This window comes from Calypte anna, chromosome 5A (genome assembly GCF_003957555.1).
Source record: "Calypte anna isolate BGI_N300 chromosome 5A, bCalAnn1_v1.p, whole genome shotgun sequence".
Lineage (NCBI taxonomy): Eukaryota > Metazoa > Chordata > Aves > Apodiformes > Trochilidae > Calypte > Calypte anna.
In genome coordinates this window covers 459,120-581,301 of record NC_044251.1, presented here as the reverse complement: position 1 = coordinate 581,301, position 122,182 = coordinate 459,120, and the positions used below count along the sequence as shown (strand labels likewise).

The following is a 122,182-nucleotide window of genomic DNA, read 5'->3' as shown; positions in this document are numbered from 1 at the left end:
TCCTCTCTCTTTCAGTTTCCCTCTATCTTACCTACCAGCATCCAAGGCTGTCCCAATTCTGAAGGAATATCTACACCAGGCAAAGGAGCACAGTGTGTGGTTTTTGATTTAGGACTGACCTAGATCTGACTTGGAAACAATGCTGAGACCCCAAGGAAGCAGACCCTTGCTCCATTGTCCCAGTTACTGCTGCCCCAGGGAGACCCTGCAGAACTGCTTAATGCTCTGTATGGACTCAGGTTACTGTGCATCAGCTGCTCCACCATGAGTGACAGGGTGCCTGCTCTGACCCTCTGTGAAGGTGAAGGCACTCGTTCCTGTACAGCTAAAAGGCTGCATATTATGCAGTATTAGGGGGAAATAAGAGACTGCACAGAAGCAGTTAATGCAGGGCTGCTGGTGCCTGCCATCCTCTTACTGTCCAGGTGAGTGGCAGGTAGGTCAAGGTTAGTAAAGATCACTTAGGTGCAGAAGGCAGACCAAGGGACACTTGGTGTTCAGATCTGTACAGGAGTGTGGAGTAAGTCACTTGGTTAGAGTCCAGTCAGAAGGCATATAACTGGAAACTGAATTACTGAACAGCACAGAAAAGGATCCTAAAATGCACTGACTCCCCATTCATCTTGAATTGTTGGCATTTGGAAGAGAAACGCCATCCAGTGACCACCAGCAGTAAAGCTTGCTCAGTTTATGTGTCCACATTCACATTAGGACTCCTACTTGGTCTTTACATCATGATTGCACCTTCAATATCAAGCCATGATTCCTGCTGCACTCCAGGCTGTGTGCATGTGTATCATCACTTGCCCATTGCCTACCTCACACCAACACCACTAAGCTGAACTCACACACATGGCTGTAACCCTCATTCAGCTGAATTCCTCCATGGGAACATATAGACATACATCAAATGCATGTCTAACTACCCCTACATTTGAAAAAAAAGTCTCCCTCTCCCTGTTTTGTGCCTCAGTCTCTGTTCATTGGATTAAAAACAAAGTGTGGGAGCAAATGGGGACAGTTGTGCTTCTAATTTCTTGCTTTTTGTGACAGCCAGGGAGTGCGAGGCACAGCTATTCCCTACCCATCTTACAGCTGAACTGCAAGAGGAAACCTTCTAAAGAAGCCATTGCTTTTTTTAATATTTCAGATCTCACAGGCAGAGCTGTCTGTAAAGTTCCTTGTTTCTCTACGTCTTTGAAAACCAGGGGCTACATGAATTGCCTCCCACGTGCCATCCCTTTTTGTTGTCTTATGTCATGGGGTAATCTTCACCAAGCTGAAGATTCAATGCCTACCAGTGCTGTCATGCCTGATGGACACCAAAGCTTGGCCTGTGCCATGCCTCTTGTATCAAGGTATCAAGGTTGGATACCAAACCTTGGCCTCTGGGAAGGCTCTTGCCATGCTAGATGTACCTGACTGGGCTGGTGTCAAAGGGAAAGGTTCTCCTGATTTCCTGTCTGCTCTCAAAAGTCTCTGCAAGTTGTAGATGGTGATCAGAGGAATGGCCTCCAAGGAGAAACAGGCTATTTCAGGGAGCTTGGTAGATGATGCAGCAAATGGTACTCTCCCCTGAGAGAGTACTTTGAGTACCACTCTGTGGGCAGCCTGGCAGGTCCTGCAGCTCAGTTGGCTGTGCTGTCTGCAGAACTGAGGTGAGATGAAGCTGTTCTATGCTCCTGGCCTTTAGTACACCTGTCCTGTTCTTGGGTTTGAAGTGTGAGGTGCAAGGGCCAGGGTCAAATTTCAGTGTAAATGCATTCATTCTTTTCTATAGCTTCAGACTATATAACTATACAATAACTGCATGTCCTGGTTTGGGCCAGGATAAAGGTGATTTTCTGTCTTGTACTTTTGCTTTCAGCTCAGTCTCTTGTAAGTAGTTGCACAGCTGAAATGAACAGCAAGTTTCTCAGTCTGTGTGTGCTTCTAGGACTGATAACACTTGATGTTTATAGTTACTGCTAGAGCCTGGTGTGCAGAGCCAAGGACACTGCTCAGCTCTGAGGAACATTTTACCCTCCATGAGGAATAAAGAGGTCCCACCTGCAGCCTTCTTTGGGGAGGAACAGACAAGATAGATCCCAGAACTGACCAAACAGAGGATTCCATCCCATACACCTCATACTCAGGATAAATTTGAGGGATCACAAGAGCTTCCAGCTTCCTGCATTTCCTGCCTTTCCTGCTTCCCTTTCTTTGCCTTTTCCCTGTTTTCTTTGGCATCCTGGGAGGATCCCATCCCTTCCTCTGCCTGTGCTCCTGACCATCCCAGCCTGACTCTGTGTGTTCCTGCCTCCAGTTCCCAACTGCTGCTGACCCCAGGATTCCAGCCTGGACTTTCCCAGGGCTGCCCTGCAGCCTCGGTGGTGACGTGAGAGTTATTGGGGGAAAGGAGGGAGGAATGTGGTATCAATTTTCCTGTATATTTGTATAGATTTAGTAATTTTTCCTATTTATCATTACTGTTTCAATAAAGTTGTGTAGTTTAGTTTCCAACCCATCAGTCTCTCTCCCTTATTCTCTCTCCTTTCTTTATCAGGGAGGAGAGAGGGATTAATAGAGAGGGTCTGTCATTTGGTTTAACTGCCGGGCCAGTGTTAAACCATGACAGATTTATTGGTGCCCAACGTGGGGCACCAGCTAATTGGCTCGAGTCCAGTTTAAATTTTGACTAATTTGCCTGAATAGTTTGAATCCCAACTCCAGTGGAAGAATGGCTTTGCTGAGCTGGAATCAGACCTTGTTCTTTGGAAATTTCACAGGGTTGGAGATTAAACCAGTCATGCCCTACCTTTGGTGCTTAGGGTATGCGATCTGCTTATTGGCAGCTGGAATTGCTGTTACTATGTGGTTTGTTTTTTGTAAGAGCTGCTTAAGAACCATTGTTGCAATATGGTCCTCAATATTGGTGGATATCATGGTGCATGGTGCAGTAGTGTTTCATACAGAGATAAAAAACTTGGTTGGTAATTACACTCCCAGCTTTAATTTGGGAAATTATACCACTCCGTTGTATTTTGGGCTGACTCCACCAGATTTTAGTAGCAATAGCATTCAATTTCTCAATCTTCTGGTGGGTGTTGTTGATTTTTCTCATATATTGGTGAGGAGTTAGGCAAAAACCACAGTAATGAGATTGAGCATGCCTTTTCAGAGAGCACCCCCACTCCTGCCTCTGCAGGACCTCTCGCCCCCCTCACGCCAGGGCACAACTCAGATAAGGCTGGTGAGCATCACCAGTGTGTCTGCTACAGCTCCAGCTGCTGTCTCTGCCCCCACAGAAACTGCTGCTGCTCAGAAAGCAAGCCCTGCTGCTGCTCCTGCTGCAGACACCTCAGCCTCTCCCCCTCAGCCCACACAGCTACTTGTTGACCCTGTAACTAGGAGAAAAGGAAAACAATGGAAATCAGAAACGAGCCTTAACCCTTCAAGGTGTGAATGAGACGACCAGGTGATAGAGGAAATAGAGGATACTGCCTCTCCTCGTAGAGCAGCTAAAGCAGAGTTATCTGAGGGGGAGGACTCAGAATCACAAGTTTATGTTCAGCCCTATTCCATGAGGGACTTGTGTACTCTGAGAAAAGACTACAGCCGTTTTTCAGGTGAACCACTCCTCTCTTGGTTACTCCGATGCTGGAATGATGGGGCTGCTGCCATAACATCAACTCAGAAGGAAGCTAGGCAGTTGGGATCCCTGGCCAAAGATGCAGGTATTGATCGGGCATTTGGGGAAAAGGCTGGAACTACCAGCCTGTGGAAACGACTCTTGTCAGCTGTAAGGGAGAGATATCCCTATAAAGAGGAAATAGACTGCCCACAGGTCAAAGCAGCCACACGTGACAAAGCTATCAGGTATCTGGAAGAATTGGCTGTACGAGACGTGATCTATAATGATGATGACATTGAAGATCCTTATCACGTGCCATGCCCTAGACCTGTGTTGCAAAGACTTGTGCATGCTGTCACTGTTTCTGGAGTGACAGGGGAATCTAAAGAACTGACTATTGTGAAGGCTGATGTGAGCCTCACTGGAATAAAGTGGCATAAACACCCTACAGTGACTGGTCCAGATGCTCCGTGCATCCTTGGCATAGATTACCTCAAAGGAGGTGATTTTGAGGACCCGAAAGGGTCCAGCATTCACCATCCTGCAGCATGTGGGGTTTTCCTGAGGATGTACAATCCCAGGTTTGCTAGAAACAAATCTGTGAAATGCTGACCAAGGCAGCATGGTCACAGGACTGCAGTTCACATGTGAGGTTTTCAGCTTCCTTCTTTTGTTGCAAAAATGGTTCTGTTCTCCACCCAGGCAGCTTTCCAGGCCAGACCTCATCTCCTAGGGCCCTGAAATGATGGAAGGTGGCCAGTACAGTATGGTATTGGTGTATATCAGGAGCTTAAGTGAACCTTAAGTGAGGAAACATCCTTGCTTTGCCCGGCAAAGAGAAATTCTAATGGGCCTTGATCTATGAAAGCCTTTCAGATTCATTTAGAGGGGCCACGTGATGCTGCAAATGGAAGATCCCAAGTGTGGATATGTAGAGATTAGCACTACCCCTAATTCATCAAAGCTCACTGAGGACTTCTACTGTGGACAGTCTATTTTCTGGTTCCTGCATCACCACCACACTGTTACCCAAAGGCATTGTTATACCCTTTTGAAAGGTGTTTCTTTCCCCATAAGCTGTTGTGCACAGCCTATATGAACAAGAGAGGCAGAGGATCAGCAGCCTTTGTGCCCTTGTCGTGCACAGCTGTCCCAAAAGCTTCTTAGCCCTGAGCAGGACTGTCCTGGCAGCTCAGGAGAGGAAGGTTTGCTGGTGCTGAGAAGATTTTGGCAGGTCCCTTGGCATTTGGGTTTTCTCTGATGTTCTGAGATATTTTTTCTTACTTTGATGTTGCTGCCTGCCTTGGGCATTTTCTGTGCCTTTCCTAATTCACTTGTGCATTTTGTGTGACAGTGAAATGTTCCTTGGCCGAGTGGCTTGGCTTCCAAACATTGCTGACAGGCAATATGTGAAGCCTTGTGATGAAATGAACTTGGTGAATGCAAAACTGTGGCCATCATACATATTCATGTACTTGTATTTGCACACACAGGAATTAGAGTCCTTAGCCACATCAGCAGCAACGGGAGTACAAACCAAAGACTTGGATTCTTAAAATAAATAGTTGCCATTACAAAGTATGATTTTCTGCATGGCTCTTGTGAAGATTTATTTGGTCAATTTCTAAATTAGGCCATCTAAAATGTATATTATGTGTGTATATCTGTATGTATCTATATATGTGTGTATAAAAATATATATAGATATAAAATGTGTCCCTTGGGTAATACAAGGTTAAATGACACAAAGTTCAAAATACTTTCTATATGATTTTTGTTAGGACACTATAAAATAAATCTCATCAGAAACTTCCCGTTTCATCACAATACACCAGCTAAAAAAGCCAAAAAAGTATTTTCAATGCAGTGTTTCCAAATTTCTCAAAAAAATAAGAGCTATCATAAGCTATACTCATGATCCTCTTTTCCTTACCCTGCACTTGCCTTAGAGGATTGGATTATGAAAATCATTTCAAAATATGGCACATGTTGTCAGGTAACTGTGGGAAATGGCTACTTTGAGCATCTAAACCTGGAAATTCCTTTGTCTTGGACGCAGCTCTGAGCTTCCTGTCTTGGTACAACAACGTCTTTTAATAAAAATTTAGTATATGTAATTGTCCTGGTTGGGGAGGACAAGGGTATAACTAAAACAGAGATAAAGCCCTGTTTAGTGGTGGATGTGAAGACTGGAAGCAACTTTTTATTCCAATGCAATGTTCCTGTAAGATACTGCATGGTTTTGAGGCAGATAGCAGGTACATGTTAGCTAGGGAAAAGAAAATAAATTTCTAGCAGTGATTTGAAAAATGGAGAATGGTTTGGAGAGCACCAGATGGATGCTCCAGAGGAGGAGCTGAAGGGGAGCTTTGAAATGCTGTGAGAATATGAAAGAACAAAGAGTGGAAGCAGGAAAAGATGAACTAAAAGGGTTTTGTGGGTGAGGAAGAAAATGGAAAATACTGGGATAAAAACTCTACCTTTGCCCTTCAGTGAGGATTTCAGAATTTCTAGAGCAGGGACAGAGGCCACAGCAGCACAAGAGTGAGGAAGCAAAGCTAAATGTTGGTGGCAGAGGCACAAACAGGCAAAGTGTACAAAACCCTGTTTTCTGTCATCACCCTACAGCTGGCATTTAGCAGCATCCAAATGACTGTTCTCTAGAGAAGACAATTTAATCCTAAATTAATTAATAATGTGGCCAGCCTTTTTTTTCAGTAATTCCTGTGGCTTTCTTCAGACAAATCTGTGCTGTGACATGCATTTATTGTCTTCCAGGTTGCACCAGAGGTGGATTGTATTCAAGATACCAAAGGTGTGGCACTCTTCAAATAAAAAAGGAGATTCTATCCCCAAATGAGTAACCAGACTTACTGAGATGGGCACAGGAGAGAAAGGTTGGTAAGTGTAAGACTCATTTTCTAAACAGGGACAGATGTTGAAGATGTTGAAGATGTTGAAGAGGCTTGGTCTGGTCCAGCTGAAGCCAGTGAGACACTCCTATGAAAGATGGACTTGCACAAATCCAGAGGTCTGTGCATCTGCCAGTGAAGCACCTGGGCTTATGGGCTGTGCTTTCTGAGAGCCTGTCTGCAAACCTGCCAGATCTACAGCATATAACAGACTTCACAGAGATCTCGAGGATTTTCTCATGGCATGAGGAATTGATCTGAAACCAGGCTTTTCTTGCCCTGGTTAGTATCATGATTTATATTAAGCAATGCTACACCGACTGATGAGAAAGAAAATGGATGCTTCTCCTTTAAAATGGAAATACCTGCATTGATACAGATTTCTGAAATTACTCATTTGCCATGCCTCTGCTTCTCTGATTGCATCTCCTGTCAGCTACCCACTGACTTCACTATCCAGATTTCATTTAATTCTTAGCCCACTGGTTTGCTCATGAGGATCAGCCAAGAAAAGCCTCTCACTGGGTTCTTGCCTTCCTTTATGGAGCTGCACAATTATTTGACTGTTCTCATCACGGTGCTAAGCTTACAAATACCAGTACTGAACAATGCAGAGCAGTTAGAAGATTAAGCTATGTTTGAACTTATTAGCAAGATCTTTCATCCTGTGTTGGGAGGCTTTGGGCATGGTGGGAACTGGGCCAGTCTGCTGGGAGTAATGGGGTGTGTTGCATTTCTCCTCATGTTTTTCACTTGCTGCCCCATTTAAATATTTTGTTTAGTTTAGTGATTTTTCATTGTGTTTGAGGTTTCTGCCTCCAGTAACTCATATATATATATATATATATATACATCTGTCTTATGTCACTAAATGTCAGTGGGCCCAAGTAAGCCAGATGGTTTACTCCAGTTATTCAAATGGTGTTTGGTATTGAGCTGATGAGCAACACTGAGCTCTCTGAGCTGCTGATTTCAGACTGACCCCTGTGGTGTGACAGGACAGTAACCTTTGGGAGTGTGCTCTAGGACAAGGGCTTAAGGTTCACATCCTACCTCATAGCAACTCCTTTGTGGCATCTCCTCCAAACTCCCCTCCCACCTCTCCCCTCTGAGTCTCTCCTACTTCTCCCAGCAGACCCTGTCCCTCTGCCATGTCCCACAGCAGTACCTGCTGGGCTGCACCTCTGAGAGGGGGTTGGGGATCAGAGCCAAGATCATTGTGCATATAAAGCCACCTCATCCATGTCTGATGGATTTTGAGTATTTTGCCAGTGAATGAGGGAGTGGAGGGATGACAGGCGTGGACAAAATACTTAGAAACTCACTTCTAAGCATTTGCCACATGCATTAAGAATGCTCTGAAATGTGGATGGATGCTGACGTGAGATATTTGAGCTGCAGATGTAGGAATGTATACAGTCCCTTGGCACAGTGCTCACATTACAGATCAGGTCATTGTATTACACACAGTCATCTATAGATTGAAAGCAAGCAGGTCACTTCTATATTGCAGTGAGTATTCTATGAAAAGATTATTTGTGTAGACAGACTGGATAAGCAGCACCATTTCTGTGGCTTCATAGCTGTTTCTTTTCTTCTGCTTGAGAGGTGATAATCTGACATGAACGTCCACTCATAAATCCAGTGTTTGTCTGCTCGACTAACTGAGATTCAGGGCTACAGAAATCAGAGGGACAGTTCCTAGAAAGTACTAGACTATGGATGTCATTGAGGCACATTGTTACAATGGAAATTGGTATGGGACATGGTACTGTTAGTATATGGAAAACAAATGCCACGTACTGTCACTTCCACTCCATCAGCTGTGAAAAGAAGTCAGACTTCAGGAACATAGTATTCACAGATGGGAATGTCAATGTCCTCTGGACTGAAAGGTCTGAGAACTCTGCAGTGAAAACCAAGAATTTACAACATTTAATATATTCTTTCTTTTTTCCTGTAGACAAACTGAAAGAGATTTTACATTCTACTGATAAATCTGATAAATAATTACTATAAAACACAAACAGACACATGAATTTTAAAAAGTGAAACTCATACAGAACCTTTACATCCACTATTGTAAGTGTTCAGTACAAAGGAGAGGTTTCATCTGCCATAAAAGCCACTGTGGATGAGAAAGTAGAAAACCCATGAGAAATAAAAAAATTCAGGAAGGAGCACCAGTATACTTGGTACCCACCTGAGGCACAGTTTGCAGTGATCAGTTATGCTGCCTGGAATGGAGTCCAAGGTTTTGTCTAAAAAGGTGGAATGCAGGATGCCATAAAGTGTTCTCTGCTCACCTTTACCTTTGAGAGTTGCATAGATGGATAACAATATGGATGGAAAAGATAATCCAGTCAGTCTGAGGCTTGTTTGAAGGACAGTGCTTTCACCACAGGCAAGAAAGCTTGTTTAGCTCAACCTTCCTTTAATCCAAATATTGCAACTTGATTGAGAGATTTGGTAAAGTGGCTGAGTCAACAAGGGTTAAGGATCTATAATGCTGGGGGAACATGACCACATATTTTGGTAAGGCTCATGATTTTTCAGTAAAAGCCCATCTGACAATGTAAGGCCATTTCTGGATGGTGAGAAATGCATTTTCTTACAGATGCTTTTTTTATTTTTTTCCTTAGAGATGCAATTTTTTGCAGGTGAGATGTTCAACAGAGGAATGAAACACTTTGCTGCTGATTTGTCCCATGGTGGGGAAGCCTGTCCTGGAAAAGCAGCCCAGTCGATGCAGGGTGCTCACTGCCTTACCCTCTGTTCCCTCAGACAACACTCTGCACTTCAGGCACTGAATCAAGCTATGAAGGTCAGTCATGTGGTATTGCTGATGGTAAATGTTAATTTTGGACAGATCTGTGGGATAGATAGCTTGTCTGTATTCATGTCCTGATGTTCCTATTCACATTATTTATCACTGGATCATGATAGCTTTTGGGTCCATGCTAAGTACCACAGAAACACACGCCTGGCTTTGCTGGTTTGGCTTCCCACCAGTAGATCAGCTGTACTCATGGATCTCCTCCACTGCTATCCTGACTTTTTTCCCACTCAACAAAGCAGGTATTAAGAACACTGAGGAGAGGAGAGTGGGGGAAATGATCAACTAAGACCTTTTGCTCATTAATCTGTACATGTCCTTGCTCCACTCTCCATCACAGTGATAGAAAACCAGAGCTGGATGTGCACATTCTGCTGGTTGCCACATACCTACTTACTCCAGTATGATCTGCACAGCAGAGAGGTGCTCTGGTGCTTTCAATTACACAGATGAAAGGCATGAAAGTGGTTTTGTCACTTGTTTGGAGCACATGCTGAATCCCTGTGATGTGAACTTAATTAATTTAACCTACTCTTTCCTGCTAAAGCCTAAGGTAAAACACTCAGAGCTGGCCCACTCCTGGCTGATCTGATCAAGAGAATATCCCCAGGTGGGGGATTGTCTGACGTGGAAAAAGTACTGGTCAGTGTCTTCTTGCCAAAAGGAAGTGTTTCCAACTTTTTCTATGGTGAGGGCAGGGTCACAAGGATGACCTCTAAGTTTCTGTGAAGTGCCATAGGAAAGCTAATCTCAGTCTCTGGTGATGGAGAGTGCAGCACTAACATGATGGTCTGGTATTGTTCTGATACCCAAGGGACTGACCTTCCTTCTTTGAGACCATACTGAAGGTGAGATGATCTGTATTTGGGGAGGAAAACCCATCATTCTTAAGTGCAGCCTGTGACAGGAATTTTACTGCTCCTGCAGAACGGATGGGTGATACTGAGAATGGGATTCCTCTGCAGATTGCAGCCTAGAACTATCTGAGCAGATTAATGGCCCTGTATTAGTTCCCAGATGCTATGCTGAGTGCTCATTCAATTGTGGCTTTCTACCCCAAAGAGGACCTTGTAACCTTGAGGCTATAGGGCTGCAAGGTGGAACCTACAATGCCACTTTGTGCAACACATTCTGAACAGAAAGGAAGAGGAACCCGAGCGTTCTCAGCTGCATTCGCTGTGAACTAATAAATCCTCTCTCTGAAAATACCTTGTGCAGACCAAGCAGGTGAAAGCCCCATGGAGCTGTGGAGCTGAAAGGCTCTCATAAACCCTCACAAACTGGTGCCACTTCTACCAAACTGGAGCTTTCCTCAGCCCAAAATGGTTTCCAGTTACTTTGCAATTAACCTTCTGTAATGCAGTATTACCCAACAGAGAAAGGCCACTTTGCTATAGCTCATTTTTCACAGGCCTAGCAAAGAGACCAAGTTCCCACCTTAGCCTTTAGCATTAATTCTCTCTCTCTGGGCCTGGCATGGAGCAGCCCTGGCTTTGCAGGGTCAGACTCAGAGTGGTGCTGAACGGGGCGGCATCCAGTTGGCAGCCGGTCAGTAGTGGTGTCCCCCAGGGATCAGTGTTGGGCCCAGTCCTGTTCAATATCTTCATTGATGACTTGGATGAGGGGATTGAGTCCATCATCAGCAAGTTTGCTGATGACACCAAGCTGGGGAGAAGTGTTGATCAGCTGGAAGGCAGGAGGGCTCTGCAGAGGGACCTGGACAGACTGGAGAGATGGGCTGACTCCAACGGGATGAGCTTCAACACGGCCAAGTGCCGGGTCCTGCACTTTGGCCACAACAACCCCATGGGGAGCTCCAGGCTGGGCACAGAGTGGCAGAAAGGGACCTGGGAGTTTGGATTGCCAGGAAGCTGAACAGGAGCCAGCAGTGTGCCCAGGTGGCCAAGAAGGCCAATGACATCCTGGCCTGTATCAGAAACAGCATCAACAGCAGGTCCAAGGAGGTGATTCTGCCCCTGTACTCAGCCCTGGTAAGGCCACAGCTTGAGTCCTGTGTCCAGTTCTGGGCCCCTCAGCTCAGGAAGGAGATTGAGGTCCTGGAGCAGGTCCAAAGGAGGGCAACCAGGCTGGTGAAGGGACTCGAGCACAGACCCTATGAGGAGAGGCTGAGGGAGCTGGGGGTGTTGAGGCTGGAGAAGAGGAGGCTCAGGGGAGACCTCATCACTCTCTCCAACTCCCTGAAAGGAGGTTGGAGCCAGGGGGGGGTTGGGCTCTTTTCCCAGGCAACTCTCAGCAAGACAAGAGGGCAGGGTCTCAAGTTGTGCCAGGGGAGGTTTAGGTTGGAGATGAGAAAGAATTTTTTCACGGAAAGGGTGATCAGACATTGGAACGGGCTGCCTGGGGAGGTGGTGGACTCTTCGTCCCTGGAGACATTTAAAAAGCGACTCGATGTGGCACTCAGTGCCATGGTCTAGTGACTGTGGTGGTAGTTGATCAAGGGTTGGACTCGATGATCTCTGAGGTCCCTTCCAACCCAGCCTATTCTATGATTCTATGATTCTATGATTCTATGACTCATAGAATCACAGAATCACATAACTGTCACAATAAGATCACCAGTTCCAGCCATCAACCCAGGAAAAAAAATCATCACTATCCAGCAGAGCATGTCCCAGAGGTGCCTCATCTACATGGGTTTTGAATACCCTCAAGGGATGGTGACTCCACCACCTCCCTGGGTAGCCTGTTCCAACACTTGACCATTTTTTAGTAAAGAAAACCTTCCTAAGATCTGGTCTAAGAAATAGCTTAGCCTGGGGTGAACACTTGGGTGACTTTTCTGCCTTCAGTGTTGTGTAGTGTGGAGACACAGCTGCAGTCATGATGGAAATAATGGGGTTTTATCCATACCTGTCAGGGCTGACAGTATAAAATCACTGGGAGGGAAGTAGAGGTGTTAGGGTTACCAAGTAACCACCACTGAGGAAAAATACTGTGAAAGGAGAGCAGAGAAGAAGGGAGCTGATCAAGGACCTGCCTGACCAGTGAGGCAGCTGAGACAGTGATGGAATGAGGACATTAAGACTTCATAGCAGGTGAGGAAATCTGTTTTAGGTAGACTGAGGGCACAGAAAAGAAAAAAAAGTGAACAAATGGACAGAGCAGAAATGAAAACTCCTCACTGAAATGAAATAATATCCTTCATTTTAATCATTATGAGGCCTGAGGTTGTTCAAGCAGAGAGACTTTTGGAGATTTCATTCATGATTTGCCACCACTGCTGCTTGTTGGATTTTGTAGGTCTCTCCAGTCTTGAAACACAGAAACTGAAAGCATTTATTTTCATTTCCTCATCTGGTCAGCCTGTCTGTGTTTTGCATCCTCCCAGTGGGTAGCACAGGGCTTGCTGCCACACCAAAGCCCTGGTTTTTTAATAGGACATACAATAAACTAGCAAATCCTGATTTCATTCATTAGACTAGAGAGTCTCTTTATTTTATTAAAACCTTCTTTCAGATCAGCCAAGTGCCTAGCTAAGGGCATAAAAATCAAGGACTCCCCAGTCTGGCAGTATTAGGGTTTGTAAAGCCTGATAAAATGATGGCATTCAAAGCTTACTGAGAGGTATTCTACAAATGGTAGATCAAAAGATTTGGATCATTAGGTTATTAGGCATGTGACATAGAGGGGATGCACGGGGAGGTGATTGCTCTCATTGTTTTCCCTTCCCCCTCCTGGGCAAGCCTTGGCTCTAAGTCCTCACTCCCTGCCTGCTTCTTGGCAGTGAGCAGGGCTGGGGCTCTGGTCCCAGGGCCCTGATCTGCCCTTTGGAAACTGGGTGGAAATAAACCACCAGTTGACTCCCAATCCACCCAAAAGAAAAAAAAAGTAAAAAAAAAATGCAGACAAGCAGAGCCGTGAGGGATGGAGACCATGCTTCAGGGTTACCCGATGTCCTGGTTTGGGCCAGGATAGAGCTGATTTTGTGTCTTAATTTTGTTTTCAGCTAAGTCTTTTTGAAGCAGCTGCACCTGCTGAAATTAAGAGCAAGTTTCTCCATCAGTGTCTGCTTCTAGGCCTGGTAATGCTTGGTGTCTGTAATTACTGCTAGAGAATGTTATGCAGAACCAAGGCCACTGCTCAGTTCTGAGGAACATCTTGGGCTCTGGAGGGAGAAAAGAAGTAAAGAGGTCACACCTGAAACCCTTCATTAGGGAGGAGCAGACAAGATAAATGATCAAAATTGACCAGAGCATTACATCCTATACACCTCATACTTGATATAAATGTGAGGGATGATGAGGGTCACACCCCTTCTGCCCTCTTCCTTCTCCCTTCCTTTGGCCTTTCACCTTCTCCTGTCCCTGTTTCCTTCAGCATCCTGGAAGGATTTCATCCCTTCCTCTGCCTGTGCTCCTGATCCATCCCAGCCCATATCTGTGTGTTCCTGCCTCCAGCTCCCAACTGCTGCTGACCCCAGGAGTCCAGCCTGGACTTTCCCAGGGCTGCCCTGCAGCCTCAGTGGTGACGTGGGAGTTATTGGGGGAAAGGGGGAAGGAATGTGGTATCATTTTTCTGTATACTTCTATATAGTTAATAATTTTTTCCTTTTTATCATTCCTGTTTCATTAAAGCTGTGTAGTTTAGTTTCCATCCCTTACATCTCCCTTATTCTCTCTCCTTCCTTTATCAGGGAGGGGAGGGGCATTAACAGAGAGCATCTGGCTTTCAGTTCATTGCCAGCCCAGTGTTGAACCCTGACACCTGACAGCTCCATCTGCATCAGAGCTGTGTGGCCATGGGACATGCAGCAGCTTCTGCTTCCCCCATCCTTTCCCTCTGCATGGTCCAACACCTGCAGACTGGACTTGTTGCATCCTTCTCTGTCATGGGCTTTTGTGTTGATAATGCCAATGCAGCAGCAGAGCTACGGTGACAGAATCACAGAATCAGCTGGGTTGGAAGGGAGCTCAGAGATCATCAAGTCCAGCCCTTGATCCACTCCCCCCGTGGTTCCCAGCCCATGGCACTCAGTGCCACATCCAGGCTCTTTGGAAAGATCTCCAGACACGGAGAATCCACTACTTCCCTGGGCAGCCCATTCCAATGCCTGATCACCCTCTCCAGAAAGAAATTCTTTCTCATCTCCAACCTAAACCTCCCCTGGCAGAGCTTAAGACCGTAAGAGCAGACATGTCTGCAGAACCACAAGAAGTCACCACTGGAGCTTCCTTGGAGCTCAACTACATGACCAGGCATGAGATGATTGATGTAGCTGGTGCTTCTTTGCTCAGGATGTCATTTCCCTTCCTGCCTGCAGTTATCAGCCCTGTGGCATCCTGACATTTCATCTTCATTAACTCCTTGTCAGATAGCTTTTTGGGGTTTATTGGGAGATCAATTGTTTTCAGGCAGCTTTTAGACTGTTAGCAAGGTTTTATTTTTTTTGACCTTCAAGCAGGTGACCCTACCAAAGCACAGTGAGATCTACTAGAATGCTCTGAGGATGCCAGGAGCATCACTCCTCTCACTGTCCCCCAGCTTCTCTGCTCTTTGCAGCCCAGAGCTGGAAGCAATGAGGGGGAACCCAGTTCCAAAGAGGGCACCAGCTGTAGCCATCATTGCAGCCACTTCAGTTAGATCTTCCCTGTGGCATTTTTCCAGGAGAAAAAGAGAGCACAGAAGCCTGACTATTTTTTTCTACAGTCAATGCATGTGATTAGTGGTATTTATAAAAATGGCACAGAAAACAGCATCTCAGGAAAAGGAAAAGTACAGGCAGATGCACTGAGCGAAAGGTGGAATTAGCAGACTTTGAGCTCAGCAAAAGTGCTTGATTAAGGATGTAAAAACCAGAATTTTGCAATTTGGCCTTGCTATGGGTTTCTAAAGTGCAATTCAACAGCATCCTTCGAGGCCTACTGGAAGCTGTTCTGTAAATGGCTGCGTGTGTAGTGCCATCTGAAGAACTGGTAATGTTGCCTTTGTTTCCAAGGTGGAGAGGAGAAAACTTTACCAGCAAAAATGTCAAAACAAAACAAGAGGGAAAACGTGATAGCAGCCCACTCAAACATTCCCTTTCCCCCTTTTATGATTTTGTGGCTTCTGCATTTTCCTTGCCCATGGTTTTCTGTCACTGTATTGTTTATCTTTTGATTTCTTTCCCCAGACAAGATGAGCATTTACAAGAACATCACTATAAAACCAGTAGCAAAGCACTCATTTCCTAATTTAAGCCCAGGAATTTTGTATTAAGGTAGGAATTCCAATTTCCCTCGGGGTTCACTGCAGAACTACATTTGCCCAATACCCTGAATGGGACTTGGAGCTTGTTAGCATTAATCTGTGAGTTCAAACGCAGAACCCAAGGTGCTGTGATCACCTCCTTGTTCAGCAGCCTCTAATATGTTCTGGAAACTGCCCAGAGTGTAACAAGGGCACACAGACAGCACCTTGTACCTGATGTGCACAGAGGTTGTTTGTAGGAGTTGTCTCCTCAGTTTAGTTGTGTTTCTTTGGGACTATAAAGGGAATCAGCCTGCTAAGTCTATAAAGGGAATCCTTGCTGGTGTCCCCACTGTACCCACAATGTGATTGGAGTGCTCAGCATGAGCAATCCTCCATCTGCTGGAGATAACAAGGATTGTAGCAGAGGGGGAATAGCAGGATGAGATTCCTCATTAGCTCTGAGCAGAGAAATACTTAAAAATAATTCTGCTGGGGAGAGGGTGACATTAAATGACACCCCGAGGCATGGGAGGTGCCTGCTTTTATCCAAGTGTTTTACACATTTTTAAAACACAAAACTTGAATGTCTAAAGACTCATTGCTTGAAATGCAATTGATATTTAAAGCAGTGTGCATGAATTCTTCATTTTACATGGGAGCTGTCATTAGTTCTCCAGCTGTAATCCACACAGAACTCATTAGGACTTTCCCTTCAGAGAAAGCCCTGTGTGAAAAAGCCCTGGACTTTTCATGCTGCAGTGGAAGGTGTAGATGTCACCAGATGAACCATCCTTCCCAGCAGTGCTCTGCTGAGTCTCACCGTGTCATTGGAGATGTATTATAAGCCATCAAACCCCACGGTTTCCCACCCAGGAGCCCTTGCCTTTCAGCTCCTCACTCACCCAAAGAGATTTGCTGGGTAGAGGTGCAGAGTCAGAAGAATCATTAACAAGAATCATTAAAATGGAGGTTGAGGTCCCATTTTAACTGGGAACTCATCTCCAGCTGAGCTACTGAAGGGTTGCACAGAAATAGAATCAGAGAGGGCATCAGGGGTGCCTGTTGTGTTTGTTGGCATTTCTGCTGCCTGGGATTAGTGTTCAGGACAGGGAGATTGAAATACTTGGCTTGGAAAGGCAACCTGTCCTGGTTTTATTGGGAACCACTCTGCTGGGGATAGCACTGGAGAGGTGTTTGGCAAAGGTGGAAACTGCTGACAAGTGACCTGACAAAGGGGGAGTCACCTGTGAACTGCCCAGTGGAAACCTGAGCTGTGCAGAATGTGAGCTCTTCTCAGGGATGAGAACACTGAAAAATGAAGGTGTGTCCAGTTCTGGGCCCCTCAGCTCAGGAAGGATATCGAGGTGCTGGAGCAGGTCCAAAGGAGGGCAACCAGGCTGGTGAAGGGACTCGAGCACAGATCCTATGAGGAGAGGCTGAGGGAGCTGGGGGTGTTGAGGCTGGAGAAGAGGAGGCTCAGGGGAGACCTCATCACTCTCTACAACTCCCTGAAAGGAGGTTGGAGCCAGGGGGGGGTTGGGCTCTTTTCCCAGGCAACTCTCAGCAAGACAAGAGGGCACAAAAGGTCTCAAGTTGTGCCAGGGGAGGTTTAGGTTGGAGATTAGAAAGAATTTCTTTCTGGAGAGGGTGATCAGGCATTGGAATGGGCTGCCCAGGGAAGTAGTGGATTCTCTGTGTCTGGAGATCTTTCCAAAGAGCCTGGATGTGGCACTGAGTGCCATGGGCTGGGAACCACGGGGGGAGTGGATCAAGGGTTGGACTTGATGAGCTCTGAGGTCCCTTCCAACCCAGCCCATTCTATGGTTCTGTGATTCTATGATTCTATAATGTACCTCTGCCTTCAGAAACTATCAAGGGCTGTATTTTCATGTCTTCCTGTAAGGATGGGCAGTTCTCCTCTGCACTTTGCTTTCTTACACTGTTCAGTTTTGTTTACCTCTGAAACAAAGCCTGGTTTGAAGCAGAGGTTGGGAGTTTCCCCAGGGCACATCACTGTGGGGTTTTTTTTTCAGACATTATGAAATTTATTTGCACAAACTGCTCTGTGTTAAAGGACACCTTTTAGAGATTACAAAAATTTTATTTTGGGTTCTTAATCTCAGAGGGATTTCAGAGCACGGGGCTTCCCAGAGTGCAGAGAATTATAAAACACAGCCCACCCCATCCCCCACATCCTACCCCATCTCACCCCTCCATCCCATCCCAGTGCACCCCAACCCACACCTCAGCTCACCCCATCCCATTCCCCCCCTAAACGACTTCCCCCCACCCCATCCCATTACCCCCATCCTATCCCATTCCATTCCCATCCCACCCCAACCCCCACCCCATCTCACCACACCCCATCCTGCTTCTCCCCCACAAATCCTATCCCATCCATTCCCCCCACCCCACCCCATCCCATTCACCCCATCCCATCCCATCCATCCCATCCCATCCCATTCACCCCATCCCATCCCACCCCATCCCATCCATCCCACCCATCCCATCCCATTCACCCCATCCCATCCCACCCCATCCCACCCCATCCCATCCCACCCATCCCACCCCATCCCATCCCATCCCATCCCCATCCCATCCCATCCCATCCCATTCACCCCATCCCACCCCATCCCATCCCATCCCCTCCCCTCCCATCCCATCCATCCCATCCATCCCATCCCATCCCATCCCATCCATCCCATCCCATCCCGCCCCATCCCATCCCATCCCATCCCATTCACCCCATCCCATCCCATTCACCCCATCCCATCCCACCCCATCCCATCCATCCCACCCATCCCATCCCATTCACCCCATCCCATCCCATCCCATTCACCCCATCCCATCCCACCCCATCCCATCCATCCCACCCATCCCATCCCATTCACCCCATCCCCATCCCATCCCCATCCCATCCCATCCCCATCCCATCCCCATCCCATCCCATCCCCATCCCATCCCCATCCCATCCCCATCCCATCCCCATCCCATCCCATCCCATCCCATCCCATCCCATCCCATCCCACCCCATCCCATCCCACCCCATCCCATCCATCCCATCCCACCCATCCCATCCCACCCCATCCATCCCATCCCATCCCATCCCATCCCATTCACCCCATCCCCTCCCATCCCATCCCATCCCATTCACCCCATCCCATCCCATCCATCCCACCCATCCCATCCCATTCACCCCATCCCATCCCATTCATCCCATCCCATCCCATCCCATCCCATCCCATTCACCCCATCCCATCCCATTCATCCCATCCCATCCCATCCCATCCCATCCCATCCCATCCCATCCCATCCCATCCCATCCCATCCCATCCCATCCCATCCCATTCCCGCTCCCGCAGTCCCCGTCCCGCCCCTCCCTTGGCTCCTCCCCTCTCGTTGCCGCTCTGTCCTCCCGTCTCTGTGTCCGGTGCCGCTCTATCCGCTTCCTTCCCGGGCCGCCTCCCCGCCATGGCTGCCGTGGATATCAGAGGTAGGCCCGGGGGCACTCGGGGCTCAGCGCTGTGGGACGGGACGGGACGGGACGGGACGAGACGGGTTCCCCGGGCCTTGGGAAGCCCTCTCCGGGCCGAGCTGCGCTGAGCTGCGGCGGGGAGCAGGGAGGGGTGAGCTCCCTCCGTGCTGTGGCGTGGGCATTCGGTGGGAAGGAGAAGGCCCGGGGGGGGGGAATGGGGAGAGGAGGGGAAGGTGGTAACCCATGGAAACAGCTGAAAAAGGAGAGTTTTAGCTCCAAGGTGTAACAGGGAGGGAGCCTGCAGGAGGCCCGTGCTGTGGGTTTGTCTGTTTTTATCTTGAGGGTGCTTCGGGTGGAGGGGATGGGGCAGGGCGGGTGTTAGGAGCTGAGAGAGGGAGAGGCTTTGGGTGAGGATTCGGGGATATGAATAGAAGGAGTGGATGTGTTGGGGGAAACGTTAGCGAGGTGTCTGGGTTTGAACTGCAGAGGGAAGCACTAACCCCGCTCTGTCTCAGCTCTAAAATAAACATCAGTGTTCCCTTCTCAGAATAGCAGGCAGGTGGTGACTCAAGCCTCTCCCTGTTCAGTGCCTGACAGCCCTTTCAGTGAAGGTATTTTTTCCTAATAGCTAATCTAAAGCTCCCCTGGGGCTTTGCCTCTTGTCCTATCACTTATTTGGGAGCAGAGCCCAACAGACCAATCCTTACCTCCTCACCAATACTCACCTAAGGATACAACCTCCTTTCAGGTTGTAGAGGGTGGTAAGACCTCCCCTCAGGCTCCTTTCTCAGATCATAGAATCATAGAATCATAGAATAGGCTGGGTTGGAAGGGACCTCAGAGATCATCGAGTCCAACCCTTGATCAACTACCGGCACAGTCACTAGACCATGGCACTGAGTGCCACATCGAGTCGCTTTCTAAATGTCTCCAGGGACGAAGAGTCCACCACCTCCCCAGGCAGCCCGTTCCAATGTCTGATCACCCTTTCCGTGAAAAAATTCTTTCTAATATCCAATCTGAACTTCCCCCGGCACAACTTGAGACCCTGCCCTCTTGTCTTGCTGAGAGTTGCCTGGGAAAAGAGCCCAACCCCCCCCTGGCTCCAACCTCCTTTCAGGGAGTTGGAGAGAGTGATGAGGTCTCCCCTGAGCCTCCTCTTCTCCAGCCTCAACACCCCCAGCTCCCTCAGCCTCTCATCATAGGATCTGTGTTCGAGTCCCTTCACCAGCCTGGTTGCCCACCTTTGGACCTGCTCCAGGACCTCGATATCCTTCCTGAGCTGAGGGGCCCAGAACTGGACACAGGACTCAAGCTGTGGCCTCACCAGGGCTGAGCACAGGGGCAGAATCCCTTCCCTGGACCTGCTGGCCACGCTGTTCCTGAGCCAGCCCAGGATGCCATTGGCCTTCTTGGCCACCTGGCCACACTGCTGGCTCCTCTTCAGCTTCCTGGCAATCCAGACTCCCAGGTCCCTTTCTGCCACTCTGTGCCCAGCCTGGAGCTCCCCATGGGGTTGTTGTGGCCAAAGTGCAGGACCCGGCACTTGGCCTTGTTGAAGCTCATCCCATTGGAGTCAGCCCAACTCTCCAGTCTGTCCAGGTCCCTCTGCAGAGCCCTCCTGCCTTCCAGCTGATCAACACTTCTCCCCAGCTTGGTGTCATCAGCAAACTTGCTGATGATGGACTCAATCCTCTCATCTAAATCATCACTAAAGATATTGAACAGAACTGGGCCCAACACTGATCCCTGGGTAAAACCTTTAATTCCATTGTTTGCTTAGGAGATCACTAGAGTCACTGTCTGGTGTGGCAGTATTCCACACTTTCTGCACAGTTTTGGCTTTAAGGATCCAGGAATTACTGAAGAGTTTTTCAAAAGTCAGAAAAACAGGAGTTCTACAGTTCTGTACATTTTCACTGTCTGGAGTGTAACTCCAGACTTGGAGTTGGGTTCATGAATGGTTTGGTTCTTCCTCCTGTTTTCAAGAGTAACTTAAAACAACAGTCTTGCAGTTATAAATCCAGGCACTGGGCAACTGTAGATAATTGAACCTTAAAGCCAGCTTTATATTCCATTTTATGACACATTTATCAGTCTATAGACATCATGATGGCTCCATGTACATGTGAAGTGTGCCTGACATCATGGGACATGTGGTTAATGTTAGTTATACAAACAAGAAAAGTTTGTACTGGGATTCTAGTCCCAGAATTTATGGTGTCAGGAATGCAAGCATTTAGGATTATGGGTCTGCTGGGAAGGAAAGTCTGTATTTGGTTTAGGATAATCAGTGCTGCCACAAATTAAATGCTCAATAATGGATCTTGGTGCTGTGTTTCTGAGATTTCCTTTCTTTATAGTGAGAGGAGAGAACAGTCTGTGTGAAATAACAGGAATGCTTCTGCTCCTGCCCTGCTTCTATGAAAGAGTCTGGCAATTCTGAGATAAACAAGGCCAGATTACTTACATCTGGCTATTTATGCTTTATTTTTCCTGGTTTTCTGGACACCTAGTGTTAATTTATTAACTGCCTCTCAGAGAAGGTGCTAACTGTATATGAGCTGACATTTTTGGAACTGCTCCAGTCATCCTTGAGCTTGTTGCAGCAGTAAAATATTCACAGTGGAATGAAGAATGGGAGTTCTGAGTTTCTGTGTAATGCTTGAATGTCCTGGACTGGTTCCTGTGGGAGGGGAGTTTGGGTTCTTCAGCCTTAACTGGCTTCTCCTTGCTTCGTGTTTGTAATTCTGAACACTGCATGGGTTTGTTTTCTGCTTTCTTGTGGCTTGGAAAGTCTGTTTCCTGCTGATGCAATTTAAAATGGATGGATTTCAGGGTGCTTTTTGTGGTGCCTCATGGATCTTTGGTATGAGCAGATTTGTGGGCTGTGGAATTGATTCTTTGGTCTGCTTGAGTAACATAATTTCACAGCAGTGGAAGACTGAAATCCAGGGATTTTAATTAAAGTGTCCACAAATCTGTAGAAGCTTAGGTGGCATATAATGATTTTCAGATTATAGACCATGTTTCATTTAAAAAGCCTGCTTTAAAAATGTTTGTTAATACTTTATAGTTGGATTTTTGCAATATCCACAGAATTATGGGATAAGTAACCTGCTGCAGGCAGTTTGGCAGATGAGTGTTGAGTTGGGAGTAGAATCTCTTGTTCAAGACTGCTCTGGAGCATCTGCCCAAAGATAGCATTTCTGTATCTCTTGGGCTTTTATCTCTTTATTACATAATAATAATCTCTTTATTACAGATTTCAGCTACATAACAACCCAATAATCTTGGAAACATAACAGTATCAGCCTTTGTGTTATCACAGAGATAAGTATTTTAATACCAGACCATCCTAGGGATGTCAACCAGTGCCACCATTTTGTTCCACTCAGTAGTTTACTCGTTGGCTTTAGCAATAGAAAACTCTTGGTTTAAATAGCAGATCTCAGAAGTGTTTTGTCTGTTTTTCAGCATTGTAGTTTACAGCTTGGAAGCTGCTTTTGTAAGAAATAAATCATTTTAAAACAGAACCAGGCTCAGGGTTAGTGTGGGGTGTGTGCCACTCCTCCTTCCTCCCCTGTAACTGGTTCTAACTTAGTTTAGTAAATTAAACTTACGTATCAGAGACCTAGATTGCAAAAGGAATCATGCTTTGGGTTGTCTTTCTACTTAGCTCATGCTGTGGTTCATAAAATAAGCTATATAATACTACTGAGTAGATATAGTATGGTAACATTATATGGAATATCAGAGCTAATTAACCCCCACCTGTACAGAGCACACATGCACACCCTGCTCACATTCTGGAGACATGAAGGTGTACCAGCAGTGAGTAGCTGAGGAAAAAAAGGTGCAGTAATAAAAGAAGGCTGTGTTTCTATTGTGTGCACACAACAGAAGTGCAGAAAGCTAGAGGCTCTCAAATACTGAACTCTGTGAAATACATTTTATTGTTAGAACTGGTTCCTGTGAGGTTCTGTTCCATCTCCTTCCCCTGCTACAGCCCCTAAGTGGTGGCAGTTTACTCTTGGAGGTGTTGTTGTGTTGTTTTCCTTCCTGCTGTGATACTCAGTGTAGATTTCTCTTCCCAGATAATCTCTTGGGGATCTCCTGGGTTGACAGCTCCTGGATCCCCATATTAAATAATGGGAGTGTGCTGGACTATTTCTCAGAACGCAGCAACCCCTTCTATGACCGGACCTGTAACAACGAAGTGGTCAAAATGCAGAGGATGACCCTGGATCACCTGAAGTAAGTTGGGATTTGGAACTGCTTCCTGTGCAGTGTCCTTTGTCCCACCATTCGGAGGCTTTGATGGTTTCATGGAAGCATATTGGAAAACATCCCTCTGTGCTCTTCAGACCCCACCACTTGCCAGGGAGCCCAGGTTTTCGGTTTGTAGTTTCTGTTTGTTCTTATTTTGGAAGCTTCTGCATCCTCTTATGCCATTGCAGGGAGGTGAAAGCATGAAGGTTTCCATCTATGTTCTGAGATTCCAGTAAATCACCTTATGATAGTTCTCTGGATTAGAAAATCTGTCTTCTTTCATCCTCCTGGCTGAACAGAACCTGAGTAATGGTAATATAGCTAAATGTTTTTCTGTGGTGAGTAGGGTTTATGTTAGGGGATACTTTGAGTTCACAGTTTGTGCTTCCATGTCCTGCTGGCTCTGTGCCATAATTAGTACAGAGTTTCTCCAAAGAGATAGCTTTTAAGTATGAATAATAAAAATAGCAGGAGTTGTAAGTAAGTGGATCACGGAGATGGTTGTGTAATGAGATTGCAGCATGCACAAGCTAACTTTCTTTGCAGTAATCCATCTGCTACACTGAGCACAAGTGAGATGATTGAGAACTATTTAAAGACTGCAGTCTTACTGGGAGTGTACAGGCTGAGCAGGAAGTTCATTAGTAAAGTCACTTGTACTCAGATGTGGTTGCAGAGAGGATTTTAAGGTCAGACACAGAGATGGTCACATCATACACTGGTCCTTTGTGTCTTTGTTCAATGACATCTCTATGATGAATGTTATCTTTCTTGCTGTTTATTTCTTTGCTGGTGTGTTCTGCTTCAGTGTTATGTCAGGTTGTTGCAGCTCCCTTTTTCTATGCACCTGGGTTTTGATAGCTTAGGAAAATCCTACTATGCCCTTACTTACTGCATTTTACTTAGAAGAAGTAGATCATTCCTTCATTCCTTTACTGCCAGGACCTTGGGTAGCTCTTCACATCCCACAGATTATACCTTTGAGGAAGATACTTACTCTGATTCTGCTTTTTCAGCCAGATGGTTGGAGTGGAGTACATCCTTCTTCATGCTCAAGAGCCCATTCTCTTCATTATCCGAAAGCAGCAAAGGCAATCTCCAACACAAGGTAAGGTCACTCAGTCCTTGTTGCTTTTGAGAAGGAAAATCATTCAGTCTCTTTTATCTGTTCATAATCTGTGTTCAAGCACGTCTGATTCCCCTTTGCTGTCTTTATTTTACATCTAGATAAAACGGCATGAAGTGGGGTGGGTGGAGATGTTTTGTGAGTGAGTGCTGGTGTGGTAACAGCAGGGATTGCCATCTTGTGGTGAAAGGGGAGGGGTGCAGGCAGAAAGTTCTGCCTGGGGGTGTGTTTTGCCAGGAGAAATTGAGAATAGTGTTATCATAGAATCATAGGACTGGCTAGGTTGGAAGGGACCTCAGAGATCATCAAGTCCAACCCTTGATCCACTCCCCCCGTGGTTCCCAGCCCATGGCACTCAGTGCCACATCCAGGCTCTTTGGAAATATCTCCAGACATGGAGAATCCACTACTTCCCTGGGCAGCCCATTCCAATGCCTGATCACCCTCTCCAGAAAGAAATTCTTTCTCATCTCCAACCTAAACCTCCCCTGGCACAACTTGAGACCCTGCCCTCTTGTCTTGCTGAGAGTTGCCTGGGAAAAGAGCCCAACCCCCCCCTGGCTCCAACCTCCTTTCAGGGAGTTGGAGAGAGTGATGAGGTCTCCCCTGAGCCTCCTCTTCTCCAGCCTCAACACCCCTAGCTCCCTCAGCCCTTCCTCACAGGACTTGTGCTGGATCCTTTCACAGCCTCCTTGCTCTTCTCTGGACCTGCTCCAGCACCTCAATCTCCTTCCTGAGCTGAGGGGCCCAGATTTCATTCAAATTATTTGAATATAAGGCTTACGATTGAGGCTGATGAGCTGAGTTTAATTTGAACTAATCATCTGAAGTGGCCACTGTGTGATTTATTTTGGAAAACCATGATTTCCATTAGCTAAGGGAGGGATTCTTCATGCTTCTGTTTGTGTCACATCACTCTCTTATTCTGCACTGTTTCCATCTTTGGCTTTGGGCTGAGAATGCTGCTGAATAGGATCTTGTTAACAGAAGATTATAACCTGTGTGAAAAATGACCATAAGATAACAAACAGTATTTTCGTTATTCCTCTGAGAACTGAGGATTATTTTGGAATTGTGAGGCAATCTTGTGACAGCAGCAACCCCTCCTTCCTGGTGTCACTGTTGACCTATTCAGGTTTGAAATGAAATACCTTAATGTTTTTTCCTATTTCCACGCAACTAGCTTCATAATTCCTTTTTAACCTTAAATTATCGTGTGTGTGATTAATTGAAAAAGTAGCTATATTTCAATAGTTTTTGGTTTGTCTTCTGTGATTGCTGCATGTATATGTGAAACAATATAGATTATTTCAGGTTAAGCTTTACAGAAATGAAAGCATCTTTGCTAGTTATTTCTTTAATTGTTTTTAGTGACTTAGGCTCTGTATATGCATTTGGGTCTTTGCCTTTTCTAGCAATGCTTCCTACTTGCCTATACCAGGTGATGGCCTCTTTATATTGCAGTTCCTTCTTTAGGAGATTTTTCAAGTTGTTTCTTTATTAAAGGTTTTGAATCTAGCTTTCAAAAGGTGAGTGTGGAAATAGCAGTCTTCAGTTTCTTGTTTTGACACTTAGATCAAGGGTAGACTTGAGGCAGAGTACTTGTGTATTCCACAACACTGGTGCTGTACTGCAGATACATGTTTGGTGGCACTTAACTGGCACTTGTGGATGATTTTGCCATTGTGACTGGACAGTTTATGCTAGGTACCTTGGTGGAGTGGCATCGTTCCCTAGGTCTGTGTTACCCACGTGTTTCATTTTATTCTGATAAAAATATTAGTGCATTTCAGACACAAAAATGGGGATGGAAAAAGTAAAGTAAAATGAATTCCCAGCTAGTGCTCAGTACTTCAGTATAACTGGTGCAGGAATGTCTTATGACTCCTGTGTGTTTTTTCAAAATGTATAGTTCAAACAATTTAACCCAAGTTTTTGCCTGTTTGTAGTGATTTTGGAAAAATCTCTAGATCAAGTGATTAGGGAGAGTTAATTGTGTAGGAAAGTAGAGTGCTTTGGTACAGAGTCGTGAGCTGCTCTGCTGTGCCATGTTCCACCTGGCACTAAGGGAATTCTGAGGATCTTTCTTCGTTTGGGAAGTGGGTGCTGGCTGCAGTATGCATACAGCTGTCTAGTGTGTTAGTTTAGGCAGGTCTCCAACTTCCCTAAAATGCAAGTACTGGATGGATTGAGTCCTGCCAGAATGTGGCTTCAGACAGAATGTGTTAATACAGATGGAGGAACTGGAACAAATGTGTGAGAAGGTAAGAGCCTGGGGGATGTGAAGCTGATAGCATGGCTGTAGTTTCTCAACAGGAAAACACTTGGCAGGGTGTTATGGAGGTAATGATGGTGCTCACTAGAGCTGCAGTGCAGAGGAAGAACAACTTTTGATGGGTCAGTAAAGGTTCCAAGTTAGGAAATGCCTTTGAAAGACTGTCTTTTCTCTGGCATAATGTTACTAATTTAGAAAGACATGCTCTGCAGGTGCTTAGCTGCCATTGGGTCTGGGAAACCTACCTAAGAGGACTGTGCAAGTTGAGGAAATCTGAGACCAGAGGAATGAGATCTTTACATTCTTGTGGGTTTTCACCAGTAGCAGAGGCAAGTGGAATTTCTTCCAGAGCAGTTCCTGTGACTTCTGTGTAGCTCTGAAAACCCCAGCTCTTGTAAGGTCAGTGATTTGTTTGCAGGACAGGACTTAGAGCTGATGCTTTAAAGCATAAAGCAGACCTTGGTTTTTTCTTTCTCCTTATCACTCTGTGGCTAGGGGGTCAACAAAGCACTTTGAAGGAGAAGTTAGAAAATCTTGTGATGAGATGAATATTGAATTTGCTGCTGTTACTTCTGAAATTCAGCAGCAAATAGAGTCTTCATCCATAGCTTTAAACTGATCCTGCTTTGTTTCTTTTTTTCCTTTATTCTCACAGTTATTCCATTAGCTGACTACTACATCATTGCTGGAGTAATTTACCAGGCACCTGACTTGGGATCTGTCATTAACTCCAGAGTTGTAAGTGTTCTGTGTGATGTGTACCAGTTTGTGTCTGCTTTTACTTCTGGTTGTTCCTCAGGCTGTTCTGATGCCTCCCTCACTGCTTTGAGGAACGATCCTAGGTAGTATGCAGAAACTTAAAGCAAACCCCACTGGTTAATATGGTGTGCTTCCCACTTGAGAGGGTGCAGTGTGGTCCAAAAAGTAGGATACATTGTCTGTGGATGAAGAATCAGAATAGCTGAAGCCACACAATTGGCAGAACATGAGGTTTGAATAATCAAAAGAAAAAATTAAATGGCAGATAAATGTGAAATACTAATTAAATACATATCCAGTGAAGCTTGCATTGGAATGTTAAAGTAATGTAATATTTCTCTTTTTCTTGGTTAATGTTTTTATGTTGGTGTGGTATTTCTTTTTAAACTGAATACTTGGGTTTCTTTTGCTTTTTTCTGTTCCAGTAAACTACTTTTGCAAGTTTTTCAGTTTAGAAAAACACTTCAGAAGAGGTCTTGCAGGAGCTTATTACATTACATTCCATTCTTGATCCACAGCTAGATGTTCCAAATTCCCTGCACAGAAGAAAAGGGGATATAGAATACAAATTTTTATAAATCCCTGCTTTAAAAAACATGTATGCTGTCTTTTCTCCTTCAATCCTGAACACTGCCTCATGTTCTTGTTCTGGAAGCTCACTGCAGTGCATGGGATTCAGTCTGCTTTTGAGGAAGCCATGTCCTACTGTCGCTATCACCCATCCAAGGGATACTGGTGGCATTTCAAAGACCAGGAAGAACGAGGTATGGTTACTGGTTGTTCCTGGAGAGGGAAAGTAATGCAGAGAAAAGCTTGAGGCAATGCAGGGTGATGGTACAGAGGTGATGTTATGTGTCTTGCCTTTCTGAAAGGTCAGTGGGGTGGAAGGAATCTTGCTCTTCTCTGCTCTTCTCCGCATGGGTGGGAAATAAAAATGGTGATATGTGGCAACAAAGTAGGCAACTGTTCAACCCACTGGAGAACAAAGTACATTTTCAGAAGCCAGAGCAGGTTTTCAGGAGGTAAAAGTTGTTCTTAACCTGTCTGCCACAAAAAAAAAAATAAATAAATCAAAGTCAAAACTGGTGTCAAAGGGAAAAATATAGATGAAGTTTTAAATGAGGGATGAACACCAACTTGTCATACAACAAAGAGCTGCTAAGAGAACAGAATTTTAAATACAATTTTCTCTTATCTTTCTGTGACCTGCAGAGAAAGCTAAGCCAAAAGCCAAGAAGAAAGAAGAACCAAGTTCTATTTTCCAAAGGCAACGGGTGGATGCTTTACTTTTAGACCTAAGACAAAAATTTCCACCCAGATTTGTTCAGGTATGACACATAAGCCACAGTTTTCAGTTGTCAAAGGAGAAACTGGATGTTAAAAATGTGAATTGGGTGTTACTTAAAGTGTATTTAGTGATCCCTTCTACCCTCAATTCTTATGTATAAGGGCATTATATTGCCCTAATGTACAAGGGCATATTCCTATGTATAAGAGCATATTGCTGGGTTTATATTTCCAAGTCAGTCATAGGAAGGGTTAAGAATTATCACTTTGGTTCCACTGATGTGTTGTTTTTTTTTTCTTCCTCCTGCACAGCAAAAGCCTGGAGAAAAGCCTGTCCCAGGTAAAACTCTTGATATTCTCACAAGACTTAAGAATAGGCTCTGGTATCAGTGTCTGCCAGGGGTCATAGAAGCTTCTTGCTTATAGGAATTTGACATTGCCTAATTGTGCAGGGTAAGAGCAAAGTTCTAGGTAAGAGTTCTCTGTAACAGCCAGAGTGAAACTGGACAAAATGTGTGTTCTACTCCTGTCCTTTCTGTGTAAAATTATTGTCTGGAGATCCAAATGCAGGAAATGGTCTTTGAAAGCAGGAGGAGGGTGAAAGGGTAAATGAGGGAACAGTTTGGTGAGTCCAGCATCCCAGTGATGGTACTAGAAGCACAAGAAAGCACATGAAGGCTTTGAGTTGATGGTGAGCAACCTCAGAACAGGGAAAGCACAGACTGTATCTCTTACCTGCATAGGTACAAGCTTAGTCCTTGGCTATTCCTATACCTTTGAAATTCATTTTGACATCAACAGTATTTTTAATACAGTATTTTTACTCTGTGATACAGTATTTTTACTCTGAATGGTAGTTTGGGAATTAAAATTGGAGGTTTAACTTTCTTTTGCTGTTACTTAAGTGGATCAAATAAAGAAGGATCCAGAACCAGCCCCTGAAGCTGTCAAGCCAGAGGAAAAAGAGACTGTTAAGAATGCTCAGCAGAGTGCTGGCCCCAAAGGACCACCTGAAAAACGGATGAGACTCCAGTGAGTGGAGAAGTTGTTGCATGTCTGGGTTAGTCAATACCTGGAGAACAGGATATTCTTGCTCCTCTTCAGCTGAGACTGACAGTTCAGGAGCTGGAGTTCCTGTAACAGCTTTTTCTGTAGAAACCTGCCACAGAAATGTTAATGTCAGGGTGTGAGCTTCCTCAAAGAGGGTGTTCTCAGTCTTCATCTGATTTGGAATGTTGGCTTCTGGGAATGGTTTTTACACAGACCTATTTTTGCAACCTCCTGAAATCTTTACAAACTCTTGCATCCCTTGTGTCTTGGTTTCCTACGTAAGAAATAAAACTTTTATATTAAAACCCCAGAATTCTTGGTCAATAAAATTCCTGGCTGCTGGAATGCCTTCCTAAAGTGCTCACTTTGTTAGGACCAAATATGCCATACGTGTCAGGAGCATTTTTTTTCATTGGATATCAATATATTGTGTGCTATTTTAAGGAATAAAAGTACAAGTAAAAGTTTTAGCCTTCCTGCTATAAATTGTTGTACCATTAGTATGCTTGGGACAAAAGATTTGATAACAGGATGCTCAGATATGTGTAATTAGATGCCAAGCTGTTGTCTCTGACTGTTCTTGAGCATTCATTTTACTTAATAGTTAAGTCTTTTACTATAAAAGCTATTGTTCTGTGAGAAAGATTTATCACATAGAACAGACTAAAATGTCTTGCTGCTGCACACGTGGTGAAGCTGCTTATATTCTTTTTTTTTTTTCACTGTCTATTTCAACTTAAATATCAATTAAATTTCTTCCTCTGTGTTCCTCACTCTTTGTTGCTACATCTGATCACCTTGATCAGTCATCTCCTTTTCAGACCTGAGGAGGTAAGGCAGTGGAAGAGAAAGTTCACTGAAAGCTGTGCACTTTGCTATTTAAAAATGTTGCTTAAACAACAATTTGTTTTTCAGAGAAATTAGAAGTCATCCATTGCAGAGGAATGAGTGGTTTGTTTTGGGTTTTTTTATTTAATAGAGCAATCCTTGAAATAGCTTGTTTTCTTTTCACAAATGTTGCTTGGTTTTTTTGTAGTAAATGATAAGCCAGAGAAAGGTCTGTACACCTGTACAACATGTAGATAGGAAGGAAAGCTGGGATATGCTTAAGTGGCTGTGTCAGATCTATTTTGAGGTTGCAAGAGACTCTATTTCAGTAACTAATCATCAGCTCTGACTGGGTAGCTATTGAATGATGGAAAGACCCACATAATTTTTGCCCTGTAATTCAAAGCTGACATGTTACATCCAGTAGCTGTTTGCTGTTGGTGCAGATACAGGTGTAAAAATCAAACACCAGTGTACTTCAGTGTGTGCTTCTGCTTCCTACCACTTGCATCATCACATTTGAACAGCTATTTCTCCAAACATAGATAGTAGATAATAAGCTGGTGTGAACTCTTAAATCAAGTGAAAATGCAGAAAGCAGTAATTTTGAGATGCTCAGAAGAAGACCAAGCTTGTTAGTCAGCATTGAATAATTATAAGTTAGTGGGAAACAAAAGGGAGTTGATTCTTTCTTCCATTAAAGAAATTCTTCTGAAGGCAAGGAGCTCAGGAAGCACCAAAGTTACCATCGTGTCTGCCCCCATGATGGAAAAGAGGGGTTCCAGAAGTGAGGCATGAGTGGTGAGGAAAATCAGGAGTCTTTGCAGCATTTTTGATGTTCAGAATAAAATCCTTGGCAATGGCCACTGAAGAAGATGAGTATCCCTGTAGCTATTCATATTACTAAGAACCTGTATGCTATTTGGAAAAAATTGGGTAAGAAAGATACAGACTACACAGGGATGAAGATCTGGAGTGGTTTTGTTGGTTTGTTTTTTCAACACAGAAGAATTAACTACTCATACACCAAGGATACATGACTAGCAGAACATTACTAGAAGGAACTTTACTAGCAGAAGAAAGATTCTTTGTTGCTGTGGTCAAAAATGAATGCTAGAACATACAGGACAAGCAAAGCATTCTGTCAGTCACTGGACTTCACCACAACTAAAGTGTGGTGTACAGCCCAGAATTCTAAAAAGAATTCTCCTAGGGTAGAGGAATTTGAAGAAGGGCAATAAAATGAGGAAGAGAAGGTTTCTCCTATGAAGCCACTGGGAGGACCAAGACTTTAATACCTTGGGAAAGAAAAGACAAGTGTGGGGTTTTTATAAAGTACTGTGAAGCAAGTAGGAAAGCAGAGAACCCTTGTTCTGTCTTGTAGTGCAAGAACAGAGGACAAAGTATTGAAGCTGAATTGGAGATACAGTTAGATTGAGCTGTTATGCTCCATGGTCAGAGTTTGAGCTGTTTCAGAGATAAAAGTGGGATTGAAAGGGCTGACTGTTCTCAAGTCTGCATCTCTTAGCAGCCTTTCTGGTTTTGGCAGAAATGTCTGGTGTGGGCTGGTGTCTGAGAGCATTAAAAGGTCTGATCCCATCTGAATTAAAGTGCCAGCATCTCAGCAATTGAGGAACAGAAAATGGCTTCCACACATGGAACAATACATTTGAATGTGATAAGACTCTTCCATGGAAATGATCTTTTCCTGAGAGAATAGCAAGGGATGTTACCAATCAGTGTGTTGATTAATAGCTGTCCTTCAATGCTGAAGGTTTGCCAAATGAGTAAATATCTTCTCATCCTGTTTCTTGCTGACAAGATATTCTAAAATAAGTCAGCTTTGATATGAACTTACTCAGGTAACACCATGTCAGATATTGCTGTTAAGCTCCTAGTAATTTCCTGGCAAAAAGCTGTTAAGCAGCTATGTTCTTGGCAGTAACAGTGCATGAGAATTTCAGCCTTTTCTCTCTGGTATCTATACACTGACTCTTGGTTTGGAGCCTGAATGTCAAAGTCCCTCAAAAGACATTCAGTATTTGTGAAACTTAACAGATGAAAGGGAAACAAGCCAGCAGTTCTGAGTTTTGCCTCATGTCACTTTTGTTTGAATAGAGGAGAGATTTGGTTGCAGAGGAGAGTTTTGGTTGTAGAGGAGAGCTGGCACTAATTTTGCTCTTAGGCAGTAACCATTCAGAGTTAAAAAGGGCTTTTCTTGGCCTGAATCACTGGGTAGGAGGAGTTAAAAATGACCCAGAACTCTGATAAAAATATTCTGTCTCAAAGTGTATGTAAATGTGTGTGTTTGCATGGACAGGCATGCATACACATGCATGTATTTCTTGCAGATATAGATGCACAGATCAAGCCAGACTGTTGGAAGAAGGGTGTTTCAGCTCCCTCAATTCAGTGTGTAAAGCTAATGGTGTCTCAGATGGAGCTGAATTACTGTCTCTTCCAGCTCTTCTCTAAACAAGGTCTGACAGGGCCATGCATTGTTCTCAGCCACTTTTCTTGGTCGCCCTGCCCCTGTACTTTGTCTTTTGGTAACCTTTTCCTAGCAAAGAAAGATGCTGTTTGCACAGTCAGTACGTTATCTTTGCCATAATGAGCTGTACTTGGAGCAAGGTTAGAAGGGTACAGGCAGCAGGAGGGACGGGGCAAAGGGGAGAGATTAGATTTATGTTGAGACACAGAGGTTCCCTCTGAGAAAAACAGTGAAGATGCAGCTTCACCAAGCCAGCAGATGGCTTCTGAACAAAACTTTTTTTGATTTTTTTTCTATATTTTTTTCAACAGCTAAGCAAATGCTGATAGCTAGGCATTCAAGGCTCAAGACTATTCTTTTTTTCTTGGAGAAGAAGGTAAATTTTTGTTGCTTTTGTTGCTGTGCAATCATTCACAGAACAAATGAATCATCTGTGTGACAAGTGGCCTCCTGTATCCTATGGGGATCATAGGTGGGTGAATGAGAAATTTTTCTAGTGGGATGAGTTATGATTTATTATTGATCTCATAAAAATAGCCTTCACTTACTTGTCAGGACAGTGGGTTTCAAGCTGTGGTCCACAAGGCTGCTGAGTTTTGTGATCTTTTCCTAAAAGTGAGTGACATGGTCAAAAAGTGAGTGAGGAAAAGCAACTTCTTGCTGGTAGGATTAAATTCTGTATTTTTGCACCTTCACTGGAAATTTTACAGTGCTAGAAGATTGGAAAAAAAATTGAAAACCACTGATGAATCATGAAGAAGCCAGTTACACCTGCCAAACAAATGTTTCTGCTGTTGAAGTAGCTATGGATTGCTGTGGTATTTTTTTCCCTGCTCTACTGTAAGGTCAGTCATTTTTTCTTCAAACCTGTTCGTTGCCATATAATGGGAATCTCTCCCTCCTCTCCTCTTTTACAGAAGTGCAAGGCTCTACTAAACTGAAACCAAGTGTCATCCCTTTTTATGTAGCTTCAATGCAGAAGGAATAGCATCAGGGGCTTAACACAGTGCTGCAAACTGATGTTGACACTTCCACCCCTCAAGAATAACTGCCATGAGCTCAACAATGGAACCAGAGTAATTTGTAGTCCTAAGTATATAGCTGCATTTATATTGAAAGACACAAGCTAGTAGGCAACTTTTTTTGGTGGGGAGGAGTGGAGCAAGAGATGCCTCCAGCAAGTTTGTAGAGTGGTTTATTAGGGCCTTTTCTGTAACTTAAGGAATGGTCACACAGCAGAAGTATGCATTTAAAAATCCCGGGGTAAGCAGGACCTGGCACGGGTGCTCTCCGTGCTACTTCTCTGCGTTGGGCGTTTGCTTCTGCCCTCCGCCATCTGATCAGCTTTCCAGTTCGCTGGGAAGCCGGTTCAAAGGGCTGGGAGCAGGTCACACATCTCTACATTGCTCTGCTATGCCCACCCTAGCGAAATACCGCCTGCTCTCTGCCTTTCCTGAGAAACTCGCCTCCGGTCCGGGGTCAGGCAAGGATGCTGAGGGGGGGAAGGGAGGGCGAAGACGCGCTCCGCGGCTCCGGGGCCCTCAGCTCGAAGGATGTGCCTCTCTCCGGACGCCTGCCGGCAGCGGTTCGGACGGCACGGCCACCACAAGCCCCTGGCCCGCTGTGAGAGCCGGGTCCCGCAGACAAAGGCCGGTGCTGTGCCCCGGCGCTCCTCCCCGCTCTCAGCCTCTTCCTCAGGCCCGGCAGCGCTGCCTGGTACCGGCGCCCCGTCCCCAGGAGGCGCGGACTACAACTCCCATCGCTCCGCGGCGTGGCGGCGGCCGAGGAAACGAAAGCAGCTGCCCCGGGAGCCGACTTCACCTTCAGGCCGCAGCATGAACGGCAGCGTGGCGGACGGCGGACGGTTTTCCGAGGAGGTCATCTGCCTCACCCGCAGACCCTCGGGTAAGGCGGCGGAGCCCTCCCCCCCCTCGCCACCGGTGCCACCGCGACCGCGGCTGCTGCGCTGCCCCGGGAGAGGAGGAAAGGGGAGGGGAGGCTGGCGGTGAGCGCGGGGGGTGGTGGTGGTGGGGTGGCCGGGGGGGATGCTCGGTGAGAGACGGGAGGGTCCCGGCGGTCAGGACGGGGAGCTCAGTGCCCGCTCCCAGGCATCGGCGCGGCGGCCCGGAGGTTCCCGGCCGCTGTGGGTCTGTCGTGCGCGGCGTGGCCCGTGGCAGTCGCGCTGTGGGAAAGGCCGGTGACCTGCGCGGGAGGGGGGCCCAGGCTTTGGTTTCTCGGGTGGATTTCTTCTGTTTTTCCCGGGAGTTGGTATCTCCCGTGGTTGTGAAGTGCGGTGGCAGGTGCTCAGCCATGTCGGAAAGCCCATGTGAAGGGGCGTTTCGAAAAACGTGAAGTGACCGTACCCTGTGACCCTGCTCTGTGACCCTGTCCTGTACTGTCAGCTTCCCGTGAGCTGGTCGCGGTGGATCTAGAGAGGGCTCCAGGGTGGTGAGGGGAGAGGAGTGCTCCAGGGCCATCTTCGGCTCTGCTGTTCCTGTCACAGCAGCGGTGCTCTGGTGGCAGCACCCAGGCGCCGGTTCACCCTCGTGTTTGTACAGGATTTGCGATGCCCTTCACGTTTTCCCTAAATTCGTAGAATCAGCCGTGTTGGAAAGGGCCTCTGGGATGATCAAGTCCAATCCTTGATCCACTACCACCGTGGTTCCCAGCCCATGGCACTCAGTGCCACATCCAGGCTCTTCTTTAAAACGTTTAGGGATGGAGAATCCACCACCTCCCTGGGCAGCCCATTCCAATGTCTGATCACCCCTATCTGGAAAGAATTTCTTTCTAATATCCAACCTAAACCTCCCCTGGCACAACTTGAGACCCTGCCCTCTTGTCTTGCTGAGAGTTGCCTGGGAAAAGAGCCCAACCCCCCCCTGGCTCCAACCTCCTTTCAGGGAGTTGTAGAGAGTGATGAGGTCTCCCCTGAGCCTCCTCCAGACTAAACTTCAAATCCCTCTCTCTGAAGTGTGGCAAATTAGCACTGAAATGGCTCTGGAGTGAATAGCCTGGCTCCTCCGGCTCCTAGGAGGCTGTGGAGCTGGAGCTCTACTTTAGTACATGAACACTTTCTCTTTAAGGCACCCTCCAACCCACACTGTTCAATGATTCTATGAAAGGAAATGTGGCAGCATTCCTTCTGTGTGCACGGCTGCTGGCTGGCCGTGGCTCCACAGGGATCTGAGGCACCCACATCATTGGCGTCAGTGCCATTTTTCTTTCTGCAGGGTGATTGTAGTTCCTGTACCTGTCTGAGGCTGATTCTGCCCCCATGTCACAGCCCAAGGGTGAGTGAGCCCAGCAGGCAGCCCCTCTGCTCACCGGAGTGGCCTCTGGGCTGGAAACTGTGTAGTAGCCCTGCCAGCACAGCCAGGAGCTGAACACAACGAAGCCGTGCTTGTCAGTGGAAAATATTTCTTAAGGGAAGCCAATTCTGACAGGAAAGCTGTTTCCAGACATTTGAGAGCCTGAAATTTTGAAGGAGGTGGAAGGGGATGTTGAAAGCCAGTGTTGAGAAAGCTTGCATGTAGCTACCGTGTTACCACGAGCAAAACTTGTCCTGTCCCTAAAGTGTGAATTTTCAGTCTGGTTTATAACTATGTCACTTGATTTGAAGGTCCTACGGCCCCTTACAACCTTGATACATTTACCATGCACGTTATTATTCATATCCACGAGAGGAAAATGCTTTTATTTGTATAGCACAGTGCAATCCCATAATCTCCCTCATCGGAGTTTTGACAGCAACTTGAAAAAAATAGGTCTGATGCTAAAGAATCTCTGGCAAAAGTTTGCTGAGATGGTGAACAAATTTAGTGGAAAAACAGTGTGTGTGTCTCACCTCTTTCTGAAATGTCCTTGTAAAGTACCAGGCTGAAATTAGGCAGCAGAAATGTGATCTTATGGAAAACTAAATCACTCCAGCAGTTCAGTTTGCACTGTTATTCTATCTCTCTTCCTAATCCTACCAATCAGGATTTTTTAAAAAAAATATAATTAAAAAAAAAATTGTCTTTATGGGGAAGTTTTTATGTTTTGGTGAATAGAGATCTGCAGCCTCAGGGAAGGTCAGAAAGTTTATACCAGAGCCTGCACAGTGACAAAGCCCTGTGAATACTTTGCCTATCATGAGCAGCTGCTGCTTTTTGTCTCAAAGGTGTGCTCCAGTTTCATGTTGCCCCTGCTGATGAAAGCTCTGGCTTTTGACTGCTTTTCTAGTTGTGGGGAAGAACTTGAAATGAATATGCTTTTTCCATTTACATAAATAGTTTTTAATAAATGTGAGACAAAATTGGTGTACTCTAAATCTCTTACTCGTTCTTTCTGGCTTTTTAATGAACACTGATTAAACCTTATACTTTCTGTAGTATTGATTCCCCGTGTTCCCATCTCATAGGTTTCCCATCAGATAATATTTAGTTTCATGGATTTTTATTTTTTTTTTTAAATTCCCATTGATGGGCGAGTTATTGCACCCAACTGTCCCTTCTTGGAATAGGTATTGGTCTAGCTAATGAAATGTCAGTATTTCTACAGCCTGCTGCTGCTTCCATTTTCTTCCTCATTTGTCTGTAGCTGCCAGAAAGAGGAGGAAAGAAAAAAAAAAAGGTGTGGCAATATTCCTGTTACTGCTTCTTTGCTTCCCAGCTGTAGATGCACACTTAAAATAGCATGACTCATCTTGTACATCCTTTAATCTTCTGTGACTGATTCCAAATGCTGCTTGCCGGCAGGCACAAGGTGGGTTTCCTTCCATTTGCAGCCATCCATCTCAGAGTTTCTAGTCCCAACTTTGGGAGAAAGTATGAAAGAAAGAATAAATAAATAAATAAATGAGCCTGGCTGTATGTGGGAAGAATTTGCCTTTAGCTGTTCTTGGTAATAGGTTTTGGATGACTGTTTTATGTCAGAAAAAGAAGTGTGGGTTGGTTTTTTTTTTTTAATTTGCTTTGATTGTGTATTTATTTTATTTTTATTTATCTTATTTATTTTTTCTTGACTTTACCTTCTTTTTTAATTACAAACCTCTTCTTAGGGAATCTTTCCCCATCCCTTGTCACTTACTGTCATTTACAGAAAAGCTGAGCTGCATGTGCAATGGTGAATGTGCTCGTAACATGGGGTTTTCCAGGTTTGGAATCCAATTTGCTTTTCTGGGTTTTGATGAAAGGAGGTCTTAATCTTTAACTGCACTTTAATTCAGCAGCTGTTTCCAGCTAAAGATCTCTAATCAAGGCTTAGAGTGCAATACGAAACATAACAAAAACGTGGACATCAGTTAATGTACATGCTCTCCTTTTTGTTTTACTTCAGATCCAAGAACTTTGTCATTATTTCTTGTCATGTTTTGACTTCCTAAAACAGAACAAAGTGATTACATACAATCTGAACCAGCTCCATGTAAGCTAATCTTGTTCTTGGAGGTGAGGGACATCAGTTCCAGCTCGTTGGATGTGGCACAGGAACCTTCTGAGTTCTGGGTGCCCTTGGGTTGGTGGCACAGTTCCTCTTGCCTTTTTCCTCATCTGTAGACAGGGTCTAGTGCTTCTTGCCTTTCCTAACTCTGTTCCCCAGCTCACAAAACACTTGTCAAGCATGATTTCTTGTTGCTTAAAGGTAATGATTTACTATAGCCTCCTGTGAAATGCACAATGCTTTCCTTTCATGCTGTGCTGAGAAGGCATTTTCCTGCTGAGGGCTGCATCAGCATCTCAGGACTGCTGGTGTGTGTGTTCCTCAGTATTTCCCCAACACCCACCTGGAAACAGCTCATAGATGCTTTATGGAATAAAGGCATTCAGGGTCTCTCCTCTGCTTTCAAGGCGAGTTTCATGGGTGTAACTTTTCTAGACAGTGATGATTGGAACGGGTGGTGTAGACAGGTGTTGTGGAGGAGGGTACAGTCCCCAACAACAGCAGTCACGTATGAAGCTTAGAGCTTTTTCTCATCAGCTTTCTCTTTGGCTTACCTTAGGGCTGGGCTTCAACATTGTTGGTGGGACAGATCAGCAGTATATTGCCAATGACAACAGCATCTATGTCAGCCGGATCAAAAAGGATGGGGCAGCTTACCTTGATGGGCGGCTACAGGAAGGAGATAAAATTGTAGCGGTAAGAGCCCTTTCTTCTGTTGCCCCGGGTGTTCCTCAGGTGCTCTGAGCAGCAGAGGGATGTGAGATGCAGGTTTGCCCATCTTTTCTGCCTTCTTCACCTCTCTAGGAAGAACTCTTTGGTGCTGTGTTTGTATTTCCTCTGTCACTTGCTCCCTAAGGTTTTAGAATCCCTCAGAGTGTCTCTTGCCTGCAGCAGAACATACCTGTGTTAAAAAAAAATAAATCAGTCTCCCACCTTTTTAGTTTCCAGACATTGGTAGTTAGAGATTCCAGAGGTTCCTGATCCTCGTGCTCAGTGGGGTTTTTAAGCTGTAGAACCATAAAACTGTTCATTGCATAATGATTCAGGCTGCTTCTTTTAGAAAAATCTTGAAGTGTCTGATGTTCAGTCCTCTTTTTCCTTCAGACAGCTGGAAATCATACAAGACAATATCCTATACAGAGTTATGAGTGAAGAAGTAGCCTCTCGTAGTGCAATACATAATCTTTTAATACTCCTTGATTTTATTTTATGCTTGCTTATGACATTCCACATGTGATCGTTTTAGCCTCTATAGAGTACCTTGCACTAATTGGATCCTGTTATTGAACCAGGAAATGATACTAAGTTAGCTTTTCTTGACAGTTTAATGTTTATGTACTTGTATTTGGGGAGTCAAATTTCAAGAGGAGGGAGGCACTGGGTATGATCTCAGGGGATATAGTTAGAGATAATGGGAATGAAAAAGACAAAATGGGTTAAATACGATTATATTTAGTGAATGAAATCAGTGAAACTTCTGCCACAAGGAAGTATTTTGAATTCAGAAAAATGCTGACACTTTAAGGTGGATGCCAATAGGTATGCAAATCTTCATTTTCTTCTGTTCCATCAGTATGCTTTTAAATGCATATTTACAACACTCTTTCAAACAGGACTTCAAAGTTAGACCAGTCAAGGGAACATATGGGAAAGAGCCTCATAGTAACAATTTTGCTGTAGCTGCTCTTTTATCTTCATTAGCTGTCAGAATTACGCCTTTGATTTGTTTCCAGTAGAGCAGCAAGGTAAGCTGCTATTGGCACAACAGTCATCTTACATTCTGGTGTTGCATCTAGGCAGTTAGTTTCAGTACCTCTGTGTTTTGGCTTGGAGTTTCTTGTGTAACCTCAATGGGTGAATATGGATGCTGCTGACACAGTATCATGCCCCAAATGCAGAATTTTGTGAAATGCATGATTAAAAATTTGCTTTTTGCCCTTCAGCAATTGGTTGCTCTTTTCCTTTTTTTGCTAGATCAATGGCAAAGACTTGAAGGATCTGCGGCACAAGGATGCTGTGGAACTGTTCAGGAATGCAGGCTGTGAAGTGTCTCTGAAAATCCAGCGCAGGGTATGTTTTACCTGGTCCTTAGGGTTGTTTCTGCTGCAGATGGGACTGATTTCTGTGACTGGTAGCAGTCTGTATCATGAAGAAACATCTGAACCACCGTGTTTCAGTTTCATCTGAACCACCGTGTTTAGATGCTCAGTATGCATTATGTGTAAAGATTTTGGTTGAATTATGGCCATCTCTAGTTGATCACATCTGTAATCACCCATCCATCACTTGTTTGTGATAGTTATCAGTGAAGAGGTGAGTTTGGAGCAGCCCCTGGGTCTATTCTTTTTTTTTGCTGGAGTATGGTGTGTTTTCTCACAGATCTTTTCTCAAAGATTTATGTGTGAAGACAGCATCTCAAGTTCTCCAGTTTTGTTTCAGAGGCCAAAGTTTTACTGGAGACAAAACTCCCGTGTTGTTTTAGAGATCATCACTCCTGTTAGGGTGGATGTGCATGTGCAGCCCATCACAAAGGAAGAAATCTGGGCTGCTATGATTTAAACATACTGGAACTATTTTGGCTATAGAAGGAGGGGCATCCTTAATCCACTGTTGTACTTTGAACATCCCTGGCTAGCACTGAAGTTGGCAGAGGAAATAAAAATAATAAAACTGTTTTTCATCTTGTAGTTGCAGCCACAGAACGGCCCTGTAGGTCATCAAGGTGATGGAGAATCAGGTGGTCTTCCTCTAGCAGCCCTTCTTGTGCCAGGCTTGGCACTTGCTGCAGGAGCAGTCTGGATCTGGCTGAGGTATCGACAGCGGATGTGAAGAGTGCACGTTTTGGGTGCCACTGCCTCTTTTACACAGCTCTGATGTAATTTAAAGATAGAGAATCAACGATCTTATCACTGGACTGATGCCAAAAAGGATCATTGCCTATCATAAAGCTGCTGCTGATGTTCTTAATATATTGATTCTGTCACAGAGAGGAAGAGGGGAAGGGAGTTGGCTGTGTTCATGTGGAGAGTGGAATAGCTCTGGTTTTGACTCATCTGAGGAGGTTTTGCCATCCTTCTCTATTTTGCACCACGAACTTTCAAACACACTCATCTGTTCCATAGTTTCAGATGTGACTTGGTTTAAGGGGTGGGGCTTGGGGGTGGTTTTAAATCAAAAACACTTACTATAGAGGCTTTGCCTTGTTTCCACTGAATTTTTCTTGCAACTGATGATCCCTGTCTGAACTATGAATAAAGAGGAGCAATATGGAGGGTATATTATTTTTTCAATTGAGTTTTTGTTGGTTTTGCTAAATAAATGCCTTAAGTAAAATGTATAAAGCCTGTTCTGTGGTTTCACAGGTATAATCATCAGCATAGCTACTGATATAACAGTCCTGGTGAAGTAGTCTACCAGTTCTGGAAAGACAGAAGATAGCCTGCTGCTACAAAAATGGCTTGGAGTGCCAGAATGACTGCTCATTCTTGGGTCAGAGTTGTAAAAGGAAACTTTCCACAACGTGCTGGCATCCTGGAGAGAAGCAGGCAGACAGCTGAATCAGAAGGATAAGCTGAGGCAAGAGATTTGGGTATGCTGAAGCTGCAGAAGTGTCTTTCAATTTGTAATGAAGCAATAGTTCCTCTGTCCATCAAGTAGGTTGAAATCTGCATGTCTCAGGTTAAAAGTCTGGTTTGGGGGCTATTTTTTTTTGGATGAGGGATACTGGAGGTAAAGTTTTCTGTAGCAGCTTGCTTTCTGCAGTCAGAAAATCTTACAGTGATTGAAACGGGGAAGCCAAGAGCAGGCTGGGATCATCCTGGCTGTTGCTTGTTTGTGAAGACTCATGTGATGCTCAGGAGACAGACTGGCAGGTGTAAGCCAGGGTGAGGCTTAGCAAGTGAAACCATAGGGTGAGACCCTTGCTCTGGAAAGCATGTTTCTGAATCTATCTGCAGGGCCTCATCTCCTCTCTGTGATTTGAATCGTTTTAAATGCCCCAGCTGACGTGAGCTCTTTGGGGTAAGAACTGTTCCTCTTGTCTTTAAGAAATCAATGTGTTGTGTTGTTTTTGTGAAAGGAAAGCAAAATGAATGGTCTGGTCTCTATGGTGCCAAAAAAAAGAAAAAAATCATATGCAATATATGTGTTCAAAAAAAGAAAACCTGGTGTGTTGGTGCTTCACTTATCTCTCTTCTTTACCATTCTAGTAGGACACTGCTGATGTATAAGGCAAAGAGAAGGAATTTTGCTCAGCTCCCTCAATTGGAGGGAGTCTTGAGGTTTGGTGAACATACCCTGGCCTGGGCTGGTGCTTGCAGTTCCTTGCCAACCACTCATGCTTGATAGCATAAAGGCTGCTGTTCAGCTCTTTGCAGATGGTGATGAACCAGCTTGCTTGGCTGCAGCCTTCTCTGACTGTGGTGTTCATGTGGAACACAGCTGTGTATTGAGGGACAATCAGAACTTGATGCTGTTGGACTGAATAAAGATCTCTGGGAGAATCTTCTTGTTAGCCCTTGGCTGTGTTGAGCTTCTGTGAGAGGGAGTATGTGGCACAGGCGAGGAGGATAAGGATGTGTAAGGAGTGGTTAGTTTTACTGATTTCCCATTGAAATAATTAGAAAGAGGAAAGCCTTTAATGTTTATATATATATATTTTTTGTTTAAATCGTTGAGCTTTCTGATTTTTCACCCTGTTCAGATGCGAGTACTATCTGTGTTGCAGGCAGTTAATTACAGGGGGAGGGTTATATTAAATGCCCAGATAACCATGTGGCTTACTGAGTAAGAAAAGGCCCTTCTGGTACACACTGTTTCATTGGATTTCTTTTCACAATTACTGAATAATTTTAATATTACAGCATTAACTTGGTGGCTTTCTTGGAATTCTGAACAGCAGTTTTTAATCAGAATTTGAACCATCCAGTCTAACCCTCAGGAACCCATTTTTGTGTCTGTCTCCTTCAAACCAGTGCCTGAGGAGTACCAAAGAATCCCTTTTCCAGCCACCTTTTGTCCCATTTAATGACAAATCCTTGTGGAAAATACACCTCAACCCCAAACTCTCTTGTGAGCCATCACTCATTACTTTCTCTCAGCAGTTGGACTGTCTCACCTAAACCTTGTGTTTTCTAAAGTATTCACCAAGTGGTTTCTGTAGCCTTGAGATTCATCTTTACAGTAATACTTGTTTATACTTTTTCTGTCATTGAAAAGTAGTGACTTAAAAACGTATCACGAGGACAGCTTGAAAATTAAGTGATCAGAGAGGGGCTTCAGCTGTTTTACAACTTGGATCTCTAGGCTTTAGAGAAGTTGAAATCTTGAAGACAAACAAGAAGCATCCAAACTGTAAGTTGTTTTGTTTTAAGGATTTACTTGCCATTAATACTCGGAGCAGCTGAAGCTCTGAAATGCCCATATTTCTATCCTATTCTCCTCTGTTCCCTCAACACTACTGTGGCTGACCTGCTGAGGGCTGGATCTTCATGAAGACAGATCCATCTGGTTTGACCTCCTGTATATCCTGGGCATTCTGGTCTTGCTGAGCCTCCTGAATTGTATCTGCTAATAATATGTACCTGACTTAGGCATAACAGGGAGAAAGAGCTGCCAGTCTTGATCTGAAGATAGGAAGATGCACTTACTTCTGGCACTTTCTAATTAAAACCAACTAGAAAGAAGGGTGTGGGAGTGAAACGTGCCTTGCTTTCAGTTTGCCTTTGGCTTCCAGCAACTGGTTTGTTAGGTTCTGTGCTAGATTAAACAGGCCTCTCATAACTGATAGTCCCTCCCTGTGAAGGGATTTGTGTCTTACAATTATCCTACCTCTTGCATTATTTTAAAGAAATGAAGCCAACTGAGGTCCTATATGATTCTCAGTGTAAGATGCTTTCTTTCTTGGAGTGGTTTCCATGGCTTCCTGTATCCTTTCCAGTGGTTTTGTAGTGCTTTCTAAAATGCAGCCCCCTCAGCCACATGCAGAGTCTCACTGCTGAATGTTCCAGTGCCATGTATGAGAAGTCAGTTTTTATTTGTCATACAGTCATACAGTTTTTATTTGGAAACCTTTAAAAAGTTCTTGTGAAGGTACAGGCACTTGCAAAACAAACTTCAGCCAACACATAAGAGCTGGCTTTTCTTAAATAAACTTACGATTCTCTGAGAAGTGGTGTACAGTTTTGCCCTTCTTTCTTTGTTTTCTCAAGTGCCCCAAGGACTCTGTAAACCACAAAACAAGCATCACTGGCACATGAGAAGTAAATTCTCTTTGTTCCAGTTTGTAGATCAAAAGAACAAGCCCTTTTGGTCATAGAGTGACACTAGAAATAAGTGTGAAGTGCCTGTATATTCTAACTTCTAAATCCTTGTCCATACCCAGTGTGACCTGCATGGTGTGAGTCCATTTTGTTGGGTAACTGCATCTCTTCTTTAAATTGACTGCACACAGGGTTATCCTTTGGAGGCCTTCATGCTTATCCTCAGGTTTTAACAACACAGACTGTTCAAGAGATGTGAGTTCATAGCCACTTGTTCACAGCTGCTTGTGCATGTGGCTGGATGGAGAGGGTCTCCAGCAAGATGAGCTGCTCCATAATCAGTGACTGGCTGTGTTGTTTTTCCCTGGTTAAGAGGCTAGCACTTTGATTACTGAAACAACCATAAGAGCAGGAAGAAGTAGGAAAAATGGAAAACTTTAATATTTTACTCAGCAGATCTTTAGCTTTGCAAATCAGAGGAAGTGACATAGTAGAAGTGTCATGGTATGCACATGAGGAGGAAAATCTGCCCACCAATGGATGTAAAGAGAGGGGGTGCTCTTCTTCATTTTCTCTTCTTTCACCATCCAAACTACAGTTCCCCCTTCTAGAAGAGCCTGCATTGATTTTGCTTCTTTCAGGATGATAATAATAAACTTTTCCATAGGAGGAACAACTCCAAAATAGGAAGCTGGGTCCAAACTTCATACAAATTCACACAGACATAGCTGTACCAAGTTGTTGTTCAGAGTGGAGACTCTGAAAAGCTTATCTAACAGGACAGTGCCACAGGTCTCTGAGCAATGTTGGTAGACACCAGCTATATTCTAGACCTCTGATTTTTATCAGAGCAGATCCCTACTGTTCTGTTTGTTTGTTTTATTTTTTTATTTACAGAGCTTCTCTTGAAATCCTGTCCTTTCTCTGAATGGAAGAGGCCTTCACAGATCATTTTGCCCCTGGCTGGCTGTTGCAAAAGGTGCCTCAGATGCTTAAAGGAGCTCTAAGAAAGGAACATTTTCCCCGCAGCAATGAAGATCTGCACTCAAATGAAAGACTTGGCTGTATCCCAAAGCATATGCATCTAGCCACAAATCCTGCTACAATAGTACCCTTAAATAGTGAATTCATGGAGGAGTCATCTGTATGAAGTATATTTAGGTGCTCTTTTGCCCATTAGTAGCACAGGCTGTAGAACCACCCCATGAAGATTTAAAGCTTTTGATGTCTTCTGAAGCCATTTCTCACTCAGAAGGCAAGACACAAATCTATCTTAGTGCCCCTTTCATGAAACTCTGCTTTTCTGGCCACAGAGGAGTAAAGTTTTATCTGAAATGGAAACAATACTTGGCTGCTAGCTTTTCTACAGGGGAGATGCTGCAGGAAGAAGTATACTTGGCTTCCCAGATGATTCCTGGTTACAGCCCTTGCTGCTTTGTGCTTTCTGGAAGTTAATGAGGAAGCTTGATCAAACCTCTTGGGTATTTGATCAACACTTGCTCAACAGCAAGAGCTAAAGTTTGAACTAAGTGATACTTTCCATTAGACTAGAGGCTTAGCAGAAGGGAAAACTAAGACATTAGCTAGAAAACCTGCTAAGAGTTTTTTTATATTTTAAGCTTGTATTCAAGTATAAGCTGAGTGTATTTTTAAGTCCTGATTATCCCTTCTTGCTGTGCTTATACCTGTGCTGAATTTAAAGTTAATTGTCTGCTTAATAAAGAACTGAGCTGAATTTCTGAGCTGTGGGAATGCATCTTGCAGATGAGGCATGTCAGTACAGGATGTTTTTTTCCACTAAGGGGTTGCTGCCTGTTTTGAACCTCGAGTACTACTTCTGTTACTGGCAAAAGAAATGCAGTAGTGAAGGTACATGAGTGAAACCATCTTCTTGTAAGGTGCTATTGAAAAGGAAGAAGAATCGGTGATAATCTGAGTATATCATGGAAGTAATGGGAATAGAAGTACTGTAGCTCTGGAGCAGTTGAGAGATTCTCCCAGCTGGGGCCTGATTGTAGTTCCAGTCTGTGTCTGGAACCAGCATTGGCTGCTTCAGGTGGAGTGTTGAGATGGTCTTTTTCTAAAAGAACTTTTAGGCATTGAAGCCTGAGGGTGCCTCTGAAAATCCTAACCCTAAATACTGTTGCTGGTAGTACTGTTATGAACATCTTTATCTACAGATACAAGTGTGGAGAGTTCAGTGATGAGATGTTGTTATCCTTTTATTTGATCAACAAATAGAATTGAGAACAGAGAAGCAGGTCAGAGGAGATTCCTAAATGCTGGCTGTTACCTGCCAGCTGTACTCATCAGCCAAATAGAAGTATTACCTCCTTGTATAAAATCTGCTTTTTTGTCATGGTAGTACTGTTATCATATTGCTTTTCTGCCAGTTCATTAGCAATTATTTTAAACAAAATACATCCGAGTGGTTATCCAGATGTTGAACTTCTGTCATTGAGGAAAATTGTTCATTTCATCCCATTTGTCTGCCCTCAGTCATGGCTCAAAATGCTCAAATCATACCTCTTGCAGCTCAAGTAATAATTATTCATTACTGCACCATGAGATGCTTTACTGGATGCCTTCCAAAAATAGAAGTTGGTCACCAGTTCTCCCCTGCTAACTGCTTTATTGATCAAAGAGTTACAACAGAAGATGCTTTTTCTTTGCTTGATAATCCTGCTTTAGGACTCTGCTTTCTAGGAGCTATTCAAATGATTTCTTAAGAAGGCAAGGTCTGACTTGCCCAGATTACTCTCTGAGCCTTTAAAGACTAGATAAACCAAACTTGTTTTTTCCAGTTCTCTGGAATAGATGCAAGTCTTAATAAGGCTGCATGTATTTACTGTGTATTCAGTCACTTGAAAGTTCAACATCTCAGCCTCATCCTTCGCTTCTCACAGTCAAAATCCCTTTGAGTTGTTTATACTAAAGAAATTCATGGTAGAATTAGGAATCTTTGATGTTACCTTCCAATTTTCAAATATGTTCAAGGTCCTTTTCTAGTCTACTACAACAGGTAGTGCATGTGTTATCTCGTCTCTTTCAAGGAGATAGTCAGATCTCACCCCAGGACTTCCTTTCTGACTGTTCTCCTAGCCATGTTCTGCTTGTTCTGTCATGTTTGTTTTTCTTTCTTTCTTCTTCTCCTCTGTGCTGGTTCCTGTCATGTTTCTCCTAATTGCTCTCTAGCTCTCCTTCAAGTATGTTTGTGCAGCCTTCTACCAAAAGCAACGTACACTTTAGCCCATTTTCTGGAGTCTCTGGGCATCCCCAGAAATGCCTTTGTTTTGGGCACTGCCACATGCTCCTGGTTGGGATGGAGCCTGCTAAACCATTTCAGATAGCAACTTAAATAATAAGTCCCTGTTTTTCTACTAGTTTCCTTATCTATTGTGTTGGTTGTGATCAGGTTTTTATCTTTATTAACGAGCTTCACGTCAGCTGAACTTCCACATGTGGAGATACCCTTCAGGGTGATGATGTGTCTTTGGTGGCATTGAACACAAAGGTTGTTCCAAAGAGAGAGATCCAATCCCTTCTCCTGCAGGTGAGCTCTAGGAAGGCACTGTTTTTATTTTATGTTTCTTTTTAAGAGATTCTTCTGGGCAGTTGTCTGTGCTCAGCTTATCAGAAAGTCACTGGCTGGGTTTTTGTGACACGAGCTCCAGAATTGCATGGCAGTCAAAGCCAACCCTTTACAGATGGCAGCATGCAGAAAGATTCAGGAAGGAGTGACCTGAATGCCATTACAGTGGCAGAGCTCCCAACAGCAGCTCTGGGACAATTTAATAAATCTGTCTTCTGGGACAGTTTAGAAAAGATGTATTGACCCTGTAGTGTTGGAGGAATAATACTTGCATCCCTTAGAGGCAGGTATTTTATTTCCTTGGAGAGCCAAGTAGTGGTGTTTCAACAGCTTCTTTCCATTTCCAGGATTTTCCACTCTTGTATCTTGTGTAGAATAGGAGATAAAAATATTTAAAACTACTGGAAGATAAGGTTCTTTTATCCACAAAATGCTCTCTCTCCTTTCCTTGTCTTTATTTTCCCCTCTTTCAGAAATCACCAGTCATGGCAACAGGAAGGTTGGAGCTGGCAGTCTTCCTAATGGGCAGAAACACAGGCTGGAATCTCTCCTGAATTGGGCAGCACCATGGCAGAATCACAGTGGGATTGCTAACAGTGGCACAGAGTGGGTTTTGAGCTCCCAGGGTATCTGATTTTAATGAGGTGAGAAGTTGCTCATGCTAAACCTTCCAACAGCTGAGCAATGTGGTGCATACAAATGCAGACAGTGCAGTCGAAGGTTTTAAAAATACTTTCCTTATTTATCTATTTTTCATGCATTTATTTATGTATTTTCCAGAACAAAATGGTAAAAGATGGTCTGAGTTGCAAAACTAGGGCTGAAAGAGGTGCTTGCTTGCTGAATCTGGAGTCCTTCAAGAACAAAAAGATTGTGGTTGTCTCTCTTATCTATCTTTAATGCATTGCCTTTCTTTTACCCTGGGGGTTTCTCACAAAGGAGGTGTAGGGGGGGAAGCAGTAAGTTTGACAGTTGTGGAGTTAAATACCACTCCCCCCGTGGTTCCCAGCCCATGGCACTCAGTGCCACATCCAGGCTCTTTGGAAAGATCTCCAGACACGGAGAATCCACTACTTCCCTGGGCAGCCCATTCCAATGCCTGATCACCCTCTCCAGAAAGAAATTCTTTCTAATCTCCAACCTAAACCTCCCCTGGCACAACTTGAGACCCTGCCCTCTTGTCTTGCTGAGAGTTGCCTGGGAAAAGAGCCCAACCCCCCCCTGGCTCCAACCTCCTTTCAGGGAGTTGGAGAGAGTGATGAGGTCTCCCCTGAGCCTCCTCTTCTCCAGCCTCAACACCCCCAGCTCCCTCAGCCTCTCATCATAGGATCTGTGCTCGAGTCCCTTCACCAGCCTTTGATAGTGGCGAAGGGAGAGGGCCTGATCAGTGGATCCTTTCTCTTTGAGCAAGCCATGAGCAGAACACATCTGTTGCCTCTGCAGTTTGGAGGCACAATGTGAGGTGAGTTAGAACTGAGTTGCCAGAAGGTAAAACCTTTGTGGTTGTGTCCTCTGTTCTCACTGATTTTGACTTCCTGCCTCAGTGGGAGCGGGTTTCTCCTGTCGGTGCTCAGAGGTCTGGCCTGGCCTTTTCCCAGCAAACAGAAATGTTTTCAGACTTTCAGGCTGAGCAAAGACACCTGAGGCAAAGTTTTTATCTTCTGACCTTCCAAGGCTTTTCTGAGAGAGGCAGAACCTTTCCTAGAGGATCTGAAATAGCTCCCTGGAGAGTTTTCACATCTCTTGGACTCTTGTAGCTTCTCAGTGCTACCAAGACAGAGCATTTATTCCAAATGCCAAATCCAACTGCCCTGGTGCTGACTTTTGAGGGAGAGGCAGGGAGCAGTGTCCCCACCTCCTTTTGGGCAGGGATAGTGGCAGTCAGCAAACTTTGCTCAGATGTGAGAGCTGTTCTTTTTGGGCCATGTCCCTGTGACTGCAGGCCAGCTAAAGGGGAGGCGGGAAGAAGATGGAAGATGGTGTGGAGCTCGCAGCATTGCCAGCAGAGCACTCTCCAGTGGAGATGCTGTACCCACCAGAAACACAGCAGAAAATGCTCCCTAAGCATTTTGCCCCTTCACCTGAGCAACTTGGGTAACTCAATGAGACAGGGAAACTATGGGAAACCATGCTTTGGGCCAGGTGTGATGGATGGATGGGGTTGGTGTGAATGACAGCCAAGGTGGCCTCAAGCATTGGATCCCATCGGGTAGAGTATGAACCTTGCTGAGTACATAAAAGATTAAATTACTGAAATATATATGTCTCTAACTGTTCCAGCAGAACAAACATCAAGGAAAGGTAGAGTCTCAAGATGTGGTAAGCATCTACACAAAGGTTTGCCCCTGGAAGTCCTGAGTGGACAGAGGTGCTGTTGTGCACTGGTCTCCATGCACATATGAATCATGCTGTCCTTTGATTCCTGTAGCTCCATATTCTGTTTTTTTATCACAGATCTTGTCTTCTGCTTATCTGCTCTACCTACAGCCATTGCCTGCCACTGCTTTGCTGCTGTGTACCACAAAGAAGTTGTGGTTCTGAACCAGACTCTAACCTTGGGCTCTCTGCTGGATGATACTTTTGGACTTCTTTCTTTCTGGATGCTGCCTCTCCTCTTGTCTCCAAATCATAGCATAGATTCCTACAGCTGTGATGAGGCAACACAGCGCAGTTTATACTTTTTGATACAAGGGAAATTCAGATTTTATTCTATTGTGGGTTCTTTTGTTTCCATGAGAATGATCCATCCCCTTTTCCATTGTAGTCCCAGAAGAGGTAAGCTCATCTTTGTCCAGTGATGAGTAATGGGATGGGTTAAAGGGAGAGAGGCAGGCAGCCCTGATGAAAATCTTGTTGGAATGGAAGGTAGGATTATTCCTGTGCTGTTACACACCCTACACATATCTGTGTGAAAGTCTCCTTACTGCTAGCTGTGACTTTCAGACTTTCAGAGATGAAAAATTCAGGTGTTCTGAGTTGCTTCCAGAACATTGCAGGTGGTCATTCTAGGGCAGGATGGGGAGGCCTGATGAATTCAAATCAGGTGCTTCTCCTTCACTGCCCTCAGTTCAACACAGCCAGTCCTCCCATTTGCATTTTTTCTTTTAAAATTACTTTTCTTTTGTTTCTTTTCTGCCTGTTCAGGCTGTCCCTTTGGCTTAGTCACTCCATAGTACTTCCCACATCAGGAGCATGCCCTCGTGTTACAGCACAGCCTTGCAGGGCTGAGCTCTGCTGGTTTGGCACTGGGAGAACTGGTTCTGCTTTCTCACACAGGTAGTAAGATTTCCCCTCCATGTAAACAGATCCATTGCAGTCTTTGTTGCTCCTCACTTGAAGAGGTGAGCCCCAGGCACCATCCTGGTGTCTCTGCTCTGGCAGCAGAGTTCTCACCTGGCACGTGGGCACATCATAGCCAACAGAGGGTTTGCACTGGCCTGTTAGTGCCCGACAGACACTTTCCTCTGTTTTATTTAGTGGTGAGCAAGAAATGATATAGGACCCACCATTTGGGTCTATGTATCCCATAAGGCTTTATCTTCACAAAGAATCCAGGTGGTGTTGCTGCAGTGCTATAACTGAGGTTTTCAGTCGTGTCAGAGTACCAGAAGCAGTTGCCATTTCCATGGCTACTTTGACATGTTTTGGTTTCTAGATCAGCAAGGATTTCCTGTTCAACTCAAACTGATTTGCAGCCCAATGGAATTATTTTCCTGCTTTTTTTTTTTTTTTTTTTTAATAGCATATCTAAAAATAAACATTCTGCCAGCAGCCAGATCAGTTCCCTGCCCTTCATCAAATAAGAGATAACTAGAACTAATCAGCATTCTTAGTGGAAATCAAGAGAGAGGTTGGGAAGAGACCTGAAGCTAAGCCTGGTGTCTCCTCACCTCAGAAAATCTGAGACAAAAAAAGTGCCAAGGCTCTGACAGAGTGGATTCAAAAAGTGTCAGTTTCCAGCTGCTGGCTCCCTCTTTCTCTCCTCCCTGTCCCCTTTTCCCATCAGCTTCTCTGTAAATCTCCCTCTTCAGGCTCTTCCTGGACTATAGAAGCAGAGGGGCTGCTCCTCTCTCCTTGCAGAAGAGCTGCTGAGTTCTGTCCCGTGTGAGGTCCCTGGCCAAGTTTTCCTCTTGGACTCAAAGATGACTTCTATGGCAACAGGAACCTGGGAGAAAAATAGGTAAGACTAGGAAATAGAAGAGCTGAAGGATATTGTCCTGTCCTGATGGTGAGAAAGGAGAGTGGTGCTCATTTGGGAGCAGGGATGGTATGTGAGAGGCTGTTTATTTCTTACTTTGGGCCTCTGCTTACAGACCCTCTGGTAGACACACCAGCCTGTTACCTTTTCAGCAAGTTTTGCCCAGGAAGAGGGTTTTCCTCATCTCCTTTTCTCCTGCCACAGCACTGTCACCTTTTTCTGCTATTCCCCATATCTGGTAGGGAATGGAAAGGAAGAGAGGTGCTGAGCTGGGATTCATAGTCTCCTGGAGAGAGAAATGGAGAGGGCTGAGGGAGGGCTAAGACCCTTCTGCTCCAGTAAATCCATACCCAGGTGAAGCACGTGAGTGCAGTCTGGGTGGATTTTTGAAGCCTTAGCACAAGGACAACCAGTTTGTTTCTTTAATACTACTAAGTTCTGCTATCTGGAGTGCTGGTGTCACTGCAACAAAAGTGCAATCAAGGTACCAGGTGTGATGTGCTTTAAGGATCACAGGGTTATCCTGTTGGAGCAAATCAAAGAGTGGATGGCACAATTCAAGTCTCCAGGTTCTTCAGACAATATCAGTTGTGGATGGAAAGGTATAATCCTCATATCATTGCCATAATCCTACATTTCACACATGACAATCAAAATGTAAGTCATAGACTCATAGAATGTGTTGGAAGAGATCTTAAAGATCCTCTAGTTCCAACACCCCTGCATGGGCAGGGGCAAGTCATAAAGCAGGGAAGAAAAATAATGCTGTAGAAGTATAAAATTTGAGAAGCTGGAAAATGTTGCTATCTCAATCTGTTGTTGTCCTCCCAGCTGCTGGGTTTTGTACTCTGCCTCTGTTAAGAGTACTTCTAAGGCTGTATGCTGCTTTCCAATAAGGAGTAATCTTCTGATTAATAACCACGCAGGAGCTTTTACTGTAGAAAAGTCCATCCTTCAAATAACATCTTCACCTTCGTTCAGAGCTGAATATCCTTCCCTGCAGCTCTTTTATGCATGAGAACTATTGCTACAGAAGGTGGCTGTGATTACTGCTGTGCAAATATGCAGGTAAGAGCAGGGCAGACACTGTATTTTTTTCATGGGAGCAATGGGCAGATCGTACACTCTGAGATGGGGCCTGAGCAAGGAAGGGTAAAGCATTCTGTCTGGTTCTGCTGAAAATGCAGAGCAGCAGTGATCCAAGTGTGTGTCTGTGTGTGTATGTGTGTGTTAAAGGCATGAGACTGAGATAGAAGGTGTCAGGAGTCATTCTGATAGAGCAAGGCATGGAGTTCATTGGGAGGAGCAAGCCTGTTAGGGGTTTTTGCTTTTCTAGTGGAAAAAAGATGTTATAAAAATATTTTTGAGACACCAGGACTGTACCTGCATAACACCTTTACTGATACTGTTTTTAGGAACAGAGGTAGGCCTGCAAACTGCTCAGGTAGAATAAGCAACACAGGAAGATGAAACATGCTATTTGATTAATTGATTTGTAATTTCATTTCAGAGCTTTAACCACAAAGGAGCAGATTTCAGAGTCTCCACTAGGCTAGGCTATGGCTGTAGGTGGGAGTACGTGTGCTGTAGTGCTCAGAACACCTGCAGTGAGAAACTGGCAGAACAGGCAAACTCTGATGTATGTCTGAAGCAATACTGACACTTTTATATGCTAACTTCATCACTTCAAGCAAAGTTATGAGGACGAGCAGTACTTCAGGAAAAGTGGGCTCCTATTGCCTATTGACTGAACTTGCAGAATTACATACTTAGGCCCATTGCCTTCAATTTTTCACTGACAGAGGGCTGAAGAAATTTATATTTCTTGCTGTAAGATCACCAAATTCCCTTAATTAAATCCTGTAATAATAAGCTAGTCCACTAGCCTGCAGTGCCACCTAGCCTCCTCATCCTTTCGAGAGAAGGAGGCATAGTGTGCTTATTTTAGATGAAAACAACTTGAAAAACATTAGTGTAATGAGCTTTCCACCCTTTTGTTTAAAGACACAATAATTCAATCTCATTAGAAGATTTTCTTCAGCATGCTGATGATTGTTGCCTTGGTATTAGCCAGCGAGGGAAGAAAAACGGGGGAAATAGAGATTATTTTATTATTTTTCTTCAAAATGTTTGTTCCTTGCTCAGTGCAAGTTATTACTCATATTTTGTAAGGTCTGAGCTTGGTAAGGAAGCAGCCGAGCTGGTGCATGACTATTAAATATTTTAACAGTCTGATTCATCTCAAAGTGAATCAGAGACTATTGATAGTAGTGCTGTCAGGAGTTCCCATCTCTGTGGTGAGCCTGGAGCAGTTAGTGACATACTAGTGGTGCTTTGTGACATTTCAGAGCATTCACGAGTTAAAAGTATGTGGGGAAATGAAGGCAGCAACTGGAGTTCCGCTGGCACGCTGAGGTTAGTGTCTCTGCCACCTGGAGGAGTCAGCTAGAAGTGGCTTCTGTCCCCAGAAAGGTCCCACGACAGCCTGCTGGAGGGAAAAACAGTCCTGGGAAAGGGAAACCAGCGCATGCCCTGGGGAGCCAGGGCTGCTGCTGTCCTGTACCTCCTTGTTCCCTGATTCCTCATTGCTGAGAGGAAGTCAGTGCTTTGGTTTGGAGAGTGACTGCCCCAGGATGACTGATCAGCTGTGTCTCCTGGGGAGCCATGCTCACATAACTAGAGGGAAGAAGTTGAGACGTGAGGACTGCAAGGTGGGAAGAGCATCCTAAAGTTAGGTTGGATGCAGGAGGTTAGTAAGAAACAAGACTTTACAACCATGAACTCCACCAACTTCACAGGAACCCCTGTGCCTCTCCAAACCTTTCTGCCCTGTCAGTTTAACCTTCTCCATCACTGTTGCAAGACAAAATTGGATTTTTCCTCACCCTTTGGCTAGCTAGGTTCACATTTTTTTTTTCTGTTGGGATGTTGATCTGACTTCTGCGTTGCAGGATTATTAGTAAGTGATGGAGAACATACATTCAAATAATCTGCTTCTGACCAATATACTTCCAAGAAGTCTGTAATAGCTTCTGCCTTCCTAAATAACAATTGTATTTAACCCTGGTTAAATACAATTGGTTTTCTGTATTTGTATTTACAAAAATACAAATTGGTTTGTATTTTTGGTTTTCTGTAGATCAGCAGAAACAAACACACAGCTTTTTGTTTTGGTACCGTTCACCAGAATCTCCCTGCATTTAGACTCTAAAGAATTTAGCACATAGGTTCCTTGTGAAAGACTGCAAGTGGTGACTTAACCTGGGGACACTCATGATGTGAACAAAAATGGGCAGAAAATGGAGAACACGCAGTGCCATGGGCTGCCTCTGTGCAGTGACCTCTTTCAATTAGTTTGTCATTACCATGTAAGATATCAGACTAAGCTCAGTGAATGTGGGTGGCATTGGGACACCACTACTGGTTTTGTTTGATATGGATTTCAGTTTACATTATAGAAATATTCAAAAACATTGGTGGCCACATGATGACATTGTACCACAGCAGGCTTATGCAAATCTGGGGGTGACAGGGGTGAAAAGGGAATAAAAAATGTCTATTAAGTCCCATGTCCAAAGCCTGCTAGACTTTCCTCTTTATAAACAGGCATTCCTTTACTGCTTTATGATCTTTTAATACATGAACAATGACTATTGTTTGAGAAGGTACTGCAGTGGGTTTTGGTTTGACTAAATAAAGAATCAGCTGAGTAGCTTACAGATGCCTGATGGTTAGCCACAGCCTGTTTGCTCAGACAGACTTCTTGCAAAGCTTGTTGGAGCCCCTGGGTATGCCTCACAGAGTACATCAAGTTATACCAAGTATATCAAGTTAAACAAAGCCCAGCATTAAGCCTGGTAAAGCTGTAAAATACTATCCACGTTCATTAAGTCATTAATTGACTTAGGGGTCTACCGTACTCTCCTGTTTTTATGAGGGAATGAGTTGCCTATTCTCTGTGTCTAACCTTACAAGGGATGAGGCACTCCAAGAGAATTAAAGAGTTAGTGTCCTTGCTTAGGCACAGGCTGAGATTGCACTCATTTAAAATGAGCAGATATTTTCAAGGTGTAGGGGTTAAAACTAGTCAAAAAGTGAACCAACTAAAGCCTGGAGGCACCTACAGGTGGTGCTGGTCAGTGGAGCATACTTGTCTTGAGCCTAGGAGAAGTCACTTGTGGATATACTTGCCCTCAAACGTGGCTTTCAGTGTATTATTCTGGAGGTAAAAGGTTTCTTTTGTCTCTATGCTATGGTAGCCCCTGAGAATCACAGCATGCTGTTGTATCAGCTGGCTAATTATCCCAGATGAACCTACAGAAATTAAAATAAGAAAAGGGAATTACGTTTTAGTGTTCTGAAAGACAAGAAAATAACCAATTAACCAACCATGGTGGTTTGTAAAGAACTTAATGCAAGCCCAGCAAAGACAGAGGAGCACTTGTAGTTACTAACCACCATTACTTAGCTGTAAGACTAGCTTGCAGGTTGTGTTTTACCCTACTTTCTGCATACAATAATAATAATTAAAAAAACCCAAAACCAAACAAACAACTGAATGGAAAAGTTAAAAATTTGGACTAGTTTTGAGACACCTGTCAGTATTTCTGTGATTTCTTGATTTCCTTTATGCTCAGGTTCTATGAAAGGACTGCACCGAGAGGCTTAGGTATAGAATAAGGGATACCTAAATTCTGTGGATAGCTTATGATGCTTATCTGCATCTCCTTAATGAATATCCCATAGCACTATCTTGGATAACTTTTCTGGAGTAACAGGAATGCAGCTATGATGAATACACTCATTTTCTAGGTCTCTGCCAGACTGCAACAGGAGTGAAGGACCACAGTGCCTTGAGGTGGTTTTGGGCATGCTCAGCACGGGGGGCAAAGAGTATCCTGGTCCAAGAGGGAGGCAGCTTAGACACATCCAGGGTTAAGTAACATCTGACTTTTTGGATGGCAGCTTATGATGTCAGTTCCTATCTCCTTCTTTACAAATACAGCACCTTGTTTCAGTTCTTTTTGGTCCTGACTGTACAGCAGCTTTTCTGTTTGGTTCAAGTCTGGTCACTTTGCTTCCCCATCCCTCTCTGACACAGATTGATGATGTCTCTTTTCTGTTGCCATCCACTTGTACCATCTCATTAAATTACCACCTCTCACTGAGTAGGTGCAGTTGCCTCCTGTGTGTTCACATAGTGCCCAATAAAATGTGGCCTTGCTTTCCCCTGCAGCTTCTAAATATTGTTATGAAATAATGCAGATAACTAATCTGAAAGTGCTGCTGAAGGGAAGACCCTCTGAAGCTAAGCCTCCTCAGCTATACAACACAAATTGCTGTTCCTGTGTATTATTGCTTTTAACAGGATGCATTGGCTGCTTTTGAACCATTACTGTGTGTTCTATGAATCTGTAATAACAACAACAACCATAGCTGCTTGCCTAATCCTTAGCATCAGAATGAACATGAGTGTTCAGCAGTTTAATCCTAGTTTCCACGTGGAAAGTCTCTGTGTAGGTTGCTTGGCTACCAGATGACAGTGTTGCTGTATGGAAACAGAGGTGATCAGAGTCCTGTGCTCCCCTGGGGATTCTCCAGGAGCACAGTGACATGGTAGGATGCTGATCTTCACTTCTGCCCTTCTGGGCCAGATGCATGGCCTGACCTTCTGGCTTGAATTTGGACATATCTTACCCCTATGAGCTTGCTTGATCATCTGGACTCTTGGCTGGGGATGGTGGCCATCTTCAGGCCTGCCCTGTCCACCTGGACCAGGGGCTGTGGGACAGAACTTGCTCTGGTAGCCATATTATTGCACTCAGGTCCCCATCCCTTCAGGAGCTGTCAGTCTTCATTGTTTCCTGACAAGCAACCTACTGATCAAAAATTGAGAAGTATAGCTGCAATGAGAAGGGAGACAAAATGCAAAGTCAAGAGTTACTTCATGAGGAATTCAGTGTAAATGTTAACTTTCTTTCCCCCAACCACTAACATGCACCTCACTTTCATCTACAGATCCACACAGCCTTGGATAAAATGGTTGAAATAATCCCATGTGGCTATTGTGCTTTCCTTCATGCTGCAATCTGAAGTTAAATACTTCATATATTGCCTTACACAGTGCAAAGCACAAGCCCTCTGCCATTGCTGGCATGCTGTGCTGGTTTTCTCTTCCCCCCTTTTCTTGTATACCATACTTAAGTCAGACCAGAACCAGTCAGCTCCTTCAGGTAGAAGTGAGAAAACTCTTTGAATCAAAATGCTGTGACATTCGTGGAGTAAGTGCTCCAGCACCTACCCAGATTATTTATTGTAGATGGAGGAAGGACAATGCAGATCTCTTTATACTCTCTCCACTGTTCCCAGTGACTTGAAAAAAATACTCTCTATTTTTTAGAAGGCCATTTTATGCTCCCTTTAAATATTCTTGGCTAGTGTAATCAGAATGGGATAATAATGGCAACTTGACAAAAGCACTCTAGACAATCCAAACTGACAAGATGTCGAGAAGTAGAATGGACAGCCAGGGGTGCTGTGCCTGATGTGGAGACAAGACCATCATGAGACTTGAAGTTTAAACTGGATAGCCCTCTGTGAAGGTGCTTGGAAGCCCCATTGTCTACTGGCTTGCTAAGAAGCCTTTGAAAATGCATGAAGGTAAATTAAGGAAAGGTGTTAATTTAAACTAGAATTCCTGAATAGCAGCACAGGTAGACAGACCCTCAGATACAACCATCATCTCTAATACATCCATTAGTTTGCTCTTGAACTGCTGTTGTTTTATTCTTGTCCTCATTGGAATGTCACAGCCTTGTTTACAGTGCCCAGTTTCCACTCTTTTTGACTGGGACCTGTAGGAGGTGGCTCAAGCTCTCAGAAACTGCCTAGGTCAGTGTACCAGGTAATTACTGAAGTTTTTACCTGATTCTTATTTTTCTAGTCCATATTGGATGGTGGCATTATTTCCCTTTTAACCCTTTTCACTTAACTTCTTTCTTAATATAGGAATACATGTAAGAGCACATTATTTGGTTTAGACAGTGATTCTTGAAGATGCACTCTAACTTATGCCATGAACAGTGTGGATAACCATGGTTAAATTCAAATATGTGAGTACCTCTGAAGAAGCTGCTAGGAATGTGAAGAATCTGAGACAACTGGGCTGCTCAAATGTGAATGGAGCAGCACAATGGATGGGAAAAAATGTGTGGGTATTTTAGGTCCTAAATGTAGTTGGCCTGTGGTATTCAGTAGGAGGTTGTTTCACAAGTAAAGGCAGGAGTGATGTTGCTTAGCCCCTTGTGGAGAGAGCTTTTCATTGCTTCAGTTTTTAAAATTCTGATGGAGGCTCCAGTCTATCATCTGAGCAGTCTCTGGGCTCTGAGATGACAGGGGGAGAAGGAGGCACCTTTTCCCACCTGCACAAACTGCTCCTGAGGAACCAGGCTGATGCTGTAAGATGGGTAATGGCATCTATGGGGGAAGCTGGAGTTGGTGAGTTGGAGGGCTGGGAGGGTGTTTGCAGTGCTGGCCCAGCCCCTGGGTTGTGTCTGTGGAATTGCCTTGCCCACCCATGGAACGACTAGCCTGGGTGACAGCACTGTGCTGGAGTCCCTGCTTTCCTCTTTCAAAATGCAGATGCATATGGTCAGGGCAAAGCAGTACTGGGTCTCTTTTTGCACTGGCTTTAAGACAAGTTTTATGTCTGACTGTCAGGCTGACATTTGGCTATACAGGATATGAACTCACTTTTCTTTAATCCTGCACTGACCAAAAATCCTCCTGCATGCTGTGTAACGATTTATGAGGCTGCACCTCTGTGGTCTTCTCTTCCTTCTCCCTTCTCCCAGACAGGGTAGTTCCCAGGCAGCTGAAGACAGTATCAGGAAGGGCTGGAGCATGCTGGGCTTTGCTGATGTAACAGGCTCTGTGCAATTTTATTTCAGATCTGGTTGGCTGCGAGCTGGCAGAAAGCCTCAGAAACGCCTCTAACTCAGATGATGTCATCCCTGATATTTTTTTTTTTTTTTTTCCCTGCTGCTCCAGAAAGTGTATGCAGTGCCTGAAGGTATAAGGTCAGCGTGGTTAATTCCCATACCATTGCAAACCTCTGGGTGCAGGACTTCCCTTCTCCCCCCCTCTCAGCTGCACCCTTTCAGCACTATCACAGATCCTGCTCTCCCTTTAAAGAGAGAGGAGGAGCAAAAGGAAGATGAATTTACCGCAGTGGATTTTATAATCGAGTCTCGCATTCATGTTGGAAGGGATCGTTTGCTGGCAAGACATCGCAGATCTGCCCGGGTATAACACGAGTGTAAAGTAGCTCCAGGACAGAAGAAACTCCAGATCCTGCCGCTGCCAGAAGTGGAACTACTCGCCCTGCCCAATCGCTCCGTCCTTTCCCCGCCTTCCACCGTGTGCCCCGCAGAGATGCATCCAGCCAGCAGAGGACGGGGTATTCTCCCCGGCTGTCAGTCAGCAGGGGCTGCCCAGCTCGGGACGAGCTGATCCCGAAATAAGGACAGACTGGCGGAGAGTGGAGCACGCATAGCTGGGGGTGGGCAGCCCGAGGTCCCGCACCGTGCCTGGAAGCATCGCTCCCTCCGGACCGGTGCCGGGTAACCCGCGCTATCTGCCGCGGCCAGCTGCCCCAGAACTTGGGAGACAACGCCGGCTTTGCGCGCAGGATGAGGGTCGCAGCATCCCCCCTCTGCCGCGGGGGCAGCCGGCCCCTTCCTCTTCGTCCTCATACCTCCGAGCCCCGTGCTGGAACCCTTCTAGCACAGCCTCTTCTCCATGTCCTGCCTGGGGCCGAGAGCCCTCCCCGCAGCGCCTGAGCGCGGGCCGAGCTTCGGCACCGCGCCCGCGGAAGGAGGAGGTTCGGCACCGCGGACAGCGGCGGGACGAGGCTCAGAACCGCGGACAGAGCCCGGGGCTCCTCCGAGCCCGAACCGCCCAGGGACATCGGTGCCCGCTCCGGACCGGCTCCGTGCTTCGGTGCCACGGGGTGTTGCGTCTGCTGGAAGCATCGCTCCGCTCTGCCGAGAAGGACGCCGAGAGATTCCACCCCTCCCCTCACACATCCGCTGCCAGTCGCCTCTCTCACGAAGCCAGAAGGGAGATCTTTAGGCTTGAAGTCTGTTTGCCTCCTGTGGATGGGGATTTACAGGCTTGGACGGTGCCTGGTTACAGTGGGGTATGAGTCTACAGACCCTGAGGTGCTCTACAGAGTCAGAAAGTAACCTCAGGTCTCTTGCTCTGTGGAGGGTTGAAATAAGCCCTGTACAACCCACAAACGCAGCCCAAGCCTTCCTGCCTCCCTGCAACCAACTTCACCCTTCACCTGCCAGAATTCCCTCCACGATCCTTCCTTTGGAGACTGTAGGATGAGGCATTTCCTTCTGTCTGGCTCAGGGTGAAAGGGTTCCCTGGGGGCAGCAACACACATCTGGCAGGGACTGAAAGGTTTTAATCCAGCCTCTCCTTCAATCAACAATGGCAAATGAACCGGTGATTCTGAATGTTTATGACATGGTGAGTATGGATCAGTACTGACTGGGACGTGGGGGGCAGTGGCCAGGTGGGAGTTGGTACTTGGAGGCAGGCATTGTATGAAGAGGAGCCAAGCACAGATCTCCAGAAAGGTTAATTCCCACACCCCCATAACTCCTCATCCAAGTATGTCATGTTTTGCCTGTCGTAGATGATGTTAACCCAGCTTTTTTCTTTGAAATGTTTAGTACATTGGGCCAGGTTACACATAAAGCTGTGTCTAATTTTCTGTAGGATCTTTCAGGAGCAGCACTGAGTGAGGGGAAGACTTTTTAATTTCCAGTGTCCCAGTTAAGGAAGGAGATGTTATCATCCCTGTCTTCATTGGAGGAAATGTTCCTTTAATTTTGAGTGAGCAAGTACTGCCAGGCTGTGGGGAAGGGGTCAGGATTCCATCCAGGGAGGAGAAAAACTGTAGAATTGCAGTAAGGACATATTTTATAGGCTAGTAGTCTGGATCAGACCCTCATATACATAAGATTGTAGTTAATGATTTTATCTGAAGGTTAATTGCAACAACAGGAGTAAAAACTGAACTGGTGAAGTTTCAGCATAGGGATGAGCACAAGGATGTGCTGCTTGGCAACGTTTCCTGAAAGTTCACAGTGGCTTTCCTTGCCCTCCTCTTGCAAGGGGGAATGTGAGTGGGAATTATCTGTGCTAAAAAATCAGAAGATACAAATTCTAGACTTGGCACCAGCCCCCAGAGTGAAGAAGGCTTGGCACAACTTGTTTGCTTGGTGGTCTGACGGAGAGGCATGTTCAGATGAAGATCATTTTGATGATGCTGCACTTCCCCTTCGTTTTCTGTTTATGAACATGCAATTTAAAAAACTGTTTTCAGGTCTTCCAAAAATGCAGTAAACTTTGCTGGGGAAAATACCACCCTATGAGGCCCAGATGTTGAGCAAGCTCTGAATATCTGGCTTCCTATTTCCAGTATTATGACACACGTTTGCTTTTTGTGAGCAGGCAGGGACAACTTTCAACTGGAAACCCACAGAATAGTGTGGGTTTCCCTGCTGGAGAATCCAGGGAAGAGACACCAAAGAGATGATGAGTGGGCTGTTGTAGATGTCAAACCTCTTCTTATTACACAGATTAAGTGATCTTTTGATGACTGGAAAAGCTGGGTCATTTTCTAAGGAAAGAGGGAGTGATAAGGGCTATGTAGGCAAGACTGTATCTGTATTGGAGGACAATCTGAAAAGCACAATTACACTTGGTTGAAGCTGCTTCTTCCAGATCTCTTGTTGATAAAATTGAGCAAGTTGGTGTAAAATTCTTGCCTAAACTCTGGTCTTGAGTGTTTAATGGTCAGTTGCTTGGCCACCTGAACTGTGAACTTCCCTCCAAGCTGATCTTCAATGAACAGGTCTGGTAACCCAAGCAGGTGGCTGCTAGTGCTTGGAAACAAGGGGCTGGCATTGCAAATGTACACACACGAGTTTCTCATTAATACTTCAAGGAAGATAAAGGGGCTGTGTTGCCATTTTATTATATCCACTGTCTGCTTTGCAGTTGTTTCTTTTAGTTTGTTCTGCAGCAAGCTGGGCTCTGAATCTTCCTCTCTCAGCCACTGTTCGGCTGTCCCAAATCAGTGAAAGATTTTCTACTGAGCTGAAGAAATCAAAATACTGGATTGACATGGTCTTTGCCTTTTTACATGTGACTGACACCAAAGATTAAGAATTCTGGGAGAAGGGACTTGATGCTCATGGTTGCTGTGTACTGAGTTGGACACCCACACACAGTGAACTGAGTTGAGTTCATAGGTTTAATTCATACTGAGGATGTTTTGCTGCTTACAAACCATGAAGTTTTTTTGTGTGTGAGTACTAACTCCATGGGCTAACCACAAATTAATGCTTTGTACATAGAAACAGTTCTATTTTCATATAGAGTGTGTCTGACTACACTGAGTTGCCTCTAGTTGAAGTCCTGCGTTATGATTATTGAGGATACATTCCAGACTCTGAGGTGTTAAAATCATAGCAACAGTGGAAAAGCATGTAGCCTGCAAAATCTGCACTTTGCTACAGTATGGTGGGGAATTGCAGAGGACCTGGGAAATGAGCACGTTTGCTTGAATGGCTCTTGGGAACCTGGGGAAGAAAAAAAGGAAAAAAAGACAAAAAAAAAAAGAGACAGCTGGGAATAACAATTAACTGGATGTAAAGCTCTGCTTTCCTGACAGGGAACATGACCCTTGTGTGGCATCTGGAAGCATTTCTGCTGCAGGAAAGCTTACCCCTCGGGCAGAAGTTCAATTATGGGCTTTATGCAGCTATGACTCCACTCTGTGTAGTCTTATGTACTTTGAGATTAGAGCCATTTATCCTTTTACCCACTGGATATGTACCAGGCTTCTTTATGAAACAAGTGCTGCTATTGAATGAGGTGTTTTGCACAAACAGCTGAAGTAGGTAGGCCTGTTTGTAGAGTTATTTTGTTCAGCATGAAATAGTTGAGCAAAAAGCACTGGCTATACCAAGTATTCAAATATAATCATCCAAAGCAACTTCTCTCACTCAGAGTGATTATATCCTGGTTTATTTGTTGTCAGACAGCTTGTACACAGCTGTACACATGCAAAACAGGCAAGGGAGGAGGTCTCTGCTGCTCAACCAGGATGTTTTGAAGAATGAATATGCAGGATACAGAACTCTGATTCAGGGTGTAAGTGTGAACACAGAATAACAGTATGGATCATGGGTTTGATCACAGATGAATCTCTCTCCTAATCTGAATCCAGCTCTCACATGGACTTACTCTGAGTCCACAGCTGTTCAGAGATCTGCATGAAATAATGGGATCTATAAAATCTATGGCAGAGTTTGCCCTGATCAGTCAGTTCTCACTTTGCCTTCAGAGGGATAAATCACATTCCCTGTCATAACTTGCATCTCTCTTCCCTCCCCTCTACCTTAATAAGCTCTTTGTCATGAATCAGGCCTTACTTAGATCACAGGGTTGACTTTCTGCAGCCAGGATGTCATCCTATTTCCTCATCACTAAGCCTTTGTGGGTTGCTTTGGAATAGTTGACTTAATCACTGTACATTAATAAATTTTGCCTACTTAAATCAGACAGAAGATTAAGGTGCAATTATTGCCTCAGTTTAAATCTTTAACAAGCAAGCTAAACACATTCCACTAAAAATAGTTTGCTTGGCAGAGATTCATAATATTTTCATAATATTTTCAGCTTATTGCATGGCACATTTGTGCTATCAGATTTATACCACTGCTATCCCTCCTTTATTACAGATATGGTTGTCCTGAATTTCTACTGTATTTGCAGCTGATAACATACAAAACTCTCATTTTGATCTACTTGTGTTTTTGATTACTCTTCCTGCTGAGGAAAGTGAGCCCCTGAGGTGTGCTGCAGAGGAGAATGAGAACTCTGGTCAGGGAACAATGATGTAGGGTCTGTTTGGGCAAGAGGGGTGAGTATCTTTCTCAGCCTTCTCCCTCTGTCCCATTGATTCCACTGACATTACTTGTCATCCTCTCTGGACTGAATGAGAGGGAAATAAGATTCAGGTCACTGCAGATGCCCCATCACTGAGATTTTCCCCTGTGACTTCCAACTTCAGAGACATAGCCAAAAGGTAACATTTTATAATGGCTCTCTCAAGTTCTTTTAGTTCTTTATATAATTTCTATAATTTGCCAGCTAAATGGCTGAAGGCCAATGGCTGATTGGCCAGGGCAAAGGGTGGCCCTGGGGTGGCTGACTGGGGTCTCTCTTGCTTCACTGAGTGGTGGTGTCATTAATTTCATGGTCACACGTCATGGTCACTTTTCCATAACACCACTGACTGGATTATCTAAGTGATCCTGACAGAAACCCGAACACAATAGCATTGTCATCACAGCAGTGACAAAGAGCCCCTGGTTTGTGTTTCTGCTGTTATGGCAAGCAGACTGTGTTTCTGAAGTAAGGGTGGCATTTTGGGATGAGGATGTAGAAGTTTATGGTCATGCATGTTCTAAGAGTTCCAGGAACATGAATCTCACTCCTGATTTTTATTGGTGCTGTGGAACAGAACGTTCTGGGGGGATGCCTCTGCACAGAGGGTGGCATTTTTGGCCAATGGGGAGAGAAGGAGGAAGGTGGTATTATGAGCTGGAAGGGTTTCTAATGAGATTATCTGCTTCCATGAGAGAGAAAAAGGAGTTTCATTTCTACCACCAAGAAACATTAACCATGCTCTGGGTAGCTGATCAACTGGTGGTCTCCCTGCAGAGGCTGTTGGGAAGCTGATCACAGCCTGTGAGTGATTTAGGTCAGGAGAAGAGCTCTGATGAGGCTGTTTCCATCTGGCTCTACAAATGTCTGTCATCTTACAGCTTCTTCTACACAGAGTTGGGGTCAGGACCTGAGGGCTGGCAGGTGGTTCTGGATCAAGAAGAAATTGCAAGAAGCAGTCTGGCTTTTCTGTCAGTCTCAGAAGGGAGGAAGGGAGGATTTTTGGGCAAGAAGTTGTTGTGTGGGAACCTTATGTGGGACTCTGCAGCAGAGCCTGGGGTCAGGTGAGCTGGGTTGTGTTTATGTGCTCTGAGAAGAGAATTGTGTGAGGGTCCCTGCATGAAGAGGACACAGCAGCTCCCTGTGGAGAAAGCCATAAAGCTGGAGGGTCTGTGTGGCCTCAGATGAGTGCATGAAACTTTAGTACATGAAAACAACTTCTCTGATTGTCCTGGTTTGGGACAGGATAAAGGTGATTTTCTGTCTTGTACTTTTGCTTTCAGCTCAGTCTCTTGTAAGTAGCTGCACTTGCTGAAATTGACAGCAAGTTTCTCAGTCAGTGTGTGCTTCTAGGACTGATAACACTTGATGTTTATAGTTACTGCTAGAGACTGGTGTGCAGAGCCAAGGACACTGCTCAGCTCTGAGGAACATTTTACCCTCCAGAAGGAATAAAGAGGTCCCACCTGCAGCCTCCTTTGGGGAGGAACAGACAAGAGAGATGCCGGAACTGACCAAACAGAGGAGTCCATCCCATACACCTCATACTCAGGATAAATTTGAGGGATCACAAGAGCTTCCAGCTTCCTGCCCTTCCTGCCTTTCCTGCTTCCCTTTCTTTGCCTGTTCCCTGTTTTCTTTGGCATCCTGGGAGGATCCCATCCGTTCCTCTGCCTGTGCTCCTGATCCATCCCAGCCCATATCTGTGTGTTCCTGCCTCCAGCTCCCAACTGCTGCTGACCCCAGGATTCCAGCCTGGACTTTCCCAGGGCTGCCCTGCAGCCTCAGTGGGGACATGAGAGTTATTGGGGGAGAGGAGGGAGGAACATGGTATCAATTTTCCTGTATAGTTGTATATATTTAGTCATTTTTCCTGTTTATCATTCCTGTTTCATTAAAGTTGTGTAGTTTAGTTTCCAACCCATCAGTCTCTCTCCCTTATTCTCTCTTCTTTCTTTATCAGGGAGGAGAGAGAGATTAATAGAGAGCATCTGTTACTTGGTTTAATTGCCAGGCCAGTGTTAAACCCTGACACTAATACAAAATAGTATTATGGAGGTGGTAGTTACTTTTCTCTTTTGCTCTTTTCCAACTCTGTCATCTTGAGCATTTTGCTTTAACATCTATTATTGACATGTTTTGGAAGTGATGACCACTGTGTACCATTAAAAACCAGCACAGACCATCCAAAAGGGTCTGTGCTACCATCCTAGCATCCCTTTTTGGCTTCCTATGCAAGTGGAAAAGAGAGCGTGAGACTCTTGGCAACTATAATTAAATGCTTTGGAAATGAAGAAATAGAGAGGCTTTGTACCTGTAGCTTCAGTCCATAAGGAGACTTTGAGTCTATTTTATAAGAAGCAACAGGATTGCAAATCGAGTGCTTCCTTTTGTGAAGTGATTCTTTTAAGCACTGACAAGATCAGGGAACATTTTATTGCCTCTCTGGAGAAAAGACTGAGTCTAGTTGCTCAGAAAAATATCACCATGTTTGTGTTTACTGCTAGTAGAGGTCTCAAATGCTCTCAGTTTACTTAGTCAGAAGAGTGAGAAATCCTACTGAAGGTTGCAGTCCCATCTCTGCACTGCTCATTACTTGCTTGTGAGCTGCTACATGTAGAGAAGTGCAGCATCACCTCACTCTATTTGGTATTCCAAGAAGCTACTTGGGAAGCAAAGAGACTTCTTCATCAAGTAGGTGGAGAGCTGTGGAGTTTCTTGCTGCAATGAACTGAAGGGATAAATAAACAAAGGAACTTGTGGTCCTGAAAGATTAACTGAGAGTCATTAAGATATCTTTTTTCTTTCCCCCCTCCCCCTTTCACATCTTGGCCAAGCTGGATGTATTCACCAGATGAAGAGCAAAATGTGAAATTTCACACAAAAATCTCTCCTTCAGGAGATTTTAATTAAATTCTGGCAACTCCTAATATGTATTTATGTGTGTATATATATAATTGTTCTTAAAATCATCACTTTTTAAAACACAGTAAATGAAATGTTTTGACTCCTTCTTAAAATATTTGCCAATCATCTTTGCCCAAAGCTATTTGCCAAATCTGAATCATTTCATTTCTCTAAAACACAGTGTTCACTCAAAAGTGCACCATGTTTTTGGAAGGGCTTTGTAGGTGTATCTTATTTATTCTGTGGCCACTCTGAAAGCTCTTATGAATTCCCTCTTCTGTGAATCAGCCCTAGCTAAAGAAGATCTGATGTCTCTTCTTCACAGGCTTGTGGGGGTGAGGTCAAAGCTAAATCCTTAAATTGGTAAAGGAGAAGGAGAAGATTTTTTTTCTTTATTTTTTATTTTATTTTATTTTATTTTACTTTATCACTTTCTCTTCCTTCATCCAGAACCCTGTCCTGCTGTCTTCAAATCATACCAAATATAGCTTACTGGGTAACAAAACAGAATGGCAAGGTAGCAGGTGCCTGGTGTCTGGCTGTGGGTCTCCCCAGGGTTGCAAGATGTCATAGATGTGATAAACTGTCTGTGTTTTTACAAGTGGTGGCCCCAGGTGGTGCTGAGAGGGATAAAGTAGATCTCAGATGCTTGTTCTGTGTCTTCCTGGAGCTTCTAACTGGCCTGTGCTGGTGTCTTTGTAGGGATGAGTTTTGAGTGTTCAGCTAGCTACACGTGTGCTGCACAACAGGTCTGGGGTTTACACCCAGTCAGGTATAGGAATGGCCTGGCTGCAAAGTCTGTAATAGTAATGTCATACTGTGATATTTGTTATTATGAGCAAAAAAACTATCAGGGGAGACTCTTGGTCAGAGATCAGAGAGACCAGATCAACCACTGCTGTGAGTGAGAGAGGAGGCAGGGAAAGCTGCTCCCACTGGGTCCTGAGCTCAAGATAAGAGAAGGGCATCCAGACTGCTTCACTTGTCTTCTGTGCAACATTTCCCAGGGAAAATTCTCTTTTTTGTTAAAAAACAAACCAAACAACAAACCAAAACAAACAGCCTAATTAAATGACAAGTTGTTATGGCATATATGATGGCAGGATATTAGGGTTTTATAAATACATCAGGCTGAGCAGCCTGGCAGTGTGCAGAGCCAAGGAAGGCTCTGTTTCTGCTTCTCTTTTCCTCCTAGACTGCATCAATGTAATTGGAAAGGCAACAGGCTGATCTCAGGCAGGCCACTCACATAGTGGGGTTGCTGCATTGTTCTGCTTGAACTCAGGAGCAAAAGGAAAAAGGAAGAAGTTTGGTGATGCAGAGCACTGTGTTATAGTCTGTACCTGGTTTAAGTCTGTGAGAAAATGATGAAATGCAACTGGACTCTCTCTTGTGTCATTGGAGAGAGGAGATCAACTGGAGGAAGAAAAGCTAAAAACCCCTAATAAATACACTGAGCTGCTTCCTTTGAGAAGAAGCAATCCAAACATGGCACCTGATCTGAAACAGTTAAGAAGCTAAAGAATAAGTGGCGTGACTTGGATTAACAAGTTGAGAAATGAAGTGTGCCCGTTTATGCATAATAAATGTGGGGTTTTTTTTGTTGTCTTAGCCTGGAGAGGTGCTATCCACCAGGGGAACAGTCTGTTTTGGTGTTGTTGGGCTGACAGCCTGGTTGCCTCTACAAGTTACTGTTGATCTTCTCCAGCCCTGCAGTTCTTTACCTGACTGCTCTATGCCTATGCACGAGGTCATTTTGAGAGCTGTCTCTTGACTGTGCTCAGAGCATTGCTGTGTCCAGCTACAGCATTCATCCCATCAGCAAGCTCAGGGAACCAGAGCTTTTCATGCCCAGCAGACTGACTTGAACTGACTCATTCAGGGCAACACAGGAGTTCTCACTTCTAGTCCTACAGGCACTAAGGAGAACTGCTCCAAAACGTGCTCTTGTGGAGACATCAGCAAACAGAAGAAGCCCTCACGAGTGAGGAGAGCCTAGGAAAGCTAACAGGGTAGAAGATATGGGAGCTTTGCTTCTGAAGCAAAGCTTCACGGGTCCCATCATTGGATCAGTTCTCACATCCATGCTCTTGAGTTGGCTCCTGCAGATGACAACCTTAGTATCTCCAAAGCAGTCATTCCAAGGCAGCCTGTCCCCTCGTGGAGTCAGGAGTCTTACAGGCAGGAGTTCAGGTGTAAGCCCAGGGGCTCAAGGTCAGGCCAGCTGTATCCTGTAGGTACAGGTAACTTTTGCTTTTCTTTTAACCCCATCTATAGGCAAAAATCACAATACCCTGCCCTGTCTCTGAGCAGCTCTGAGAGAAATTACTGTTTCCTCCTGAAAACACATGGAGACTTTTCCAGTGAATTTTTCTCTGGTGCTTCATGGGGTTTCTGCAAACAGCAGGACAAGATCCTTTTAGAACATGACACTAGTGTCAGGAGGATTAAGTCTCTGGCTCCTTAGGCTGTCAAGGTTCCCAATGTCACTTGGCTCTTCTTTAAAACAAATATAACCCCCTTAGTACTAGTCAAACCTGGTGTGTTGACAGTACTGGATACTGTCACTCTCCTACCAATTAAATTTACACTGGCAGTAGAAAAAATACTGATTCGAGGGAGATATTTCATGTTTTCAAAGTGTTTACATCACAGACCCTTTTGTACCTCATCCCTGCTTTACAGGTTGAGCTGCTTTGGTGTGAGGGCTCAGCTGGTTGTCCAGATTGCTGCTGGGGCAGCCCACAGGGACCAGTGATGCCTGTGGTGGCAGCTGCTGCTGTGGAGAGCTGAGCACTAGTGTTGAAAACAGAGCTTCTGGGTCAGAACAGCTGTCAGATCCATTTCTAAATGTGGTGATGGGCAGGTGTGTAGCTGTGCATTAGTGCTACGGACTGCATTTAAATGGGTGTCCTAGGGCCACAAGCTATTGTTAGTGCCCTGAGCTGCCCTTATGCTAATGCTCTGCTTGCTTCAGTCTCCCTTGTTCCTGTCATTATGCCAAGATGATGTAGCTTAAGCTGGGGAGAAAGGCAGAGATCAATCAATACATGAAATCCATATTTCTGCTGGACAAGAAAAGAAACAAAATTCACAACCCTTGTGATTCTTCTCTGGGAAGTTTACTCAAACCGAGGCAGGAATAAAAGTGTTTTACACCATTCTAGGTAACCACTGGATTTTTCTTGAAAGATGTAGAGGAGTGAAAGTAGCCTGAATCTGTAAGATTTCTTATCTCAGAGAAAAATATGAGGCTGCGTCCTAAGAGTGGGAAATTGTTTTCATTGGGAAGTTAGTTTTTCAGCAAGTAATCTGGAAAAGCAAAGATAAGAGAGGAAATGCTGTGGGTTACAAGTGAACTCTGATAGGTGAGAATGCTTATCTACAGAAGGAAGTGTCAGATGCTAGGAATGCTGCAAGCATTTCAGCTTGTTTAGGCAGTGCCTTCATCACATGGGTCAAGACATGGGTCAGATGCCATGTGACTACTGATAGATCTGCATCTCTGGGAGACTGAGGACCTGGCATAATGTAAGCTCTATTAACATGATCTACTGAACCTCCAACCGTGGATCTTTTACTCTGCTTTCCACACTGCCTTCCTTTAACACACAAGGAACTATCAGCCCCTTTGCTGTTCTATTCCACATCTTCTGCTAGTGACTGGTTTATCTGGGATACTGATGCAAGACAAAAGGCTTCCTGATGCTGCCTCAGTGCATGAGGACCTTAGTGCTGCCTTCTAGAGTGAATTATAGGCTTTGCCACAGGTTAGCTTTTCCTAGGTACATGCTGCTCTTCTAGACACCTGTCCTTGTGTCATCTGTGTGTCTTGCTCTGTTTGGTACTACTTGAAGCAGATGATTTTATAATTGCTCTGTATTTGTCATTTACACTAGCTCTGGATTAGCCTGGTGAATGTGAGAAGTGAGAGCAAAAGTGGACCAAGAGGTTAAGCATGGGACTAATCTGAAAAGTCACCACCTCTGTCATTGACCTACATGCTTGGGCAATACCTGGGGAAAGAGACTCACAGAATCACAGGATGTTTAGGTTAAAAGAGACCTCCAAGAGCATCCAGTCCAACCTTTGACTTACACCACAGTCAACTACTAAACCATATCCTTAAGTATCAGGTCCAAATGTCTTTTAGATACCTCCAGGGATGGTGACTCCACCACTGTCCTGGGCAGCCCATTCCAATGTCAATGGACCCATCAGGTTTCTTCCAGTTGCATAAGAAGAGGCCTGGGTTGTAGGTATTTCCAGGCAGGGCTGAGGTGCTTTCTAAGAAATTAAAGGCTCCATCCAGCTACTTAAGCACAGACATCAAGGGCCATGTTAGGATATCCTTTTGACCTCTGGCTTCCTCTCAGGAAAGGTCCAGATTTGTTTTTTCCCTCATGCATCCTGTTTCACAGCTATCAATTTTGCAGAGATATGCTGGGCATATGTTGTAGGGCATCTGAGATGGCAGAACTTGCCCAGAGGTTCTGACATGGGGAAAGAGCAGTTCTGCATTTGAGTTCTACCATCTAGTGTGCTGATACATCTGTAGTGACAGAGACCTGGCTAAAATCCCTGAAGGACTCAAACACAACTGCCCCTTCCTGCAGGTCTGCCACAGAAGCAGACAGCAGGAAACTCTGGATTTGGTTGTTCTGAGTGTCTTGTGTCAAAACATTTAGTTTGTGTTTGAAAGATGTACTTAGCAGGAGTGGATGCTTCCAGTGGATCCTTATCTGTTCCAGGAGGGCTCCAGGCTGGAGCCAGGCTGTAGTGTTACACACACTTGTCCTCTGGCCCACTGAACATGTATTTTCCATGAAAATAATATTTTCTTTACTCTTTTGAAAGAAAACTGCTTCACCACAAAGGACTAAGAAGGCCTGACTCCAGATACACTATGAGAGGGTGACTGGGTTGTTTTTCTTTGAGGTAGGTGGAGAGCCATGTTCCCTCTGACAGGCTGAGGTGGTTAGAAAGTTGGTCTGTACCCTCCTTGTCGAGCATCTGGACTCCTGGTTAGCAGGTACAAGCAGAAAGCTCTTGCTCCTCCTGGTAAGTAGAGGTCAACCTTGCTCTTCTCTCCTCCTATTGCTTTGTTTCCTTTCAGAGCATTTTTTCAGAGATATCAGGCTCTGTTTCCCTGAGAGGATCCCTTCTGCCCTTTCTTCCTCAACTGACTACCAAACATAGAGAGCCAATTACTGGTGCAAGCCTTTTTTCTGAGTCCCAGCATTAAGGATACACAAGTTAGTGTATCTTTTGAGTACCCCTGTGATGAAAGCACTGTGGAAAGGTGAGAAGGCAGTGCTGGAGGTTTCAGAATCCGTGGAGGCTGGAGTTAAACATGCATGTCCAGAGCTGAAATCCACCCACCATCTGTCTCCAGTTATAACATTCATTGTTCCTGATTGCTGTGCCATTTGCTGTGCCCTTGTTCACTCTAATTTTTATGGTTGCTTGTCATCCAAGGCAGCTGGCTATCCTCTCTTTGGCAGTTCTTTGGGATGTGGGATAGACCTCTTCTATTCTCTGCTGCTGGAGCCTTGTGCCTCTTGTGCTTGCTACTGTGAGAGTACTGGGCTCAATGCATTGAGGAATGGGTTGTACTGCAAATAGAGCTGAGTATTTCCAGTGTAAGCCCAGAAGAAACAGATCAGAGAGAGAGAAGCAAACTAAATGGCTCCATTTCAAGCTCAGGTGTTCCTGAGACTAGAAGAAAGGAAGTACTATGGATATTTTTTTTTCCTATGGGTCTCATAAGCAAAAGAGATCTGTGACTTCTCTTGAGCAAAAGCCTCTGGAAGGATAAACAAATCCAAACCATGTGGACCCGTGTAAATTCCACTTTGTTTTATTGTCTGGGTCACATTCCATCCCTCCCATGGGCAGAGTGTTGCTGGCAGGAGAAGCTCTGCATCAGGGTAACCAGAGGCCTTGGCAAAGCCAGGCAAGCAGGCAGGACATCCCTTGGGGGACAAGGGAGGACAGAAAGGCATTTGTCCCAACATCCTGTTAACTGGATTGGTCACAGGTCCCCCCGACTGCAGAGTCCTCTTCTGTTCCTTGTACCCAGGCAGAGCTAATGGGAGGGAACACTTTATCTGAGAGCTGCATTGGAAGGCAAAGGAAAAGGGGTTGGGGAAGGTGAAACCCCTTATGCTTTTCCCTTTCGTGCTCTTCAGCCCCCCAGGACCAACCAGAACTTGAACTTTTTCAACATTCTTTAAAATACCCTCTGCTTCTTAAAGAAAGCCAAGGAAGCAGGAAGCAAGCTGGAGTGAATGTGACATCTTATCTTCACCTGTGGCTCAAGTGCTGTTTGTAATACAGCATTTAATTGAAATGCTTCAGGGATTCCCTTCGTAAAGTGTAATTACTTTGGGATGTGCAGTTCAGCTCCTATTGAAGCTGTTGTTTTATATGTTTTTGATACAGTTAAAGCCATTGCTGGATCCAACAAATTTGTGCAGAAGGAGATTTTAGAGTTAGTGCAAAGAACAACCTTGTAGTCTCTAACACATCAGATGCTTAAAAATCTTGTATTCAGTATCTCTGAACTTGAATTCTACTTCTCATGCTCACAGGACTTTGAAATATGTTTCCAGCTGTCTTGTTACCTCTCTCGAGGCCTCAGAGGTGTCTCATTAAAGCTGATGTTAAAGCCTATTAAATACATGACTGCAGCTAATGATGTATCTCATTTTGGTGAGTTGTCACCAGGAGCTGGCAGGGATCATGGCTGCTCTGGTCCCCTGGTGGCTGGGGTAGTGAAGGCCACCTGGAGAAGTTCAGTTTAATACCTTCCTCTGTGCTGAGGGACAAAAGGCAACGTGTCTCAAAAAGGCTGCTGGTTTCTGAGGGCACACCAAGGTTTCTAAGGGCACACCAACCTTGTCACCTTCTTGACTTACCACCTCCCCTTCCCCCCTCATACAAAGTGCAGCCCCCAGAGCTTACAGATGGGAGGCATTTCTCCTTGGGCTTGCAGAGTCTCCAGCCAATTAATTATTAATCACCACAATATCCCTTATGTTCAGCATCTGAGCTGCCCATGAAGCATGGAGAACTGTTTTATTGGTCAAGTCATAAAGGTTTTAGTGCCATGCTGCTCATTATTTGTTGTGATTCTGCCCAAGAACTTTAACCCCCAGAAGTGACAGTGATTTCATCTAAGCTCCGTGCCAGATGACTGGGTGCTAAGAGGGGTGATAAATGTGAGAACTGGAAAACAACCAGAAGAGAAAGTTAGGATTATAGCATGGATCCTGCAGCAGTTCTGGTTCCACACATTTATGTATGCTTAGGATTGTCAGGCTATTGAAGTATGAGTACATTACCCATTATGAGCACCTACTAGGGAAAACACTCTCTTAATGTATTTAGGTCTCTTGACAGATACCTGGGAGGCTCTTAAATCCTGAGGGGCACAACTACTATGCTGTGCCTCTGTTTGGGATGCTACTGCTCACCATTGCTCTAGAAACAGTGAGGCACATGAGAGTACATGGAGGCTCTGGGGCTTGCCTGCTCTCTGGGTTCAGGTTGTAGGCTTGTCAAAAAAAGAGAGATTGAGCAGAGAGTAGGCATGAAAGGGAAAGAAAATCACTCTGCACTTCCAGGCACTTTTTGCCCTTGGGAGTACTCAGACATGAGAACCTGACCCCTGGCTCCTTCACGTTGGAGCCATTCTAGTGTCAATGGAATGGCACCAGCACTTTACTTGTGCTGTAGTTTTGATAACATACATTAAAGCATTGAAAACAAATTAAAATCCCAGCTGCTTCCCACTCATTTGTAGGACAGTTTTTCTAAGGAATAGATTTGTTTCCTTCTGCATGCCTGCAGAAGAAGCATTTTTCAGTAATGCCATACTCTCAGGATCACCCAAATAAAAAGTCCTGGAGTCTCTTAACAATGTGGTAAAAGATGCCTTCACTAAACTATCTTGTGAAGCCTGCAGCTGGCACTTACTGCAGAAGGAGCTCTCACAAAGCCCTTTGCAAAGCCCTTTGTGCCCTTTGCAAAAGTTTTCTGGAGTACTCTGAAGGTTCTCTCCAGTAAGAACATTTTTCAGATAAGTTGCTAAAGCTGACAGCTGGAGGCAACATCACACTTCCCTGCTACTGTTTAAAATCCTCCAGTGTAAAGTTTTGGATCATGCAGGGAAGTGAACCCATTAAAACAGGATCATGCACATGACTTCTGCTGTGGTCCTTAGCATCCATACAACATGATTAAGTCCTCCCATACTTCTGTGTTCTCCTCTACATTCTCTCCCAGGATACCTTCTTTCAGGAGGAAATAATGATGGTAGATCTGACAGGATACTTTTTTTGTCTCTGTAAATTGATGATAAATCGTCACAGCTAGGGTCAGGCTCACTCTGATTTCATTCTCTGTTAAGACAGATGATTGCAGGAGAGCAACTCTTATTTACATTTAATAATAGATGGAGAGGGTTTTTTTTTCTCTTTTCAGTTCAAACATAACATCATGTTCAATGACACCACAGTGTTTTGTGAAAAGTACAAGTGCTTTGAACGTGTGGGAATCAAAGAGCTCTAAATAAATTGTTTAATGCTGCCAACAAAGCATGTCCTTGGACCCTCGCCCAGAACAACCAAACTTTCATTTTGAGTCAAGCACTGGATGTTGAGAACAAGAACTCAGTCACAGTCACAGTTCTAGCAAATTACTTCAATCTCTTTGCCATGGGTTGTTGTTTTTTTTTCTCAGCTGTAAGAAAGGAAACATTGCTCTTACTGGGGTGGGGGAGATGCTTGTGGGATGCTTGGGAGGTTCAAACCCTAACCAGTTTTTGGCACCTGAGATGCAAGTGCCTGGGTTGGTGTGGCACTTTTAGGAAGGGAAGCAGCAGGAGGGTTTCTGGGTGGAGGGCTGAGGGGCAGCAGCCCTGCATCCCACTGGCAGCACCTGCCTGACCTGTGTCCAGGGGAGCACATGCCCTGCTGCAGCCTCATTCCTGCTGCCCCCATGGCTGTCCCTGGGCTCTCTGTCCATCAGGAGGTGGTGGCCTCCCTGCCTTCCCCACCAGAGCCTGCCTGGGTAGGTTCTGCCATTACTCTGCCCCCCACACCTGCTCTTGGCCTTGGCTTTTACTGCCCTTTGACTGCATTCAGCTGATGAAGTACTTAGAGGCAGCTGCTGTTTCTGTCATTAACACCCAGACTTCTTCGAGGAAAACTACTGGCTTTGTGTCAGCTGAAGTCTGATTCAGAGGAAGCTTCTGACTTCAGCATCTAGAAAAGCAAGAGAAGGGTGAAGTAAGGGGGAGGGAAAGCCAGCACTCTATTTGCTATTCATTTAATTCTGTCAGGAAAGCCCAAGCGACTCGAGAGGGCAGGATGCAAACTGCAGATGTGCACGTTGTGGAGTGGTGGATGCTGTTGAAGGGATTGAAGATGCAGAAACAGTGGGTAAGAAAAAAATGCAGCCTGAGAGGGCTGTGTGCTTTGCTTCTTGCTGGGATGCATTAGTTCCCACTGAGCCTGCTGGTGGTACTTGCCAGTTGAAAGCAAATCTGGGTATCTCTGTGTTGTGCTGCTATTGTAGAGACTGGAACAGGAGGATACCCAAGAGCTCTGCTCAGCTTCTTCCACTCCCTTGTATGACCCTTTCTCAGACTTCTCTAGTGTGCTTCCCAGTAAATGCTGTGATTCCCATCCTGCAGCTGAGGTGCTGGCATGGAGAGAGGCTGACTCATCTGATCCTAAGGCATGAGGAAATGGAATAAAACTGTCAGAGGAAGTTCAGATGGGCCATGGGGAAAACGTTCTTCACTGGCAGGGTGGTTGATGGCTGGAACAAGCTCCTCAGGGAAGTGGTGACAGCACCAAGCCTGTCAGAATTCAAGGGATGTCTAAATGGCCCTCTTAGACATGTCATTTAGTTTTAAGTAGTTGTGCAAGGAGCAGAGGGTTGGACTCCATGGTTGTTATGGGTCCTTTCCAAATAGAGATATTCTGTGGTTAGGTGCCTCATCACTGCCCCATCTCCTGGGCATTGATGAGGAGCTGTTTGTGAGGCCATTCTTCCTCTTCTCCAGCTGTGGCCACTGAAAATGCTCTGATTTTATTTAAAGGACTGTGATAGATGTTTCAAGGCAAAGTGTTTTATTGAAGCTTCCCAGTTTACCTGTGCTCCCCTTTGGTGGAATTCAGATAGCTACCAGCACGGGTGGGAACTGCAGGTCAGAAGCAGTCTTGCAGTGCTTAGGCTTCATAAAAGGGAAGTGCAGGCTTTCTGCTGCTATCATCATGTCCAGTTTGAAAGACAGCTCTTAGGAATTCATGTCATACTGTGACACAAACAGGATCAGAGATAATTCTTCCCAAACCAATTGATTTACAGAGCAGTTCTAGTAATAGAGGCACTTCTAGCCTCTCAAGAGGCTTTCTGAAAAGATGTCCTTTAGTAAACATGGGTGGATGAGCCAAAGCATTCAGAGTTAATGCCTTGCTGGTTTACTGTGACTCTGGACAAGCCTTAGGCTGAGATAGGGAACCAAAAAGGAGAAACAGTCTGTCCTAATGCTTCCCAATGACTCAACAGCAGGATTGCATGTGTTTACATTTTAATCTACCCAACTTTATCCTTTGCTTTAGAAATAAAAACAATTGCTCTGGGCCAGGCTGAAGTCTTTATGCTGGCCACTATACCCAGGTTATAATTTAATTTGATGACAAATAAATCTCAAAATCTTTTTGTGCTTTACTTGGGACTTGACAAAGTAATTGCTATCTCGGATGTTGGGGAATAGGGACACAGTTTCATTATATATGCATTATATGTGCAAGGCTTATAGGAGGTGATGTGATCTAACAGTGCATGCACATGTGTGCTCTGGGCAGAGCTTCACAGAATGCAGATTTTAGGAAAGAACTGGTTTAGCAAGCAAGGGATGAAAAAAATGCATCTGTCAATAAATAGATGGATAATGATGTTCTGTGCTGCTTTTAAAGAAGCACCAATCATCTTTCTAACTTTGACAGGTGGCAATGGGGTGGGAAGGGCAGGAAGAGATTCAGGGAATTGTGTGGGTGGTGAAGAAATTAATCCTAATGAATTGCAAGAGCAAATCCACAGCTGGAAGAAAACTCCGGGTTTCTGCCCTGCTGGATATGGATAAATGCAAGAGAATCCCTTTGGCATGCAAGAGCTAATTGGGCAATTACAATGTAATCTCAAAGCCTTTGCTTAAACTGCATTCTCCCTTTCAAAGTATGTGGCAGATTCTCTTCTGGTGGTTCATAAGGCTTGCTCAGTCTTGGGTGCTTGGAATAGGTCCTCTCTTTATCTTCCCCTCTCTGCTGGGAAATAAAATCTTTTGGTTTTTTTAAAAAAAAAAATCACTGTGCAATGATGAGAGAATTCATTTTTAAGGCTTCTTTTCACTGTCTTCATTCTTCTTAACATAGAAGAGCACACGAACTGCTCAAACTGGCTCATTCCAAGGGCCCATCTAGCCCAATATTATTCTTCCCTCAGTGCAAGCTTGGGGCCACTATTAGAGATGGAACAGCATGAGCATAGATGACATTTCCTTCTGACACTTTCACAGCTTTCAAATATTTTAAGCTCTGGAGCTTTTCAGAGCTTGACCTCTGTCTCTCTAATAATTACTGATGGGTCTGTCTTCTATTAATTCTCTTGAGCAAATGTAACCTTGTGTATCAACATCCCTTTCCGTGGAGTTCACACATCTACTGCCTGGCACTGAAAATGTAATTAATTAAAAAAATAATATTTAAATGGCTTCTTTTTTGCTAACTTTTAAATCTGACAGTAGTAAATTCCTATCTCCTCTTTCCGTGCTACCTGCAGAACCCTGCCAGATATCTTTGTCATAACCAGTTACATCCTAAAGATGTCTTCTGAAGAATGTAATAAAAAAACCATTTTTGAAATAAATTAACTATGCCAAAGAGATCACTAACTTCTCCAAAGAAAACCAAGAGGTGGGTGTCACAGGACTTCCTCTCACAGAAGTCATGTTCACCCTTAACCAAAATATCATGTTTATTGCCCATTAATGCTTTGTTTGTACTACTTATTGCTTCTACTAATTAATCCAGTTTATATGCCGGGCCTGCAGGTTGTAAGACCCTGGCTCTCATGTGGACCTCTGCTTGAAGACTCTGTTTGAAGTAGAGATGCTTCCTTCTGGTGCTCAGGTCCCAGAGATGTTTTACATGAGAGGCTGCCCATGATCACTAGTAATTCAGCTGGTCTATCCCTGGGATTCCTTTTCCTTTTGGGTACATATTGTTCTGCCCCTGGGATCCTCCAGGGCTGATTCTCTCTGTCTGTATCATGCTCTCATCCACGTCAACTTTAAGCAGTGCCTCCTCTGATTTCCTCACTCTTCCTACTCCTTCTACAAAAATAAAAGTGGGAGCTTCAGGCACAGCAATCTCAGCTGTTTCCTTCTGGTGGAAACAAGAAAGCTCTGATGCAAAGGTTTAATTTATTTTCTCTGAAACAGCAGCAGCAGATCTGAGTTCTCCTTTTACAGCTTTGCTTTCACTTGACTCTACAGACTTTTCTTTTCTGACACGTTGCAGGAAGGATTGCAGAATAGCTGAATGTTACTGGAGAGGCTCTCCTTATCTTTACAGGTCTATCAAGAAGCCAAGAGTGGCAATGCTTTCATCTGCTTTTTTGAAAACACAGGGTCTTGAAACAATTTGATTGAGGAACGATCAGTAAAAGAGTTCTTTGTCTGCAGTGCTCTCTGATGGATCCCACGAGTTTTTTCCACCCCTAATTTGTGGGTTCACACTGCCTAAAACTCTCATGTGAGTGTGCTTGAAGTAGGCTTTGAGAGCTACAATAGCAAGAAGTTGCACACTCCAAAGGGAAGGATCATTTGTGTACTTCCAAAAGCTTCTGTGCTCTTAAAGCTTTAAACCACAAGACTGATTGATGTTTATTTCAGCTGTCTCCCAAAGGCTGGTTTGTAACATGAAATGTGTCATTCACATCCCATCTCTCTGCAGAACTTAGTCAGTATTCTTTCTCTCTGAGGGAGTGTTTTTCTTTAGATCTGGCACCAGCACAGCGATTCAGCATCAGTCTGGTCTTGCTCACATCCATTGTATATCACCATCTGACCAGACAGATGAAAAAGAGCCTCTGCCTCTCACCAGGATGAAGCTGGAAGGAAAAGCAATGAAGGTACTGGCAAACACAGGTGCCCAGACCCCATTGGTATTAGTGATCAAGGGAACTTGTTGCCCCATGGCTACAAGATTATGGGGGTTGGAATCTGAAGAATTTGGGGGAATCACGGTTTTGAATTGGGATGTAGTATCCTGCTGATGAAATTCTAGTTTTGAGCTGGTTCAAAATAAATCTGTGGCATGGCCATGCTCATAGCAGAACGGGGAATCTGAACCTCACAAGTCCTTTTTTGACATCCTAGCTATGGGAGTATTCTTCATCAGTTTGTCTGTGATGTTCAAACATCATTCCACCTCCAGCTTAACCCAAGACTTTTTCTCCACTTTCTTTTGGACATTAATTTTCCTTTGAAGTCTGTGTGCCTCTCATTTTAACTTATTTTTTTTCTACTGGAGATGCCATCTGTTGTCAAACAAACGTAAGCCTGCCAGCCTGCAGATTCCTTTGAAGTAGTCTGCTGTCTCCCTTGGGTCTGTGCACAACAGGTTGGAAACAATATGTTATTGTGCTCTGCATTAATGGGGTGGAACAAAAAGACTATTTATTCCATTGCCTGTGCTGTTCTTGGTCCTTCTGTGACATCATAAAGGGACTTCTTATCCCTCTGTGATGGCTGTAATACAATTACTTTGTTGTTACCTCAGTCTTCTCCAAGTAGTAATCCATGTAGGAACTTGGCAGAAGTCAGAAGTTGTTTTAACTAGTTTCTTATAACTTCTTGGTATAAAGAGTGTGGAAGTCCCTGCCTTGTGTGTCTAAGAGGCTGTTGTCCTTGGTGAAAGTATGGATGAAACTAGGTTGTAATGCAAATATGAGTACAGTGTTGTCAATAAGAGGCTTGACTTTTATAGGTACAACTCAGATGACAATTCAATCTGAAAGATCACAGCTGAAACTTTTAAAAAGCCTTCTCCTTAGTAATTTGTCAAATAGATGCTATTTTTTCAGTAGGTTATAGTGTCTTTGGTGAATGAAGCCACCATGATATCCCTTTTCAGATGAGGAGCTGTGGTGGAGCAGGCTCACTCCTTTCCTCTTCAACAAATCTTGTGACAATCCCACAGAGTACTTCTTTTTGGTGGGCAGTATGGAGATGTTGTTGGAATGTTATCCTTCAAGCCAAGATCTGGAGCTCAGCTCTGTTCCTGATTTGCTGTGTCTTCATTGTCATAGCACAAGTTGAGTGCTGTTATTTTCTTCCCTTACCTCTAAAATGAAGAACATCTTCCTGCTTCACACAAGTGCTGTGAGGTTTAACAACTCAATGCTTGTAAAGTGTTTTGAAATACTAAGAACTGCATCCCTTCCCTCCAGTGGGGCAGCTGCACCACACAGCTTGGTGTCATCAGTGAACCTGCTGAGGCTGCACTCAATGCCACCGTCCGTGTTGCTGACAAAGATGTTAAATAGAAATGGTCCCAACACTGAGCCCTGTGGGACTCCACTTGTCACTGGCCTCCACTTGGACATGGACCTACTGACAGCCCCTCTTTGGGTGCAGCCACCAAGCCAGTTCTTAATCTCCCAAGTAGACCATCCATCAAACCCATGTTTTACCATCTCAGAGACCAGGATGTTGTGCAGGACTGTGTCGAAGGCTTTGCTCAAGTCCAGGTAAATGATGTTGGCTTTGTCTAATTGGATTTGGAGTGACCTGAGGTGATCCTCCAGCCAGGGAGTGTAGTGCTCTGTGTGTGCTGGAATGAAGACCCACCCAGGCTGCTTTTCCCAGGTATGAAGTACCAAAGACAGGTCTGTCTCATCACTCCTCAATACTCTGGCAAGCTGCTTTTTTGGTTGCTTTTCTGCCCACGCTCATTTAAATCCTTTCCTGCTGAATCTGTATTCACAGTATATTAGGAAAACAGCATTTCAGGCTTGGTTAATGCACAAACCTTTGACCTCTGGAGAAGTGAGTGTAAGAGATACAGGTCACACTGATAATGGGCTTGAGTCTCACCCAGTTGCTAAAGAAAACACCCTAATAGCAGCCACACTGTACAGTTTGATGACATTCCACCTGACAGTGAGTTTTTATTGCCAGACCCTCAGGCTAGGCAGAGCTGTGTGCCTAGGGCTGTGGGACATAATAAGTGGTTATTTCTGCAGTATGACTGAGGCACCTTGGCAAAGATCTGCAGGAAGGCCCCTGTCCTGCGTGTCTGCGGCTGAGTTAATGCTTCATCCCTGCAAACATTATTTGGGGAATAGAGTCTGTGATTTCTTTTGGGCTTTCTCTTTCCACCTCTGTGGGCCCCAGGGTCTGGATCCTGGTTTAGAAGAAGTTACTGGGGGCAACTAAAACTCTTCTGAAGTTGCTGACTGTATAGGGCTGAGATTTTATTGTCTGGCTTCCTGAAATGATGTACTCTGGCTTTCCCCTCTAGTCTTGTGTTTCATGCTCTCATATTTCACATCTAGACCAATGCATCTCATAAAATAATGCTGTAATATTATTTAGATATTCCCTGGCTGTTCTCCTGCATCAATCTGATGTTGCCCTTAATACTGTGTTAGCTTTATCAGCTCAGAAGATTTTTGCTGCTGTTTGGAGGTATGATATATCATATTTGTGTGTGCATTTATTAGTACACACACTCCTCTGCATCTTTTCATCAGGTTGCCTGAGTAAGTTAACCACAGGGGCCGAGCACTGCCAAGCCCAAGACAAAGGCTGCAGGAAAAGGCTTTACACAGTGTATCTAATAAAGGCAGACACATGAAGAAATGCTCCTTGCCAGTTTGACTCCTTTCATGGAGCACGCTAGCTAGCATCTAGAGTCCTGCATGCATCTCCCATCAGGAGATAACAGGGTGTTTGGTGATACAGTGTGTGACTTGGCTCTCAGAGAGGAAAGGGTTAAGATCAAGTCCAGATGGTAGGGCAGAGAGTCTGTAATTGGGCCTGGGTTGGAAGGAGTGCTCCATGACCTGAAGACCAGCAGAAGATGAGCTTAAATGACAAACTGGTTTATAATCTGTACCCATAGGGTGTCAGGGTGGTCTTTTCAAAGTAGTGGGTGGTCATACATGGACATCAGAGCATCCAGGCTAGGTTACAACAAAGCTCTGTCTAGCACAGTCTCCTGGCTCAGATGATATTTGTGTGCAATATTTAGGGAAGAATAGAAGAGCGTGGCAAGGATGTACAACCCTGAATAGTTTGCAGCTCTTTGATGAAACAGATTTGTTTAGCAACTCTCAGTGGATTTCTTTTCTGTATGTTCATACAGGTAATAGGAAAGGCTGGGGAACTGTCTGTTTAACAGTGGATGGATCTGGTGAAGTGGAATTTCCAGCTTGTACTGGGGTGACAGATGGAATATTGTGTAGTGTCCTGGCTTCTCAGAGAAAGGGAAATCTGAGATAGTCACAGAGCTGGTTTGTCTCAAGCCTCTATGGGACTGGCTGGTTAAGGTGCTCAACACAGTGATGCAGGAAAGGTTTTGATGACACCCCATGGGAAATAATGGTCAGAAGTAGGAAGGTAAAGGGAAAGTTAGTGACAAAGATCTCAGTGGTACAGTATGGTATTAACTGAGGGTAGAAGTTAGTGGCTACATGGATGGGCCTCTCCTGTCTGGAAACCCATGAGTTTCTAGGAACTTGTGCTCTTTAGAGTCCCTGATGACATAATCTGCTAGTATCACACCATCTGCCTCTCCATCCTAGACGTACCAGAAGTGTACCAATATAGTGAAGCCTTTTAGTTTCTTTCCTCTTTGACAAGTTAGAGCATTGTTCTCTGTCCTGGTTAGGCTTCCAGTTATACCTCTGTACGAAAGATGGACAAATTAAGTGAATAACACAACAGCTGACTCAGAATATCTCCCAGAATCTAAACTATCTCACCAGACACTCTGATCTCTGAACCAAACCAACCAGGAAATCAGGGAAAGCTTGATATTTTTCAAGCATCTTTTCATCAGAAATCTGCATTAAATGCTCCTAACTGATGCACTACAGACTGTAAATAAGAGGAGGTTCCTCTCTGGGTTTGTATTTTGAATCCTGGGTTGTCTGCTGCTTTTGTGAGGCAGCTGCAGTCTGGTTTGCATTCCTCTGTGTGTCTCTTCACCCCTGAGCTGTCTCTGTGTCTGCTGGGGATGGCAATGAGACAGAATGCTCCAAGTCCCTCTGTGTAAGGTTTAAGGCACGATTTTGCAGGCAGTATGTGATGCAGGCGTGAATCACAGCTTCCTTTAAGACACACCACTGTATTTGATTCCCCATCTCTTTCATCTGATTCAGAACAGGCTGCAGATTTTTGTTTTTAATTTAAGCTATTGCCAGATTACTCCAGAGATGAGTATTTGCCCTCCGTTGCTGCTGCTCCTATGTGGAGAATTGCAAAGGCTTTGGAAAACGAGGCCAGCTCGTGCATGTGTGTACAAACCTGCTTTCAAATCTGGCTTGGATTCTCTCTTCCAGCTCAGTAAGTGACTGACATGTTCACTTCAGCAGAGCTTCCCCCCAGGACAAGCTGGGGGCTGTGCCAAGGTGCCATGAGGCACTCGTTGCCTGTTCAGCTGCTGGAGGCAGCTTCTGCAGAACCCTGGAGACGGGGTGAGCTGAGGAGAGGAGCAGCCATGACTCAGAGCTGCTCTGCAGTTTGGTCTTGCTAATAGGTAATACCAAAATCTTTATTTGCAGTGGACTAAGATGCAAATAGGATCCCACTTCAGCAGTGCTTTTTGTATCACTGAATTTGAAGGGAAATACTAAAGGAGCAAAGCTTCTGTAGCAGTTAAAATTCAGGTGTAGCTGAGGCTGCTCGGTCCATACCAGCTCACTAAAGTAATTCATACTGAAAAATACACCATTTAAATACAGAAATGTTCAGGTGATGGTCATTATCCCTCAACACCTGGGATGAATCAGAGAAACACTTCTGCTCCTCTCTCCTTTCTCTCTAATCAGCTGTGTTTCCAGAGCTCTCCTGCAGCCTGGCTCTCAGCCCCTGGAACAGGGCAAGGTGGGTTTTGGGGGCTGTGGCTCTCTGCTAGGATCAAGAATGGCAGGGCCAGAGGGCAGGCTTGTGATCTGACTGTGATCTGCACACAGGAGGGGATCAAGTCTCAGTGCATTGCTCTAACATGGTAACCCAGGAGAGGGTCTTGGGGTTTTCTCTCCTGTTTGCTTATTATGTTTGGGTCCAACATAAACTTCAATATGAAAGAATAAAAAGCTGTAGCTGCAAGTGGCTTACAGCTTAACTTTCTTGTTTGAAATACAAAGCCTGATGCAGACCAGCCTCTGCAGGTAGCCCTGACTTTGATAACTGTCAGGAGCATTTCTAATTTAAAAAGCCTCCCTTCTCTTCTTGTTAGTTACTCCTCTAAGCAAAGCAGCTGCCCTGACCTGGGCATGTTGTGCTTGTGTTGTTGCTGTGAGACAATAGCTCAGCCTGAGGGAAGAAGACAACCTACTTACTGTATCTTCTGGGAGTTGTTACAGCAGGACTCTGTAGAAACCAGTGTTTCTCTGAAGCCTGGTGATGCTGAGAGTCTGAGGAGTCAGCCCATGAGATTTGGGAGATCAAAGAAATGAACTGAGTGAGGGCTATGTGTCCATGGGAGACAGGTTTCCACCTCCTCGGCAGATGTGGCTGGTGTCCCATGGGCTCCCAGACGCAGCCTCCACCTCTGTGTCTTCCTCTCCAGTCAGAGCAGGGATATTCCTGATGCGGAGGACAGAGCAACAGAGATCTCTGGAGAAGGCAAGGGCACATCATGACCCTAAATACCAGGTATGGTGCTCAGCAGAGGGTTCACTGCTAATACACTGGCATTGGTTACCTGACCTATCTGCAGTTCAGTGCTCTGAAGTACCATGAAAACAAGAGTTTGCATAATGCAAGTGAAGAGGTAAGTGGAGGTTATACGAAGTCTGAGGAGGGCAGTGGGCAGAGGGCCAGCTAAGGTGCTTTGCTGCTTTCCAGCAGGAACACATCACTTGTGATACCAAAACTTGCAAAGAATGAGAAGAATTGCAGCATTTTCTGGAGGGAAACAGAACTGCTGTACTGCCAAAAGCAAGCATTTTGGGGGACCTGGTTTAAGGTATCAAGACTGGCAGTACATGAAGTCAGGCTTGGGAAGGCACTTTTCATATCAAAGCTACTGTGTTGTTACAGAGGAGCAGTGGTCTCACAGAAAGCATTTCTGGATGATTTACAGAACTACTGCAGTCGTCAAAAATACCTAAACAAGCAGTGTGAGGGAGGTAGATGGAGTATGTCAGACCTCTGGTTACCAGGCAGCAAAGGGGTTCTCACTCAGATCCTGCCAGCTCAGTGACACCAGACACCAGGTAAGGAGCAGACCCCAAAGAGAATTTTAGCTGAAGGAACTTGTCATGTCATTCTATGGGAAAAACACTTTTCTTGCAGTGCTTGTTTAAAGTATTTGGTTGCTCTGAGTTCCTGGAGATGCCTCTTCAGTGCAAAGTCACTGTGAGTGAACTGTAAATACACCAGGGATGTGCAGCTCCCACTCGCTGCCTGAACACATAATTTCTGTCTTTCACAGCTCTGCAGCTAACCTAATAAATACTGGTGCTGAGCAGGGCTGATGATCTCCAGTGCAGCACTGTCCTGGCACAGCTGAGCAGCAGCTTCCCACTCCAGAATTAGCTTAGCTGGGACTTGTTTGGGTGTCTGCACTGTCCTTCATGGTATGGTGGAAACAGTGAGCAGTCTTTGGTGGGGTAGTGCTGCTTGCATGCACCAGACTGCAGTATTCCTCTGCTCCAAGGGTACCAGGGAAACATTGGGCTCCGAGGCAATGAAGTAATTTACAGCTCCTCTTGAAAGCTGCCTTTGGCTTTGGTAAAGTTGTGCTCACCTTGGACCTAATGTTGGAGCAGCAAGCCCTTTGTCCCTTCTGGAAAAGATGCTTGCTTGTATATGGTGCCTCTAAACAAAATGCTGACGAGTATGCTCAGAGCTACTAGTTTTCCTGTAGAGCAGTGCCATATAGATAACTCCTAAATGGTGCTCCCCTAACCTATAGGAGGAATGGATCCCTTTCTCCAGTGCCTCGTTGCCTAAAAGCAGCTTAATAAAAAGTGGATGATGTAAAATGGTGTGCAGGAAAACAGCTTTAACTCGGGATGTTGAAGATCAGGTAACACAAGTGAATTGGTAAAACTGGATCAGTGTCAGCTATCTAAGTGAGAATACAGATAAATACACATCCCGTAGCAACTGGATTTTTGCAAGTTCAGGTCTAGTTATACCAGGGAATAAAGGAATATGCCTTTCATGGAAAGGACTAGATGAGTATTTTTGTGGGGGGGGACTAATCCCAATTACCTGCATAAACACTGTGCCCACTTCTGTTGGTCTGTAAGGAATCTCAATTTGTTATCTCAAGATAACTTCAAAATCACCCTTGTCCTTGAGAGAAGTTGTCCCCAGGATGGGAGAGACAGGATATATCCTAGACCAACATCGTGTGCTTCTTTTTGACTAATGCTTCCAAATGTGGCTTTTCTCTTGCTCTAGTACTGGATAAATGAATACACTTCCACCTTGGGGATTGGTGTCTTCCACTCAGGCATCGAGATCTACGGCAGAGGTATGAACTATTTCCCTTTCACTACCTGCAGAACGTGGGGACAGCTCTGTGGCTGGTCTGACGTGGAAACACACCCCAAACTTCAAGATTTTTGCAAGGAGTGTTTTGAGGATTGAAAACCGCAGTCAGTTCTCATTTTAGAGTCCAGCAGAAGCTGATGCAGTTCTGCCATGAAGCAGGAAGCACTTCATAATTTCATCATGTAACAGTAGCCTCTACAGGTTGTGTGAGTGTGTGGCTGATAGGAGGGACCAAGCACTGGTAAAAAGCCATTCTGCAGTGAAGGAAGTGGAGAGAGGAGGGAGAAAATGAAGGAGAGGGGAGAGAGATGGATCAGAGACGTGCATATGCATATTTGTACTGATTCCCTGCCAGAGTAAATGTGCTTTACAGTAATTCTTTACGAATATCTATGGTCTAGGAATGCTCGAATCTGTATTTCCAACTCTTCAAAATAGTTCTTTTGAAACATTGGAGCTACCAAAAAAAGAAAACATCTTGTTATACTGGTGAAATGGTCTGATTAGAGCAACAATTGCACATGGAGCAGTCAAGGGATGTGGTAAAACATCTGTAGTGCAGTGAAGGACACACCAGCATCACAGATTTTCAGTGTCCTTCTTCATCACTAAATGGGAATGACTTGGGATAACTCACTCATGATATTTTTAGCCAGTGCCACACAGTAGATGAACCTTCTGGGGTACACAGAAGGTTTCACAGACCAAGTAAGGTGATGTACATGACACTGTGAGGTCCACAGGTGTGTTCCACAGGCCATGCAGGATGGGCTGTATCATATGGAGAGATCTCCTGGCTTGATCCACGTGCTAAGGCACCAGCCTATCATCAGCTTGGCTTTCTGCAAAGAATTCCTGGGTACTGCCTGTAAACTCCCCTGGAAAAAGCTGATTTCTCCCTACTATAGGAAAGACTTCTTCCAGCTTGGTGCCACCACCAATGCAGCATTTCTAGATGCCTCCATACAAAATTTTGCACTGAGAGGAATCCACTTGGACAGGCTCTGAGGCAGACTTGGAGAGGTTTACTGGCACTGTGGGATGGCAGCAGTGTCAGCCTGGAGGGAGGCTGTGAAGGCATCCTCAGGCTGAGAGGTAACTGCACAGAGAAAATGGCTTTCAGAGTCTGGCTGAATCCAATGCTGGCAATAGCCCAGCCTCTGGTGCTGATGCTGAGCCATGCTGACAGCTGCCATAGACTTTTTCCTGACATTGTGTTCATTTAATTACTCACAGTCTGTTTCTTTCCTCGTCAGAGTTTGCCTACGGAGGGCATCCCTACCCTTTCAGTGGGATTTTCGAGATCACACCTGGCAGTGCGGTAGAGCTTGGCGAGACCTTTAAATTCAAGTAAGAGCCCTTTTCTGCCTCTTCCCCTCTCCCTTCTGGCTGCCACCAGTGGAGGGGGAGCAGGGAAGTCCTTTCCTCTGGGTCCCCCTTTCTCTCTCCTCTAAGTGCCCTCATTGCATCCTTTGCATCATTCTGGTTGGGAAGCAGCCCTGCAGGGATTTGGGAGCGTGTACCCCAGCAAGGGCCAGCGTTGAACTGTGTTTGGCAGGGCCTGAAAGCACAGCTACAAATGGGAGCAGTTTCCCTTTCTCATTTTATTTCTTTCTGTGCTCCCAGTTTCACCTGTCAGCAAGAACAGGAGAGACTGTGTGTTCTACACAGCCACTGCCCAGGGGAAAAACTAAAACATAGTCTTTTTCTCAGTGTCACCTATTTATGGGTACTACAGAGAGGACCAGAAGTTACTAGAGGGGTCTGAGAGGATGCTGCATTTATGTGCTGTTCAGTGAATTCAGACTTGACCTTCCCAGACTGTCAATTTACACTCTGGGTCACTGGAGACCTCTAGGAGCATGAGTGCTGTTGAGTGAAAGTTGGGAGAAGCAATAGGACTCTGCACAAAGTTGTCAGTCTGCTCCTTTCCAGTCCCCACCCCACAAGAAACCTTTTCCACCATGAGAAAATCACTCCTCTGTTCTACAGAAAGTTTCTGCTGTGGGGCAACAGGCAGAGTGGGAACAGATCCCCAGAGCTGAGACTTGTGGTGGGCACAGGATGCTTTCTGGGCTGTTGCCTCGTCTGTAACCTGCTTTGTGGATAAGCTGGGGATGTTACTGTGACATTTAGTTCACAAGAGGCTCTGATAGCCCCAGACATGCATGTCCATGTGTTAATCCTGTCCTTCTCACCAATGCCTGATGATTTCCTTTTCCCTGGGTATGTATCATTCTCTTCACTTTATGTTTCCATGTTTCCTGTTGTGTTTTTTCTTTTTAACTAGAGAATCCATTGCCTTGGGCACTACAGACTTCACAGAAGAGGACGTGGATAAGATTATGGAAGAGCTTGGCAAGGAGTACAAAGGCAATGCCTACCACCTGATGCACAAGAACTGCAATCACTTCTCTGCTGCTCTGGCTGAGGTGGGCACAATCACCTTTTGTGTGTGTGTGTGTGTGTTTTTGCTGCTTCAGACCCATAGCAGTGCTCACAGAAAGGGAACTGGGGTCAGCCTGGCCTGCCAGGCCAGAGCCCATAGCCACATCTCCTGTATCTGGCCTTACTATTTTTGGAAGCATGATGCTGTTGAAAGGAGGTGGGAATCAGGAGGTGGAGATGCAGCAGGTTTAGCACATGTTTGGTCTAAATTGTTTGGGAAATTAGGAGTTGCCTGCGTTTTGGTACACTGAATAGATGCAGAGCAGGAACTGGAAGGACAGAGCTGTCTAGCATGCAAATGTGCATCATTTTATTAAGAAGTACAAATAACTCTCTGTGACCAGCAAGGGAACAGGAATCAGTGTTCTGTAAACAAGTATTTGTAATATTCAGAAAGTGGCTGTCCCTTTTCCTTATCTAATGTGCACCATTCTAAACCCATCTGAAAAAGTATTGATTATCTCATAGACATCTTTCTTTGCTTACTCATTTTCTTGTTCACAAAAGCACTGCAAATTAGAACAGAGCTGTTATTTCTCTTCAAAGAGAACTGAAGCACAAATTTATCTTGAGTATCTGCTGATTTGGGATTTTCAGTTCCTGAAGATTTTAATAATCTGTGGGGAAGCTGTCTCCTCTCTCACTCCCTGGCAGAGATCTTTAAGGTGTGTTTCAATTAAGGTGTGAGTATTCAGTATGTGTGTAAATCTGAATTCAGGATCTTGACTCAGTGCCAGAAAAAGACATGAAAAGGACAAAATGTAAGTGACCTTCCATAAAAACCATTTATCTGTTCTTCACAATAGTGTACAACTGCTGTAACAGTGGAACTTTCATTTCTCTTTCTGGAGTCCCCATCCTCATTTTTTACACACATCTCATCCTCATCACAAAGGGCCAAGAGTCCTGTTCCAGTTACCTCTTTGGCCACAAATGTGCATGCATTCCTCAGACAGGGAACTTCACTGGGGTGAGATTCTGCAGAAAAAAATACTGAATGATTTTGTAAGAAAATCTCTAGGGAATCTGTGAACCAGCAATTAATTTCTAGGGAACCTACTTAGTCTTTTAGGATAAGCAGGCCTCTGTTGGCTTCATCCTTGCTAATTATAGAGAGAGAAAATGACTGAGCACTTCCTGTAAATGTTATAAAATAAAAATAAACAGGAAGGAATTGTATTCATAGAAACAGAGAATGAAATTTCAAGCAAGGCAGGGATCAAATCAGTGTTAGCCACACTACTGGTTTGGAGTTAAATAAAGAAATTACTACAGCAAAAGATGGACATGTTAAAAATTATGAAGGAAACCCAGGAGAAAGCTGTGTGATTAATAGGAAAAGCTAAAAAAACCCCGAACAACATTCATATGCAGTAGTGAAATAAGGTCATTGCTTATTACATACTTTGACATGTAAAATATCAGTCTGCTGTCCAGGCCATAAGCTCAAAGCCATTCTTCCTTGCCTCTGCTGTTATATATCCCTCTCCATCTTCTCTGGCAAACCCAGCAATTTGGCACTCATTGTGTTTTGGAGCTGGGTGAGAAGCAGCATACCTCATCTTGGGATACTTTGGAGCTCTTGGAGGAAAGACTGACTGAAACCTGTTGGGACAGACACTGCTTCAGCTGAAAGCAATGAAAAGCTCTACTCTTTTCCCAACATCAGAATGCTTGCTTAACTTTAAAGACTTAGTATTTGTTTATTTTATTGTTTGGTTATTTTTTTTCTTGCTTGATTTCCCAATAAAATGAAACAAAACAAAACCTGCCACACTAGGAAGCTCCAGGCACTACCATGCAGAGCTCTAAGGGGCAGCATTAGAGGGTGTGGGACGTGCTAACTACATGAGGGGCTCTCAAGGCTCTATAGGTGTGTGTCATCATAGAGGACAGAAACCAGAACTAATATTTCTCCCTAAAACCAATTCTGAGATGAATCTGTTCAGTGTTTTTTTACACTTTCCTTCAAACTCTTTGTCTGTGAAGCAGCAGTAATAATAATAATAATTAGCATCTCTTTATTCATTGACAACATGTTATGAGAGACAGGAAACTGGAAAAAGTGAAAAGAAGTTTAAAAGAGAAGAGGTAGAAATTTTGTTGAACAGAATAAGATTGTTCACTGTAGCTGCTGTTTAACTCCAGCCACACAAACAGCAGCCAGGAATTTTCAGTGAGTATCAGTTCTTGGTCTCTTTGAAAGGTGATGGTATCAGTACTGCAATGCCCTTTCACCACACAGAGGAGTGGGGTGGAGGCTATAGGAAATGACCAGCTCTGCTTCCTAAAACCCTTTAGAACGTTCTGCTCGTGGGCATAATCAGCTGTGGAAGTTCAGGGGATGGTCCTTCTGAGCCTCCTGGGTAATACCTAAGTATTCATCCTTGCATGCTGAAGTTTTCTCTTCCTTCAGCAAGGGCTCTCAAATCTTTTGCTGACAGCTGTCTTACCTGCCAAGGTTAATTTGGGTTTATGGCTTGTATTGTTCTGTATTAGCATGCAAAACCAGAACTAGAGCTTCATAGCTCTGTGGTGATGTGGGAGTTAATGGGTATTTACCCAGACCTGTCTGGCCCTATATTTGGCAGTGTGGCCATGTGCTAGAGAGCTGTCTTTGCCCTCCTTAGTTTCCTCCTCTGGCTGCAGGCTCCTCAATTAATTCCCCTACAGATGTTGCCCCAGTGGCTGTGCCATGGGCTGGGAGGATGCCATCTGGCCACAGGGACTGAAGGCAGATGCAGCCATGTGTCCTGCTGGCTGAGGTCACAACCTGCAGAAGGAATCAGAAAGAAGATAGAAGGCTGGTTCTCCCTCCCAGTTATCAGCTTTCTCAGGAACACACTGGGGGACAGTCTGTGTTTCCAATTGGCAGGACCTGTAAGTCAGGTTCCCCATCCTCAGAAGTACAGCTGAAGCCATAGGAGTCAGGCTTTATTTTTCCTTCTCCTTGTCTCCTTCTTACGTCTGCTTATGGATGATTTTTCTGTCACATTCCTATTTAATAGTGCTGCCTCAGGTCCCACCATTATAACTGGTAACTGATGGTCTAAGCAGGCAATGCAGGCTGACTGCTAAGGCATGTTCAGATCTATGTTCATGAATCTGCTATTTGATCATGCATCTTGAAAAACTCCTGAACAGCAGCAAGTCCACCACAGATAAACTCAATCACTGTGCAAGCCTTTGGTCTGCTATCTAACCCTGGAAAAACTCACCTTGCAGTGCTGTTCCAGCCTGATTGCATGCTGCTTTCCTCACAATGCCACACATCTCTTCTGAGATCCTGCCCACCTACCCGGGTGATCTGCAGATGGCTTTGTTACTCCCTCAGTGGCACCGAGCTCAGAGCTTTTCTTGCTCCCTGCTGCAGCTGTGCTGAGCATATTCACATCCGCTCAAGACTTAGATCTCTCCACTCTTTGCTGATTGCCTATGGACTTCTAATGAGCAGCTACTGGATGAAGGAGGCATGGCTGGGTTTACTTACAAAGCAGCTTCTGTGGAAAGAAAGCAGAGGATGCCTGTTCTAGCTGCAGCAGTTGGGATTTCATCTTCTCCAAAGCTGTTTCATGGCAGCTTTCTCAGTAAGCAATGCAGTGAACATGCTACAATGTGATCCCGAGTCTCTTCCTGAAGTTTTTCCTGAGAAATTCTTCACTGGGGGATTCTGTGTTATTTAAGAAGCAAGGAACTACTAGAGGGCATAAGTCCAAGCCTAGTAAACGCCACACAGCATCTCAATTAGTTCTGAGGTAAGTTCTGAAGTAAAGCAGGGCAGAATTTCCTAGGTCTTGAGAAATAAGATGCACTCCCTGTGCATGTGCCCAGCTTCAGTTTAAGATTGCTGGTGCATACACCACTTAATACTCCTTGGTTGTCTCCCTTTATACTCCCCAGCTGTGTCAGCATGGGAAGCTGAGAGAAGCTTGATCTAAGCAGTAACAATCTATTTAGGGTTGCCTCAGCCACCCTGATTCCTGCAACACCATCCCATGAAAAGAGGACTCTTTTCAATCATAGAATGGTTTGGGTTGGAAGGGACCTTAAAGATCATCCAGTTCCTGCATGGGTAGGGAGAGCTCCCACCAGTCCAGGTTGCTCAAGGCCCCATCCAGCCTGGTCTTGAGCACTTCCAGGGATGGGGCAGCCACAGCTTCTCTGGGCAAGCTGTTCCAGTGCCTCACCACTCTCAAATTAAAGAATTTGTTCCTCATGTCTAGCTTAATTTTCCCCTATTCAAGGTTTAAACTATTTCCCCTTGTTCTCTCACTACACATCCATGTAAAAAGCCCTACCCCAGCTTTCTTGGAGGCCCCTTTCAAACATTGGGAGGCTGCTGTAAGGTCAGTGTGAGACCCCAGCTCATGATTGCTCTACAGCACAATTTGGGCTTGTGGAAGGCAGATACCAGGCAAGGCAAAGGCAAACTTGGCACAGGTTGTACCCCCAGACTCATGCAAAGGTGCAAGGTTGACTGCCAGGTGTTCAAAGAGGGGCATGTAGGAATATGAGCCTTTATTCCTTCTGGAAGGTAAAATGTTCCTCAGAGCTGAGCAGTGTCCTTGGCTCTGCACACCAGGCTCTAGCAGTAACTATAAAACACTCACTTTCTCTTGTACTGTTTTATTTAAACTCTGCTGTCTTCATCCCATTCCAGTCAGGTTTACCTGATGTTTCTCCACCAGGTAAGACTGCTGGTTGCTCCAGTACAATATGCTCTGTGGCAGGGAGTGCAAAAGGCAGGAGCAGAGTGTAGTGTTGGTGCTTTCCCTGCCACTGCCCTTTGGCTGCTGTTGAGCACTGTGTTTTGCTGTGGAATGATGACAAGGCTCTGCTGACAAGAGGCAAGGACAAGCATGACTGAGGAAAGGGAAACCACTGACTTCATCATTATCCTTAAGCTCCATAAACTGTCTTTTGCTGATTGACAGCCTGGTGCCCACACATCTCCATTCTTTTTTTGGCTTTTCCTTGCCTCGTTGATTCATTCTGGGTGAAGAAGCTCCCATAAACAAAAGACAAACATCTCAGCATTGCTTCCACACTGGGAAGTGCTATTTCAGTTGCTAGGGGATCTGCTTAGAAAAGCCAGATCTTTAAAACAGTATTTCCATTTTAGGCAGTCTTACCTTGTGCTGTTCTGTAGTTTCTGATAATTTTCCAAAGAATAATGCCTTGGTTTTGTCTTCCTATTATTGTCTGTGAGGAATTCTTTATTAAGACGTATGACAGCTTGAGAACTACCTTCACATGTGTGCATACATCATAAGAACCCTAAACTGTGTCCTTTTGTACACTGCCAGTGTGGTGACTGAGGTTCTGGAGAAGAAGAAAGAGAAATATTACAAAATCTGGAGGCAATTGTGCTGCAATTTTTGGCTTTGGCTTAGGTTCAATGTTCAAATGTAGCATACTGAATACGGTTCAAAATAAAGCAGCATTCTTGTGAAAATAATCAGATATGTCTGATGAGAAAATCAAATGGTTCAAGAAATTTTCTATGAACGAGTATAGATGCAGATGGAGAGGTCATCTGGTTTATAGGCTCAGGCAATAGCTCTAGCAAGGGAAATGAGGGCTCTGGATGGAGATATATAATTGCTAATAAAGTAATTGTCCCCAGACTAAAATCTTCGAAACCAGATTCTTATAACTGTATCTGAGATTAGGCAGAAGGCACACTGATAAGAACTGAAAAAAAAGTCCTTAGGGTGTATTAGCTAAAGAGCAGTCTCTGCTTGCAAGTAATTTTAGCATCTAAATGGCTCTGCTCATTCTCTGGTACCTAATGCTAATGTCTTCAGTTTCACACATTGATTTTTAAACAATGCATGTCAAACTAAAGTGTGCTCTCCAGTCAGATTAGTATGGTCACAGATTTGCTGCCTTCTCCATGCCTCATTGCAAACTCCATGCTGTTGGAGCAAGCTAATTCCTTTATCCTCAAAGTGACTGCTGGAAAAGTGATGGTTCTGCCCAAGCCATATAGATGAAGGACCAGCCAGTCATCAGCTGTAAGAACTGTAATGCAGAACAGCCCATCCTCTAGCAGCTGCTCCAGTGGTGCTCTCTGATAGTCTCTTGAAACCTCTAAGCACTGCATTTCCATTGTCAGTAACAGACAACCCACGCTTAATCTCCTTAGTGGATTCCAGACATACACCCTCTCATTTTTTTTTCAATAATTATAATTAAATTGAGTGCAGTTTTAGATGGGAAGAGGGTGGGAGGGAGAGCAAAGGAATTTTGTATTGGCAGAAGGTGCAGTATGGAGAATCCTGGCACCACTAATCCATGCAAATTGTGAAGCAAAGTCTGGAGGGTGGTTTTGTTCCCCTCCACAGGAGACAGCACTGAGAGGGAAGGAGGATTTGGGTATTACATCTCCCATGCCTGCCACAGACCTCAGGCTCTCATGCATTGGTGTACAGTCATGCAGGTAGTGTACTTACTGGAGACAAGTTCTTGAGGCACCCCAGCTGATCAGTTCTAGGGGCCTCTTCTGTCTGCTCAGCAAAATGGTAAAGGGTAAAAGGAAACATTCTATGTGTGGCCTATGTGAGTACAGCTACTGAAATTCAGAACCTGTATGTGTGGTCAAACGCTACAGAAGAAAGGGTCTCGTGTACTCAGGGAATGGTTCCATTGTCCTGAACAGGAGATGACCTTGGAAAACAGCATCTGTGCTACCAGAGTGTAACCCAAACCAGTGCCAGGAGTGCCTATGATGAAACAGGCTTAGTGAGAGTATTTTTCTCTTTGTTCCTTTACCCCCCACATTTAGGAAATACCATACAAAGAGAAATTAGAGGATGTGCTAGAATAGGAAAAGGACATCCAGATACTGTAACTGGACTAACCCAGTGTGTCAGCCTGAGGAAGAAAAGTGAGCAGAAAGAGGCATCTCCATCCACCTAGCCAGGCTCAGCTTCGGGGCTCCTCAAGGTCTGGCTGGTAACAGCCTAAACGTTTTGCCAGATTTTTTGAGCTACTTGGAACATGAGCATTATTTCTTCATTGAAAGGCACCTGCAGGTCTGTCATTTGATCCATGGACTGCCTAGAAAACAGAATGGCCAAAGACATTGAGGGCCATGAACTCTTTGACCTGGTCTCTCCTGTGATGCTATGGCTGGCAGGACTCCGTGTGCATCCAGCCATTGTTCTTATAACTGTTTCTGACTGCAGAAGATGCTCCTTAGATTTCAAACAGCTCTCTTCTGAGCATCCAGGAATCCATCCTGCTGAGGTGGTGGTGTGGATGGGGATAGCACTGCCACCATGCACGTGCTTTGGCACTATTGACCCTGATCCTTTCTGGTTTGCTCCACAGATCCTGTGTGGGAAAGAGATCCCCCGCTGGGTGAACCGCCTGGCTTACTTCAGCTCCTGCATCCCCTTCCTCCAGAGCTGCCTCCCCAAGGAGTGGCTGACCCCAGCAGCCCTGCAGAGCCACATCAGCCTGGGTCTCCACAAGGAGGAGCAGGGGGACACAACGGATGAGGAGTCCCCTTCCACTTCCACCGCCCCCTCAGCCTCAGGCACCTCTCGAACCTGTAGGCATACCCGGGTCTAACCCGTGCCCTCACAGAACCTACTCCTGCTCTCTTGAACCGTTTCTTTCTCATACCCTTTTGCATACCTTAGTTTCTCTCTTCTCTTCTTTGCTGGACCACACATGGGAGGAAAGATCCTCTCTACTAAGGAGGTGAAGCTTCAGTCCCTTTTCCAGGGGCTGCTACTACAGTTGCTTGGCAGAATGACTGTGAAGCCCAAGGCTGAGCTGAAGAGTGTGGTAACTCAAGAGGACTCTTCTCCCAGGGCCCCCATGCTCCTCTCTTCATGAAGAACTGCTGCCTCTCTTGGGCTTGAGAGCGTGAGGATGGGCAGGGAGGGGGGCACCATACTGTAATGTTCCTTCTCTGGAACTGTTTTAACTTTTTATCTCTTCCCCCACCCACATGAGCCCAGCAGCCCCCTCTGTTTTGGCTGGGGTTGCCCTGTGGTAAATTTCCTGCTCACACCCAGTGAAGGAAGCAGAACCAGAACTCAACCCATCCCTTTTGTAATCATGAGGTTTCTAACACATGTGAAGGACAAATGTAAGGTGCTGGTGTTCTAAACCACTAGTTTTCAGTACTCAAATTTAAGAGCTCGAATGACTGTCCTGCTCTTGAAAATAATAACAAAGAACCTAGAAAATGAATGTGTCACTGTGGCTTTTCTTTGGGGTCAGAAAGAGGATGGGGCTACAACTTAAAGGCAGCTACTTAGTAGGTGCAGAGTTGACTGCTGGTGCTTTTTGACACAGACCTCCCCCTTAGTTCTCCTACTTCTAGGCAGTCTTCCTGGTTCCCTCTTTTTTTCCCATATTCCCTAGAGAATCTCTCTCCTGGATGGCATTCGATGGCTGTATTTGGGGGAATGGCCCTCTGAAGGAACAGTAGGGAATCTGTTAGGAAGATCAGTATTTCCTTCATTTTTTCTCTGGTACTCACAGACCTAAAACATGGCTCCTGAGCCACTTCTCCCCAGCCTATTTTTGAGCCAACCCAAGAAGGGAAAACTAAGTGGTGGACCTAAAGAATGCCAACCTGTTTCCTTCTCCTCCCTTTTTGTAGGTAAAGAAGGAAACCTAGGGTCACATCAGGAACGTGTGGATGACCCCATGCATGGGCCACAATGGTGCCTTCTGTTGTGTGCACTGCTTCAGTGGCATGAAAAATGGGTACAGCTGGCTCACCAGTCCTTCCAGGCAGACTTTTGACAAGGAGCTAATCCTTGAATGTAGTGATGCTTATTCTGACAACTGACAAGAAAGCAGAGAAGGAAAGGAGAGGTACATCAACCTTTCCACTCAGTTATCTCACTAGGAGTTCTAGTAGAAGACATAGTAGAAAATCAAAGGGGAAATACAGGTCCCCTCCCTTCCTGGCAACTTCTCTTGGCCACACAAAGGAGGGTGAAAATGTTCAAGGCACAGAGATGTGGTTGCCATTTTAGAAGTGTTGTCCTCAGCAGCTACTACCAAGTCAGGAAGAACTAAAAGCCCTTAAAATGGGTGGTTGTTTCCTTTCATTTCTAGAAGCAGAGACTGTCTGAGAAACTTGCTGTTAATTTCAGCAAGTGCAACTACTTACAAGAGGCTTAGCTGAAAGCAAAAGTACAAGACAGAAAATCACCTTTATCCTGGCCCAAACCAGGACACTCATTAACTTTGGCTGTTCCCAGCACATGCTGCATTGTGAGCAATTCTACAGCTCCTGGTACCGAGGTTCTTATGACCCAAGGTGAGGTTAGGCTCAAGCTGAAATAGTAGAGTTAGCAGACAAACTGTTTCTATTTTGAGTTAGGGGGAGAGTAAAGAGGTAAGAGCTAACGTCTCTTCCTAACATGTTTGCAACTACAACAGCAAAATCTTAATTTCAGGTGCTCAGTCTTACTGTTTGCAACTATATTTTTCAGTTGTGCGTCTGAGTTTTGAGGTTTATATCTCTCAAATGCTTGCAAAGTTGAAAAAGGGACCATGGTGGTTTTAGAGTAAGTTGGTTCCCCAGCAATAAGCCTCTGATGAGTTGATCCCAGCCTTGGCACAATGCAGGGATAAACACAGATCTATTCTCTTTTTACTTCTGGAATTCAGACCCATGTTGTCTTTTTCTTGCTGAGATATTCAAGAAGCAGCAATTTCCTGCTGTTATTTTTTTTGTTCTTCAGTTATGCTCCCAGAGTGGGTTAATAGGCACTGAATTGCAATACTTAGTTTCTCTTGTTATTATATGTGCTTGACTTTCTTCTCATTTTAATTTGCATATATGTGGATTATTGACATGTTCAGGAAACTTGCATAGAGCACCTGCACCAACTCCTTGATGTGAATAACACAGAAGACCAAAGAAGTAACCATCTGTGTTTTGTTTTCCAAATGGTTTTACATTGCTCTTTGTGTTGAAGCAGCAGGTGCCCTGTTCCATCCTGTTCCTGTTATGGAACTACCTTCCCCACAGGACTTGTGCTGGATCCCTTCACAGCCTCCTTGCTCTTCTCTGGACCTGCTCCAGCACCTCAATCTCCTTCCTGAGCTGAGGGGCCCAGAACTGGACACAGGACTCAAGCTGTGGCCTCACCAGAGCTGAGCACAGGGGCAGAATCCCTTCCCTGGACCTGCTGGCCACGCTGTTCCTGATCCAGCCCAGGATGCCATTGGCCTTCTTGGCCACCTGGGCACACTGCTGGCTCCTCTTCAGCTTCCTGGCAATCCAGACTCCCAGGTCCCTTTCTGCCACTCTGTGCCCAGCCTGGAGCTCCCCATGGGGTTGTTGTGTTGAACCTCATCCCATTGGGATCAGCCCAACTCTCCAGTCTGTCCAGGTCCCTCTGCAGAGCCCTCCTGCCTTCCAGCTGATCCATACTCCCCCCAGCTTAGTGTCATCTGCAAACTTGCTGATGATGGACTCAATCCCCTCATCTAAATCATCAATGAAGATATTGAACAGCACTGGGCCCAACACTGATCCCTGGGGGACAGGGAGTGGTCACCAATTGGATCAGTACTGTTCAGCACCACTCCAGCAGTTCCTAACCTAGCACAGAGTGCTTCTGTCTGAGCCATGGGCTGACAGCTTTTCCAGGAGAATGCTGTGGGTGATAGTATCACAGACTTGTTGCCTTGGTGTCAAAACCCCCCCCCCCAAAACCCATAGTGCCAAGGGTGTCAATTGCTGGAAGATACAAAGTAGGTATTATATGCAGTGCTAAATCTTCCCTGGACTCCAGAGTGCAGTAACTAGAGGTCCTCAAGGAAGAGAAGGCAATCCTTGCTGACAGGTGGAATTCCACTCCCTTCACTGCTGGGATTCCTGTGCAGTTGTTGATGTTCACATGGATTTTTCTCTGTTATGCATAGCATGAGCCTTTGTTTCCTCACAAACTATTTGCTGCAGATGTCTCCTCTGTCTGCTGCAATGGCCTTGTCTGGGGAGACATGTTCATTCTTTCACCTTCAAGTTTCTTGAAGGGAAGATCTCCTGAGGGACATGCTATGGCAAAACACACAGCCACATGGCAGCAGTGAGGGCTGAACAGCCGCAGGGCTATCCTGATAGTTGTTGTCTCTGTTGCCTTCTGTTGTTTTCTCATGTATGTGACTTCAAAGGTGGCCTTACTGAAGGTGAACTCCTCCTCCCCTTCCCTATATGCATCCAAAGGGAATTTTGGTCTTAGTTGGATAATTCAGGGTCAGGCCTGGGTCACTGCAATTTTGTGGATGATGTTTTCATCTCACCTGTAAGGGGCTGTGACTAACTTGAGTTTCCAGTCCTGGCATACAGAATGAGCTACCACTCATCCATCGAATTATTTTAATATAATACCAGAGTATACTCATAGAGTATTTTGTGATGTTAGTGAATGGGCATTCACAGGTACCAAAAAGAAATCAGCAATAAGAGCATAATGATTAGCAGCCCTAACGAAAAAAACAGAGAATGCCACAGTGTGAGGTGTGGAACAAACCCTTTACAAAAACAGCTCCATAGATTTCCAGGGGGAATAACGGGCAGGGGCATTTCTTTCCACATGCCATAGATGACTGATTTAACAACAGGCACGGAAACTCTTACTAAGAAGGGCCTCAGGACAGTCCGGGTTTTGCAGCAAGGGAGTCATAGAATCACAGAATCATAGAACTGGCTGGGTTGGAAGGGACCTCAGAGATCATCAATCCAACCCTTGATCCACTCCCGCTGCAGTTCCCAGCCCATGGCACTGAGTGCCACATCCAGGCTCTTTGGAAAGATCTCCAGACACGGAGAATCCACTACTTCCCTGGGCAGCCCATTCCAATTATGTCCTATTATTTTAAGCCTCGGTTTTTCTCTTCCACACCCGTGCTATTGATACACCTTCGATCTCAGCTGCAGATTTCGGACACCACGACCCCAGCCCCATCCTCTCCTCATGCAGTGAAGCTACACCGTGTCTGGGCTGCCGCTGGTGCAGGGATGCCGATGAGAAGCCGATGGGCTGGCGGTGAAGCGAAGCTCCCCATGGCAGCCCAGGATGCCCGACCGCGCAGCGGAACGCGGGTTCCCCGGGCGGGTTGCCTCGGCGGCGGGGGCCGCTGTGGCGGAGAACCCGCGCCCTGCCGGAAGCGGCACAATCGGTACCGGGCGGGAGGAGCGGATGGAGAGGCTGCGGAAGGTGTGGAGGGGCCGCACGATGACATTCGGGGTCCCCCTGTTGGTGAGTGGCGCTGGAGAGCGGGGGCACCGGCACCGGCACCGGGGAGAAGGCGCGGCCTAGGAGCGGGCCGGTACCTCGCCAGGCCCCGCCTCGGCGGCACCTCCGGGGGGGGTGAAGGGGGTCCGGGCCTGGTGGAGCGGTGCTGGGCCCTGGGGGACGGGGCTGCCGGGCCCTGGGGGACGGGAGAACCGCCCTGCGGAGGGACGGGGCAGCTGGGCCCTGAGGGCACGGCCCAAGCCGTCTGAGGAGTCCTTCTGAGGGGACAGGCAGGGAGCGTGGAGCCGGCACACAGCGGGCGGGGAGGTCTCGGTGGGTGTCACGGCGACAACAGCTGAATTTGTGCTGGCAGGAACGGGGACACGGCCACGGGGGTTGGGGTTAGGGTTAGGGTCAGGGTCATTAGGGCTAGGGTTAGGTTTAGGGTGCTTCTGCCCCTGACGCTCGTCAGGAGCTGTGGGGTGCGGTAGGTGTTAGTCTGGAGCGCCGGTATCCTGGCTTGGCCATGCCCGAGGTGGCCTTTGGAGGTCTCTAAAGCATGTGCTGAAAGGTATTCCTAGTTAAAAGGGGAGGAAAAATTATTATAAATTACTATAAATTATAAATTATTTAAAATACGGGTGTTCTTGAGCAATGACTTTAAGTGGAAATACTTGAATCCATTGAATACAGTGAAGGATCTTTTCACAAAATGCTGCTGAAGGCATTGGTAAGAAACAGAAACAGGTTTAAAAGACAAACCAACAAATTAGACTGATGATGCCACAGCTGAGTGGATCATCTGCGTGAGCAGCTTCTCTCCCCGATCCTGCAGACAACCTCTTTAAGCAGCACCTTTCATGAGGGGTGCAAGCATAGTGTTACAGCTGTCTGGGTGTTTTGCTGCATGCACCTGTATCAGAAACACTGCCCAGAACTTTGCTGAGGTCATGCTACAACTGAATCTACTTTGCTTTATACTTTGTAAAATGTTTTTGCATTATTCCCTAGTTTCACAGCATTTTTCCCAGATGTTTAAAGTTTGGTATAGTTTAGGTCACAGTGCTATTACTTATGTAATTGAGGTTTGCCACTTCTCTTTCAGAATCAGAGGAACCAAGGCAGTTTAGTCCACTCCAGCTCAATTTAAACTCCAGGTCTGGGGAAAATATTGCATGATTTAATTGTAGATTCTCACCATAGCTTTTCAAAAGTTAAGTGTGTAAGATTTGATAGGCTAACAAGTATACTAGATGAGGAGATGCAATTGGTACACAAGATCTTGACTTTGATAAAGCTTTCTGCATTACCTTTTCTGTGAGGATTGCACTTCAGAGGAAGTTATGGCAAAGATGTGCCTCTTAGCATTTGTGTTCTCAAAGGACTGAAAAAATATAAAATGTAGTTATTGGATGCTTTCCTAACCAGAAGGTGTCTTAGGTGGGATGGGTCCTGCAGAAGTGAAGTGGGCTGTAATATTATGAAAAAACAGGAATGTTGTTAGAAGAGACAGAAACTTGTCACAAGTGAAGTAAAACATGGAACAACATGATTCCAGTCTGCCTGAAGTCCTCAGCTGGAGTAATTTTCCAGCTTTGTGGTGCCACTGTAGAGGTGATGAAGGGAAACAGTAAAGTCTAGAGCAGAGCAACATAGAAGAGACAACTGACAGCCATCCAATAAGGAATGCTTAAAGGAATAGATTTAGTTTATTTTAGAAAAGTCTGAAGTTCTGAATCCAAAGTATTGAGAGTGGTGATTGCTTTTCATAGCTGGGAAAAGAAGTGCCAAAATAAATGATCTTTAGATCAGACAATAGGAAGACAGCACTCATGACACATACTTAGGGGTTTTAAGGGGAGGTTAAACAACCATCTGGCAGCAGTGGTGTAGGATTTTTCAGTTCTGCTTCAGTGCTGAAGGCAGAACTTCAGGTCCTGGAGCAGGTCCAAAGGAGGGCAACCAGGCTGGTGAAAGCCAGCAGACCCTATGAGGAGAGGCTGAGGGAGCTGGGGTTGTTCAGCCTGGAGAAGAGGAGGCTCAGGGGAGACCTCATCACTCTCTCCAACTCCCTGAAAGGAGGTTGGAGCCGGGGGGGGTTGGGCTCTTTTCCCAGGCAACTCTCAGCAAGACAAGAGGGCAGGGTCTCAAGTTGTGCCAGGGGAGGTTTAGGTTGGAGATGAGAAAGAATTTCTTTGTGGAGAGGGTGATCAGGCATTGGAATGGGCTGCCCAGGGAAGGAGTGGATTCTCCGTGTCTGGAGATATTTCCAAAGAGCTTGGATGTGGCACTGAGTGCCATGGGCTGGGAACCACGGGGGGAGTGGATCAAGGGTTGGACTCGATGATCTCTGAGGTCCCTTCCAACCCAGCCAGTTCTATGACTCCCAGGCCAAGGCAGACCTCTGGTTGTCCTTTTTGCCCTCCTAGGGTTTTTGCATGATTTGCCATAGGTCACAACAGACATTTTTGAGACTGGTTTGTTTGACACTGTACCACCTAACTGCATTCTACCACAGAGCTCTTTCCTCCAGAGACAATATTATGTGGAGAAGTATTCTATTGTATTCCTTTCCAGGGTTTCATGTCTCCATGCCTTAAAATTATTCTCCTCTGTGAACACTTCAGAATGTTTCTGTGTTGCTGCCCGAAGGCATCCCAAGCAGTAAGAAAAAGGGAAATTCATGCAGTTCTTGTCAGTTCCACAGCTGTGTGTTGAACTCTGAAGGCATCTCTCAAGCTGAACAGAATTTTGATAAAAGATCAAAACCAAACAACACTGAAACTATGCACAGAATCAGTAGAATCATGCCTTTGTAAGCTTTAAATTCCGCTGAATTTGTTCATAGTACTGAAACCAAAGGCTTTTGTTATTTTCTTGCATCCTTTACATAATTTTTTTCACTAGACAGGTACAGGACTTCATTCTTCAGTAGTGCTGGACTTTTCATCAGTACCATCTTTTATTTTTTTTACAGGGAAAAAAAAATCAGACAGCTTTCATATCTTCCCTTCTTATAGTGCACATTGGAAAGATCCCTGTCCCACTTCTTCTAAAGGCTCCGAGGTTAAGGTGATGATAATTCAAAGACAGATGGGTATCTCGTTACACACAGGCACTCACAAATATATATTAAAAATATTTCTTACTTTTTAGTGTAAATCATCTTGATTGATCCTTTTTTTCGTTGATCTTTTCAGCTTGGAGCTGTTAGAATATTTCAGTGCAGAAGGAGTTTTCTTGGTTGATCTTGAAGCCTCAAACTGACAACAGCTTTCAGAGTGAGATGTGTAAATCACAGTTTTCAGTCATGCTTTCTCAGAAGTTGAAGTGTTTCTTTGTGAGTACCAACAAGGCCGTAGGAGGGAGGAATTAAACCTTCAGGAAACTTTGATTTGTGAATGTTTTCTTTAACTCTGTAAACTTTGCAGAAAAGATTCTCTCTGTATGGCATAAAACAGTAAGCATGCAGCAGAGAGTGCTGTAATCTGGCCTGGAATATCTTAACATCTTGAGTCCTAAGTAGAGATGGTGACATCTGTGTAGATGCTGGGATGAACTCCAGTGGTCTTGGAGATGAATCTGTACAATCTGCTGTTGTGATGAAGGTCTGGGCCACACCTCTGTGGTAACTTAAACAGCTTGGTCATTGTATTGGTGTGTCCACACCCTATCATGGTGTTGGGAACTCTTTCCTTACCATGTGAAGCTTAACTTAAAAGTCTTAATGAGACACTGAACTTGTGAAGTCAGTTTTCTAGCCCAGTTAGAATGTGTGAATGTTGCTGGAAGTTACTTGTTCATACCAATATAGATGGTGATTCTAGATGATTGGCAAACATGTTTGGATTTCAAGCAGCAACACTTCCAAAGCTAAAGAAAATGCTATTTCATACATTTACACCACTTTCCAGAGCCTGCATTTGTGGTTCTGTCTCTAATTCTAGACAAGAATCTTTCGTATTTCCTAAGTTGCAAAATGAATGCATAGGTGCTGTTCCAGCTCTGCCACCAACATGCTACAATGAGAAAACGAGATGCTGAGTATTTGAAGTCACATTTTAATACACAGAGAATACAGAATATGGCCCATTTGGTGATTTTATTGCACTCCTGAAATAAGTACATTGCACTATAAATGTAGTGCTAGAAGTTTAAATTTGCACTTTGATGCAAAGTTCTCCATATCTGTAGCTGTAGATCTTGACTTCATTTTTCTGTTTCTTTTTTTTTTTTTCCTCATCCAGCAACAACCAGGCATTTACAAGTACTTTGTGCATCTCCTTCTCCTTGGTTTTGGTGTTTTACCTGCTGTGCATAATGTTGCCAAAAGAGAAGATGGGGCAGTGTTTAACAGTGGAAGGTTTATCTTGGTAAAATCCATTTCCATCAGGGTTTGTGCCCACAGACTGCACTGCAATGCCATCTACACTGCTGCCTTGAGCAGTGCAATTTTACTCTGATAAATGCTGTGTCAGGAGATTCTTGGAGTGCACGTCAGGTGCAGGAGGAAAGGTCAGATCAGAGACAGACCCTGACCAGGCTGCAGCAATGTGGTCAGTGCTTCCAGGAGTCATTAGAGAGTGTTAATGGCATCTCAGGCCCTTGGTAATGAACCAGTAGTCTCTCAGTCTTTTTTTGGGAAACAAAACAAAACAAAACACCTTCCTTAGATACCAGGAAATGAAATTATGTGTCTGTGGATTAGTTTTGTTCACTGTTGAAGTCAGGGTCATCTGGAAGCCACGACTGATGCTCAGGAATGTTTTACAAATATTGTGAAAAGACTTTTTTTTTTTACAGGATTTACAGGTTTACAGGATTAACATGTAGGGTAACTACACGTATTAAAATCTAAGTTTCAGAAGACTTAAGTGAAGCATTCCTAATGAATTTGATAGAAAGATGCTGAATTTTGGGCCCTGGATTATGCTGAATAAAAGCCACACTTTTTCCCACAGATCCTGGGGGATCTGGCTGTAAAAGATAGGAGCACTGGGAAATATATAAGATTGTTCTCAGCTGAGATCTATTGTTGCCATCAATGTCTATGTGTAGAAACTATGTTATCTTCTGATACTGTATGAAAAAGAATCACAAGCATTTTTTACTTTTAGATACCTCAGTGTTACTGGTAAGATATTTTACATTATAACCTTTAACAATTCATCATTGAATTGCAGGTCTTTTGTTAATATCTATTACTTGATGTGACTTTACCACAAACATTGGCATATGCCAAATTTAAATGTTAATATGCTTTTGAGAGATGGCTGGAAGTTGACATATGAGAAGAGAATTCTGACTTCTAATATTTGCAGGCAAATTTTGATTGCCTGTAAAAGTTCACAAGTATTACATTTATATCCTAGAAAAGCAATAAACACAGAACTGTTTGTAGACTTTGAAAGTTGTTGCTTCCACTCAGCAAATCACAGAGTGTCACTTTGATGCTTCAGTGGTGTATATTTTAAATATTGGGTCTCTAAGCTTATGATGAGATGTGTCTTCAGCTTCTGCTGTGCTTCTGCTTTGCATCTCCTGGTCATCTGGGTGTCTGAATCCATAGTGGAGTGTGAATCCATAGTGTCTGAGTCCATCAGTTCCTGACAAAGCCATTCCCTGGTATACCAGAATGGAAGTCAGCATGTTCACACTCCTGTGGACACCAGTTTGTGCAGTCTGAATTAGCTGACTTCCATTATTCCAGTCACTGTCAGGCCTTACAATTTATTTGCTCATGTTTGAATCAACAACTTAAACTTGTCTTTTGATCCTTAGTCTTTGAATATTGTTTTCTAGAGAAATTGTAGATGAGCAAACAGGCACTCTCTAGCACTCCAGATTTCACCCTATTTTATTTTAAAATGTAAAGAGTGCCTCTGTATTGTTTAGTGCTGTTAGAATGGACTATTCTGGCACTTGGGGTAACTGAGGTTCTATGTTGAGCCTCAGAAAAGAAGCATAGGGACTGACTTGACTCTTTCACTGCATGTGCTTAGTCCTGCTGTAAGCCTCTAACTTCTTCAAGGGATGGTGTCAGTAAAGATGTCAGATCAGTATTTATTTCATAGACCATTTTGTCTTCCCCTGACCAGTGTTGTCAATAGGGAGGTATTACTTGTCTAATTGTGGTTTCTTCTTATGATCTTTAATGCAGGTTTATTGCTGTTTTGGGCTGGGCTAATCATATCAGAAGGAACACCAGGTTGATGTGAGGTGCAAACAGTTTCTCATTGCAGTGTACCTTTGCTAGATTTGAAGCTGTGAGTAATGGGAATGATAATTTTGATAAGGACCAGAAATTACGGCATTTAGAAGCTTATAAAGAAAGATAAGGTGAAGAGACTGCAGCTTGAGCACCACAACAGACTTGGTTTTCAAACAGCTGCAGCTGCTAAGTAAATTTCTTCGTAATCTCACCAGCCCAAACAATGTGTGTAATGCAAAATGACAATTCTGTGGCTGAAAATGCCCTTTTTTGCTAATGCTCACACTGAGGAACATAAGGGGTTCTGTCTTTTCTACAGTGTTCTTAGATTAGTTTCTATTAAATGCATTTTTTGTGCTTTCAGACCTGTTATGAAATGGACATTTTCATAAAAATAGTTTTGTTTTCTCCCCAGGACGTTGAAGTGGAAGGATGTGCACAGTTTTTGTTGTACTGTGCCCTGTAGCCATTCATGTTTGAAATTATTAAAATCATTGCTTTGAACATCTTCCTGGATGAGCCAATACTGAGCCAATTAACCTGATACCTTTGGTCAAGACTCTGCACAGAGTTCTACACACTGTGCAAATGACACTATTCTGTTTCAGCAGTCATGACTGTCTCCAGTTTATACCAGCTGCTGTCCCAGGTTGCCAGTATGATATTCATGTGGTCCTCTACTTTCATATTTCATCCATTTCTGAATGTAACACAGTTCAGTCGGTTGGACTTGATGATCTCTGAGGTCCCTTCCAACCCAGCCAATTCTATAAAGATCTTGGACACAACATCCTCTGTGGCATCACTGAGGTACACCAAGGCTAAACTGAACACACTTCTATAAAGTCGTTCTGCAATCTGTGAATGCATTGAGTGATTCTCTTACCTTGTCCTGCATTTGAATGAAGTAGCTACTAAGGGATGCTTAGTTTTGGTTTCTGTTTTCCCTCACAGGATTTGAACTAGGAATGATTTCCATCTGTTGCAGCCAAGAAGAAAAGTTGTAGACCCTCCTCTGCCCCTGTTGAGGGTGAAGGGACGATTTAGTAAGTTTCTGAGAAGAAACTGCCCAGTTTTTCCTTCAGCAGCTGCAGCCAGGTGTTGAAATGGCCATGGAAATTCAGCTCTTGGAGAGCTTGAGCTGGCAGAGGGGGGAGCCTCAGGTTCAGATTATTTTCTTGGCTCTTTTCTAGGGTTGGCACTTCACCCTGCTGCTTTATTTAGGGAGCAAATAAGAGACTTCAGTCTTGTGGGCTGACAGATCTTTCACTAGTTGTGCACTGCACATCCCACAGCTCTTTAAAAAGCAAACCCCAAACCTCTTTTTACCATTGCTTTCTTCAAACTAAAATAAAAACCTTCATGTCACTGTTTTTTTTTTTTTTTTTTTAAGCTTCTGATAAATAAGCTGGAGGATTTTGCAGCCTTGAAGAAGAGGTTAGAAAATTAGCATGTCCTTTCTCCAATGCTATGTATCATAATGTTTTCCACCACTGCATAATCTGGGTTGCCAGCACTTTTGTTAATTCAAGGATTTTTGACAAATGCAGTTTTGTAATCTGGCTTCCACAAGTGGTACTGTAGCAGGTATAGTTTTCTGTAACTACAGGGACGCCTGTAATATAGCAAATTGCTGGTGTTGCCAGAGAAAGAGTTTCTTGCTATTTTTTTAACCCAAGGAATAGAGATGGCTGCATTAGATTGTGCAGAAAACTAAAAGAGGTCTGCTGTAAGTCCCAAGTTTTTCTGCTGTTGTGAGACCTTGGTGAACATCTGTTCAATATCTTCATTGATGACTTGGATGAGGGGATTGAGTCCATCATCAGCAAGTTTGCTGATGACACCAAGCTGGGGAGAAGTGTTGATCAGCTGGAAGGCAGGAGGGCTCTGCAGAGGGACCTGGACAGACTGGAGAGATGGGCTGACTCCAACAGGATGAGGTTCAACACGGCCAAGTGCCGGGTCCTGCACTTTGGCCACAACAACCCCATGGGGAGCTCCAGGCTGGGCACAGAGTGGCAGAAAGGGACCTGGGAGTCTGGATTGCCAGGAAGCTGAACATGAGCCAGCAGTGTGCCCAGGTGGCCAAGAAGGCCAATGGCATCCTGGGCTGGCTCAGGAACAGCGTGGCCAGCAGGTCCAGGGAAGGGATTCTGCCCCTGTGCTCAGCTCTGGTGAGGCCACAGCTTGAGTCCTGTGTCCAGTTCTGGGCCCCTCAGTTCAGGAAGGATATTGAGGTCCTCGAACAGGTCCAAAGGAGGGCAACCAGGCTGGTGAAGGGACTCGAGCACAGATCCTATGAGGAGAGGCTGAGGGAGCTGGGGGTGTTGAGGCTGGAGAAGAGGAGGCTCAGGGGAGACCTCATCACTCTCTCCAACTCCCTGAAAGGAGGTTGGAGCCAGGGGGGGTTGGGCTCTTTTCCCAGGCAACTCTCAGGAAGACAAGAGGGCAGGGTCTCAAGTTGTGCCAGGGGAGGTTTAGGTTGGAGATTAGAAAGAATTTTTTCACGGAAAGGGTGATCAGACATTGGAACGGGCTGCCTGGGGAGGTGGTGGACTCTTCGTCCCTGGAGACATTTAAAAAGCGACTCGATATGGCACTCAGTGCCATGGTCTAGTGACTGTGCCGGTAGTTGATCAAGGGTTGGACTCGATGATCTCTGAGGTCCCTTCCAACCCAGCCTATTCTATGATTCTATGATCTTGCTGTTGTTGGTGACAAAAAATTTCCCATCCTAAGCTGCAGCTCCAAGGGATCAGTCTGATGCCATCCATAACTGGTTGCATAACATACTGCCCAGTGGAGGAACGAACAAATACAATTTTAAAAAGAATGTTATTAAAGAGAATTTTGTGTCATATTTTCACATAAAACATTTATTGAGGTTGCTGAGTGTATGTGACAGATGGTGTTCTTATGTCACATCCTATCTTTCACTTTGTTTTGCAACAAACAAGTTTCCCATGCATGCATGATTTTGTTACAGTGTTTTAGGTTAGGTTTTGTTTTTGGTTTTTTTTTTTTTGTTTGTTTTGTTTTGGGTTGGGTTTTTTTTTGTGTGCTTGCTGCAACAAAGGAATTATTCAGTGTGAGATCTTTACTGGGTGTTGTGTGTGCAATGATTTTAAGCTGTTTGCTTTGGTGTTAAGTGTTGACTGACTACTGTATTTAGTCATTTTTGACCTCTTAAGGTAAATTTCAGGGGCAAGGGAAACAGTGAGAAGTTATCATTTCATCAATCTGCTGAATACTTTCAGGTAACTTGGCAGATGATGTTCACTACATAATAATGATTTTTGTTCCATGTTCTGAGGCATATGAAACAAATAGTTCCCACACAATGAAAGAATGCAGCTCTATGTGCATCTTCCAGCATGAATATTTTTCAGATGCTGATGCCTTAATTTTATGATGCCAGTTTAGCATCTGTATGATTCTAAAATTGGGATGAAAACCAGCATATCTTAATTTCCATTCTATATGGCATTACTTTTCCCATTTCCGTTCTCTGGAGAGGGAACTTGAGCCTGGCTGCATTAGAGTATTGTCAACATAACTTCTATTTACATGGCATCTTGAAAAGCTCCTGCTGTGTCTTTTAGGTCTAGACCAGGGGGTGAAATAGGGAAACTAGAAATGTATGTGAGACATACAGGATATACAGAGCCAACAAGGTTAACTTGAGTCTCAGCCCATGTCTGTCTGTTCTGTCTGGTGACTCTTGATGCTTCATTGTTTACTTATATCTTTCCTCCCTTTAAGTGTAACTTAACTAAAACTAAACTAACTTAAAACTTAGCATACATGAAGGTAGTAAGGACATCTCTCATACTGCAAAAAACAAAAGAAAGGAAATGCTTATACCAGAACTAGTATTGCTACTCAATGCATTGTCAGCCACTGAGTTCTTTTCTACCCTTTATTATATTATAGCTGCAAAAATTAATTTTTAGCTTATTTTCTTGTATTTTGAACGCAATTTTCAAAAATCTGATTGACTGGATAGCTGTCCATTGCTGCTCTAGCTTGTGAAGATCAGTGCAATTCAAGCTCAGGGTTGTCAGCTAACTATTGACATGCTGTTGGCTGATTAAATAAGTGCTGCTGGTGGTCTGCTTTTGCAGTGAAGTCTTAGAGATTGTGTTTGGTTCTTTAGATTATTGTTCAAGTAAAATTTAAAACATTTTTTGATGTTTATTGTGGGCTTATGGAAATTATTTAATATTAATCTTCCAGCATTACATTGTAATAATTCTGTGACATTGGTCGTTTCTTAAAGCAGCTTTGACTTGGACACAGCCAAGTGGAGACACTTGGACACAGGGTAGGATGTGGTGAGATAGAACAGGTAGCACATGACTTGCTTCATGAAACAACCTTCTGCTTGATTTCTCTCAGTTTCAGTGTATGTGACATAGTTTAAATGATGAAAGCTGGTGCTGGCATTTGTTTGGTTGGTTTTTTCCACTCAGGTGCTTAAAAGCTTCTCTCTGCATGCTGCCACCATCCTTAGGTGTGCATCTCCACACCTGCAGCCTTTTGGCCTCTGGTGCATCTGCTTTAACAGAGAACAGCAGACAGACTCTGTCAGGTCAGAGCAGGAGCAACAGCCCTGATTCTTCCAAAAAGTAGCTGGATTTCAAAGCTAATTTTCAAATCCTTAATGGTGTTCCTTAACAGTACCTGACCTTTTGGTTAGTCTGCCCAGTTTTACTGCTGTAATTTTTATACATTATATATATATATATTAATATTTATATATATTATACAAAAATACATACTGTACTTTTATACATTGGCAATTTTATGGTATCCATCTGTCATTAAAAGAACAATTTAACACCTTCCTTATGTGGATATGAAGGTTTTTTCCTCCCGTTTCTCCCTTTATTATTCCTGTTCATAAGCTTCATGGGTGTGGAGGGAATTGCAAGCAACTGAGGAGGCAATAACAAAAGTGCAGGTGTGCTGGGTATGATTTCTTAGCCTGTGTGGTAATATATCACTGAACCACAGCTGCAGTCAGCTGGTCTGTTCAGCAGCTTAGTTTGATCTCTTACACAGAGACATAAGAGTAAATCAGTTTGGCATTGTTAGTTCCCCACAGAGTCTGAAAAAGATGAGGATAAATCCCTTGACAAGGACCTAAAGGCTTCTTTGCTGCAGTTATGTCAAGAAGCCATGTGGAGATGGAAGAGAGGAGTAAAGAGGAGAGGAAGTCCCCAGAAAATGTGAGTTATGAAGTGTCTGTCTCTGTCTGAAGGAGGAAATCTGTGAAAACCAGGCCCAGGGACTGGAGGAGACCCTGACTTTACATACACTCCCTCTTCTCCTGTTCATATCTTCCAGTTTAGGATTTTCTTCAGATCCTGGTGTTTCTGTTGGAAGAACAGTTCCAACAGGGTCCCTTGGTAAATAAACTGAGCCATTATGCAAGCTGTTCTTTTTTTTGTAATAATCCTTACATGTCTGTTTTAATTTTGTTGGTTTTCAGCTGTATCTTGTTGGAGGATCTTTTGGACTCCGTGAATTTGCTCAAATAAGATATGATGTCCACAAACTACATGGCAAGGTAGGCGAAATGACTTTCTTTTCATTTCATTTTGTGTATGTGCTGTCTTCTAAAACATTGCTAGGACAAGCAAACTATTGATATTGGGGATGTGTGTTTCACTACTGAGCTCCAGGCTGAGGCTCTCAATGAGTTGTGTAAGTAAACATCAAGGGGCTGAGTTGATGATGAATCCTTTCATGGCCTGTGAAATGGATCAGTGTAAGTAGTAGAAGAATTCTGTTCTTTTGGTTGATAATAACTGGCAGTTCTGAATCCCAAGAAAGAAGTGTAGCACATCTAGAAAGACAAAGATATTGTGCACAATTTAGATGAGAAAACTGATAGTTTAAAAGGTTCAGTTTTCAAACAGTACTTTCCCCAGAGTATATAGTGTTAGATGGTTTTCAGGGTTTGGCTTTGTGATGACTGAGATAAGTGTGTATCTTTCACATCATGCTACATCTTTAAGCTCTGTGAAAGAAACATGTGCCCCTTGCTGTTTACCTGTCTTGAACCAGTAAATACCTTGGTGGCCCTATGCATTGTTCCATCTTTCTCATATGCTTATGCAAGTTTAGTTCTTATGCACTTAGCAGATTACCTTAGAGTGAGTGCTCCCTGTAAGGGCTTTCCTGGTTTTGTCCAGGAAATGAAGTGCAGAATTTGGACCCTATCTGGCCTTGGGAGTACTCAGGAAAGGGAGCATGCTAGGTTTGTTCAGCACTCAAGGCAGCTCTTGTTCAGATGTACAGAAGTCCCAGTGGATATACATTGTCCAAGAATTCCAACTATCAAGAAGCCACGTTAGAGCTACCTCTTGACTTGGCTGCCCAGTTGCACCATTCCTGTGTGGAAAAAAGGGCTATGTCTGGACAAACCTAGGTATCTGGCAGCATTACCTCAGATTATTGAGCTTCTCTATGAGTATAGAATATAGTATGAATATAGAATAAACTATAAACAGTTCCTTGTTTTAAGCAGAAGCCTTTTTTTCCATTTCATAATTCTTGATGGTGTTTCTGTTGTCAAGATTAGCTTCAGATGAAGAGAAGGTTATTACCTGGAGAAACTAATTTTGATGCCATTACAAGTGGAACTAATTTTAGTACATCAAATGTTGATAGATTCCAACTTTTTACATTTTATATACTACCAAGAATTCTCTTGGTGACTTTAAATCCTGTCACACTGCCCAATTAATTACTAGTATTTTTGCCTTGCAATTGAAGTGATTACAAGTGTGTAATTTGGCTTCAGGCAGCTTTTAGCCATAACATAACTTAATATCCAGCTGGTTTTCTCCTCACTACCACACCTCCCTGAGGCACACCTAGATTTCCAGACTCGGATTATGAAGCCAGTAACCATGGTGTCAGCAGATTGGAGCTTAAACAGAAGGACTGGAGTCCTAGTCCCCAGATGGGGACTTTCTGAACTTCTTGACTTGTTAATCACTCCAGTTCTTACGAAGAAAGTGTAGAAAACCTTTTGCTCAGGAATGCTTCTGTCTTAAGTGTGAGTTCTGTCTAAGTGAACCTTCCCTTCCCTTTGTGTTTGAGGCTAGCAAGACTCCAGTCCCTTGGTTCTGTTGCAAACTACAGCTGTGCTGCAGTCTGAAAAGGCAGAGCCCAAACTCTTACCAGGAGGACAACACTAATGAGAGAGGCAAATACATAATCTGCCTCTCTTCAACTATCTGTCACTGCAGAGAGCACTTAGAGGTTCACTTAGGATTCAAAAGGTGATCTATGTTCCTTGGAGTCAGCACTGAGCCTCCTGTGTGTTGTGTCAAGGGGGTGCCTTACTGTGTTCTTTTGATGAGGCATAAATACTGCCTTTAGAACCTTAGTGAGTGATAATTACAGCTGCCACAACATCTTGTCTTGCCTCAAGGAGGGTGGAAGATACCTGAAATCGTGTGCTGTCCCTGTGTCAGGAGAGGGGCAGCTTTGGGCTCAGGAAATTCACAAGTTCTCCCTAACAGTCCTTTCACTTCTGCACTTCTCAAATGCTGTGAGTGCTGTTCATGAAGCCTAAAAAGCCTCAGTTCTGAGCAGGAGACCAATTTAGGTATTTCTAGAAGAATCCCTTCATTGGTTACAGAGAGAATGTAGGAATACAAGCTTCCTGGATACTGCACAGAGATTACTTGTTTCACCAGTATCTAAAATGCAGGCATTAAATCTTTTTCAGTGGTAATTCCTACTGAATCCAGTAGTATTGTTTTGTTGATCTTGCATATTTAGCTCTTGAAAGTACATCTGATATACTAAGAAAAAAATATCTCTGCTACTCATGTTTTAAATTTAATTACAGCAGCTCTGTCATCACAGCTTTCTCTAATGTACCCACAAGAACGAGTCTTTGGTAGCTAAACATGTTATTTATTAAATACAGTGGCAAAGTATCTTCCAAAAGGAAATAGTGCATGATGTACAGATGTGTTGCAAAGTCTAGTAATTTTAAATAAAGGTGATTTGGAAGAGGAATAGCTTTCCTATAGAGGAATAGCATGTGAGAGCATGCAAAAGTGGGGCTGGATTTCCCTGTCTGAGCATCCTTAGGGACTGAGGTCTCATGGGCTGCATATTAACTAGCAGACAGTGGCTGTAACCAAAAGAACAGCATTTCCTAGTGCAATTCCCATCAATACAGGTGATAGGTGTGTATTTTAAGTACCTTTGAGGACCAGGAGTTTGTCAGGGCTGAATCTGAAAGTGGATCTTCTCATTGACAAGTCAAGGTCTATAATTTGTGTTACCCCTGTATTCTTTTCTAGGCTTATAGACATTTGAGGTTGGTTGTGACAAGGGTAACCAAGCCCTTTTCATTCAGATCCAGAAGAAGCAAATAAGAACTTTTTTTCACAGTCATAGTTGGATTAGTGTACCTGAAATATAGAGCTAAACACATTACCAGTGTCCTTACATATCTGGTTTGTTTAACACTAGTTGTATTTAAGGTCTAAAAATGAGATTGTTTCCTCATGGTAGATTTATTTGATATTTTAATTAATTAGCCAGAAGACTGTCTGAATACTGCTTAGTGGCTGATGTCTGAGAACATGAATTGATTTCTCTAAGAATGAAGAATGCTCATTTATCATCTTTCCCTTTGCTCTGCTCTTAGGCCTTTGGGAGGCAGATACTGCTTAGCAAAGGGGAAGATGAACATAATTTCCTCTAGGCTCAGAAGAAGTTAAAACATGGAATGCATCTGCTGTGGTTCACTGACATTTCTGTTCTTCAATTTTTTTTCTTTGAACAAGCTTCTCTGAAAGGTGGCAGGGATCACCAACATGGCTGGTACAGAATCAGAACTAGGGAAGAGCTGCAATTTTATCAAAAACTGGAAGTTTGACTCTTACTTAGATTTTAAAAACTGAAGTATATTGTATACTTATTCACTGAACAGAACATTCAGGAGTAAAATACATAATGTGATCACTGTTTTCTCTTTCTTATTCTTTCTTGTTTTATTTGTTTAAAGCATTGTTTAGTTTGGCTGTGTCAAACTAGGTACAATATTTAAGGTAGTGCAATTGCAGGGCTGGTAAAAATGTGCTGCCTTTTTGATTCAGAATTTTGGCTGCTGACCTCTCTTTTCATCCCAGTTCTTGTACTCTGTTCATCATCCTGATATCATAATAAACAGCACATAAACTCATTTAGAGGAGAGGAGGAGATTTTGCACGTACCAGTTTAGATTATTTGAGATTAAGATTTCTTAGAAAAAAAGCCTTAAATTCAAACTTTTTTTCTGTGTTTTTATTTGTCTTGCAGGTGGATCCAGCTTTGAAAGAAAAGTTAAAACAGAACTCTGTAACACTGGAATCTGAATATGAGGTAAAATAAGTTTTTAGCTTGGGGCTTATAACCTTGGCTACCCTTGATTACCCTGGCCACTGGTGGGTTGTGTCTGTCCCTTACTAAAATTAGATCAGCCATCTGCCTTTGGCTCACTGATGTCAAATAAAAGCAAGGTTTTATGTACAGAAAGCTTTTTGAACATGCAGTGCTTCTTTCTGAACACAGCTTTACTCTGATGTCCAAGTGCCACGTATGCTGGTACAAATACATTCCACTATTTCTGTGGTTAACCTAGTCTATAAATGTAGAGTTATGTTGGATGGAATGTGTGTAAGTACACACCAGCACTTCTGCTGCATGAGTTTTATATGATCTTTAGGCCAAGTTACAGAACAATGTGCTTGATGTGCTTTCTGTTATTTCTTGGCTGTGAAACTTACGTGTATGTTTCAAACAACTTCTCTTCCTTTTCCAGTGTTTCAGAAAATGCTGTGGAGAAAAACATCACTCTTATAAAAGATGTATTTTCATAATATTTTAGAATTATTGCAAACAGTTTAGAGCCATCCCCTTTCTACACAGAACAGCATTTTATGGTGTTGGGAATAACTAGATTTTATTCCTGAGTATGTATGAAAAGCTCCAGTGGAAACTCAAGACATACAAGTCCACTGAGTTCTGATTGCCTGTGGGATTATTGCCTCTCTCATCTTCCATAGAATATACTGTAAGACTGCTCTGATTTTTTTTTAATGTGAAAGAACTACAAACCATAAAAAGAACCACATTTCTCTGCTTAACTTGCTATCTAACTTCAGCCAACTGATCTGTATTCAGATATGCCTTGCTTTCTCTTCTGATGATGAGTTAATAGTTGAAGGATAATATTTCAATAGCTGTAATTGCATTATATTTATGGGTAAATCAAAGATAATAAAATACAACTGGTATAATAATATATTACCAACCTACTTGGGTAATGAGGCTTCTTTCTGACAGACAGAAATGACAGAAGCAGTCTTATATTTTTCTTAATCTAAACTGCAGAGAGTTCCCAGGCCAAAATTCTTTCAAAGTAGTGTTTGACTGTTAGAAAGGGGCAGATCAATTCAACAAAACAAAAGGATGTGCATTTTTTTTTCCTTATTTTTCACTGGTCCATGAATATGCAGGATCTGGTTTTCTTCTTCAGCTGCAACACTTGATAAGTGAGGTCAGGAAGGGTGCATGTTCTTTGTTTTCCTGTATCAGTGGGGCTAGATAAATGCTGAAATTGTTGACACTTCTAAATAGATATGACATGAATAGACAAGGAGTTAATTAAAATCTAGTTAGTATTTGAGTTCTGCCAGTTAGGACGTCCCATGTATGACTTAGTGAGAGATCTAATTGTGATGCTTGGGTGCTGTGAGAAACGAAGCAGCAGAGGGTTTAACTTCTCTCAGGTTAAAACCACATGGATAGAAGGGATTGCACTGTTAGAGTCTCTCTTTGTGCTAGATAATTCCTCTTTTCCCCTATGATTTGTGCCTGTGCCGACAGGACGCTTCTGGTCACTAATTATTGATCTGTTGGAGCTCTACCAATGCTTATCACCCTTGCTATTTCAGTACCAAGTACCAGTACTTGGCAGATTTGCAGTTGAAGAACAGATCTGGAAAACAAGGTGAGAGAAGAAAGAAGCAGCAAATATAAGATATCTTCAGTTGTGTTCAGACCCTAAGTACTTTTTGTCATATGTGTTACATACTTATCAATGCTCTAATGCCCACCCTGGTCATTAGTGGAGCTCTATGGATATCTCCCAATTTTTTATTTTTTTTTAATTTCTCTTGCAGGGTAGTTTCTTGTGCAAAAGGAAAACATTTTAGAGTAATATGTACTTTAAAACACGAGATGTCAAAGTGACACTTATTTTTACTGTTTATCTGCAGAAGCTGAAAATATCTGACTTGGACAACTGGGAGAACATCAGAGGACCCAGTCTGTGGGAAGATTCCAGGACTGTTCAGAAGCAACGGCGGGAGGCTCTTGGTCTCAAGACAGAGTGATTGAGCAAACCTACCTTGGTGCTTTTGAAAAAAAACAAAAAAGAAAAAAAAATTAATTCTCAGGCTGAACTGTGTTATTTTTTCATCCAGTGTCAGGAGCTGACATGAGAGGTGGGGGTTGCTCTTGAGCAATTCATGCCAGTGTGTATATAAGTAACTGTGAGGTCAGTCCAAAAGATACTGTACTATATATTCCCAGGGATAAATGTTGGGCCCAGTTCTGTTCAATATCTTCATTGATGATTTAGATGAGGGGATTGAGTCCATCATCAGCAAATTCACAGATGACACTGAGCTGGGGGGAGTGTGGATCAGCTGGAAGGCAGGAGGGCTCTGCAGAGGGACCTGGAGAGTTGGGATGATCCCAGCGGGATGAGGTTCAACACAACAACCCCATGGGGAGCTCCAGGCTGGGCACAGAGTGGCAGAAAGGGAGCTGGGAGTCTGGATGGCCAGGAAGCTGAAGAGGAGCCAGCAGTGTGCCCAGGTGGCCAAGAAGGCCAATGGCATCCTGGGCTGGATCAGGAACAGCGTGGCCAGCAGGTCCAGGGAA

At 44.4% G+C, this 122,182-nt stretch overlaps 4 protein-coding genes across 4 annotated transcripts; all 4 read left to right on the top strand.

Moving 5' to 3' along the window:
• Nucleotides 1–18,941: 18,941 nt before the first annotated feature.
• On the top strand, nucleotides 18,942–30,139 carry MED6 (mediator complex subunit 6). Its single transcript, XM_030452554.1, has 8 exons — nucleotides 18,942–19,043; nucleotides 23,123–23,282; nucleotides 24,314–24,405; nucleotides 27,354–27,436; nucleotides 28,113–28,221; nucleotides 28,670–28,785; nucleotides 29,057–29,084; nucleotides 29,650–30,139. Exons 1-8 carry the CDS (start codon nucleotides 19,022–19,024, stop codon nucleotides 29,778–29,780), a joined length of 741 nt encoding a protein of 246 aa, XP_030308414.1. The 5' UTR covers nucleotides 18,942–19,021; the 3' UTR covers nucleotides 29,781–30,139.
• A 4,234-nt stretch (nucleotides 30,140–34,373) lies between these two features.
• Nucleotides 34,374–41,862, top strand: SYNJ2BP (synaptojanin 2 binding protein). Its single transcript, XM_030452322.1, has 4 exons — nucleotides 34,374–35,018; nucleotides 39,094–39,230; nucleotides 40,509–40,604; nucleotides 41,223–41,862. Exons 1-4 carry the CDS (start codon nucleotides 34,667–34,669, stop codon nucleotides 41,361–41,363), a joined length of 726 nt encoding a protein of 241 aa, XP_030308182.1. The 5' UTR covers nucleotides 34,374–34,666; the 3' UTR covers nucleotides 41,364–41,862.
• An 18,761-nt stretch (nucleotides 41,863–60,623) lies between these two features.
• On the top strand, nucleotides 60,624–99,988 carry LOC103536764 (deubiquitinase DESI2). The gene is made up of 5 exons (XM_008502977.2): nucleotides 60,624–62,121; nucleotides 89,243–89,315; nucleotides 90,592–90,685; nucleotides 91,626–91,767; nucleotides 99,119–99,988. Exons 1-5 carry the CDS (start codon nucleotides 62,083–62,085, stop codon nucleotides 99,359–99,361), a joined length of 591 nt encoding a protein of 196 aa, XP_008501199.1. The 5' UTR covers nucleotides 60,624–62,082; the 3' UTR covers nucleotides 99,362–99,988.
• A 3,939-nt stretch (nucleotides 99,989–103,927) lies between these two features.
• On the top strand, nucleotides 103,928–121,694 carry LOC103536772 (cytochrome c oxidase assembly protein COX16 homolog, mitochondrial). The gene is made up of 4 exons (XM_030452323.1): nucleotides 103,928–104,028; nucleotides 115,710–115,787; nucleotides 119,552–119,614; nucleotides 121,513–121,694. The coding sequence occupies exons 1-4, from the start codon at nucleotides 103,969–103,971 to the stop codon at nucleotides 121,627–121,629; spliced, it is 318 nt and encodes a 105-aa protein (XP_030308183.1). The 5' UTR covers nucleotides 103,928–103,968; the 3' UTR covers nucleotides 121,630–121,694.
• The last annotated feature ends 488 nt before the right edge of the window (nucleotides 121,695–122,182 follow it).

Coding starts and splice junctions, on each gene's coding strand:
- MED6 (XM_030452554.1), top strand. CDS start 19,022: ATGGCTGCCGTGGATATCAGAG. Junction 19,044..23,122: donor GGCTGCCGTGGATATCAGAG/GTAGGCCCGGGG, acceptor TTCTCTTCCCAG/ATAATCTCTTGGGGATCTCC. Junction 23,283..24,313: donor ATGACCCTGGATCACCTGAA/GTAAGTTGGGAT, acceptor CTGCTTTTTCAG/CCAGATGGTTGGAGTGGAGT.
- SYNJ2BP (XM_030452322.1), top strand. CDS start 34,667: ATGTGCCTCTCTCCGGACGCCTGCCGGCAGCGGTTCGGACGGCACGGC. Junction 35,019..39,093: donor CCTCACCCGCAGACCCTCGG/GTAAGGCGGCGG, acceptor GGCTTACCTTAG/GGCTGGGCTTCAACATTGTT. Junction 40,605..41,222: donor CTCTGAAAATCCAGCGCAGG/GTATGTTTTACC, acceptor TTCATCTTGTAG/TTGCAGCCACAGAACGGCCC.
- LOC103536764 (XM_008502977.2), top strand. CDS start 62,083: ATGGCAAATGAACCGGTGATTCTGAATGTTTATGACATG. Junction 62,122..89,242: donor TTCTGAATGTTTATGACATG/GTGAGTATGGAT, acceptor CTCTTGCTCTAG/TACTGGATAAATGAATACAC. Junction 91,768..99,118: donor TCTCTGCTGCTCTGGCTGAG/GTGGGCACAATC, acceptor TTTGCTCCACAG/ATCCTGTGTGGGAAAGAGAT.
- LOC103536772 (XM_030452323.1), top strand. CDS start 103,969: ATGGAGAGGCTGCGGAAGGTGTGGAGGGGCCGCACGATGACATTCGGG. Junction 104,029..115,709: donor CATTCGGGGTCCCCCTGTTG/GTGAGTGGCGCT, acceptor GTTGGTTTTCAG/CTGTATCTTGTTGGAGGATC. Junction 119,615..121,512: donor CACTGGAATCTGAATATGAG/GTAAAATAAGTT, acceptor GTTTATCTGCAG/AAGCTGAAAATATCTGACTT.